The sequence below is a fragment of the Sminthopsis crassicaudata genome, chromosome 4, assembly GCF_048593235.1.
Source record: "Sminthopsis crassicaudata isolate SCR6 chromosome 4, ASM4859323v1, whole genome shotgun sequence".
Taxonomy (NCBI): domain Eukaryota; kingdom Metazoa; phylum Chordata; class Mammalia; order Dasyuromorphia; family Dasyuridae; genus Sminthopsis; species Sminthopsis crassicaudata.
The window spans coordinates 201,985,283-202,129,461 of record NC_133620.1 but is presented as its reverse complement, the minus strand read 5'-3'; positions in this window follow the sequence as shown (position 1 = coordinate 202,129,461).

Here is a 144,179-nt window from a genome sequence, read left to right as displayed (position 1 = left end):
GGAATGTTAGCCATTGATCTATAATGAGCCTTTATCCAATGTGAATTGTGTTTAACTACTTATTTCAACGATTAAAACAACCAAGCTGTTTGATCTTCAGCAATTAATCACCTTCATTTCTCTTTTATCAGAGCCTTGGATTCTGGTAAAGCTAAATCTATTATTTTTTAATCTCACTTTGCCCTTGGATTCCAATGTATTTTTCAGGCCTCCCCATACTATGCCCATTATAATTGTTCCTCCACCTTTTTCTTTTTCTTTTTTTTTTCTTTTTTTATTTTATAATTATACATTTTTTGACAGTATGTATGTATGAGTAATTTTTTATGACATTATCCCTTGTATTCATTTTTCCAAATTTGCCCCTCCCTCCCTCTACTCTCTCCCCTAGATGACAGGCAATCCCATACATTTTACATGTGTTACAGTATAATATAGATATATGTGTGTAAATCCAATTTTCTTGTTGCACTTTAAGTATCAGATTCCAAAGGAATAAGTAACCTGGGTAGATAGACAGTAGTGTTAAGAATTTACATTCATTTCCCAGTGTTCCTTCTCTGGGTGTAGTTGTTTCTGTCCATCATTGATCAGATGGAAGTGAGTTGGATCTTCTTTATGTTGAAGGTATCCACTTCCATCAGAATACATCTTCATGCAGCATTGAAGTGTACAGCAATCTTCTGGTTCTGTTCATTTCACTCAGCATCAGTTCATGTAAGTCTCTCCAAACCTTTCTGAATTCATCCTGCTGGTCATTTCTTACAGAGCAATAATATTCCATAACCTTCATATACCATAATTTACCCAACCATTCTCCAATTGATGGACATCCATTCATTTTCCAGTTTCTAGCTACAACAAAAAGAACTGCCACAAACATTTTGGTGCATACAGCTCCCTTTCCACTCTTTAGTATTTCTTTGGGATATAAGCCCAATAACAGCAATGCTAGATCAAAGGGTATGCACAGTTTGATAACTTTTTGGGCATAGTTCAAGATTGCTTTCCAGAATGGCCAGATTCTTTCACAGCTCCACCAATAATATATTAGTGTCCCAGTTTTCCCACATCCCCTCCAATATTCATCATTATTTGTTCCTGTCATCTTAGTCAATCTGACAGGTGTGTAGTGGTATCTCAGAGTTGTATTAATTTGCATTTCTCTGATTAGTAGTGATTTGGAACACTCTTTCATATGGTCCTCCACCTTTTTATGTGTTCCTTTATGAATTATGTTCTTTATTAGAATTTAAGCTTCTTGAGGAAAGGGTTGCCTTGTTTGTTTATTTTTGTGTATCCAGTGCCTAGCATGGTGCCTTGCATAGTGTATTTTATTAATACAATAATATGTATTCATGATTTTTCTATTTATTCCATCTTAATATGTATGTGAAAGACTCAGTAAAGTAAGGTCTTTAGGACTTTTCCTTTTAGTTAAAAAGATAAAGGATATCAATTACCTTAGTATTTGGTGCATGATTAATTCACTTAGAGAAAACATTTCTCTTGTGTAAAATGCAAAAAATGAATGGTGATATATGAGACTTAATGTAGTTAGACTTAATATATATGTTGTGTCCATTCTATATTACTAAAGTAGGAGAGATTTTTATTAGTGAGTGGGTGTAAACTTCAATAAATAGCTTTAATCAGAGGGGAAATGAGATTGCTTTTCCCAATAACAATTAATATTGAGGAAAAGGAAGTTTGCCCAAATGCCATTCAGACAAACATGTTGGCACTATTTCCAGAGAGAATAATGAACTTAAAATCCAGAGATCCTTCACTGCCACTTAATGTTTTGACTAGCGGTTTATGCATTGGACTCATTTATTTGTTACCAGAGAGGAAGGCAGACTAGACAAGAGTAAATGAGAAGGGAATGATATATTCAGTAATAAGAGTGAGATTGATCATTGGCAGTTTCTGCTTCTAAGGATAGTGAACTCAACAATGAAAAAGAGCAAACTGTACAAAAGTAATGTCTATTTGGAAGTAAAATTGATAGTCATAGCTCCAATAGAAATAAATCTTTCATAAAAGAACCTGACAGCATAGATCTAGGATAAAAGTAGTTTCAAAATGACATAATCCTTTCCATTGAAGTGGTTTGGCTCCCTCAATTCCCAGTCAGGGAACCAAATGAAGAGATCCAGGACTGTGTCCCCAAATGAAAAGGTTCAGCATAGGATAGAGAGTTGTAAGAACCCATTTGATAGGTGCAGAGGTCCTTTGTAAAGGAATTTTTAAACTCGAAAAGCTAGACTAGCAAAAAAGAAGTTTATTATTGGCATTGGGAAGTCAGCCTTTGCTATGAATGAATAGAAAGACTGAATCCCCTGGTGGCAAGGTCCTGGCAGATGGATATAAAGTTTCTAGCAGAGAAATCCTGGCAGGAAGATAAAAAGGCTATTGTCCTGTGAGGGAAATAGGAGAGAAAGGGATAAAGAGGGAGTAATGCAGGCAGAGGGTTGCAGCTTATGACAAGAGGAAAGAGAAGTTCCTTGGCATGACATGTTAGGTCCTCTGCAAAGAGATGGGTTGAGGGAAACTTGTTTTATGAGCAGATCTTGGTGGGAGCTAGCAGCAGTTTGAACTGGAAACAGAATAGAAAATCTTGGAATTGAATGAGTGTCTCTGGGCTAATTTCCAACTCAATAAGGTTAGGAGCAATTCTGGACTCAACCAGTCCCACCCAGGTAACAGAATGAAAAACACTTTATTACTTTATCTTGATTCCCTGGGGTGGGTCTTTCAGGGGAAAGCTTAGTGTTCTCCCCAAAGTCAGAGAGAGGGAAAGAGAAAGTTTTGTGACTCCATTTATCATCATGAAGTTAACAAAAAAACACATGATGGGCCACCAGCAAATATAAGAAATACATTTTTCTTTTTTTTTTTTCTACTCTTTTGTGATGCTGATTTTTTGTCCCCTTCATTAGCACTATCTCTCTATATGGCTCAATATAGCATTGTAATGGAGAAGACACATTATCAAATGGAAAGATACCAGGATTTGAGAATAAAGTGAACTTCTTATTAGATACAGCATCTTGGACAAATAGCTTAGTTTCTCCAAACCTCAATTGCTTCACCAAGAAAATGAACACTGGGTGGGGAGGGGAGAAATTATATTAAATTATTTCTATTGGATCTTCTAATTCTAATAATCCATTTTCTTTCTCACAAAACTGTTTTTTAAAATGCTTTGAATAGCACTATATAATTGTAAGTTATTATAATAAGGAAGTCAAACATCAGAATCTAATTTGCAAAGAGAATGGAAAATTTCAAAGAGCATATTTTAATCTTCATTTCCATTACAGTTTAATGAAACACCTTTTAATATTGAAATAACAACTTAGTAGCTTGCAAAAAGGCTTACCACATGTTACAGGCTATCAGTAACTCTTCATGTGTATTTCATATTTAATAAAAATATTCTGTGTTGAAAGTTAGTTGCAAAAATTTAAATTCTTTTGATTGGTGATTTTTTCTAACTTAATAGACCAATTATCTTTATTTTAGAGAAATAAAGCTGTCCAAACAAAATTTTACAAAAAATAAAAATTAAAAACTGCATGTAGTTCATTGCAGTCATAATATTTTCTTTTTATATTTCAGTTGATTTCAGGAAAAATGATTCCCCAAATTGAGGTAAATTTCTGTGCTTCTATATACTTATCCTACTTAAAAGCTGAAATTCACACAGAACTGATAAATGATCAGGAAATTCAAAAGGAAGCTAGATTAAGTGACTTCTTTCATTCCACAAGTGTATAAAAATATAAAGTCATCTACAAGTCTCCAGATAGTTGGAAAAGTGCTAGCACAACCATTAGCAATAAGAATGAAAAAAAAAAACCTACATAACCCAACCAATCTAGTTCCAGAGCCAGGAAAATATTTTTAAACCTGTAAACTTCTATACCTTGAGGTGATAGAATCACAAGGTTCTTGGTAAAATTTTGGGGAGCTTAGAAAGCTCCATTGTGGGAAAGTTATAAGTTACCAAAAGCAGCAGCAACCAACATAATTTGCAGAGTTAGGAGCAAGATGGTCCAGGAATCAAAGTACTCTGAGGTCCCTAGCACTCTGTCCAGAACTATAATAGATGCCTGGGAGATACACCACTCTGCACTTTAAAGATCCAGAGAGTCCTAACTTTGAGATGGTAGGTCAATGAAGAAAATTAAGTAACTCAGAGGAGGGAAACGTCTTGCTTTAAAGCCCCATTCAAAATCTGAAGCAATATATAAGCATACATAAGAAGAAATAAATCAATATAAAAATTATGCCATTTGCAGAATTTGCTAAAAATCCAACTTAGAAGGACATAAAAGTTCTGTAACAACTGAAGTGTAAATCAGATAGAGAATATATAGAGATTTATATATGTGTGTGTGTGTTTGTGTGTTTAACACAGAGAGAGAGAGAGAGAGAGAGAGAGAGAGAGAGAAAGAAAGAGAGAGAGAGAGAGAGAGAGAGAGAGAGAGAGAGAGAGAGAGAGAGAGAGAGAGAGAGAAGGACTACATGAATACCTAGAAGAAACAATGCAGGAATTTTGTTTTTGTTTTTGTTTTTGTTTTGTTGTTGTTATTGTTTTTAATGAAGTAATGACTTTGGAGAAAAGAATTGAAAAAGAATAATAGTTTAAATTAAAAAGTAGTAATACTTGCCTAATAAACTATATCTGAATATTAGAATAAATCAGCCAGTAATTGGTTATTCCTTAGCAATAAGAAATTAAAACCAAATCAAAATATTAAAATAGAGAAAATATAAACATTTAATATTAAAAAAAACATAAAGGGGAAGACTTCAAAAAATTAATGATAATTAAACACTCTGAAAATTATGATTCAATAATTTGTGGCTTTTATATTTCAACAAATCTTAACTGGAATAAAGCAAATTTGTGTTAATTAGAGATTAAAAAATGAAGATCATTTCAATCATCTCCAGAAAGAAATCACAAAAAGAAAAATCCACAAAATGACAGATAAAATCTAGAGCTTCCATGACCAAATAAAAATGCTACAAGAATCTAAAAAGGAGCTGAAGTACCAAGGAACAGTGGACTAAATCAAAAAAGCCCAGGACACTTCCAATATAAATAATAAATCTTGGAAAAAATATTTGAAAAGGCCAAAAATATAAGCTTATAACAAGAATTACTTACCTTGCAAAACTGAAAACAAACACTTAGGAGGGAAATAAATTTGACATTTAAAGAAATAGATGATTTCTGATTCAAATACTAGAGATAAGAACTTTAAAATATGAGGAAAAATCTAGAAAAAGATAGTTTATTTAAGCAATCAAAGAATGCTTGTATGATGATGCATGTTTACTTTCTCATAAGGGAAAAGGAATTTTGTCTCTTCAGAACAAGAATATCTTCAAAGATATTGAAAGGAATTAATAAAAAAAAAAGTGAGATCTTAATGGGGAACAATTCTGGTCTAATGATTTTATGAAAGGAAGAGAAGTAAAAGTAAAAAAGAATGTGCAAGCAAAAAAAAGGAAAAAGAAGAGAGTGGGATTTATTATTATTTATAATTAAGGTATATAAAAAGAAGTTTGCCTAAATGTATATTACTAAGTAGTACCAAGAATAGAACACTGACCTAAAGTTAAGAAGATCCAAGGTCACATTTGGTCTCAAGCACTTATTAGCTCTGAGATCTGGCAAGTCACTTAATTTCTTTTTTGCTTCAGTCCCTTTTTCTGTAAAATAGAGGTATGCTGGAGAAGGAAATGGCAAAGTACTCCAATATTTTTGCCAAGTTCATGGGATCACAAAGACTCAGATACAACTGAATGACTGAACAACAATGACAAGAGAAAAGTGTAAAAGCCCACATACACTCAGGCGTAAAAATATATTAAACATAACAGATCGATCAAGAAGGGAATCATTAACAGAAGGATGGTATTAGAGAATAGAGAAACAAAATAAACATTCTATACTAGAAAGGAATAAAAAACAGAAAGAAGAAAATAAAAGAATTAGAATATAAGTCATGTACAATTGGGGAATGACCAAATGTGTTAGATGAACAGTATATAAATGGATTATTATTGTGGCATAAGAAATCCAGAGTAACATAAACTGATACAGTGGAGAGAACAGAATAGGAATAATTCATACGGCATATAAAATTGGGTGGGACAAAGGTCACCAGAATCAAAAGTTCGGAGACTGAATTAGAGATCAGAAAAGGCTTTATTCTTTTTCTTAAGAAAGGAATCAGCCCACACTCAGGAAGTAGTAGCGGCATTGGGCAAAAGCTTGTTGATTTCCTTTATTCTAATCCTAACCTCACCTCTCATTTCATAACCAGTCCCTACCTCCCAAGAAGCTTCCATTCTTATATTTTTGGGTAGCAATAATCTTCAACCTTGATTATTCTTTAATGTATTTGTGAATGTCAAATTTTCTAATTTGTTTTGTTTCTCAAATTTAATTTCCATAACTGTGGAAACCTAATAAATAAGAAAAAGTACTGAAAAATTAAGAGATTTGATAAATCCAGTGAACAACTATGAACCTAGATGAACTTATAGCAAGTATATTATTCACTTCCTGAAAAAGAGATATTGACTAAAGGTTCAAAAGGATGAACAAAAAGGACATGATCATTATTTGGAATTGTATTGCATAACTATATTTATTTGTTAAAGGATAATTTTTTTTTGGTATTTACTCATTTTTGCTCTTCCCATCTCAGTTTTTAATTAGGAAGGTTGGTGGTAGGGGAAATGTTAGCAAGTGATTTCAAAAAATAAAAGCTAAAGAAAAAATATATATACATTTAAATGTGTGTGTGTGTGTGTGTGTGTGTATTGCACATAAAAGAATGAAGGAAAGTACAGAAGGAATGACAAACATGCAAAGAAAGCATGGAATTTATTTAAGTGTTATAGGATGCAGATTTGTGGTTTAATTAAAATAATTTTTTCATGTTCTGATATGTATATAGAAAAGCTCTTTGGGGTATTTGATTTCAGAATTAGCAATAGTAAAGAAGAAGAATATTAACAAAAGAATATTATCAAATTGAATTTATATGCTTCTTCAAGGTTGGCAAGGCCTTAATGGATTATCTCTTTGATACTCTTATCAGCTCTGTGAAATAGGTTTTATTATTAGTTCCATTTTAGACATGAAGAAAATGAGACTGATAAAGGTTAAATATCTTGTTCAGAGCCACATAGTTAATGTCCAAATAGATATTTGAACTCTAATATGCCTATGAAAAAATTAAATTTTAAAAAGATTTTTATATCAACTTGCAGTTAAATTTTGTCAGAGCTGGAAATCAGTCTCTTTCTATGTTAGATAAAACTAGAAAATCCTCTACTCCATGTTTTCTGTATTAATTTTTTCTAGTTGGACCTCAAGGGATAATGGAAATAATTGGAATATGCACACTAACAGTTTTTATGATGTCTATCAAAATAAAAGTAAAGAGATAATATGGGATATATACAAAAAAGATAGAGAATCTCTCATGAAAATTAAGGGAAATGATATAATATGGACACAATGCTATTGACAAACTTTTCTGTGACCTTTTAAATTTACTATTCATTATATTTGTATGGCAATAACATCTTGACTATAATAATATTTTTCACATTTTATGGCAAGGTAACAAAACAAAGGAGAAGGAAGCAGTCTGTTTTAATTGTTCTAAATATAGGCATCGATTAAGTATTAATTATCAGATATATAAACTGCACAATCATCTACAAGACTACATATTGATCATCCTATTAGACTGGATTATAAAATAAAGGAATTGCAGCTAATTAAATAAAATTCAAATATCCATTGCTAGTAGACAGATTTCAAGAGTGAGAAATGAGAAACCTTATTCAAATGAAACAAATAACCAAAACAATGTATGAGAATGAAATTAGTAAAGCTATCAGACTGTTCCTAAAAATTGTGGAATTCCAAAGGAAGATAAAATAATTTGAAGAAAGGAAATCAGTTATGATATATAAATATGAATATATAAACAAGCAATGTTTTATGGTTTTTGTGTTTATTCTTTTCCATTATTAAAGAGGAATACTAAAATATTTAAAATAGTCTTATAACCCTTGTCTTGACACTCCTCCAATCATCACTCTCTGATCCCATGAAATTACTTAGAATTAAATAATCACACAATAGTGCTGCAAATTCACAAATATGACTTCAGTATTTCCTCCCTCAGTATATGAGAACCTATTTAATGACAGTCTTTTATTGTTGGTCACTAACAAAACTCTTACTCAAAGTCTTAAACTGATTAATAATATCATTGATGAGAAAATTATCTTATTAATCCAATTTTACATATTCCATAAGATAAATGGCTATGTCCTTCCATAAGTTCATACAACACTTATGCAATGTTATGAGGATATTTCAGATTTTGTCCTGCAATCATAAGGAAGCACACTGGCTTTCTACTAATTACACATCATGCAACACTACCAGTACATTCAATTATTTTCACATACTTTTTTTATCCTTTGTTTCTTCTTTGAAGTTCTTTATTTATCCAATATTGCAGAATTTTAACATAGAATAGGAATCTATTTATTAACCTCTAATATTGGTTTTAAATATTTTAGAAAAAAATATTCCCCATAATTCATAGATATACAACACTATCAATAGAATTAGTAGAATATTGACAAGCCATTGTTAACTTGAATTGTCTGTGAATTGATAAAGACACAGATAGATAAACAGATAAATGTAAAATTATATTGATATAAATATAATAAATATAAATAATATAAATAACTACATGTTTTATCTTTCAAAATAGATACTCTTCAAACAACTAGTTTTTCCCTCTTGTGTAGTTAGGCCAGAATTTTGAATACTATCAGTTCTTTGCCAGAAAGACCTATAATGTCCCAGAATTTATTACAAAACCGAATTACATTGCACATCTCATAATCCATAAGAATTTCTTCTACAACTTGGATTAATAAATAATTATTAAATAATTTGATAAATAAATAATGATTATGTTGATTCTAGAACCTAGATGTTTAACCTTACCAGCAATTATTAACTCCATGAGAGATCTCAAAAATAGTGACTAGATTGAGAGAAAACAAAATAAGAACATTACAATTTTTCTAAATTTCTAAAAAAGATTTCCTAGATAATACTTTTTTTATATTCAGTCATACCGATTAATAAAAAAATAACACATTTCAAACATCAAAACATTCTCAGACACAGAATGTTGACAATGATGTTCAAACTTTCATGTACTTTATCCTAGATTTTATTGATTTCATTCTTCCTCTAAAATTCTAGGATCTGTTTCTAATGAATCATGAATCTTGGCATATGGCATATGTATAAAATATAACTGTTATTATATAGCTGGTTGTTACAAATATTTGCTTCCCAAATTATATCGTAAGTTTCTAGGGAAGAAAGACTGACATGGTACTACTTCAATTCACAGTAATTTACAGATAAGGTCAACTTTATAGAAATTAAATGGCTTTCCCAAGGTCACACTAATAAATTTGTGACAGTGTCAGTGATAGTACTGCAATACCACTGATTCCATTTGTACTAATATTTGCAATACAAAAAAGGTACTTTTAGCTAATGTTTTAAAATTCTTACAACTACATAGGAATATGATGAATAATATTGCACCACTTAATTTCTGAAATAGCTAAGTAAAATATGATTTAGGAAACTTTCCCAGTACTTTTTTATTCTGGACTTATATCATTTTTAAATGAGCAATTTCTTATAAGTCAAACTATGTTAGTAATAGTGAATTGGCTATAAGCCATTTTGCCTATGTGCTTACAATAGGAAATTTGGGTCAGAGATCAGTTATTAAAAGCAGCAGCAGAGCTTCATTAAAAATAACATAATTAGAACTTGCTCAATATCAGAACCATGAAGCCACAGGAATTCATGGCATCCTAGTGTTGGGCAGCAGTTCAGGTCAAAAGAAGGACAAATCTCATCAAATACTGCTATATCCTTAGCATAAAGCATTAAAACTGCAAATAAAAGAAGCTGAATGCTTAAGATCAACTCATGATAGTGACAAATACTATGTTGTGCACTACTTGACTCACTTATCGGCAAGTACCAAAGACAGATCAATTGCTTGGTATCCTTATTAAATTTTTAATTTACATAAATCCACATTTTCTGTCCTGACGTCCTCTTACACGCAAATAGAAAAATGAGCAGAACTCAATTAGAAATTCAATTTTTACCTTGGACCAGTTATGAGCTAAGTAGGTAAGCAAAAATATGAAAACAGAAAAATTGATGATATTTTCAGGAATTAATGAGAAATACAGTTAAAATAGAAAAGAGAAAAATAATTTTATTGATGTGTAAGGATGGGGTTTAATTGAATAAAATAATGAAATTAATCCACCTTATTTTTAAGATAAAATAGTATTGCCTAATATTGTTTCTAATTAAGAATAAATGTCAAATAATTAGCTCAATTTTTAAAATTTCAGCATGAAAAAAAGTCTTTATTAATAGATGCTATGTTGCTTAGAATGTGTTTATACTGGTTAAAGAACTTGGTGACATCCTTTGGGAGCTATTTTAAATGAGGGAGCAATTTCAAAATCTGGAAGATTTGAGTAAGTGGAGAGGAAAGAATATTTCATCTGACAATTAATTCATTTATTCATTTTTTTTTACTTTGATTTCATTTTTATATTTGTTTTTAATGTGTGTGTATTGGTAATGTAGCTAATATATAAATATGTTTTATATTATTTCATATGTATAATTGATATGATATTTCTTGCATTGTTGATGAGTGAAGGAAAAATAGGAGAAAGATGTTAAAAAAATAAATGAATTTAATATGTGTATAAATGTAATTGGAAATATTAACCAGAAATAAAATGTAAAATAAAAAGTACTTTAATACTCATTAAGATCTAAAAAATGAAAACAGTGAACAAAATATACATTGACTAGAACTAACAACATATGCTACATTGCATAGCCATAATCCCAAACCTAACCAATATAGGATATAAATTTGTTTTCCCAACTCTTTTCTGCTGGAACTCTGTCTTTCCAGAAATCAGCCAGAGACAGTATAATCAAAAGTCTTTATTCTCAGACAGGGGATTAGATCTAGCAATCTCCACACACACCTTCCTCCCTCAACCACCATGAGAGAGAGAGCCTCAATTTCCTCTTCCTCCTCCTCTTCCCTCCACACATGTCACTTGCCCCTCTTTGTCCCACCTATCAAGTCAGCACAGAACAGCTGGGGAGGGTCAACCTTCAAACAAGTTAATAGGGAACTGTCCAATTGGCAATTAGTCTCACATGCTTCATTATCCAAGTGCATTTACTCAGTTCTAGCCCTTTATATCTTCTGCTTTCTTTTTGCTTTCTTTTGTTTTAGAACATAGATGGTCACACCATCCCTGACTTTTCAGGGAGGTGAAAACCCCAAAAAGGGGGTGATCACGCCCCCCCCCGACTTCTCAGGACTGGAGATGAAAGCACTAAAAAGGAGATCTGCACCATAGCCTGATTATAAAAGGTATTTGTACCCACTGTGGCATAGCGTCTTATGATCACCTCTAAAGGAGCATCCCTATGTAGTCCTAGTACAATCCTTCTACAAATCTCATTGGCATATTCTCTAGCAAGTTGCCTTACCAAAGTGTCTGTTACTATATTTTCACCATTAGTCCGTATGACAGCTGTCTGCAAACGTGCCACAAAATCAGCAAAGGGTTCATTTGGTCTTTGTACAATTTTTGTGAAGGTCTCACCCTTGTCGTTTTTACTGGTGAGAGAAGGCCATGCTTTGATAGCAGCAGCAGCAATTTCCTCAAATGCTGCTATGAAGTAATTAATCTGTACTGAAGCTTCTGCATAAGAACCTACACCTCTTAGTAGGTCACAGGTAATTGAAGTATTAACTCCACTTTGACTATTTTGTTGGGCTTGAATCCCACAGAGCTCACTATATTCAGAAAATCACAACAAGTTATGTCCAGGTTCTACACACACCTTTGCAATGGCTTTCCAGTAACTAGGGGTTAAGGCTTCATAAACCAAATTGTGTAGTAACATCTTAATATAAGCTGATGTAGCCCCAAAGAGAGTGCAAGCTTTTTTCAGGTCTTTAAGGACATCCATATTAAAAGGAGCATATTTTCTACTTTCTTGGACTGCAAAATTATACTGTTGAATCATGGGAAAAATTTGAAGTTTGAAATCGTTAGCTATGTCTTTTCCATCTTTAATCACTTCAACAATCCCTTTTTGTAATCTAGGTATAAGAGTTATAGGAGTTGGTGATTGCTGGGGGGGAGGTGCTGATGATATCACCTCCTCTCCCTCTGTCCCTGAAGGTGAAGTTGATGTGGGCAGTTCAATAATCTGCTCTCTAGGTGGGGTTGAAGCTTTTTCAAGGGAATCAGAGACATCACACCATAATTCCTCATGTGAATCCCCTTGCCCTCCAGGAGGTTTTGAGATTGCTTATCTTCTATCTTTTTTTCCTCACACTTCCTCCTCTGTTCATTTTTAAAACTTTTCCTTCTCCTACAACTTGCTCGATAGTTTAAGTCTAATTGAACTATGTTGTATTTATAGAATACCTCTGTGGAAATTGAACGAGGCCCATTTTTTGCATAAAATTCTTTCAGTTGAAGTCCCACTAGCTTCCACTTATCTATAGTTAGTTTTTCTTCCTCTAAGAACCAAGGGGACATGCATTTTAATGCACCTAAGAGTTTGTCAGTCTGTAGCCAGTTTTCAAGTAAACTTTTCTCCTCAATTATCTTAATTATACTCTCTATAGCACTATTACTGGGTGAGGCTGGAGATGGGGTTGGAGCAGGGTCGGCTGAGGTTGAGGGAATGTCTATACCTAACATCTGGCCCATCTCAGCTATTAGAGATTGCTGGTTTAGTCCTTAACAAGGTAAATTCCTTATTTCTATTAGAATACTCACCTAATCTCCTGGTCACCGGAGGACTTCAGTGGAAGTAGGGTGCCACGTTGGACGCCAAAATGCTGGAACTCTGTCTTCCCAGAAATCAGCCAGAGTCAGGATAATCAAAAGTCTTTATTCTTGGACAGGGGATTAGATCTAGCAATCTCCACACACACCTTCCTCCCTCAACCACCATAAGAGAGAGAGCCTCAATTTTCTCTTCCTCCTCCTCTTCCCCCCACACATGTCACTTGCCCCTCTTTGTCCCACCTATCAAGTCAGCACAGAACAGCTGGGGAGGGTCAACCTTCAAACAAGTTAATAGGGAACTGTCCAATTGGCAATTAGTCTCACATGCTCCATTATCCAAGTGCATTTGCTCAGTTCTAGCCCTTTACACTTTTCCATGGCCTATCGTAATTATTATTTTTATATAACATTAATTTTTGAAACCAAGTAAAAAAATAGGAAAACAAAATTCCTTTTAAAAAGTCTTATAGTAATAATGCTTATAAATATTATATTATTAAAATTTCTAAGAGTACAAATTGCAAAGAAGATACTGATCTATATTGGCAAAATGAGTGTTCTCACCTCAGATTTCAATCTTCCAATGAAATCAAAGATTTAGTCCCTACAAAGCTCTTATAGATTATAAAGCACTTTAAGGCATATAAGACTTTTTGTAAAATAATCTCTCTCAGTCAACAACATATTAGTTATCTTCATTTCACACTTGAGCAAACAGTGGCTCAAAAATTTAAATTCCAGCATATCCAAAAATTGCAGATTTTAGGATATCAGCATTATAAATATTCACTTTCAATATACTTCTTTTCTAAAGAACTATATAGGGGAATAAGACAAAATACCAGGGAGATCAAAGGCTCTCTTGATGTCTCTAAAATTCCCTTCCAAACAACTTTAAATAATACCTCAAAATGAATTGAAGAGAAACAGAGAAACCACAAAAAAGGGATACAATGATTTTCCAGTCCAAGACAACTTATTTATAGGAACAATCTGTTGCAACAACAAGCCAGGCACAAGCAAACCAGCAAGAGGCCTTGGGGGTTAATGGATTAACAGCAGCAATCTATTTAGCTTTCAGAGTATAGATGATAAGGGGATGTGACAATTGGTCAGGATATTACAGAGGTTTCTACTGGTACTATAGAATTGCCCATATTTAGATTCAGGTCACAATTCTAGAACCCAAGGCAATGAAGAGCACTCTGGCAACAGGAGAACCAGAAGAGGGTCAAAGTTTCAGCATAGAAAAATTTGCTTGTGAATACTCACAGACTACAACACAGACTAAAGAGCAATTATGATACCTGTCCTTGGATCACATCACATTGGAAGAACAGAAATAAAAGTGATGGACCCCAGAACTATCTCTGAGAACAGTGGCAAGTAAGACCTTAAGTTTTGGACAGTGCGCCCTCCATCAAGGGAGCAAAGCTTCACTTTAACATAGAGCTAAAATTCAAGAATAAGCTGAAAAATTATTAAACAGCAAAAAAAAAAAAAGAAAAAAAAGAAAAAGAAGGTGACTATTGGAACTTACTATAATGGCAAGGAACATTAAAACACAAACTATAGAAGGACACAATACAGTCAAAAGTATTGTGTCCAAAGCCTCAAAGAAAAATGCAAATTGTTCTGAGATCTTCAAAAACCAAACAAAGAAAAAGAATCTTTGAAAGAGTTCAAAAAGAATTTAAAAATCAAATAAGAGAGGTAAAGGAAATGTGGAGGTAGGAGGAGGAAATAAGAATAATGTAAGAAAAATTAGAAAAAAAAATGGGTTGTTAAAGAAGGTACAAAATATTTTAAAGAAAAATATCTTAAAAAAAAAAAAAAAAAAAACAGAATAGACCAGATGGTAAAAGGGGTACAAAAATTGAAGAAAATAATTCTTAAAAAATATTAAATTTGTAGTATGGCAGAAACTAGGCACTGACCCATGCCGTACACCAATATAAGGTCAAAATGGGCTCATGATCTAGGCATAAAGAATGAGATTATAAATAAATTAGAAGACCATAAGATAGTTTACCTATCAGAACTGTGGAGGAGGAAGGAATTTATAACCAAAGAAGAACTAGAATTCATTTTGATCACAAAATTCTGATGGACATGACCCTCTTCAACAATGAGATGAAACAAATCAGTTCCAATAGAACAGTAATGAATTGAACCAGTTATATATACCCAGTGAAAAAACTCAGGGAAATGAGTGTGAACTACTACGGAGAATTCCCAATCCCTCTATTTTTGTCTGCCTGCATTTTTTATTTCCCTCACTGGTTAATTGTACACTATTTCAAAGTCTGATTCTTTTTGTGCAGCAAAATAACTGTATTGACATGTGTACTTATATTGAATTTAACATATACTTTAAGATATTTAACATGTATTGGTCTACCTGACATCTGGGGGAGGGGGTGGGGGGGAAACAGGGGAAAATTTGGAACAAAAGGTTTTGCAATTGTCAATGCTAAAAAATTACCCATGCATATATCTTGTAAATAAAAAGCTATAATAAAAATATTAAATTTGGATTGGTAGAAACTAACAACTTCATGAGACAACAATATACAATAAAACAAAAGCAAAAGAATGAAAAAAATAGAAGAAATTGTGAAATGTCTTATTGGAAAAAAAACTGACTGGGAAAATAGAGGAGACATACTTAAAAAAATTATTAATAAACTACTTGAAATCTAACATAATAATAAAAAAGAGTCTATACATTATTTTTCAAGAAATTCTAAAGGAAAATTTTCCTAATATTTTAAAGCCAGAGAACAAAATAGAAATTAAAAGAATCAATCAGATTTAGTCTTTTGAAAAAAATATCCCAAAATGAAACTTCCAGAAATATTATCATCAAATTTCAAAAATTTCAAAAGTTCAAGAGAAACATAAAACAGTAAACAGAAAAATAGAAATAAAAAAGGATTCAATTATGTTAAATTGTTTGCATTACCATGTGATTAGATAACATCTGTTACTGCCCAGAACTTTTCATATCATTAGGCAATTAAAAGGAACATATAGATAGAGAACATAGATGTGAACTGAATATGATGGTATGATATATATATTTTTAAAATTGGCAACAAACAGGATATACTGGAAAAAGGGGGAAAGGGACAGGAAGAATGAGATGAATTATCTATAATAAGAGGACAAAAAAAATTTGCAATGGAAGAGTAATGAGGGTGATGGGAGGTAAGGGTTTAAATCTTATTCTCATCAGAATGGGCTTTAAGAGGAAATAGCATATATACTCAGTTGGGTATAGAAATAGGATAGGAAACAATATTCAGTTGCATATATATCACAAATCTATAAGCCAAAAAGATTGACCCAGATGACTGCTTTCTTTTAATGTTTTGAATTAATATGTATGTACTTCTAGCATATAACTGAACTACACCTTATCAGATAAATAGAAAAATTAAAATTAAAAATTGTAATAATGATAGTCTCAAAATTAAGCCATTATTTCTTTTTTCATCAAATGTATGATTTTAAATGTAAAAGAAAGGTAATTATCACTTTCTTGTGCATTTTCTAGCTTCAATTTTACTTGGGATTATTTTATGATATTTTTTCTTCAAAAACATATACAAACTCCTCCTAATAAAGACTTCAAGTCCCTAAAGGTAATGCATATTTTTTAAACAAATGAGGTGATTATTGAATGCCTCTTTAAGAAATTTTACAATCTACCCATATTTTTTTTACCTACAAAAATATATTTGAATTTTAATTGTGGCATGAAGGCGCCACAAATTCAGAAGAATGAGAAATGTCCCAAAGTAAAGATACTGATTTTGTTATTTTTACTTAAATGCTTTATTCATGTGAAATAGTCCCCTCATAAAACAGACCAAAAGAACACAGAAATCATGTTAGCAGTGGTCTCTAATTGACAACTCATTAATAAGCAACTATTAAGAACCCACTATGTGGAAGATATTAAGTCAGGTACTGGATTTACAAAGACAAAATATTTTTAAAAGAAACACTAAGTGATTTTGCAGGAAAGATGCTAGTAAGGATAGTATTAGGAAAGGCTCTATGCAGAAAGGGGAGTTTGAGTCGATTATTAAAGCAAACTAGAGATTTTAAAAGATGAAGATGAGAAGAGAGAGCTGTAATATCAGTAGTCAATGGAGGAGATAAAGTATTATAGGAATAAGGGATACCAAAGAGAAGCCATAGAGCCTAGATATTGAGTTCCTTATTTGTACAAACAACTGTCCCTGGATTAAAGAATATGAGTCAAGGAATAATGTAAGAAGATGAAGAAAATAGGAGTGGACTAGGCTATATATGTACTGATAATAATGTAATGAACTCAAAAATTATTTAAAACACATCTTAGAGGACCTATAGAACTGCAAAGCAGATTAGACAATCTGAAGAGAGAAAGAAAAGAGATGTATAACTCACATGACACATTGATATTCCCAACTTATCAAAAGAGTGACAGGTGGGACTCTTAATACGTGGAGGATTTATAAAAAGATTCATTGAGATGAAAGTTCTTACATCATGTTATTAAGCCACCCATTTATCAAAGTACAGATTAATAAATATTTTATCAAAAGGCATACAAATATAATATCAGTGATTAAAATAGATTAGAATCAATAACTATGGATAGAGATAGAGAGTTAGGTAGATAAATTTGTTAAAACAATTCATAAAAAGGAAGGAGGAGAAATCCTTTATTCTGTAATGACATTGTGAGAAGAGAGATAGGAAAATATGTGGAGCCTGGTCTCTGAAGATGCTGGGGAGAGGAGAGGAGAAAATTTACCTGTCAGAGTCCAGAGTCTCAGGAGGAGAATCTAGTGTTTGGTAGGAGGAAGATGAACTAAATAGGTTATATGGAAGAGATGATTAGGAAGTAGTGTGGAGGCCTGGCGCCAGAGAAAATAAGAGAAAAATTCCAAATTGGACTACATTTGAAACAATTTTATATGAAAGTGTTTTGTCATTTACCCACAATATAGGTAGATAAAACAAATAAAATAATACTATTTGTTCCACAGCTTTATCAATGAATTAATGAAAATCAAGCTCTTTATTGTTACAATCATTACATTTTGTTAATTTTAGGCCTAAATTTAAAGTATTCCATTTTGACATCATGGCTCAATACTAACCATTCTGCTATAAATTCCACATTAACAGAAAAAAAACATATTAAAATATGTACCATTTATGTGTGTGAGCATGGTGACAAAAATATATCTCATAAGATTAGTATCCATTGAAGAAAAATGCCCATTGGCCCCTAAAAACAATGAAAGACTTTTAAAAGATAATTGTTTTTTATCATTCATTTAAATAGAAGTTTCTTGGAGCTATGCACCACATAAATAAAATTAGTCAATTTACCTCCAATAGAGAATAGTGACAAATGACAAGAGTCATGCAGGATTTCAGCATCAACAATAAATAATTAAGCATTGAATGAACCTGACAGAAGACCTTTAAATTGTTGCCAAATTCTATTTGGACAAACTGAATGTTTACAACAAGTATAATGATTTCATCAGTCTTAATTATAACTGTAGCTTAGTAAAAGACTCACATCCACTAAAAATAATGAAGAATATGTCAAATGTTTGAACAGGGACAATTAACTTCTGCCCAAGTGTTTATTGTTTTGCAAATAATCAGAAACTTGAGAAAATGATGGTAATTGCAAAAGAAAGTCTATTGTCTTTGCAATACCACAGTGATTACCTGATTCAGCAACTTAGTGACAGTGTCATGAAATCCTAAGTTATGTATCATTATCTAATTCCAGATTACCTATGCTTTTCTTCTTATCAATACTTAGGCAATGAATTCTAGAGTTTTTGTATAAAATGTTTTGTTTTAACTTGGATTTGCGAATATTTTGAATAATTTGGTACAAACTGGGTAATGAGTGTTAAAGTAGCCATTTTGAACTAGAATAAATTTAAAATATACATAAGTAACAATGTTCCTGTTTATATTAAAAGTAGGAACATCATAAATAATGAATGAATCTTATTTTTTAAAAAGGAAAACAACCTCAATGTACATTAAATTGGTTCTATTCCTGTTGTGTAAGTAATGCAGGGTAAGAGAAATTACTACTCTCACTGACCTCCACATATTATTTGAACCTACATACATGCCTTATATTAAAGCCAAGTATAGATGATATGCCTTAGTCCAAGAAGCATCTGACATGAGTTGAGTTCAAATCATTTCTCCTTCAAACCTGACACTTGATCTTGAGTTTTTGTTTGCTTGCAGCTATAATTTTCATGCAATAGATGAATTGATAAAAACTAACAATAGTTTAGGTCTGGTGTTTTTATTTATCTAAGAGTAACTCAAAATGAGTTTAATAAGGTTAGACATTTGTCATTGCTTAGAACTATCTAAACAGAGCTACTTTTTCTGTAGTCATGCATTCTTGAACATTTTAAAGACAAATAAGCCAATAATGAGTATGCTTCCTTTGGCAGATCATGACAACATTTTGAACATAATAAATTGATCTAAGACAACCATTTATCTTTCGAACTAGTAAACTATTTAAATACTATATACAGTTGTAATTAGTATGTGCATGCCATTATATATTTTATACATGCACATGTATTATATATATATATATATATATAATACATATATATGTATGTATGTGTATATATCTATAGATAGAGCTCACAAAATTATCCTTTTTTTTTAAATATATAGTATCAACTTCAGTTATCATAGCAAAATTAAGCCTGTGGCATAAGTTTCATTGGGGGAAAAAAAAAAAAAAACTGACTTTGTAACCCATTGCTATTTTTATTTAAGCTTCAGGATATTTGGGAATAACCAATTATCAAATAATGTTTTAAGTGTCAACCAGTGTACCAATTACTCAAGGACCTCAAATTAAAGATATAACATTTATTTCAGACAGAACTCTAAGTAACTTATAGAAGAAAATTAAATGTGCAGAAGAATCTCTGTGACAGCTCATGGGAGTTATGGTCAAAACTTATGTTTTGATGTTGATATGAAGATCTCTATATTTCTTAGGCCTTTATTTCAATTCATTTCAACTTTGGAGTCTCAACTATCTAAACACTGACTAAATCTCCTGAGATTCTGTCTTTCAGACTTTTAAACCCAAACAGGATGACTGTAAGATATAGCATTGATATTTCTTATGTTTCCTATGATAATTAAATTAGGTTATTCTAATTTGGTTGCTTGCACATATTAGAACCAGAATATGCAAGGAGTCCTTTTAATCTATGCACCATTGGCAATACTTATCACTCCAAGTTTGTTTGTTTGTTTGTTTTCTATTTAACATCAATAATTTCATGGTTCTAAACACTAAACATTAGGCTATCATACAAGCACAAGTCTTTAAATATTCTGATCTCATAAAGACCAGTCATGTCAACAAACCTTTACTAAGGTCTCCCCATGAGCCAGACACAATGCTAAATAATGTAAATAAAAAAAAAAAAAAAAAAAAAAAAAAAAACCTAACTAAAACTATCTGTATCAGCAAGGAACCACAAAATAATGAGGCAGATAACATCCAAATAAATATGTACAAATTAAATAAACTCAGTATAAGTTGGAATCTTAGAGAGAATAATACAATAAAAGAATGATTGACTTCAAGAAGCATGCACACTCATACGTGTAGACACACATGTAATGTTTATCAATCCTGGCTTCCTGTAGAGGGAGAAAATTCCCCAAACAATTAAAACTATTCAAGAGTAAAGAGAACTACATTTGGAGGTTGATTGTTCCCATCAAAGCTCTTTAAACAAAAGTTGAATAGCTACCTATGGGGTAGTGGGATTGTGTTTTGAGTCATTAGGTAAATAAGTTGGAATCCTTTGTGAAACCAAGAGCCATGTCCCCGTTTCATGAAACCTGAAGCACAGGGAGAGGAAAAGGAGTTATCAACATTATGTGCAATTACTAAATGCACCAGGGGAACATTGAAATCATACTTCCTAGTTAATTTTTTTCTGTAAAGCAAAAGGACATAATGATGGAAGTTTAAAAAGCATGAGCAATGATGTGGAGAAGTAGAAGAGCTTTAAAGTATAGAAAAAAATAACATATCTTTAGATATTATATTTAATAATAACATATAATTTATATACATACATGCATATATATATATATAATCTTGTGTTAGTTCTTGAATATTGGACCAGAGGCATGTAAACTTTCATTACAAGAATGTTTCCAGAGTAGGCTCAATTAATAGACCAAGTCTATTTGTCTATTAGGAAGCTAGAAGAAATAGCCATTCTGATTCTTCACTATGTAAAAGGAAGAATAGAACATTTAGCCATTGTGTCCAAGTTCTCATATGTCTTTCTCTGCTGCTGGAAGAGCTGCAGTTACTGATAATGGAAATGAGAAGCTTAGAAGTGAACTCTCATTCCTCTGAAAACTTAAGAGTTTTGTTTAGTAAATCTGTAAACTGACCAAAGGAAGTATTTCTTCTTCCTTGCCTGTAACAGGAATAGCTTTATAGTTTTTATGTGTGTGTGTGTGTGTGTGTGTGTGTGTGTGTGTGTGTTTTTAATTTGTTTGTTTGTTTGTTTTCTGTTAAGGTAGTTGAGAATGTCTTCCAAAGAAGGAAAATGTTAATCCAGGAAAAGAGATTAATTCTGTCTTGGTAGTTAGCCAAATAAATCTCTGTTTTTTGTTTTTGTTTTTCCTATTTAAAAGAATCTTTCCTCTTCCACACTACTGCTCATGCTTTTTTAACTTGTATTATTTTATTCTTTTGCTTTATAGAAAAGTACCTGAGTCCTTATGTGCGATAATTAATGTTGGCTTGGCTACAGATTTGAGAATAAGTTTGAATACTTTGTGAAAAAAAGAACTACATATCCTTTTTCATTAAACCTGAAGCTCAGGGAGAGGAAGAGGAGTTATCAACTTTATGTGGAATTGTTAAATGCAAGAGAAATACATTGAAATCATACCTCCTAGGCAATCAGAAATTTTCACAAAGAAGAGCCTTAAAGTATAGAAAAAATAATAACATACACATAGAAATTTCATGTCTGAGCTCTTGAACATTAGGCCAGAAGAGTGCAAACTTTGGCATGCCAGAAATGTTTCCAGAGTATGGGCCAACTAATAGACCAAGTCTGCTGGTTTATTGGTAATTAATTGGGAATCAGCTTAAGAATTACACATGTCTAGTAGGTTGACTACATGATTAAATGTATTCTGTTTGTTGTAATACATGAAACAAAGAAAACATTTAAAATGACCCTCAGATGTCTGTGGATTTCTGTTATTTCTTCCATGATGGTAGCAGAGTGAAAGGAAGTGGAAGAGATTTTTCTAAGCATTGCACAATTTTTAGACTATCAGCAGATGTCAATTTAACTGTTAGTATCTTGCATGTCAGATCATTGTCTAAAAAAAAAAAAAAAAAAAAAAAACCAAGTAGACATTGCTGAAAAACTGAATCATATAGATCTGGATAACCTTGTTATTAAAAAAAAAAGCAGAAGAAGGCAATTAAAGGTACTTGGGAAAATGACTAATAGATATGATTTTATTGACCCAAAGAGGAGATGTTGAAATAAGATTTATTATATGCACAGAAACTTCCCAAAACATCCCATTGTAGAAAAAGTTGTTGTATTTTATTGTAGGAGTGATAAATATTTACAAAAAGATAATCAGAAAATAATTTCAGCTTATTAACCAATATGCCACCTCCTGAAGAAAAAACACTGGAGAAATTTTTAAAAACTGATAAGATACATTAAGTTGAAACTAACATTCACTACATATTTGTTGATTTCTATACTATGTTCAGAAAAGATGAGGATGAAGTAAAACATTTGAAAAATTATGGTTCAGGAAAAATTAGAAACATAAAAGACTTAATTATTTCATAGATATCTCATGCTGCTATGTCATGAACTCTTTTTAACAATCTAAAAAGAGTGCTAAATATGGGAAAGAATCACATAATACTATAAACAATGAACTAGATATTGTTTTAATGGGTGGGAAAATATTTGTTATTGATAGGGAAGTTTTTCCTGACTGTAAAGTTAAACCATGTAATTATCAGAACTAAGATATTTTTTTTAAAAGATGAAATAAGAATAATGAAAAAAATATGATTGAGATTAAAAGGATTGAATTATTTAAATTAATTATTTAATTGAATTTTTGAACAAATACTTAGAAAATCAAAGTGGATAATGGACAGTGAAACTGACAGTACACTAATTATAATAAATTTATCTAGGAATTTAAAATTAATGTAAATTAATTGGCATAACAAAAAGACTAGGAAAAAACTTAGTCAACAAAAATCCAAATTATTCAATTCTTAAATGTAAGAATATGATAGCTATTATAGGAACAATATTCTAACAAATAAAAAAAAAGGTGAGAATTTATTGTTGTTGATTAATAAATGATATTAAAATCATCCTTGAGAATCATCTGTTTGGCTTAGGGTCTTGAAAAGCTTAGGTTGCCGACATCATTTATTCTTTATAGGAGTAAAACATAAGCACAAGTAGCTTTAGGTGAGAGAAATGTTAATAGTTATCGACCTTTATGCTACTCTGAGAGCTATATATAATCTTTATCAAATAACTACAAATTGAGGCTGATATCAATGATTATTAATGAAAACAAGCAATCAGGCTTGCTCGAAAAAGTAGTATATTAATACACTTTTTAAAGTAATTGCACAATTAAGCAAAATACAGGAAATATAAAATTCCAGTGTGGCCATTGATAATTATTTAGATTTTTTTTTTATTATTTTAGTAGAACAAAACAGTATTTTTTAATTCTTTTAAAGCAAAATATTGTTAAGCATTCTTTGGGATCTTTCAGAATTTCTTGAAAGATATAACAACAAAAATAAGGTTATTCGATAAAACTTTAAAAATAATATCAAGTGGGGCAAAAAAAAAAAAAAAAAAAAAGGAAACTGTTCTTCAAAAGGGTTCACTGCTGTGACAGAGGATATCCAGTGAAGAGTAAAGAAAGAATTCTGATTAGATGGCAATGTTCTCCTGGAGTTCCTATTTGTGAATAACATAGTGCTATTTCAAGTCACTCCGAGAAAAAAAAAATTATAATTATTCAAAATAATTTTTTCTATCCACCTGTCCAGGAAAGATAAAGTGGATGAAAAATGTTGTCTAGATTTCAACATATATTTGGATGGATTCTCTAGAGTTCAATAGTCAATGTATCATGAATAAACCATATGAATGGAAAGATAACTAAACTGAACTCAGAGAATAAAAGAAGAAAGTCAATGGGCAAAATGCAATAGCTCTTTTACTGATTCAAACTTTTCAAAAATATAAAAGCCCATCTTTTTATACTGTCTCTGAAATATAACAGAGACATTGAAACAGTACATTCTTTGATGAATTAAATATAATTATCATAAAAAGGGCAAAGAGAGGTGTTTGGTAAATATCACCATTATGATCTAGAGCCAAATAAAAAGAAAAGAGTAAAAGTTACCATCAAGTTTTGATATATCAAAATTGTATGACCAAAAAAGATAAGCTGGAAACATTTTGGAAATAGTAAATGAATGAATTAATAAGCATTTATTATCTAACTAAAGGTGTTCCAAATGCATTACAAAAACTGGAAATACTCTGAATAAATTTTTACTGATAAGGCCAACAATGTAAGGGGTTGGTGGTTAGGGATTTTGAATGAGAAACTAACTAGAATGTTAAGTGAATAAACTGACTCTCCTTTCCCAGGAGATGATAAGGAAAGAACTCCAAAAGTTCTCTTTACAAGGAATTTGTCTAATATTTTTTTTATTTTGCTTGAAATATATGCATAAATATTTCATTCCAGAAAGAAAACATTCTAAAATATACAAAATATCTTAAATGTCCAAAATTGGAATGTAATTTCTTTCTGAAATCAGAAAAAAAGCACTGTAACAAGATAGAAACAATCATGTTCTAAGGGCTTATTTAGAAACCAAATGAGATGGCATCTATATCTAGACACATTTATTTTCTATTTCTTCTTAAACACTCTATTTATAGTCCATAGTTTCGTTTCCTTATATGCAAAAGAAAGATAATAATAGCAACTATCTTATTGATGTGATGTAGTAAATTTTAAAGCATTTTGCAAACTTTAGTCTATATGATGATATCTATTCTTAATATTAGTGATAAGATCAGTGTTAGTTGCATTTATATTTATAGATGCCTTTATTGTGTATGGGCAGTATACTATTCTTTTTACACAGTACAACAAGATGACATTGACTAGTTGGATATCATGAGTTTAAACAGGTCAGAAATTCTCATCTTCAGTCACCTGTTAGTGATTTTCCTACCTAAGAACTTAAGGAACTGTGAAGAGATTTAAAATTTAATAGTTCCTATTATTAAGCTCTCACCAAAAGCAAAGATATAAAACTATATTGAGCTGAGAGTCATTGCCCCATGAATAAAAATTGCTTTCTTTTATTATTTTCTGTAGCCAAGTTTATTTTTAATTCAGGAACACCAGAAAAATAGGCTCAGACCACTGGGAAGGAAAAGCAAAAGAGGGAAGGGCCCAAAGGAAAGGTTTCTTCCAAAGCTAGGTCAATGGCAGGAGTCAGCCCTGGTCTTTGAGTGAAGTACTTTCTCTTGCTTTTGCAAAGGAAAAAGGCCTACTTGACCAACCTCTGCCCTCAATGGTTGCATCTGCCTGCAATAATGGTGAGAGACATTCTTACAGATTTGTATGGTAATGTTGTCTTTTGTCAAGTTCAGAGATTAAAACCAAGCTTACCAAAAAACCAAACTTAAAACCAAACTTTCTATCTGTTTATATGTATATATACATATAAATGTGTGCGTGCTGACTCTCAGCATCTTGAGAATATAAATACCCATCTTTTTTGTACCACAAAAAATTAAAAAGCTTATGGGAATTTTTTTTATATTTTTGAATCATATTATAAATCCATCAGAGTTTGTCATTTTTAAAAATTGTGTTTGGGGAAAATATTAGTAGATCCATCAGATATTACACTTTTGTCAATATTATCATATTTTTTTAATTGCATATCATCTCTTCCTAGTGGTTTCATTCTTCCAAATCCAAAGGAGGAGAAGGGAAGTAAAAAGGGTTTATTAGTTATTATCAACTTTATGTTTTTAAATAGTATGTCTTTTATTATATTTCAAGTTTATGAAATCTTATGCTTAAAATTATAAAAGTTGTTAAGCATCTGGAGGTTTGTTATTGTTCATATGAGCGCCTAAATTGAATTCTATTTGTGTGTCCTTTATCCATGATTAGATTGTCTTTTAGTTCAGGAAAATTTTCTTTAATTATTTCCCTGATTAGTTTCCACATCACTGGACTTTTCTATTGCCTCTGTTTCTATTGCTTCTGGTATTCCTATTATTAATAAAGAGGATCTTCTTGATGTAGTGTATATGCCCTTCCATTTCCTTTGGACTATTATCAGCTCATCTGTGTAATTTCATTGTGATTTCAGTTTGATCTGTGTTAATGGGTCTTTAGCACCATAGACTGTATGTGTGTGTGTGTGTGTGTGTGTGTGTTCTGCAGCATGATTTCTGTTCATTATAGCCTTAATCCATGCTTTTACTTTCTCTACAATATTTACAAGTTTAGTGCTTATTTTATATTGCAGCACATTCTTTATTCCTTTGTCATTTCTTTTATACTTTCCTTTAAAGGAATAAATATATATTCATTGCTATTCACTTGTGAGTCTTTCATTGGTATTTAACTTTTCGATCATTTCAATTCTGCTTCAGGGTCTTCCCAATTTATTTTTACCTTTTGATGTTGCAATATTGGTTGTTTCTTTTCTTTTCTTTCTTTCTTTTTTTTTTTTTTTTTTTTTTTTGGCCATAAGTGTTTTTCCTTTCATTTTTTATATTTTCCCAAATTACTATTGATCATGTTAGATTTCCATTCTAAACCTATTAAGAGACTCATTCTGCTTCTATTCTTTACTACTTATGTAAGCTTAGGTAAGTCAGTTTTCTTCTTTAGGAATCAAGTCATCCATAAAATGAGATGCTTGGGCCAAATGACTTTAGTGATCCATTTTGTTCTACTTCCTATAATTTTACAATCTCCACTGACTGTCATAACAAGTACAAACTCTTCAGCCTGACATTTAACATCTTCTATGGTTGATTTAATCTCATCTTTCCAACAATATCTCATAGTTCTGCTCTAAAGACTGATGCTTCAGTCAAAATGTTCAACTTAAAATTTTCCAAATGTATTTTATATTTTCCTCCCTCCATGTATTTGTGTCTATCAAATACTTCTGAAATGCTTATCAAATCTATAAAGTCCAGCTATAGTACTATTTCTCCCATTTTAGTTTTCTCTCAACCAGAACTCATTTTTCTCTTTTTCAGACTCATAATATATTGAAGTATGCATGTGCCCTTTCACGTACTTGCCATGAGTTCTAGAAATTTGTGTTTCCTTTTTTTTCCCCTAACCAGATTTTAATTTATTTGAGAATAAGGAATAGTTTACATTCATCTTTGTAAGATAAACCTTCTATATCTAGCTATTTGTGTGAGGTGTTCAATAAATTATATGAAAAGAACATGAGGGACAGCTACTTGGTATACTAGATAGAGCACCAGCCCTGAAGTCAGGAGGACCTGAGTTCAAATTTGACCTCAGACAATCAACACTTCTTAACTGTGTGACCTGGGGCAAGTCACAACCCAAATTGCCTCAGGAAAAGAAATAAGAGTTAATAATGTATCTCACCCTACCAGAAATTAGAACAAATAGATAGCAAATCATACTAGTGAGGACCTCAACCTTCCGCTAAATCTAACCACAAAACAAACAAGAAAGAAATTAGGAAGATTAATAGGATCCTAGAAAAGCTAGATATGATAGACCTCTGGAGAAAATTAAATAAGAACAGAAAATAATACACTTTTTTTTTTTTCTCATAGGTACATGGCACCTCCATAAAAATTGACCATGCATTAGGGCATGAAAACCTCACAATCAAATGCAGAAACACAGAAATAATAAATTATTCTTTTTCCAACTACAATGCAACAAAATAATATTCAATAAAAGAGCAGTGAAAGATAAACTAAATATCAATTCAAAAAAGCAAATCCCAGAAACAATCCATAATTTCATCCAAGAGGATGACAAGAATGAGACAACATGCCAAACCTTATGGGATGCAGCCAAAGTAATTCTTAGGGGAAATTTTATATCTCTTCATTAGCTACATGAATAAAATAGAAAAAGAGGAAATCAATTAATTAGGCATGCACCTAAAAAATGCTAGAAAAAGAACAAATTTAAAAATCCCAATTAAATACAAAATTAGAAATTCTGAAATTCAAAGGAGAGGTTAATAAAAATTGAAACTAAGAAAACTATTGAACTAATAAATAAAACTAGGAGTTGGTTTTATGTAAAACTCAACAAAATAGATAAACCCTTGGTTAATTTGATTAGAAAACTGAAAGAAAAAAACAAAAACAAAAAACAAATCACCAACATCAAAAAAAGAAAAGGTTGAACTTAACACAAATGAAAAAGAAATTAAAGCAAAAATTAAAGCAATGAATATTTTGTCCAACTGTATGCCGGCAAATCTGAAAATCTAACAGAAATATATGAATATTTACAAAAGTATAAACTACCCAGATTAACAGAAGAGGACATAAATTGCTTAAATTGTCCTATTTTAGAAAATAAATTGAACATATTATTAATGAACTCCCTTAGAAAAAATCTTTGGGTTCAAATGGATTCACAAGTGTATTCTACCAAACATTTAAAGAACATTAATTCCAATACTATGTAACTATTTAGAAAAATAGGTAAAGAAGGAGTACTGCCAAATTCCTTTAATGACATAAATATGGCACTGATACCTAAACCAGAAAAAGCCAAAACAGAGAAAGAAAATTACAGACCAATGTTCCTAATGAATATTGATATAAATTCATATATATATTAGCAAAGAAATTACCGAAACTTATCATCAGGATAATATACAATGACTAAGTGGGATTTATTCCAGGAAAGCAAATCTGGCTCAGTATCAGGAAAACTATTACCATAATTAACCATATCAATAACAAAAAAAAACAGAAAACATATAATAATCTTAATAGATGTAGGAAAAGCTTTTGGCAAAATATAGCACCCATTCCTATTAAAAACACTAGAGAACATGGGATAAAGGGAATTTTCCTTAAACTAATAAGCAGTATTTATCTAAAGTATACAATAAGCATAGTAGTGGATAGAAGCTGTATGCTTTCCCAGTTAGATCAGAGGTGAAATGAGGATGCCCATTATCACCACTATTATTCAAAATTGTACTGGAAATGTTGGCTTTAGCAATAAGAAAAGAAAAGATATGAAAGGAATTAGAATAGGCAATGAGGAAACTTAACTATCACTCTTTGCAGATATAGTTAGATATACTTAGAGAATCCTAAAATCATCCAAAAAACTGCTGGAAACAATTCACAACTTTAGTAATGTTGCAAGATATAAAATAGATCATGAACATTTCTATACATTACTGACAAAGTTCATCAGCAAGAAATAGAAAGAGAAATTCCATTTAAAGTTATTGTAGACAAAATAAAATACTTCGGGATCTACTTTCCAAGACAACCTCAAGAATTATATGAACACAATTAAAAAATAATTTTCACACAAATAAAGTCAGATCTAAACAACTAGAAAAATATCAGTTTCTCATGGATGGACTAAGCTAATATAATAAAAATGACAATTCAAGCCATTAATTTGTTTGTTCAGTGCCATATTAACCAAACTGTCAAAAAACTATTTTATAGAACTTGAAAAAAATAATAACAAAGTTCCTCTGAAAGAATATCAAGGGAATTTAGAATATCAAGGGAATTAATGAAAAAACACAAAGGAGATGGTTTAGGAGTACCAAAACTAAGACTATATTATAAAGCAGCAGTAATCAAAACCATTTGGTACTGGTTAAGAAATAGAGTGGTGGATCAGTGGAATAGATTAGATATACATAACATGATAATCAAGGCCTATAGTAATCTAACATTTGATAGCCCCCCCAAACTACAACCTTTGGAATAAAAAATTCACTATTTGACAAAAGTTGTTGGGAATACTGAAAAACAATGTCAGAAACTTGGCATAGACCTACATCTCATACCCTGTACCAAAATAAGTTCAAAATGGATACATGATTTGGGCATAAAGGATGATTCCATAAACCAATTAGGAGAAGAAGGGATAATTTAACTCTCAGACCTTTGGAGAAAAGAGGAATTTATGACCAAATTAGAACTAGAAAATATTTTTAAGGCAAAATGGACAATATTGGTTACATTAAATTAAAAAGATTTTGTACAAACAAAACCAATAGAACCAATATTAAAAGGGAAGTACATAGTTAAGGAAAAAAAATTACAATCAGTGTTTCAGATTAAGGTCTCATTTCTAAAATATATTAAGAGAATGTATCAATTTATAAGAACACAAGTTATTCACCAGTTGATAAATGGTCTAAGGATATGAATGGACAAATTTTAGATGACAAAATTAAAGCTATCTAAAATTATATGAAAACATATTCTGTATCACTATTGATTATTAAATTAAAACAACTCTGAGATACCGCCTTGTACCTCTCAGATTGGCTAAAATGGCAGGAAAATATAATGATAAATATTTGAATGGATATGGGAAAAGTGGGACATTAATGCATTGTTGGTGCAGCTGTGAAATGATCCAACCATTCTGGAGAACAATCTGGAACTATGCTAAGGCCTATCAAACTGTGCCTACCCTTAGACTTAGCAGTGCCATTACTTGGCCTATATCCCAAGGAAATCATAAAGAAGGGGAAAGGACCTACATGTGCAATAATGTTTGTAGCAGCTCTTTTTGTGGTAGCAGAGAATTGGAAAGTTGCCCATCAGTTGGGAAATGGCTGAACAATTGTATTTAGTGAAGATGATGGAATATTATTGTTCTATAAAAAATGATGAAAAAGTTTATTTTAGAAAGGCCTCAAAAGATTTACACAAAGTGATCTGAGTGAAACAAAGGGATTCAGGAATATATTATACACAATTATTGTAAGAATGTGTGATGGTCAAATATGAAAGATTCAGTTTTTCTCAGTGGTTCAATGATCCAAAGACAACTCAAAAGGCTTTGGATATAAAATGCCATCTGTCTCCAGAAAAATAACTATGGAGAGCAAATGTAAATCAACACTTTTTTTTGCTTTTTTTTTTTTTTTTGGGTAATTTGTCCATAAATGTTCCCATAAAATTACTAGGTTTGTCTTAGCAGGTAGATTCCAAAATAATTTATATCATCATTTTAAATGGAATTTCTATCTCTTGCTTCTGGGCTTTCTTAATGATATATAGGAATGTCAATGTCATATCTAGGTTTATTTCCTATCCCGCAACTTTGCTAAAGTTGCTAATTATTTCAAGCAGTACTTTAGTTGATTCTCTAGGCTTATCTAAGTATATACCATTATGTTATATGAAAAGAGTCATAGTTTCACTTGTTGCCTTTTCTATTTTTTTTTAAATTTCTTTTTCTTAGAGCTAAAACCAATAATTCTAATACTATATAAAATAATAGTGGTGATAACAGCCATTTCTGCTTTCCCCAGCTTCTGAAATCTAATGTTTTTTATTCATTCTTCATTCCTCCAGATCTCTCAGTTGCTTTTGATGCCTTCTCCTTTATATTCTGTTACTGTTAGGTTTTCAGGATGCCGTTGTTTCCTGGTTTCTTCCTACATATCTATCAGCTTCTTTGTTGCCCTCAAGAAGCTAAAGAAGGAGGAGGGTGGAGAAAAGACAGCAAGCAAATCTATGTAAAAAATACACACACACACACACACACACACACACACACACATATACATGGAAAAAGAGGAAATAAATATAATTAAAAGAGAGAAGCACTAGAATTAGTCAGAAACATTACATTTCACCTACAGACTGTGTTTACCACGTTACAAACATCTGCCTGGCTTCGTACCTCAGGGTACCTCCCTGAGAATGGGATAATTAAAGCCTGATATTAGTGGCCATCTGAAGCTGGCCAATTTGCATGTCAATGGTCAAGGTGCATATTTAAAAAATATTTTAAGCTGCAAATACAAATTTTATTTACATTTTTTATTTTAATTTTAAATACAAAGCTGCAAAGGGGATAGTTGGAAATAAATTGATAGTTGTAAAACTAATTATTTTCTCATAACTGTATTAATCTGAAAAATATTGTTGCCAACTTTTTTTTTCTATGTCCAATCTCTGATTTCTATATATTGATTCTATGAAATATAGCCTTACCTGAAGTGTGGGTGGGGAGGGGAGAATACAGACATATTGGTTTCAAGACTATAAGATCTTATAATCACAAAAAAGTTATACTTTAGTATTATCAGAGTGTGATTTCATGTATTCTGAAGAAGCCAAATATCCTCTTTCCCCCAAGCTTCTAAGATTATATAAAAATTGCAGAATTTCCTTAAATGACTGAAATTCTGGGTCTAGACATCTGTCCCTCAAACAGATGAACAAACAAAACAAAGACTGCCATTTGATGGAATGAGTTATGGGTGTCCTTAAAATTACAATGCCCTGGTACAAAGTATCAGTTGTCACCCATTATCCACTATAATCAAGAGTACACTGGAAAATTGTAACAAATACATACCATGACATACTTTTTAAATTATTTTAACCTGCATTGTTAACATTTTCTCAGAGGCAGCTAAGTGATACAGTAGATAAGAATAATGAGCCCAGAATCAATAAGATTTAAGTTCAAATCCAGTCAAATATATTGATTTTCTGATTGATCCTGGGTAATTCATTTAACTTCTATTTACCTCAGTTTCCTCAAATGCAATGAGAATAATAATATCAACTAATTCATAGCTTGTTGTGAGAATTAAATGAGATAATTATTGTAATTTAATACAGTGTCTGGCACAAATTTCAATATTTATTCTCTTCCTCACTTTAAATGTAAATACATTTTAAGTGTAAATAATCCATAATACAATAAATAAAACCTGATCTGTAAAATTTGCCAAGGAGTAATTAATAAGTGGAAAATTTAATACTCTGGTTCCAGCACATCCTTTTTCATGTTTTTCTTAGTTCTTTCTTTTTTAGTAGATTTACCCTAGATCAGGAGGAAGTGAGCAAAAAGTAACTAAAAACAGGCTTTTCAAATGTGCAAGTCACCCTTTCTGTACAAGGCAGCAACTTTTCATTAGACTATTCTCTGCTATCATCCAAGTTCTGAGCTAGTGCATATTTTTATCTTAGAATAACCAACATACTTAATGAGCTACTTGTCCTTTATAAAGCAGGGTCTATCTGGTTTTTGTATGCTTGTTTTGCTTTTTTAAAATGGGCAGAGCCAAGAAGGTAGACAGGGACTCATAGGAACTCTCCCCCAAACTCCTAAAAATTTCTTTATATAATAACTCTAAATAAGTTTTAGAACATCACAACTCACAAAAAGACAGAGTGTAACAATTTTCTAGTCAAAGATGAGGTAGAAGGTCCTTAGGAAAGTTCTATTGCTTTAGTGAAGGACTCTAGCATAGTCCCGATTCAGACCTTACCAGCATAACCCTGGCTCCAACATATCAAGAGCCTGCCTTGGGGCTTCTGAATCAATGGCAGATCTGGTGGTTTCCATGAGAGATCTCTCAACTTAAGATTGCCAAAGATGACTTAGAAGATTTGGAGGAAATATTCTACCAGCGTGAAAGAGAAACGAGCAAACCAGGAGCAAATCTTGGAAGCCACTGAATCAACAGTGGTCTTGGGATGGCAACAGTGATAGCAGCTGAAGCAAGGGCAGCAGTAACAATGTGTTCAAGGTGGCAGCAGTGGCTTACTGAGCTCTCAGCCCAGAGTTACAGTGCTGACTCACAGTACAAACAGATTCCTGGAAGGATCTCTGAAAATAGCTGTATCCTCTAACCTGGAAATAGAACCCAACTTTAAGAAAGAGTTAAAAGCCAAGTAATGGGTTAGGGAAGTGAGCAAGCAACATAAAAATATTCTGACCATAGAAAGTTACTATGGTGACAAGGAAGATCAAAACACATACTCAGAAGAAGAGAACAAAGTCAAAGTTCCTACATCCAAAGCCTCCAATAATTTAAGGAGCTTTCTTCTCAAGGCAAAGAATTAGAAATTGAGAGTATGCCCCTTGGTTGTGGAATAGCTGAATAAATTGTGGTATGTGATTATGATGTTGTGTAAGAAATGATGAGTAGGATGTTCTCAGAAAAACCTGAAAAATCCTTTATGAATTTAAGCAAAGTGAAATGTGCTGTGTCCCAATTAATAGCAGGGTTGTGGGATCATAAAGTGAATTATTCTCCACAATACAATGATCCAAGACTATTGTGAAGGAATTATGATGAAAATAACCAGAGAAAGAACAGATTTGCCTAAACACAAATTAAAGCATATTTGTTTTTTGTTTTTGTTTTTGCTTTAATGAAAGCTGCTTATTTTCAAAACATGCATAGTTTTCAACATTCAGCTTTGCAAAACCTTTGGCTATTTTTTTCACTCTTTTTACTTTCTCCTCTCCCTTAGATGGCGAGTAATCCAATATCTTAAACATGTGCAATTCTTCTATAATTTTCCCACAATTATTATGTCGCGCGCGGGCACACACACACACGCACACACACACACACACACACACACACACACACACATAAATAAGATCAAAAAGGAAAAAAAAAGTGAGGAAGAAAATGAAATGCAAGCAAACAATTTTTTAAAAAGTGATTCACACTTATTCTCCACAATCCTCTCTCTGGGTCCTAATGTCTCTCCTCATCACAAGACCATTGGAACTGGCCTGAATCATCTCACTATTGAAAAGAGACATCCACTGGAATTGACTATCATATAATCTAAGCACATATATGTTTTCACTTAATTTTTCTTGAGTATTTTTTTTGGGGGGGGAGGAGGGAGATCTATATTTTCTTTCACAATATGACGTTTTTGTAAATGTTTTGTATAACTTTACATGTGCCTCTTCAGTGGGGATGGGGATGAGGATAGGCAGCTAGGGAGGAAATTTGAAAATCCAGGTTTTTTTTTTGTTAGTTTCTTTTTTTTTTTTTTTTTTTTTTTGTTTTAATATAAATGTGTTTTACATGTAACTGGGGAAAATAAAAAAAATATTAAATAAAGAAAAATGTAAAAAAAAAGAATTAGTCAAGTTTTTGACACATACTATGTGTCAAAAACTTGACTAATTCTTTTTTTTTTTACATTTTATACTTAAATTGACGAATTAAAATTTTTAAATACTTAAATTTTATACTTAAATTGATGAATGAAAAAATATGAAATTTAAAATGTTTTTAGTTAAAAATAACTAAGAGTTATCTAAATATAGTATGCATTCAAGAATACTAAAAGCTAAAATGACCTAGGATTGATTGTTAACATTTTGGACCCTAAATACTCTGTCATTATTTGAGCATAGTATATATGTGTCTATGAATTATACTAGAATATATAGAATAGAGCTGTAATTCTATTTTTTTTTTCTCAATAGTATGTTATTGTTCTAAGTACATATACAAATAGTTTTCAGCATTCACTTTTGGAAAACTTCATGTTTTTCTCTCTTCCTCCTTAGGAGAGCAGCAAGCAATCTAATACAGATTTAATATATACTATCCTTTTAAACATATTTTCATATCTCTCATGTGCAAGAAAAAAATCAAGGAAAAGAGAAACAAACAAACAAACAAAAAAAGTGAAAACACTATTCTTTGATCCACATTCAGTCTCCATAGTTTTTTCTATGAATGTGATAGGCATTTTCCATCTCAAGTCTATTGGGATTACCTTGATTCACTGCATTGTTGAGAAGAGCTAAGTCTATCACAGTTGATCATCACATATTCTTGTTACTATCTACCATGTTCTCCTGGTTCTGCTGACTTCACTCAGCATCAACTCATGTATTAGCTTGATATTTATTTCTTATAGAATAGTAATATTCCCTTACTTTTATATACCATAACTCATTTAAACTTTGATTTAATTAACATAATGAACTTCTGGATAAGATCCCTCTCTTAGACTAACAATGTTGCCATTGGTGTTTTTTTGTTTGTTTGTTTGTTTGTTTGTTATTAATAGAAAGCAGTTATGAGATTTTGTCACAAAATTTTAGCTATGAATTTTAATCATCACTACCTCCTTGGACCTGATTGTTCTCAAAGTTAAGGCCATTTTTTGGATTTTATGAAGAATATATTATGTTCAGTATATCATAACAAGAGAAATGTTAACAATAAACTCAACAAGGCAGCAAAATATCCACTTAATAGTAAAATATGCAGTTAGGGATGTCCTATGGTTTGAGAAATAGTTCTGAAGCTCAGAAGAGAGGTCAAGCAAGGACATTTGAGACATAGAAGCATAGAGGTGCTATTCGAAGCTATAATGTGAATGGCATTGTCAAAGGAAACAGTGTAAAGACTGGATAGAAGAGATTCATGGTTCAACCTTTTAGGAATACTTTTAAGAGTTTAAGAAAATTGGGAGTCAGTCAGTGAAGACAGTAGGCATAGTTAGAGATATAAAAGCCATTTGATTTAAGTATTGTGAAATGAGTTGTGTTCTTCAGAATTTATTTTAGCAGAGGGATAGTTATAGTAAATCAAAATATCAGGGGGAGAGGTGAAATTGAATAATGAGAAAATGTAGGTATCAACTATAGTCATATTGTGGTGGGAAAGGAGCAAAGCAAAGCAAAACAACAGGAGTGATGGGGAAGAGAGAAAGGATAGTTTATGTATGGAATTAAATGATAACATGAACTTTTTAAAGGATTAGTGCAATGTGAGTAAGTTGTGTGTCTGTGTGTATGAGTATGTGTGTGTGTATGTGTGTGTGTGTGTGTGTGTGTGTGTGTGTGTGTGTGAGAGAGAGAGAGAGAGAGAGAGAGAGAGAGAGAGAGAGAGAGAGAGAGAGAGAGAGTGGTAAAATAATAATTTTACAGGAGTAAATAAAAGTTGCATGAGAGAGAGTACTTGCTAAGGTGGTTCTGAATGAAAAGTGTTCAAAGTAGAAATGTTAGTAAGTTTATTGAATAGTTACTAGTCATAAGATAAGGATAGTTAATATTATTGGTATACAATTTTGAAGAATGGATATATGACTGAAGAAACTTACAATGAATTGTCTTGATCTTAGTTATGTTGAAGTTTAGGTCATGTCCTACAAAGATGGAAAGTAAGAGGGTGTCAGGAAATTAGAATAAGGAATAAGATTTAGATTAATATTTTGGGAATGAAAGTCTATAATGCTAGAAAAAACTTTTGATTAGTAGTGAGGGCCCAGATGAGAATTGGAGGCTTTTTTTTTTCTTGGTCTGGATTTATGATGTAGGTAACAAAATGGATTTTACAATCAGTTGCATAAGGGTGTAGGTCTTATAGACCTGACTAGGATATTGGGGGATTAATTCACTTGTTAAGATCACATAGACATTATGTGTCTGATGGGGGTAGTAAATTAATCTTGACTTTGAGGCTGACTTAATATCATAACATAAAGCTTTCCTAAACTGAAATCTTATAACATTTGTAGGTGATTAAGTCACATGAAGTCGCAGTTTTCCCCAATAATGTCCAGTAATTCTATAACATAAGCACAAAAACAAAATAATTACATTATAGATGTAGCACTTGAAGCTCAGAAACTGTTTATTCTAATCCATTCATTACATGGTAGGGAGGATATTGTAGCCCAGGGTGTTAAATAATTTTGGGAGTTCACATAGGTAAGCATAAAGAGGGAAAATTGAGTTCATGTCCTTTAGTTAATTCAGCGAGTTTTCCTTCATAACACAAATATCAAGATGAGTTTTTTAATTTTTTTTAACTTTTTTCTTTTTTTTTTTTTTTCTGAAGAGAAGCGTTGAAGACTGACAAGAATAGATTTGAGTTAACTAAAACATAAAAGTGGCCAAATACTAGATTGAATGAAGATGAGTATGGGAATAAGTAAACCCAAAATGGGGAAGATGGATCAAAAGAATAAGATCAGATAGAAGTATTGGAAATCATGGAAAAGCACACAAAAAAAGCTAAGTGAGAATGAGAGTAAGTGGGTTATAGAGAAAAATAGAAATTTAAAAGTTCCAGATTTTGAATGTGAAATTCTAAAAGAGAATAAAGTCCAACACTTGATCATTACTCATTATGGCTGAATTGTAGTGAAAAAGCATATAATAGAAAATTAAAGGTTCTAAAAGTGGAGATAGATGCATGTGTTATGATCTATTAGAAAAATTTAGTTGTAACAATAATTATAGCATAATAACATTTCAAAGATTTGAAATATATATTATACAATTGATATTTTTGGAAGACTTCCCTCTGCAGATTCTTATCTGTTTATTTTTTTTTTCTATCTCACTATTAACCAACATTCATGATAAAATGATAACTATTCTTCCTTATGGTCAGGAAAGTAAAAAGTAAACAAGTATTTTTACTAAGCACCTAATATGTGCCAAACACTATTAGCTGCTTTAAAAATATTATTCCATTTAACCCTCCCAATAACCATTAAAGATAGATAACATTTTTATCTCCATTTTACAGTTGAACAATAGGCATACAGAAGTAGAGTGACAAGCCTAGGGTCACACAGTTAATAAGTTTCCGAGAATGAATTTGAACTCAATTCTTCCTGACTTTGGTCCCAGTGTCCTATTTGTTGAGCCACTTACTTGGAAGAGAGTTGGAACAGATAACTGACCATATGTGCAGTCCTTTTTCTAATGTCTATGATAAATATATCAATTGGAAAAAAATATAATTAAGAACTAGAAAGGACATTAGAAATGCTCTTATTTAGTTCTCTCATATTATAACTGAGAATATTGAGACCAAGAGTTTCAAAGTGAATTGCTCAGGGTCACATGGATACTATTAATCATGATGTTTATGGTATCTTTCTCCAGCTGTAAATTATATTAGCACACATTTTTTTGACCTGTGAGAAAGAAGAACATAAGGTGACAGATTTAGAGTAGTAGAAGTACCTCAAAGTTCCTTTCCATCTTCCTCACATTGTAGAAATTAGTAAAATGAGGTCAAAATAAGTTAAGTGATGCCTAAAGTTACACAGATTAAGTGGCATTCAGGATATTAACCTAGGCTTTTGGCCAAAAAAATACAAAAAAAAAAACCCTCTCTTTTATATCAGGTAACAAAATGTCACACATTCCTCTGAAATAGGCAGTGGTTTTGTATCTGAGTATAAATATTGCCACAAAGTCTTATGTGATGATACAGGATTTGGAGTAAAGAACAAGATGCATGTTACTTATAGATATTTCCAGATAAACAATAGCAATTACTCTAGTATCTAGAGCTATGAAGATCAATGTATAATTGATTCTTGACATAAATGCAAACTGGGGAAGAAATCCAGAGGAAGGAATTTTTTTTTCCTCTCTTTATAGTTTAAAAAAAATACTACTATTAGGGGGCAACTAGGTTGCGCAGTGGATAGAGCACCAGCCTTGAATTCAGGAGGACTGGAGTTCAAATCTGGTCTCAGACACTTAACATCTTCTAGCTGTGTGACGCTGGGCAGGTCACTTAACCCCAACCTAAAAAAAAAAAAAAAAAAAAAACTATTATTGCACATTTCCAGAACCAGAAGGGGGAGAATCTTATGAATACAAAACCCCAGCTGAATGTTTTATTTTAGTTCCTTAATTTTCATTTGTAGAATAATGTGTTGATTGGGGGGAGGGGGTGTCCTATTCAGCAGAAAGTCAATTTCTGTCTTCCAAGGTATAGAAGCCATTCGTAATTTGTGCTGAATAAATCCTTCAATGAGCATTGCATCTAAAAGTACAATATCCAACTTCTTGTTGATTATGTTTTCTAATATTAATGTTCACTTGCTCCCACATCCTTTTTCCCTTTTTCAATGTCTCTCAAACTTATCTTACTGAAATAAATTCAAGCAGTTATAATATTTATAAAATTCACTTCCATTTTATAAAACTCTGGAGTATACTATATGCATATGCCTCCAAATGTACATATTTACATTTTAATTTTTTATTAATAATCTTAAATTTTGTTATAAATACAATACTTATGTTACAACTTGATTTGACTTCTGAATCAGGATGATATTTCAAAGTTCAATTTCTTTCTGATACTTGTACTTATGATGAGGTCTGAAGAATAAAGACCTCAGATCCTGGATAACTGAGTAGGTCAAGGAGAATGGCCTTTGAGAGAAAGCTTGAATTTTACTATCTGGGCTACTCCTTGAGGTAAGCAGGGAGGAACACTGATTATCTAGCACTTAACTGAACCTTTTGATTTTAATTAGTTTTTTTTTTTTTTTTTTAAATCTTTAAGTGGACTTCTATTACAATTTGTCTCAGGTTGAGGCCCTAAATTGAATTCTTAGCTGAATAACTTGAATTGACAACTCAGAAGACCAAATTATTGGGTCAGCCCCCAAAGTTATTTTTTTCCTCTAAGAAATTTTTTGTTCCCACTTTCTTTGCTAAAAATCCATTGTGGAAAAATAGCCCACCGTTAGCCACATAAAAACATCTTTGCCTCTTGATTTGGAAATAATTTAAGGCTACAAATTCTTTTGAGAAAACGTTCAACATTGGCCCAGAACTCTCTGATATACTTTTAAGGTCCAATATCCCCAAACCTCAACACCTAGAGTGAAATAGTATCACAGTGATGAAGGAGAGGAAGTTTTGGGTCCCAGATTGGTGTTGCAAGGTTTGTCAAAAGAATTTTCAGGCTTAAACCCATCTCCTAGTCAAGGGGCAAAGTTTTATTACAACAGTAATTATAAGGCCATTACAAAAAGTGGGCTGAAATCCTAAAGTAATTTCAGCAGCAAAACAAAAGCAAAGAAGATATATTTATCCACCTTTCTATCATAGATATGCTAATTATATGGTTTACAAGGAGAAAGGAGTGGTCTCTGGAAGGAGTGGTTCTTTTTTGATCAGATTATTACTGACCAGATTACTAGTAAGCCATGAATTGGTTTTATTCATTATTGTCTCAGGAGTTTGATCTATGAGTTTTTCCTGAGGCCAGAAGCTGTCTGATTTAGGAGTGGTTAGATAGATTGGATGCTGGGATTTCCTGAGGCAGATTCAAAAGCTAGAAGATTTAGGACTACTGACATAGTTAGAAGTGAAACCTCCCAAGGTCAGAGGACCCCAAAATCATATTACATCACCTATACTTAACATTAGGTTCATGATTTGTTTAGAAAGATCTTTAAAGTCTTAAATTAATAATTAGCATAGCATGATTATACTTCCAGTTAGAGAGTAAGGAATAGAAAAGGTCATACCCTAGTATGTGGATCCCAGAGCAGTCCTTCCTTCCATACCAACTCCCTTTCAAACCCTTTAATCCCTCCACTTCCTCTCCCCACCTTCTTCATCCTCATTCCTCCTAACAAAGGGACAGACACAAAGAAATGGAAGACAGATTTAACTATGAATATTCATGAGAAGTAAGACAGAACTGCCTTAACTAGAATGAAGAAAAACACTAGAAAAAGCATACCCTTCTTAAGTAAAACACAAAAAGGCAATAAATAATAACCACTTCTCCCATTCCCATACTTCTTTATTGTTTCATTCACCAGAGCATTTATCCTAAAAACAAAAACAAAAAAATAATAATAACAAAATCAAGCAAACAAATAAAATCAGTCTTACACTATGCTGTTTGTTCCTTTAGCTTTTATCTATCAGTCTTTTCAAAAGTATTTTTTAGAGGGGCTGAGGAAGAAAAAGTATGTTAATGTCTTTTCTTATGCTGCCAAAGTTGGGTTGAAATTCTATATTGGTGCATGTGGAAAGAGGGAGAAAGCTCAATCAAGTTGTTTGGCCTTTCTTTCCATGTGGATTTTATCTCTTTTTCAAAAGTTCTACTTTTAGCTCCATTCCAATCTCAGACCCTGTCAGGAAAAAGGCAAAATAGTTCACATCCAAGAAATGTTTAAAGACCCAGTCATTCCCCTCCACCCTCCCATGGTATACAGTTATATGTCTATCTTTTACATATGTGTGTAAATGTATTACAAAGAAAAATCCATCTATAAACATCAGCAAAATACAAAACAAATCCTGTATGTTTGAAAAAAAAAAAAAAAACATCTAGGGGCAGCTAGGTGGCACAGTAAATAGAGCACCAGCCCTGAATTCAGGAAGACCCGAGTTCAAATATGGTCTCAGACACTTAACACTTCCTAGCTGTGTGACCCTGGGCAAGTCATTTAACCCCAGCCTCAGGAAAAAAAAAAAAAAAAAAAAAAAAAAAAGAAAAAAGAAAGAAAGAAAAAAACAACTAAACTAAAAACATAAAGGATAAAACAATCACAAATATGTAAAGTAATAAGTGAACAACAACCACAAAAAATAAACCATGATACTAACTTTGTCCAAATGAGTGATATATCCCTGAGAATTGTAAATGTCTAATCACTATGAATTAGGAATAGTAGTTATTTTGTTCTCTCTGTGTATGAGACTCGTTTTTGACCTGTTTCTGAAATTACTGAATCTGGATGCCTTGGGACAATTTAATCACAAGGACTCTGTTTGGAAGTATTTGTAAAACCCAAATTCTTATCAAGTCAGAGGTAGATAGGCCAAAACATCTACCATATTTGAAATATTCAAAGCACTTATCAGCTGTGTGCAGGAAAAGACACTGCTGGCTGTGATTTAAAAAAAAAGAAAAAAAGGAGGGGCTACTAGGCTTCTGATGTATCTCCTGTGCTTCATTTTTAAAGATGAAGTAAAAGGCCACAAGAAACATAGGAATTGTTAGTCTAAGGGTTATAAATTGATGTTCTTATCTTGGTTTTTTATATTAATAGTTTTATATTACAGTTAGTTTAGCATCCTGATCCTCAAACCAATTTAATCACAAGAATATAAATCTGATTGCTATCTTGTTAAAATAAAGTAATATAGATCAAATGGTATAGTATTAAAAATAAATATTCATCAAAAGTATTTAATAGCATCCCAGTGCTATGGATATATAACTGGTCCTTTGGTATCTGACAGTTGGTTGTATTTTCAAGAGTAGGACATAAAACTGTACTCTTTCTGCAACTTTGAAACAATAATGTATCCTTTTCATTATTTTAGCATACTTATATAGTATACTTAGTTTTATTTTTCTCCCAGAATTGGAAACTTCCCATTTTTCAGCAGGTAGTTATTTAGTGTTTGGATTATCCTGGACCTCAGATGTTTTTCCTTCCTTTAGGTTAAAAAGAAAAAGAATTGGAGATGCCTTTCCTTACCCAAACATCATTCATTATCTCAGTATTGTGTTCCTAGGTTTGCCATGGATTTCATCATTAATCATGTTTTATCCAGAATTTATTGGAAGGGACCAGAGTAGAGTTGTTAGAAGGAGGAAGATTCATTAACTCTCTGTGATTCTTTTCCAGGGAAGGAAATAAAATCAAAGAAAGGAATTATTGAATACCTCAGAAAAGTTACATTTAAATTTTTCATGGCATTAGAGAATTTTAAAATGTTTTTCATTTTATAACAACTGAATTACAAAATAACATTGAATAGACATGGATGTATTTTTTCTTTTTTTGAAATTAAAAAATCAGCTGTAAGTATATACATTAAGCTACTTAGAAAATTGTGTAACTTTGAAATAAACATTTAGTCATTTTATTGTTATTTTTTAAAATTGACATCTAGATTGAATGGTGGGTAGAATCAAGAAGGCATGAATTTAAATCCTTCCTCAGTCACTTACTACATTAATTAGCTGTGTGACCTTAGGCAAATCACCTAATCTCTGTTTCCTAAATTTCCTTAACTGTACAATATAGATGAAATATAGTACCTACCTCCTAAGGTGGTTATAAATGTAAAATAAAACAATATCTTTAAAACCTGTGGTTTATTGTTATTAAGTTAACCACAATGACTTAATGGACAATTGATTAGGACACTGTTATTCTTTTCAGTAAATGTTATGATAAAAGATATGCTCAATTTAGGAATATATGATTAAAATTATTGAGAGGTATTCTAGTGCAGAAGATTGAAAGACATCTTCAGATTCAGAAAGACTTGTTTTCATTTCCTGCCTCTGATATATATTCACTGTGTGTTATAAAGCAAATAAAAACTCTCAGTGCCACAGGAAATAATCTTATACTTATTAAATCACAGAAGATTAGAGTATCTGCATTGAAGATGCCTCAGCATTTAACGGTAAATTATTTAGGAAACAAAAGTTTCCTAAAAAGTCCTAAAAAGTTTCCTAAAAAGTTCAAGTTCCAGATCATATTAATTTATTAAGCAATGAATAGCAATTGTACAACAAACTTGGATCAGACCTTAGCTTAGACATAGGGGGAGACAGATTTTATGTATTAAAAACAATTAATGAAATAAAACTAATTAGTTAAAAAAAAAGACAAGAGTACTGATTACAGGGTAATCTGATATCTAATTGGATGAAAGATTAACGACTTTCCAAGTTGAAGAGTAAACTACTGCAATTCCCTGAAGTCAGAAAAGCAAGTGTCTTATTCCCCAATTTGTCTGTAAACATTCAAAGGAATATGGAAACAATTATTGGCTGATCAATAGGGTTACAAATTTCAGATAAGATATATGGTTTACTTGAGTTGTACAACTGTGAGATAACTCTGTTATCAATCTTTGGATCTGACCAGATTTCAGATGAGAATAACAAAGTTCTTTAATTAAGAGTATTTTAGCATTAGATAAGGGTGATCCAGCTTCCCAGAAAGTCAGGTCTGGGTTCAAATAGTATAATAAAGTTTTCTTCCAATTTTCACAATTGAATAAAGTTTTCCTACAAGGCTGAAATTAGACTAGACCTATAATTAAATAGAAATGAAACTGAACTAAAGCTAGAATTAAGTCACAAAATAAAGTCAATGTAGTTCATTCAATCTTCATAACTTGGTCAGAAGTATACAGATAAAAGTCTGATCCATGTAATATCTTGTTAACATTTCACATCACTTAGCAAAATTCCTGGGAACATGATAAGATTTTTTTTTTTTTGATGGTTTTCTAGGAAAGAACAGTCATTTATCTGTTAAGTTCAAACTAGCTCCCTATAGGCCTCAGGATCAGCCAGAGTCAGGATAAGTAAAAGTCCTTGGTCAAGTTGCTCCTGTACTATATCTAATAAGGCCTGAATTTTATCTTTGGCTAAGGGCCACCTCATCAAATTAGATCTGAATCTTCACTTATTTGCTTTTTTCTGCTTCCTCCTGGAACTTGTTAAATTTCTTTCTTTTCTCTTTTAAAAAAAATATTTATTTTTTCCCTCAGTTATGTTTAAAACAAAATTTTTACAGTGTTTTTAAAACTTTTGAGTTTCACGTTTTTTCCCCATATCCCAACCCCTAATTAAGAAACCACATGTGAAATTAAGCAAAACATTTCCATAAAAGTCATGTTGTGAAAGAAAACATAAATCTCCCACCTTAATAGGAAAAAGTCCTCACCTCAAAAGAAAAATAAAGTTTTAAAAGAGATAGTCTGTTTCAGTCTACATTAAAGTACAATCAGTTACTTCTCCATACAGACAGGATTTTTCATCACAAATCTTTGAGTAGTCTTGGGTCATGGCACTGCTGGGAATAGCAAAGTCATTTACAACTGATCATCCCAGAACAATGCTATTTCTGTATATATAGTACTTACATTTTGTTTGAGTTCATGGAAGACTTTACAATTTTTTTTGTTTGTTTGTTTGTTTTGTTTGTTTTGTTTTGTTTTGTTTTTAAGAAAGAATCTTGCTTATCATTTGCATAGAGCATTCCCATAGAACATATAATGTTCCATCACAAACACATACCACAATTTCTTTAACCATTCCCCCAATTGATGGACATTCCCTCAATTTCCAATTTTTTGCCTTTAGAAAAGAGCTGCTACAAATAATTTTTGTACATAATACCATTTTCTTTTTCTTTTTCTTTTTTTTTTTTATCTCCTTTGTTATTTATGGCTTAGTAATGGTGTTGTTAGATCAAAGGATATGCATGAATTAATAGCCTTTGGGAAATAGATCCTATCTTTTGGTCATTCAGTTTTGCTAAGTAACTGACTCTTGGTTGTAACCATAATTCCAATGTTTTCTGTAATATCATTCTCCAAACCTTCCTATGCTTTAATGTAGAAGTTGCCAGATCTTGTGCTATCCTGACTATGGTTCCACTATATCTGAATTGTTTCTTTCTGGATGTTTGCAATATTTTTTCTTTGACCATTCTCAGAATTCCCAATTCTTCGCCACCACAAAGAGAATTGCTATAAACATTTCTGTACATATAGGTCCTGTTCCATTTTTATGACCTCTTTGGGATATAGACCAAGTAGTGTCACTACTGGATCAAAGAGGATACAGGTTTTACAGCACTTTGGGTATAGTCACAAATTACTTCCTAGAATGGTTAGATCAGTTTATAACTCTATCAACAATGTATCAGTGTTCCAATTTTCCCACCTCCTCTCCAACATTTATCATTTTCCTTATCTGTCATATTATGTAAGGGTCAGAGGAAGAGTCAGACACTCTGAAATCAGGAAGTAAACAGGCAAATAAAGCCTGAGATCTGATGTCATTTGCTGTAAGTGGGAACTCTGGTGGCATTGAGATCTTTAGAGAGAGGCATCTCCTCTGATTGGCTATGCGTATAACCTCATAGACCTTATTTAAGCTGTGGGGAGAAGAACAGCAGATTGTCTTTGACCAGGAGTTCACTGGGAGTCAGCAGGAGGTCAGCTAAGGACAGGATATGAACACATGAATAAAAGATATTGAGTTTGCACAGGATCTCTATTGTATATTTGAACCATCATACCTATGAAATGATGGCCAGAGATCTCTGAAGATCTCAGTCAGAGGTAAGCTTGGTAAAATTGGTTTAAGCTCTGCAAAAGACAGTGACAGGAGATTTCTCAGAGGCCTGAGAATTAGGAGAGATTGGCAGTAGTGAATGCAGAGTGGGCATTAACAAGGGTATTCACAAAAGGAGTGAATGCCTTGTGCACATTTACAATATTAGCCAATCTGAGTTGTTTTAATTTGCATGTCTCTAATCAATAGTAATCTAGAGCATTTTTCATATGGTTATAGATGGCTTTAATTTCATTATCTAAAAACTGTCTTTTCATATTCTTTGACATCTATCCGATTTACCCAAGTCATAAGTTAATATTTAAAATTACACCCAAAATTATTTAGTTATGTATATTATTCTTTGATCCAGTGATACTACTACATGATCCATACACCAGTGATATCAACAAAAAAGGAAAGAAACTTATATGTACAAAAATTTATAGAAGATCTTTTCATAGCAAAGAACTAGAAACTAGCTGCATGCTCAATAATTAAAGATGGTTAAACAAATTATGACATATTTACATATGGAATATAATTTTAATGAAAGAAACAATGTGTGATAGTTTCAGAGAAATGAGAAAATTATATAGACAAATGAACTGAAACAAGTAGAATCAGGAATGCAATTGATAAAAATAACAATAATATTATAAAAGGAACCAATGTTAAATATCTTAAAAATTCTGATCAATATAATGATCAATACTTATTCCATAGCATTAATGATGAAAAATTAGATTTCTTTGAAAGAAGTTCATTAAATTATTCAAGTACCAATATTTTTTTAAATTCCTATATTCTTATGTAAATGTTCTAAATGCTAAAGAACTATTTATTTCTTTGTATGTATTCCTTATGTACTTAATTATTTATATTTTGTCACCTTGATTTGGAATATGATATGTTTAAAATCAGAGCTGTTTTTATTTGTATCACTAAAACATAGCACAACATCTGACATATACTAAGTATTAAATATTTCTATTAATTTGATTTTACATTATTTAATGCTTATATATTATGGGCAAATATCTATGATGATTTAAATATGTAATCTCCTTTGTTATTTCCTTTAATCATGTCTCTTTTTTCTTTGCCTGTTATCCTGATTTTCACATTTCACTAATAAAGATTTCTTGATAATAAATTATTCTTAAATATATCTTTTAAATCATTTGTAAATAATTTGTAATATATATATATATATATATATATATATATTAGATTCTACTTTCCAATAAATTTTGCTATCCTTCTATGTTTTATTGAAAAGTTAAGGAGGCAGAGCCAAGATGGCGGAGAAGATACACGTGATTCTGTAAGCTCCTTTCTTCCCTCACTACCAACTAGATAAAAATCAGCCTCAGAAATAGCGCTGGACTGATAGAATCCACAAGGACTGGAAGCACGACTTACCAGCTGAAGAGAATCTGGAGTTTCAACAGGAAAGGTCAATCCCCAGGAGAGGAAGAAGAAAGGCCAGCACAGACGGCTGGGTGCTGGCACGCTGTGCCAATCGCGCTGGGGAGGGCTCTGGGATCAGAGAAGCCACTGAGATAGAAGAATCTGGCACAGGCTGTTAGCTCTTCTCTGCTTATAAAACAGCAGTTCAGAAGAGAAATTAAGCCACTTTAAAATTTTTAAGCCAGATACTAGAACCACCCCAATCTGAAAGTGACTCAGCAGATCTCAGCACTGTGGGTGTGGCCAACTTAGGCTGTCCTAGCTTTCACCTGGGAGTAGTTAAGAGATTGAGAAGTGGGCAGATACGGCCCAAGGAAACACACACTGCCTTGCTTGGCTGAAGGCTGTGGAACTCCACCCTGGAAGTCCCAGAGAAGTGGAACCTTTGAAATTGGGGAAATATGTGTATTCTTGTTAAATTTGTTTATTATGAAGATGAGTACTAATAATGGTGGAAAGCAGCCAGTTGGAATCTGCATTGATATTTAAAAAGAAAAGATCATAGGATATAGGTATAAAAAGCTGAAAGGAATTAATGAGGTCCTTAATCTAATTCTCTTCTTTTATATGTAATGCATCTGAGACACAGAAAAGGAAAGGTTTTTTTTTTTTTTTTTTTTTTTTTTTTTTAATTTGTCTAGGGTCATTCAGCTAATAATTGTTTGAGATGGCAAAAGATCTTTCTTATTTAGTATCTAGAACCCCCCCCCCTCCCAAAAAAAAGGACAAAAAAAAAAGAGAGAGAAATGGAAAAGTGGATGCAACAGAAAGAAAACAAATGAAATCATCATTGAATAGAAAAGTGGGCTGGTTAAGGGGAAAAAAAAATAGTGTTACAAACATAGCAAATATCATGGCATTAACACATATTTAACTTCTCTTTCTATTTTGATAAAGTAATTATATAATTTATTCCAAAGCTGATTGATATTTAACAGATTTGTGTCTAAATAAATAAAAATATAAAAACATTAACAACTTACATATATATCTGTGTTTTAAAATTATTTCTTCACAACAATTGTTGAAATGTTTTTAATCCTCTTTTAGAAAGAACAATAACTGTTTACACAGATTGGATTTACTTGACAGAGTCACAGTACTAGTAAATGTCAGAATGATCGGAGTGAACCCAATTCTCTCACTGACTCTGAGTATGCTATTTTTACCACTCCAAAGGCCTTCTCTGAAAACAAACTGAGTAGGACCATTGAAAAAAAAAAAAAGTGGCTATATGAAATATTTGAAAAAGACAACATATGAAAAAAAAAAATCATACAAATGTATTTTAAAATGAAATGTTTCAAAAAAACCAAGATACCTAGGGGGGGAAACAACAACAACAACAACAACAACAACAACAACAACAACAACAACAACAACAACAAAACCAGGAAATAGCCCAAATTCTTCCAAAGTCACTTTTAAACACCTCAGAACAAATTCTGGAGTGGCAAAACATGCAAAATTAGGGAATGAAAAAAATTCTTAGTGCAAGATAATTTAGAGGTACTATAGAAAAGTCTGTCTCAAGTAGAAAGAGTGCACTTCTGGAAACATATTCAGATAAAACATATTCAGATCTCTAGCCCTAAAATCCAGCAATACATGAACATCAAGCCAGCAGCAAAGCAGGCTAGCTGTGAGATCTCAAGACCCAAAAGAAGCAGGCTTGATCAGATTCAGAGACTGTGATGTAGCAGGCAAGAGTCAACTCCTAAAAGTCCCACTAGAGCAAGTGAGTCATAGTCCCAGAGACCTGAAGCAGTAGACCAGTGGCCAGGCTCATGGCCATCCATGATTCCAATTGCATTTTCTCCACAAAAATACTGGAGTGGTTTATAATTTCCTTCTTCAACTCATTTTATAGATGAGGAATTGAGGCAAATAGAGTTAAAAGACTTGCCTAGGATCACAAAGTAAATGTCTGAGAACAGATTTGAAGTCAGAATGTTGAGTCTAACTGACTCCTGGTCTGATCCTCTATCCACTATATCACATAGGTTCCTGAAATTAAAAAAAAAAAAAAAAAAAAAATAAGTGAATGAACAAGTGAATAAGTAAATAAATATATGAACAATAAATAAATAAAATCATTAAATAAATGAATCTTAAATAAATTTTAAATGAATGATGATTTTTTTAATAGCATCTGGTCCAATAATATTTTTTCTCTCCTACAAACAGGACTAAAGCATTTCTATACCCTGTTATATACTCTCATCAGACCTTCTTTGATTTCATAAATGCTTAATTTCAATATGTCAAAAGGTCAAAATATGGGACATAAAAAGACTCCTGGTTTAATAATGTGATCTGCAAGGTTCAAATATTGCCTTTGTTGTTAACCACCTATGTGATTCTGGGAGAACCATTAAAATGTCTAGACCTTAGAGCTCACTTTTATTAACTGAGGAAGTTTGATTCAGTGGCCTCTAAACATCCTTCTAGCTTCCAATGTACTATCTTTTGAACTATCATTTTCTTTTTAGCAGACATTATTGACGTCTGCTTCAGGATCTATATTCCCTATTCTATTTTGTTATTTTGCAATTATTTAAAAATTATAATAATTACAGTCTGATGAATTTATTAGTCCAAATATATTAATGAGGCTATCCTCTCATAATATTTATGAAAAAATGTTAGGTTGTAATGCTGGAGAAACTAAGGCAGGATAGAGATTAAAGAGTATTTAATATTTTATTTGAAAGGGAGAGATTTACTGGGACCAAGTGGATCCATGGTTTGGTCCCAGGGCTGAATGAGACGACTATCTCCATGAATCCAGCAGTGAATGTCAGATACAAGATTCTTTTATAGGGTAACAAGAATGATGACAATGGGGGAGGTATCTGAGATGGGGATGACCTAATGGGGAGAAGCACCTAGGATGACATAATGGAGGTAGGTACCAGAGAAGCTCCTGATATTCTAATGATGTTTAAAATGGTGAAGGACCTTTTTCCCATCAAACATTAAGTAGGAATGATTATAACCTGAGGTCTAAAATATAAGACCTTTATCCTACAAACATTAAAAGGGAATGATTATAGCCTGAGATCTTGGGGCAGAGTAACTGAGATAGGACAATTGGAGTAACTAGGTCAGGACATTAAAAGGGAACTGTGGCACAACAAGGTGAATGAAAATAGTGTGTTTCTTCTGGTGATTCCCTCTTTTAAATAAAGTCATCCACACTGTCCCTTTGATTAGGAGATTTGGAATGTATAGTTTCCCAGAAAGTATTTCATTGGCCTGCACATGCTAGTTCAGTAAATTCTCAATTAGATGATCTAAGTAGCACTGTTGAAGAATGCTTCCAAGACAAATAAGACTAATGAAAAAATAATTATATTAAGTGACCCCCATGAATTGACATCTGTACCATGTCTCTGAGTCATATTGGACTACTACAATATACTTTTCAATACAGAGCTGTTAGAAACAGGAAGGGAAATTTCAGTGTACATTATTATATTATTTGTGAGATTTGGAGTACCTGGAAGACATGAGCATATCTACTGTTGTCTACAAATAGCTCCCCTCAGATGCAGTCTTGTCAACAAGTAAGCAAGAACACAAATGTGTGAATCCCCAATTTTATTTTCAAATATCCTTGAAGAAATAGCAAAACTTCATCACTGGAAACTAAAGTTTCAAAGTATATTTTCTCCATACTGTTTAACAAATATCTTCACAGGTATGGTAGAAGATGTCTTTGCTTTATAAGAATATAGCATCTACTTATCTGATTTCAAATCTCCAGTACTAGCTAAGGCCATTTGAAGTTAGACTGTACTATACAAACCAGTGTTGAAAAAATATTGCAACTACATAACTTGATTCAGCAGGCTGTCACAAGATGGGTTTTTAATAGATTTTCAGCAGATTTTCTCTTTTTGCTATGGAATATTTTAACAGTCAAATTAACAGGAAGAAAGAAAAATCAGTGCTGACTTTCAGAGCAATAGATAGATTTTTTTTTTTCTGTTTGTACCTTTCTGTCCATAGATACGTTTTTCATGTATAAAATCACATATGAAATCATGAAAAATCCATTGGGCCTTTAAAAAAATTATATTACCGTTGTTATTAATAATTTTGTGAACTATATAGTTTTTATAACTATGAATTCTCCACAGGAAGCACATAAAAAAATTTAAAGGGACAGATTATATTAGTCATTAATCTAATATTCTACATCTCCCTCTAGATGACAGAGTTAATAAAGTGATGTTCCTAGGCTGAGGAAGACCCTATTTCAAAGTAAACCTCAGATTTGTACTAGCTGTGTAATTCTGGGCCAGTCATTTCTATTTGGTTTAGTTTCCTTATCTATGAGATATGAATAATAATAACACTTATCTCCTAGTATTGTTCTGATAATTAAATGTGATATTTTCTTAAATATCTTCTCTCAGCCACATATAGTTGGTAACCAATAAATGATTGCTACTTATTTATTGTAGTTATCATTATAATATTCATTATAATTATACAATTTGCTTATTATTATTTTTTTATAGTAAGATTTCAAAAATCTAGTTTTTAATTTTTCATGTTGCCACTGCCTTGCAATGTGATATTAAGCAAGCTACTTCTTGTGTTTCTGTTTTTCAAAGATGTCACAAGTGAATACAATCTAAATTCACCAGTGAGTAACAAAATAACATGGAACCCATAAAGTGAAATCCCCATCTTTAGCAGAGGAGATATGTAAATGGAGAATGAGGAAAAAAAAAAAAAAAAAAAAAACAAGCATATCATACTGGCAGTAGATATTTGCAGCAAATGAAAATTTAGAATCCAAATTTGAACAGAATAATTGAGTTAATGATTAGGAAAGCAGCTGGATATAGTGGAAAGAGCATTAGTTTTTAAATTGGGGTTCAAATCTTGATCTAGCTTCTCTACTCTTATCAATACTGAAATCTATGTTCAGTTTGCTTTATTAGATATAGCTGGGTTACAGAATGGAGAATATGCTGGATTTGGATTTAAGAAAACCAGTGTTCAAAATCTACTTCATACACTTAGTAGGTGTATGACAGTGGAAAAATTACTTAACCATTCTCATCCTAAATTTCTTTATCTGTAGAATGGGGATAACAAAGCAATTATCTTCTTAGTTCTAAGGAATAGCAAATGAAGAAGTAAACTGGTATGTAACTGTTAGCTATTATCATATGTAAAATGAGAAATTATGAAGTTCTAAAATGCTTTGATCCCTAACTCAGGATTGAATCAGAAAACTGAATAATTCAGGCAATTAGTGTCTTGAATTTTGTTTAGTTATTTGATTTTTCAAAATAATTCTCTGAAATTTAAGTCTTTTAATATAGTGTCTGTTTGAATTCCTAAAACCTAATTAAAGCTAAGAAAGCAGTTTTGAGAAAAGAAGAGTAAGCAGCCCTCTCCCAGAACAACTTGCCAAAAGAAACTGCTACTCTCTGTTTCAAAAAAAAAAAAAAAAAGCTATTATCAGTAAAGTAGGGGGTGGACCTACCAAGCAGGCAGTTTACACTATTAAACCAGCCATTGAGAAGAAACCTGGAGTTAATCTTTGTAAATCTCCAAGAAAGAACATAGCTATGCTTCTTCCACTACCCTGAAGAGCTCTGGGAGGTTCTCAACCCATTTAGACAAATATTTAATTGTTTAGGTATTATGTAGGGAATGAGTTAATGCTTTTAATCATTGCCTAAGGCAGAAGTTTATAATCCTTAGTGCAGCAAAGTTATATGGGTCCTTTGGGAGGAATATCCCTTTTAGCCAGCTGATTTGATGTCTGAGGCTACAAAATGCCTGAGGAGGGAGAGCATTCTAGATTTGGAATTTGTAGCCAAATATATGGAATGAGGAGGTGGAAGATTATGGCTGAGGAGCAGCATGTAAACTAGTGTAGTTAGATAATAAAATGCATTGAGATAAATAAGACTGAGAAGAAAGGCAAAGTCCAATTGTGAAATGCTTTAAAACTCAGACAGAATATTTTATATTCTATCTTGAAGTTAACTCAAGATTATTATTTATTTGTGAAAGAAGGAGGGATGAAAGGAACAAGGTTCTTTGCTCAAAGGATATAGACACATTAATTGTTGCTGTTAATAATTTTTTTTTCAAGTAGGACCAATGACATCAAAGGTGATGTCTTGACTTTCAGGTGAAATGGATTTAAACAAGCATTTGCCCAAGTTCCTCAGATTCACTCTTCCAGAATCATCAAAGTCCAGTGGTAGGGCAATAGTAAAGACAATTTACTGTCTTTTTTTTTTTTTAAACTACTGGCCCCAGGATTTAATGGATGACCTTGGGATCTTTAATGTGGAAACTTCTTAGGCTTTGGAACAAATTTTTCCACAAAACAAGTGACAAATTCTGAAAGTTATGGAAAAGGGTCTGGCTGTTGACTTTGTACAGCCCTATCTCATTTAAATGAGATTCATATAGAAGTCAAGACATCACCTTCCTAATGTCCTTGATCCTCTTTGAGAATAAAGGACAAATGTGGCCATCACAACCAACAACAAACTATCTCATCTGACCATTCTGCTGAGGAAAGTCTTCATATGCATATGGTAGATATTCTCCTGCAAAGATCAGAGGAAGGAAGAATGAGTAATGATGCTTGCTGATTCCCTTCTGGAGTATTCCAATGTGGCTACTCATCATCTACTCAATCTGTTTTCTCAAGATACATATCCAAAACATAAGGTGGAACTTCCTGAGATTTGTCAGACCTGAAGAACACTGACCACTTGCTTTTATAGGGGAAATAAGAAAAAACAAATTCCTACTACTCTCTTAAACTTCTGGAGTAATGCTTAGAAATCCAAGTTTCTAACATTATCACTCATGCTCTAATTTTGTTTGTATTCTACTAATAATATCTGGCCAGTTGATAGCTCCCCATTATCATGTGAGAAGTTAATTACAGTTTTTATTAAGATACCATTTAAAGAAAATTATAGTATGGAATAAAGTATAAAAAAATCACACCAATATTGAAGATCAATATTTCCTGACCTTGGCATCTTTTTCCTATCACTGCATTTCCATTATTGTTCTGTCCAGGTATTGTGGAAAAGTGTATAAATCGGTCCCTTTCTGAGCTAATCTGGCCCTTTATTTGGCTGGATTAAGCGGGCCACTTGGCTGTTTTGTGTTCTTGTTCCCAAATTCCTCACTGGACTCAAATTCTAAAAGCTACCAGCACTACTTTTGGCTCCTCTTCTAGTCCTCTGAAGCTCACAAGTTCTTGATCCATTTTATTCCCAATACTCATTTATTGAAATCAGGAAGACTAGACAAATACAAGAAAAAAGAAAAAATGTGCCATAAATTCACTGCCAGATAAGGACCAATTGGGAAAGAAGGCCTGCCCTTACCATGAGCTTATATCATTTTAGCTTGCATTCTTAAAGCTTCCAGGAATGATCAAATGATCATCTTCTCAAAAACTCTCAGCACCTAACTAAAAAGGCTTTTTTTTTTTTTTTTTTTAATCATTATGCAGTAAATCAGCCTGAAACAATCAGAGGATACCTGTGAATGTTCTGAAGTGGGTAGTACAATAAATGTCCCTCTATCATATATTTCTGAAATAACCTTCATGTAGGTAAATACTAAGGCAGGCATATTTGTACATGCTCTAAAAAAATGAGTCAACACTTTCTAGTCCATCTATCAATTGCATATCTATACATCTCCTTAAATGTGTATTTGTGTCTTTTAATGTCTTTTAATATCTAGAATTTACATCCAATTTTCTGTCAAATATTACTTCCTACTTATCTTTTTGGAATTCTTTGAAATTTCTAATTCCAGAGAGTGCATCACACTGTGATTATCTTTTCTCTCCAGACATCTCAAAACTTGGGAGATGGAGTGATCAGTTTGAAGGGGGTGTGTGTTCTCATTGGGTTTTCTTGAGGTCTTTGGGGCAGCCTTCTTTTCAGCAGATTAATCACCATAAAAATAGTCAGGTGTTAAAGTCTAAAAGTCTTTATTGTTTCCTTCACCTGGTGCTCAGCTAGCTTTCTTGTGGCCTTCAGAGGGGACTTGGTTTCAGTGGAGAAAATGAAGGAGGACAGGCCAGCCACCAGGAGGCTAATGAAGATGGAAAAATCTCTCTTCTTGGCTCTGAGAGCTTGAGCTCCCACCTCCAGTCCACTTATCTTCTCTGGCTCTGTCTCAGAGCCTCTCAGTCCCTCAGGAGAGCCACAGGAGTCGGACTGAAGGTGGAATGAATCTCATCCAGTCCTTGCTGGCTGTTATATATTCCATTATAATAAGTGTGAATCTTGTGGAACTATATTAAGTACTAAGTACATGTATTGAACTAGAGAACTATTAAGCACCATGCTAAACTAGATAACCATTGTCTTTATCAATTCTACTAACTTAACATCTTGTAAGAATCCTTCTTTCAGAGTTCTGGCCCATAACAAAGGGAAGAGAAACTGTTCCCTTTACTGAAACTGTGTTCCATTTAATATTATCACTCTGAATTGTATTCCCTTTTGATCTCTGATCCCTTTTGGAGTCTCTCCCCCCAGATAAAGTATCTTTCAGGGATTCCAGACCCTTTGATTCAATTAGAAATCTTGGTCAAAAAACATCCTTTTGAAGTGTTGTTAATTCTAGTAGGAGATCTGGGCTGGAAACCAAGTATCTAGGCCTGGGAACTTTGGCTATTTGAAATCTGAAACTTCAAGACTCCTTTTAAAGGGCAATTTCCCTAACAGGACTTTGCAGAATGTCCAAAGCAGTTTGCTTTGCTTCTAGGATTCTGCTCCCTGAGAAGAAATTCTCTTCTCAGTGTCAGCCTCCATTTCCCTAATAGGACTTTGCTACTAAAGAAGTCAGTCTCTTAGCAAAACTGGCTTCCTAACCAACAACAAACTTTAATTTCATTTTTGCCATTTAATATTTCAAATTTCATGAATTCTTTTATGAAGAACCTGTGTCCTGACCATAAGGAGATTTTAACAACTCTCTGACTGCCACTAACCTCATCAAGTTCTTATCAATGTTATCATCATTTCTGTTTTAAAAACACGTTTTTCTCTTACTGATTAGTCAGGATCTTGTGGGATTGAAAACTGGCTGATCATTAGTATTAATTGATCATTAGTGTATGGTTAGTTGATTGAGACTTCATGAGTTTTCCAAACTATTTCACTGGAGTTGATAAATCTTTTATATATTTGTTGGAACCTTTCAAATGTGAATTAGATTCTCCCCCAAGTTCAAATTGCGAGTTCAATTGTCTCTTCCACATTTGTCCTGCAAGCTGACATTATTGGCAACAGAAGAAAGACATTCTAAATGGCTTATTCCTGGTTCTAATCCTCCATCTTTCTTTTTCTCTTCTCCCTCCCTCTCCCACACCTCTCTCCCTTCTCTTCTCTTTTTCTCTCTTGGTGCATTCTAGGCAGAAAGGTTCTAAAGTCATACTTAAATACTAGCTTGTAAACAATCAACATCCTAGCCACCTTGGAAATTGTCAGTCATGATATCTTCCAGGGAATATGATATTTATCCACTCCTTGACTTTTCAGAGGATGTCAGTCAGGACATGTCAGACCACCTAATGAAGAACTAATAGAACACCAATATGTCAGAAATGAGATATGTCTATGTTCAAAAACAGTAACTGTGCAAATACAATAAAATAGTTGCTTTACATATCAGCTTTGTTCTTAGCTACTAAAGAGCCTCGGATCTCCTAATGATAATTGAAAGCCTTGGTAATAAATTGATTATACTGAGAACTCTGTGTCTAAATTTCCCTTTATTGCAAAATTTTAGCCCACCATCCTGAAGAGTAGTTTTCTATATGGCAAAATGAATAATATAATTTACTTGGAGTCAGAGTGATTCAGTTTCAAATTCTGCATTAGATATTAACTCTGTGGACATGTACAACTTTTAAAAAAACTTTTCTGAGGTTTTTCCCCTCATCTGGTGATGGTAGCAATAATAATAATACCAATTGCATCTTACTTAGGGTTTGAGGATCAAAGATAATATATGGAATATACTTTTCAAATTTGAAAACATTAAGTAAATGCCATCTTAACATTTGACCCTAGTTGATATAATCACAGAAATTCAGGGGTACATAAAATAGGCCAAATGAAGCTTTAAATGCAAAGACATGCTATCACTTTCTAATTCTTTCATGAAGTATGAAGGAGTTCTCTTCCATGATTTGGAAAAGGCAACACCAATATACTGGACAAGAATTGGCCATGTTCCTTAAAATGTTTAAACAATATTATTCACCAAGAATTTAGTCATACCAAGAAATCAAACAAGTTTAAAACCCCTGAGAATGATTTTTCAATTATCAGGAAGGGAAAAAATGAGATTTGTTTTTCTCTTGCTCCCATTCCCATTCCCATAATGCACTGAATCAGATTTATTCAACAAATGTATTCCACAGAGTATGATCAGAGAAGAGATAGTTTCTCCAGATAGACACAGATATAGAGAGTCAAAAGTAACAAAAATTAGGAAATCAGTTGAATTAGTTTGATCCATTCCCATTGACCACAGACATCAGAGCCAATGATGACTTCAACTTAGAACCATTCCTAGAGAATCCAAAGTTGAATTGAGGAGAGGAGCCTGATCCTCAAATGATCATTCCACTTAGTAGAAACATGGCCCAAGAGAGAGTTCTAATAAATAAAGACTTTGAAACATAAACTAAGTCATTATGGTTCTATTGTACCCACAGATAGCTATATGGTAAAATGAATACAGTTCTGGATTTGGATTCAGGAAGACAAATTCAAATTTGGGCCCAAGAGACTTGCCAGTTGTGATACTCTAAACAAATCTCATAAATTCCGCATTCTTATTTTCTCAATTGCAAAATGGGGATGATAATAGCCTTTATCTCCTTGGGATATTGTAACAAACAAAATATTTATAAAGTAGTTGGTACAGTGCCTGGACCATAATAAGTATTTAATGAATTCTTATCTCCATTTTTCTGAGGCTTGAATTGCCATTGAAATAAATTCTACATATATGACTCACTACCTTATTTGTCTATGCTTGCACCCATACTTTCCATAGTTGTTGTTTATGCTTTTGGGTAAATATAATCCAAATTTATTGGAGGAATATTTCAAAATATTTCTTACTATGCAGTTTTCATAAATGACTTTGCTGTGAACAAATTATACAAATTGGCTGACTATATATTGAAAATGTACTTGTGAGGACTTATTATTAACTATAGTAATAAGATTATAAGCTTATATGATATACTAAGCATTGTCTCCCTAAAGAATCAATCTGCAAATCTCTTTCAGTTTTGTTGTTGTTGTTTGCCTTTGTTTTCAAAAATAGGTGATGAGTGAGAGGAGGGCTGTGCAAAGCTATCAGCCTCACTTTCTCCTTCAGAATCATCTGGGTGACCATCAAGTGACCAGACAGAAATTTCATTGCATCCATGACCATCTGTGTCAGCCCAGAGTGGTAACTCAGAAGTCATACTAAAATTATTATTATTATTGTCAATTTTCTTAATGTTTAAGAAAGGGATTGTTATTAAAATAAGACCACCACTAGTATATTTCTAGATACTAGAGTTTATCAACTACTCTACTTTTAGTAGTGAGATTGCTAATATATATATATATATTCCTAGGCATTATAAGTTTTGTATCAATTAGCTCAGTGGATAGAATATTGGACCTGGAGTCAGGAAGATCTGAAAGGGGTTTGTGTGGTGTGGGTGTGGGTGTGTGCATGTGTGTGTGTGATGGTCAATTATATTGGAAGTGTTTTGGAGAGGACTGAATTATTTTTAACATTTGCAAAACTAATATTAAATATCTTGATCATTTTTTTAAAATATTTGATAAGAGAAAATAAAAGCAAATTTAGTATACTGGTTTAATCTTTCAGTGCTACCCTGGATCATACATTAGTCTACCTAACTTACTTTGCTAGAAAACAGTTAAGAATTAAAGAGAGGATAAACTTGCCTATTGCCCTGATTTCTATACTCTCAAGGGCTATTAAAAGAAGAAGTAGGAATAGCAAGAGAAAAACAAAATGAGGCAAACATGTTTCAAACATTCCCTTGGGATTATTTCCAAGTTTACTTTTCTCTTTGTAGCACTGTTCCTTATTCTTTCTTTATTCACCTAATTCCCCACATATTTCATTCTTTTCAAAATTTTGGTGGAGATTGCCAGACTTCTGCTAAAATACTTGAACAGCAAGAAAAATCAACTGGCACATTCATGTTTCTGTGTTTCACTCCATCTCATTTTAAAAGCAATATAGAGTTATGATAGAATTATGGAGAGAAATAATTTAATATTTAGCAAATAAGAAGGTCATTGATGTGATCTATGGTGTTGGGTTTGAAACCAAATGATGACAGGCACCAAAAGTTGAGGTTCAGTCATGTGAAGAATTCTCATGAGGCATTCTCTTTGGCAAAAGGTATATTTATTTAAGGGAATAATTTACAGACAAAATGAAAGAAAACAATAAACATCAGGAATGGTATATATGAAATAGAGTGGGAGAGTGTATAAAAGACAAGTTCCTCAGTGGAATTCACAAATTCACAAATGGGAGCATCTCATGATATTGGGGCATGCCCTTAGCTGGCAGGCTAAATCCTGAAAAGGATTTAGCACTCTAAAAGAATTAGCTGTAAGGAAGAGTAGTGAAATTGGGAAGCTTAGTGGAATTAGGTGAGATACCATATGGCATGGGAGTGGGGAAGGGAAGGAGAAAGACACAGGAGGCAGAGTGTTGTGTGGAGTGACTCAAAGGAAGGTAGCGGCAAAACCATGGGTCATAAATTGTTTTATAAGGAAATTTTAGCCTCAGGGTCTTGACATAATTTGGATTTCTGACTGGATTACCTTTAGAGGATGGGAACAAGGAGTTAAAAGTTTTAAAGTTCATTTTTTTTTTTTTTTAAGTTTTTATAGTTCTTTTCTTCAAAATATTTTTGTGCTTACTTTTTCCAAACTGTTGGCTTTTTTCTCCTAAGCTATGTACTTTTTATTCCCCTTAATTCTCTTGCATAGCTCTCATTTCTTTTCCTTATTTTTCTTCTACCTTTTTAACTTAATTTTTAAAACCTTTTTTGAGCTTATTCATAATTTATATTCTCTTTTGGATTCACAAACAAAAGGCTTTTTGTTAGTGCCATCCTCTTCTGAATTGGAGTTGCCATAGTAATTTTCTTTGTTCAAGTATCTACTTGCCTTTTTGCTCATTTTTAAAAAGTGTTAACTGTGATCCTAGGACACAGGGAACACTGTCTCAAGCTTCTTTTGCAGAGGTCAGGAGCTTTTCGCTAACTTAATGTGCTATGACTAGAAATCCTGGCAGTTTTTCCTCTGCATCTGGTTGGCCTGGCCTGTTATGCAGAAGTTTGGGGGCTCAAGTGGGTTGGAGGTCCCATAGCTGGCCTTCTGAGTCACTGGCTTACTGAGTCAGATCCAGGAGCCTCAGTTATTGATTTTTGCTGAGGCTAAGAGCCTCCCATCAGATTGCCTACATTATGCCCATGCTCCCCTTCCACCCAAATGAGAGAACTTTCCCTAAGTCCTTCTATCTTATCTTAAACTGGAAATTTGCTTCACTCCAAAGTTTTGTGAGTTTTGTAATTCCAGAATCTATTTAGAGGTGTGATTTTAGAGCTGTTGCTAAAGGAAACCAAGGAGAGCCCCAGCAATTTCCTGGCTTCTTTCTGCCATTTTGACTCTATTTATCTAATCAACTCATGATGGCTACTTTTTAAGAATTACCAACTCCATATCTATCAACCCAAGACACATCTACAAAAAATACTATCCAGTGCAAATTATAGGCTATTGTCAAGGAGAAATAAGAACCAAAATATTGATTTAAGTGTAGATAAAATGTTGTTCTCCTACACTGTTCAATATAAAAATCATCGATACAAAAATAATTATGCTAAAAATTTTAAATAGGTGCCAGCACAGTAAAATTTATGGGACTCAGAAGAGCAGTTCTTAGAATAATAATTTTTTTCACTAAAATAACATTATCAAAAGAGAGGTAATATAAGACCAGCAAGGAGAAAGAGCTGAAATGTATTACCAAACTCTTTCTTGCCTTGCCACTGAGATAACAGGAGCATATCATCTGGTATATTCCTTCTCTGACCTTGATAATTGAATGGGAAGAAGAGAGTAAATTGTTTTCCTTATTTTTGGTGTTATTGATTTTAACCTGACATGGAAAAAAAAAATCTCTCCTCATTTTGCTAATGAGGAAATTGAGGTATGAGGAACGTAGATGACTGTTTCAAGTTTCAAAGATAATAATCAGTGTCAAAATTCTAGTTACTTGATTACTATCCATAACTTGTGCATTTTAGTATAAAGAGAAAAGACCTTTAGTGATGAATAGGGTTTTTTAAGTAAGGGGCTAACTGGAGTGAAGAAAGAGATAAAAATCTGAAAGTCCATTTTAATGAGAATGCCTAAGGAAATAGGGATATCACAAAGGAAATTTGAATGTTAGGAAGAAGTTTATTTTCTAATTATAAAAAATGGTACATAAATATCCTCTCTCCTACTACTAGCATCTGTATTAGAGGGTGTTGTTTCTAAAGTCAAAAAGCCTTGGATTTGTGTCCTGAAACAACATGTTATATATAGATATATACATTATAGATACATGTATAACTTTTTTTTTAAAAAAAAGAATATTGGCAGTTAGATGGCTTAGTGGATAGGGCCCTGAAGTCGGAAGGACCTAAGTTCAAATATGGACTCAGACACTTATCACTTCCTAGCTCTGTGACCCTGGGCAAGTCACTTAACTCCAATTGCCTCAGCAAAAAAAAAAAAGAAAAAAATCTCAACTTAGAAAAACTAACCAACACATCTACTAAGACTAATATTATATACTTTTTTGATGTTATGAATCACAACTTGTACTTAAAACAAGGATTCTTAAAAGGAGTTAAGTCAGTGGAATTAATGATACAATAGTTATCTAGTTTAGCATGGTGATATAATGATTGGTTTATCTCAGGGTAGAGCATATAAGCTGAGACAAACTCAGTCAAGGGATGCAGAGCCAGAATCATTCCATTGTCCACCTGTGTGGTGGCTGGAGGCTTAAGCAAAGCCCTCTGACTTAGAGAGCCAGATTCATTTACTTCTTCTCACAACATTGTGGTGGCTGGCCTCCTGCTTACCCCACTGATACCAAGGCCAGTCTGAAAGGCTCTCTAGAAAGCTGTACTGGGCCCCAGATGAGGAAACTAGATTGTGAAAAAGATAATAAAGATTTGAACTTTAACACCTGGCTATTCTTGTGGTGATTACTCTACTGAAAAGAAGGCTGCCCCAGAAACCTCCAGAAAACCACCAATAACATTACCTTTTTCCACACTCATAATCTTCCATCTCTGCAAAGAAGGGAGGCAAGGACATTTTCAGAAATTAACTCATTGTTTTTTTTGTTTTTGTTTTTGTTTTTGTTTTTGTTTTTGTTTTTGTTTTTGTTTTTGTTTTTGTTTTTGTTTTTGTTTTTGTTTTTGTTTTTGTTTTTGTTTTGCTTTGTTTTCCGTGGGTTTACATTTTTATAATTATTGTCTATATTCTTGTGAGTTCTACAAACTTCATTCCCATCAGTATATTTAAGTCTTCTCATGTTTCTTTGTACTTTTTCATATTAATTATCTCTTACAGTATATCAAACATTTTTAGATGATTGGGTTTGAGAATGGCAAGTGGTGTTCTGGACCTGACTTTTTTTTTTTTTTTTTTTTTTTTTTTTTTTTTTTTTTTTTTGCTCTAATGTAATCAGGGAACTGAAGGTAGAAAATTAGTAACTCATTTTCAACTTTAATCTGTGATATCTGGGACAATGAGCTTTTAAATGATCTGCTCACAGTCAAAAAGATGGTATGTATCAGAATTAAGACTTGGCACAAGCATTCCTAAATTCAAAACCTATGTAATTCAAAACCTCTATGTATTATAGGACAGTGCCTGTGCTAAATTTCTACGAGAGGAGAATTTTAAAATTTCATCCTATATATATATATATATATATATATATATATAAGGTCTTCATCTCTCACATAGAAATTATATTGAAACTGTAGCTTGGGGACCTATTGCTCAGTATTTATTGAGACAGAAGTGTGATTTAAAAGCAAGATGAGTATAGAAAGTGTAATCATTATCCTTCTATCTGGCATGTCTGTGGAAGGCTATTACAACCCATTTCCATTATTCTCTTTGCTATGCTAATTGAAACTCCATGGAATTTTGTGATATAGAGAAGATACCTTAAAGACAGCAGGCATTTTATACTAGGGTATTCATTTAGATTATACATTTCAATATTCATATTGATGTTATAATATTTCTCAAGTACAGAATTATCCATGTGAACTTAAGCAAAACTACTAAAGTAATAATATTTGTACTGTTTTAGGATATGGGGAAGAATTTCTTGTATACTAAAGCCAGAATATACTGAAAAGGTCACATACTTCCCTGTAATACATAGAGGGTTGATCTTGAATTTAGGAAGACCTGTATTAGATCATAATATTGACACATGCAATCTCTAGTTCAATAAAAAGAAGTACTATTAGCTTCCCTTGAAAAATTCAATAAATGCACTTTTACTAAGTATATTCTATGGTTCAATACTTTAGACAATGCTCAAATTTAGAAATCGATAGATATGGAAAGATAAAATGAAAAACATTTTTTTTTGCCTCAAGAAGTTTATATTCTACAGGAAGAATATGACTTTTACCCAGGTAAGTAAATAAATTATAATATTATTGGAGAAAGAGTATTAATATCCCAGAAATAATTCCTTTGTTTAGTTAAAGTATTATGTGTTAGATTGAGATCTGAAATAATCTATTGATCCATCCATTCCCCAGGACTCCAAATAATACCCAGAAAATTAAGTTAAGGGCAATATTACATGTTGGTCAAGTAGGTCACTATCTTTGTAAAAGTAATTTCTGGTGTGATGAAAGGCTACATTAAACCTCTCCCACAACCTCTTCCTGAGTCCTTGCTTTACCTCCCTACCCCCCAAAATAATTTGCTATATCTGTATACTGACTTTTTCAAAATACATGTAGCAAGAGAATTAATGTCTTTCATTTCAAAATTATTGAAAAAAATATTAAAAAAGCTACAAGACCCTGAAGATCACATGGGCACTAAGGTGTGATGACTGATAATTGTTTCTTGAGACAAATTTTGGCAGGAATAGTTATGAAGGGAACATCAAAACCTAAAAAATTTAGGAAAAGTGGGGAAAATGATAGAAAGAAAGAATATTTTAGTCTTTTAATTAATTTTTTACATTCATACATATTTGTTCATAAATAAAAAAAAAACTTATCAATTGCCTCACTTCATTTGTGTCTATTGAAATGTATCTTCTATTTAATGTCAAATTTAGATGTCACCATTTCCATGAAGTCTTCCCTATTATTGATTGTCCCAGTTAAAAAAAAGTTACATTTTCTTCTTCCAATGACCAATTAGCAAGGATTTTATAGAGAAGTTGGGTACTATAACATGCATTGGACTAAATGATATTAAAGAACTCTTATAATACTAAAATTCTTTAAAAAGTTATTAATGTCATACTATAAAAAAAAAAAAAAAACTTAGGTAGTAAAACTTAGAAAAAAAATCTTCATCTTATTTAGAGTAGTAAGGCAAAATGTTTAGATAAGCAACTACCTGAGTTGCATCCAAATGATGCTAAGAAAAACATGTTTGTTTTAAATTTAAATCTTATAGCAATGGATTCTTTGATAGGTAACTAATTTTTTTGACAAGCTTGAAATCTTTGGAAATGTTCCCAGATTCATTGGAACAGAAGGATTTTGCATGAATCTTTGGATACAGATATTTATAAGCATTTGGAAACTACTTTATGGTATTTCTGTCTAATATTTTTAAAGGAGGTAAGCACATTTACAAAGTGGTAGAGCAAGAACTTTTGGAACTTAGGCTTGCCATTTTTAATAGAATATGTCAAATACAATTTATGATTTTGTTTCTTGTTTAATGATCTTTGATGTTATATAGCATATATTTATCATTTAAAATCTCTGCAGTAGGCTACTTCTATAGTTGTTTCACAGTGCATTACCTAAAAACTAATATCATAATAATTACACACTGGAGATTATAGGTGTTTTGCCAGTTTAAAAAATGTAATTTGATTTCCATAAGAAAGCTAATTCATGTCAGTCACCAATAAAACACTTACCAATAGAGCTTAATGGTGCATATCTTATTAACATTTCATAAGTCTTTAATGGATACTTAACAGCTGTTTAGGCTACATTTTAAAATTTAAACTGGGTGACATATTTGAGAATTATTTCACATAGGAGGGAAATAAACATTCAGCTATCAATTTTGAAAACATGCTATTTTGGATAATGTTAATGACATAAAATAGAATAGCTATCAGACCCCTAAATATCTTATTAGAAAAATTATGATATTTTCATTCAGTAGCAGTCTCTCCAGGAAAGCAAATTTCCAATTTTTCATAAATAATTTCAAAGTATTACTTGTTTTTCTAAAGAAAAATGTCAGCATTTATTATGTCATTATATTCTAGGCACACTGTCACATTCTGAGAATAAAACAAAAGCAAAAAGTGGCTTCTTGTCCTCAAGGAGGTAACATTTTAATGGAAGAAGGCATCACACAAAAGGAAGGTGGTAGAGTAGAGAAATCCACATGGCATCATGTTAATGAAAGTATGGATAAACAGTAGTAGTTTCCAGAGAAGATTGAAAAAGCTACCTTGGTTGATCTGAGTTATCTGGAAGTTTCAGCAAGAAATGACCAAACAAAAAGAAAGTCTACAAGGGTGGAGTGATCTTCCAGGATAAGAAAGAAAGGAAACAAACAAACAAAAAAAGAAATGGAGAAGAGATTGAAGTAAAGAAAAAGTAAAGAAGAAAGGAAGGAAGAAAGGAAGGAAAAAAGGAAGGAAGAAGAAGGAAAGCAAAGAAGGAAGAAGAAGGAAAGCAAAGAAGGAAAGCAAAGAAGCAAGGAACAGAGGGCAGGAGGGAAGAAAGGATGTGGGGAATGAGGGCAAAGGGGAGAGAGAGAGAGAGAGAGAGAGAGAGAGAGAGAGAGAGAGAGAGAGAGAGAGAGAGAGAGAAGTAAAAGAAGAAAGGAGGAAAGGAAGAAGGACAGAAGAAGTGAGGGGGGAGGAAAGAAAGAAAGGAAGGGATGGAAGGAGGGAAGAAAATATATACACATGAATATATATATATATATATATATATGCATTCATACGTGTCTATGTTTGTACACCTTGCTCTAAATAAGATAGATATAAAGTAGGTGAGGAATATTCAAGTCAAATTGGGCATAATTTTACTGATTCTTCCATTTGGTAACTTCTAAATAGTTCTCTTTATTTTTTTTAAATTAATTTCAGCAGTTTGAACTGCTTCCATGATATTCCCTCTCCTTAGAACTCCTCTCCATTTCTGTAAAGTGAGCCTCTGTATATCTATCTTTCTAGGGCTACAGAACTTTCCTTCAATTCTCTATACAATGTTGACATTTCTCAATGCATGGCACCAATACTGAATGTGGATTAGTTGGAATTCTTACTATGACTGGATCCTTTATGATCACATGGATAATGGAACATGTAACTCCTAAAAAGAATCTTTTTAACTTTTGCAATAGTAGTATGTTCTAATGTAAGTGTTATCCAAAGTTAAGAATGTGAATTAAAGGGGTGGCTAGATGGTGCAGTGGATAGAGTATGAGCCCTGAAGTCAGGAGAGCGTGAGTTCAAATGTCGCCTCAGACACTTAACACATCCCAGCTGTGTAACCCTGGGAAAAGTCTCTTAATCCCAATTGCCTCAGGAAGAAAAAAAAAAAAAAGTGAATTAAATGAGACTTTTATTGTATCTTAGCTTCTTTATTCTGTTTCATTCTACTTCCTATGGGAAGAATGATTTGGTTATAAATTTAGGAACTTTAATTAAATTTTTAAATAACATGTTTTACAAATTTGGGATTAAGTGAGACAAAATTAAAGACAACTATAGCCAAATTACGTCAGAACTCATGACAATGTTTATTAACAAAATGCTTCTTTTCAAGACTCCAGGATCTCAGCAAACAATAATGTATCTCTATATGTACTTACATATAATAATATTACCACTGATTTAAGAAGTTTCTTTTAAAAATGTTTGATATTTAAAAAGGTATCTGAACATATGCCAAAATGTAAACTTTCAGACAAAACTTTTAACATTCATTCTTACACAAATTAAGTTGCTGTATTACTCTCTAAATCAGGCAGATTAAGCAATATCTGCAGAGATTAAGGAGTACCTTCTGTGTCAGTTGCATATGGTGGTAGAGTCAGAAGAAAGTATAATTTTTTAAAATAGAATTTCTAATTCATAATTAAAGCAAAACTTTAGCCCTTTTATGATGCATGTGACTTTCAAAATAATAATAATAATAATAATAAAACCCACAGATTTTAGTATCACACAAAGCTTCTGCTAGTCTGACTATCTTATCATTTTAATATTTCTTACATAAATAACAATGTCTTTGCTTAGGCTGTTTGCTTATAGGACCATGTTTGGAAGTTATAAAGAACTGAGTTATCCAAAATATCATAAAAATCTAAAAATCTTCTACTTGGTCATTTAAATTTCAGTTGCATTAGTTGAAGAAGACCTTTTTCTACAGTGTAATAGACTATATCTATTTCTATGAAATTATGTACCTTTGAAATATTAGAAACTTGTTATGTTTCTTTTATATAGAAATATACCTTAGCCTAATATTTTGAAGTCAGTTAGTTAAAACAACTTATTGTAACTTTTCTTTGCCTTGACAATCAATTTTCCATGCCATCCTTTGATCTTCTCAATATACTGACTCCTTTTATCTATTCTGTGACATTTGCATTTGTGATTCTTCATGAGAAGCCAGAAAGTGTAATTTTTCAAGGGTAATCAAAGCTGAAAGAGTAAGAGCTGTATGTCTTGCGGTCATCCCCCATAAATTGAGAGGTTCATTGATAATAGAAACCTGGAGAATGCAAAACTTTTCTTACTCAACTCTATGTAGTAATTGATACTTTGAAAATCCCACGAGGGTTATGCAAAACACTTATTTCTTCTTTATATTTTAATGTATCAAGCTATTGAAGAATCAAAGGAAAAATATTTTATGCTGAAGAGAGAAATGATATTTAATAAATATACCAGAGTTCAGAATATGTCCTGGAACACAGTAGCAACTTAATCAATCCTTATTGACTGGAATTATTGAAGAAAATATTGAAGATTTTTACCATTAAAGTTAGGTCTGGTCAGTTTTGGAGGCTGTATTTTAGTGATTGAACATTAGCCTAGAAATACAGAGGTTTTTTTTTTTGTTTGTTTGTTTGTTTTTTTCAGATTAGTAGCAGAATGACAATATATTTTCCCTCTTTTACATAATCTGCTGAAGATCTAGCAAGTCATTTAATGCTAGAAATTTGTGTCAATGAATGTAATATCAACATCAACTGAAAACATGAATCTGTATCCTGTGTAATTCAAATTTTTTGAGGCAAAACTCCATTTATTGTGTCCTTACTGTGTTTTTGTTGAAGTCTTTAATTCTAAGAAGTATGGCAATTCTGAAAGAACACTGGCTCTACTGACAAGATGACTATAAGAGTGACAGTTTCCACTTTCTATCAGCAAGGGGTAAGAGAGAAGCCATTCCATCAGGGTCATATCTTTAGACCTAATCTCTTAACAGTGAATCAGAAAAATTTCATTCTGTTGCATATAGATATATGGATTGGCCTCTTCTTAATTGGAAAGTCTAGAGGAGTCCTTCCTACAGGATTAAAAAAATATACATATCATTTCTTCTTACTTCTTCCACTCATCTATAAAAATAGGAGAGAAATGCTATTTCATCAGTTTTCCAAATTTGTCCTCTCACCCAAAGTAACACTTGAGAGGACCACTCAAAAGCTAAACCCTTGAAGATTTTAACTCCTTAAAAGACATTTGGCAATGACTAGAAAACTATAATCTCATCATACCTGCCCCATTACAGTGATCCTGAAACCTGAATTGTAATTTTTAAAATTCTGGTTTCTATCAGACACTGCTTATTTCTTTATTTCAATCCCCTTCAATCCAATACCATAATTACACATTTTAAAACTCTCATCTTTCCACTGTGCTCTGTGAAATATATACTCTATAAGTAAAACTTATCATCTTCTTAAATATTTTCTTTCCTATTCCTTTCAACTTTTGGTTTCTATTGAGAAATGACAGACTTTTCATGGCAAATATTTCCAACTCTGGTTGCACTTTCCATCATTCCCCCAATTTCATGGAACTTATGGGGAGTTGGAGCATCCATTCCGCTCTATTGATATTTCAAGGTTCTTCCTCTACCTCCATCATGAATTAACCTGACCTCTTTTGAGGTTCACTAAGTTCATATCAATTCTGCTAGCTAGTGCCTGATGATTTCTAAAACAGTCTTCATCTTCCTCTTTGAGTTCAGTTATTGACTAAAAATCTTCTCTAACTTCTGCTTAACTGGAGGATCTTAACATAATATTTCTACTACCTCGAACATCTTTACAACCAAGTATCTCAATTTGATCACTTTTTTCATCACCTATTTCCTTCTTTTCTCTATTAAAGCTTTTTTTTTAATTTTCAAAACATATGCATGGATAATCTTCAACATTCACTATTGAAAAACCTTGTGTTTCAATTTTTTTCCTCTTTTCCCTCTATCACCCCCTCTTCAGATGATAAGTAGTCCAATATTTGTTAAATATGTGCATTTCTTCTATACATATTTCCACAATTATCATGCTGCATAAAAAAATTCAGTTCAAAAAAGAAGAAATGAGAAAGAAAACACAATACAAACAAACAACAATAAAGAGAGAAAAAATACTATGTTGTGATCTACATTCAGTTGCCACAGTCTTTTCTCTGGGTGCAGATGGCTCTCTTCATCACAAGACCATTGGGATTGGCTTGAATCATTTCATTGTTGAAAAGATCAGGACTGATCATCATATAATCTTGTTGTTGCCATGAACAATGATCTCCTGGCTCTGTTTATTTCACTTAGTATCAGTTCATACAAGTCTCTCCAGGCATCTCTGAAATAATCCTTCTGGTCTTTTCTTACAGAACAATAATATTCCATAACATTCATGTATCATAATTTATTCAGCCATTCTCCAACTTTTGGGCATCCACTCAGTTTCCAGTTTCTTGACAATACAAAAAGGTCTGCCACAAACACTTTTGTATACGTGGGCCCTTTTCACTCCTTTAGGATCTGTTTGGGATAATAAACCCAATAGAAACCCTGCTGGATCAAAGGGTAAGCACATTTTGATAATCCTTTAGGCATCGTTCAACTTTGCTCTCCAGAATGGTTTGGATTAGTTTACAACTCCACCAACCCTGTATCAGTGATGAGGTTTTCCTGTGTTCCCTAAACATTTATCATTATCTTTTCCTGTCATCTGAGCCAATCTGAGAGGTATATAGTAGTACCTCAGAATTGTTTTAATTTGCATTTCTCTGATCAATAGTGCTTAAGATCACCTTTTCATATGACTAGAAATGGTTTCAATTTCTTCATCTGAAAATTGTATGTTCATATACTTTGACCATTTATACTTGGAGAATGACGTGAATTATTTTAAACTTGAGTCAGTTCTCTCTATATATTTTAGAAATGAGCCCTTTATCAGAATCATTTAATGTAAACTTTTTTTCCCCAGTTTATGCTTTCCTTCTAATCTTGTCTGCATTGATTTTCTTTGTACAAAACCTTTTTAATTTATCTATTTTGCATTCCATAATGTATTTCAGTTCTTCTTTGGCCACAAATATCTTCCTTCTCTACAGATCTTATAATATCACTCTTCATGTTTAAATAATGAAGCCATTTTGACCTTATCTTGGTGTTGAATGTTAGGTGTAAGCCAATGCTTAGCTTCTGCCATACTAATTTCCAATTTTTTCCAGCAGTTTTTGTCAAATAGTGGGTTCTTATCCCAAAGCTGAGTCTTTGGATTTATGAAACACTAGATTACTACAGGCATTCATTAAGTATTTTATCCTGTGAACCTAACCTATTCCATTGATTGGCCACAACATTTCTTAGCCAATACTAAATATTTTTGATGACCACTGCTTTATAATATAGTTTTAGGTTTGGTACAGCTAGGACCCTTGATTTACATTTTTTACTAATTCTTTTGAAATACTTCATCTATCTCTTTATTGCTTCTTAATTATATAAAGATGGTCATCCTCTTAAACTTGACATTTTTCACAATGCTCCACTACCTTTTGTAATCTCCAAATTTCTCTTATCATTGTTATAATTCTATCTCTTTTCCTGTTTTGCTACGTCAAGTTTATTCTTTTTTTCTAACTATAACACATTCCTGGAGATTTCTCCTTGTTCATCTCCCAGGTTACTGCACTCTCCTTCTTATGTTGATTGTTTAGTGAGTTAGTTCAACACTAAATTTTTTTTATCTTCTTGATTCACTTGTCCCCTTATTATATTGTTTATCTTGCTCTGCTAAGCTTAAACTCTGGATTGTTACAGCATTTAATATTTTTATTTATGTGCTACTGAATGATATTGGAAAACACCATAAAATCGGCTTGACTGGATATATTAAAAAGTTATGTAATGTCAACTAGACTCTCACTGAAATAAGATGATCTTTTATATTTCCCACCTCAATTTAATCATTTTCCCACCTATCACAGAAGCTTTTTTATGCTCATCACTTTTCAAATCTCCCATAACTCCCTCTCCTGTTATAATGACTCACTTTCCCTGAATCGTTCTGCCTCATTTCTTTGAATTGTTCTGTCTCATTTTCCTGGTGACAAATCCACCTTTTCTGGCCATTAGAGCTGAGATAATTAGGGCTGCAGAGCTCTGGACACTCTTGCATTCCAAAGAGTCATAAAACTCCAGATGGCTTATCTCAAATATTTGGTTATCTTCTGCCTCAGACTTCCTGTATCCTGCTTGACCATGTTCTTCACTCCCAAACTATCAGAATTCATGATCCTTCCTTCTTACTGCTAATCTGTCAGAATTGATTTTATGGTAACCCAGTACTCTGACCCCCTTGCCTTTGTTGCACTGATTGTTGGAGCCCTATAAAAGTCTCATTGCTGGATGCTTTAAGACAAGAGTCCTATCCAAGCCAGCTGGCTATTACCAGTTCAACTTCTCCACTATTAAAATATTAAAACCCTTTAATCTCTATCTTTCCTAAGTTTCTCCAGCATTACACTGTCATCCTCTCAATGGAGAACTTTGCTTCATAATTCACTGAAAAAAAAATTGGAGTCATTAAGCAATCCTCTTCTCCCTTTTTTGCATCTCATATCACTCATGTGCCTTGAGTCATTGACTCTGCCTTTTCTATTATTACAACTTATCTTCCTAATATATTATTATTCCTTGAGAAAATATATCTTTAGATTGTCTACCATTTCTTGCTTGGAGTACTGTGTCTCCACATCTACTTCTTTTAACTTTATTGGCTTCCTTCAAGTCCTAATTCAAATTCCATTTTCTACAGAAGGCCTATCTCAACCCTTCTTAATGATTATGCCTTCTTTCTAATGATTATCTTCAATTATATATATATATATATATATATATATATATATATATATATATATATATATATATACACCCCTGTTCCTTGAGAGCAGAGATTTATTTTGTGTTTTTCTCCTCAGCTTAGCATAATAATAATAGTATATAATGCCTAATAAATGTTTATTCACCGATTGTCTTGCTATGTTCTACCTGTGATAACTTATAAATGTTCATGAAGATATGAGCAGATTATTTTTGCACATGTCCCTTAATCCTTATTTACTCATTTGTAACTAACATGAAGTTTATTCTTGCAATATTCAGGACAGATAGGTGTCTCAATGGATAAAGTGCTGAACCTGACATTTAAGCAAGTGCTAACAAAAAAGCCTACCTCCCCAGGGAAATATGAAGCATGCTTAGGTTAATAGAGAAGCAAGGTTTGTTGGTAACTCAGAAGCAGATCACTGAATTCTCAGATAATGTGGAGTGCAAGAGTTTGGAGCCAGAGATGTGCAAGGTAGTGGGAGAATAATTAACTGAATACAATGTGATAAAATTGGCTTTAATAAATCCCACATATAAGAAAAAGAAAAAGAAAGCTTTTAGCATGGCAAACCAGGAAGAATGAAGAGAAAAACAAGCAGAGGGTTAGTGCCCTTAGCCTTGGAGGGTACAGTACATGGCAGGGAACTAAGTATGTCTTTTTTAGTATTTTGTTTATTTATATTATTTGTTACTGCTCTAGAAGGTTTGAGGGGCCTGGCAAGTTGGGAGGGAAGGGAGATAAGGATTACATTGAGAAATTTGAGGGGATGGCACAGTTTTACCTTCTTATTTCTTGAGGCAAGGCAACAGAGAAGATTCTTCTTACTGCAGTTAGGATAACTACTGTACTCAATTGCCTAAGGAATGGCTTCTTTGGCTTATAGATATTCAGGATTGTTTCTACTCCTCTGGATAAGGTGGATATGAAAAGATTTGCCTTTTCAGTGCAGAGTTAATTTAGCTGAGCTTATAAAAGATTTGAATGGACAATTTTGCCATAGGGGATGAAAAATAGCCCTACTATGTTTCAAATGTATGTGGCTGCTGCTTTTATTACATTACATAAATGATGTCTTGTGATGTGCACCTGAGGAGCAAATCTTAGAAGCATGACTACAAAAAACCATAGAATCACTAAAAAATTAGCAAATATATATAGCCCCAGAAAAATTCAAAGGCATGCTCCTTTTCAATATTTAGGATATGAAGTATATCCCAAGGTACTTACAGTACAAAAACTTTCTTTAAGAACAGAGAAGTTGAACAACTTAAACTTTCAGAAATTGCTAGGAGATATCCAATGGGTGCATCCAGTGTTAGGTGTAACTACACTATCAATTCCTACCATTGTATAACATTTTAAGGGGAAACACTGCTTTAGATTCACTGTGTAAGATTACAAAAGAAGCTCAAGAGGCTCTGAGAGAGGTTGAACTGACTTTATCCAATGTGGAAATGGCAGTTTTTGCTATAAAAGATGCACCTATAGTAGTCCTTCATCAATGAATTAGTGTAATTAAGTGGGTGACTCTCCAAGCACAATCAGACCAAAGCTTTATTCCTTACCCAGTCCTTGTGGCTAGAATCTCATTAAAATATAAACATTAAAATATGACAGAAACTAAGTGAGAAATACAATTATCTAGAATAAGACCTGACAAGATATACAACTTTTATACCAGTGCACAAATTAATGTATGCTATGAAACCATCCCAGAATGGCAAATTTTATTGGCTACAGCTCCAAATTTTACACATGGGTCCCCCTTAAAGATAACATAATTGTCAATGTGTTTTTGAAGAAAAGGTTTCTAAGAGTCCTCTTAAAGGACCAACCATCTTTATAGATCTGTCCAAACATAACATTTGTGCTGTATATTCTCCTGACTTAGCTATAGAAAGAATAGTCAGAACTTCCTTTCACTCCACTCAGCAGAATGAGTTATATCCAATTATGTTAACTCTTACTTATTATCCAGAAGATGTAAATATGATATCTGATTTGGCTTATTTAGTAGGTGTGGTACAGAGAATTGTCACAGACCAAATAAAAGTAGGAGGGTAAAGAGGAAAGAAAAGTGAAGATGGGGCAGGGAGAGGATAGAAGTAATGGCAGAAGGCAGAAAGGAGAGCAGAATTAGAAGGAGAAAGGAGAAGAAAAAGAATCTTATAGAAGGGAGAGCCAACTGAGGAACATAATGGTCAGAAGCAAAATACTATTAAGGAGAGACAGGATGAAAGGAGAAAGAAAAGTATATAAAAGAGAAGAAAAGTAGGATGGAGGAAAATGCACAATTGGTAACCAAAACTGTGAATGGGAACAGAATGAATTCTCACATAATAGAAGCAGATATAATGGATTTAAAAACAATATGTTACTTTCAAGAAACACATTTGAAGCAGAGGGATACACACAGAATAAAATGGAGCTGAACATATTATGCTTCAGGTAAAACTTTTGTTTGTTTGTTTTAAAGCCAGCGTAGCCATCCTGATCTCAGGCAAAGTAAAAGCAAAAATAAATATAATTACAAAAGATGAAAATGGAGCTACATCTTAGTTGAGGTTAACCTTGCTATAAGAAAATTGGGAAAGCAAGGGATAATTTACCTGTCAGATCTATGGAGAAGGGAAGAATGTATGATTAAGCAAGTCTCAGAATATCATGAAATGACTAATTTTGATTTCATTAACTAATCCAATGCAACCAAGATTAGAAGGAAAGCAAACATTTGGGAAAGCAATTTTTATAGCCAATGTTTCTGATAAAGTTCTTATTTCTAAAATATATAAAGATGTAAGGCCAATTTACAAGAATACACGTCACAACTCCCCAAGTAATAAATAGTTCAAAAGATGTGAATAGGAATTTTTCAGAAGAAAGTAAAGCTATACATAGTCATATAAAAAAAAAGCTCCAAAATCACTATTGACTAGAGAAATACAATTTAAAACAACTTTGATGTATCACTTCACCTATCAGATTAGCTAATATGACAGAAAAAGAAAATATGTGTTGTAGAAGATATGGGAAAAGTAGAACACTAATGCATTGTTGGTGGAGTTGTGAAATAATTTAACTATTCTGGAGAGCAATTTGGAACTATGTCCAAAGGATTATAAAACAGTACATGCCTTTTGATTCAGCAATACCGCTACTAGGTCTATATTCCAAAGAAATCAGAAAAATGGAGTAAGACCCCAACAATTGGGAAATGGCTGAACAAGTTTTGTTATATGAATATAATGGAATACTATTGTCCTATAAGAAATGAGTAGATGGATTTCAGAAAAAAAACTAAAATGACTTAACATGAACTGATGTTGGGTAAAGTACGCAGTAACAGCAAAATTGTGCAATGATCCATTCTAATACACTTAGTTCTTCTCAATGATACAATTCAAAGAAAATTTAAAAATACAACAGATAGAAAATGTTATTCACATCCAGAGAAAGAACTATGAAGTATGAATGCAGATCAAAGTATATAATTTTAATTTGTTTTCTTTTCTGTGTTTTTTTTTCTTTTTGTTCTGTTTCTTCTTTCACAACCTAAAGTAAAATATGTTTTACATGATTATATATGTATAACCTATATCAGATTGCTTGCTGTTTTGAGAAGGGGAGAGGCAATGGAGATGTCTAAATCAGCTTTGACTTATTAATGGGCCTCCAAAATATTCTGATTTATTCAGAAACACTCACAAATTAAGTGACAACCCAAAATAAAAATATAAAATCAATATATAGGCATTATAGAAATGCAATCTTTGAAGAATTCAGTTAAATAATCATAAGTTGAATTGGATATTTTATTCCCTCTTTCCAAACTCACCTTGCTCTAGTAGTACAAAAGATAATCAGTACTCAGTAGTCAAACTATCATTTTTTCGCTTAAGCAATTGGTCAAAGGATGACATTTGTCTTCCCCCAGAACTCTTCTCAATTTCTGTCACTTACAGTCTAAAGCCTCATTAGTACTTCAGAATACTTCCCCAAGTACTTGAGGTTGTGCTGTTATCCCAAGGTCATAAATTAGGTGTGATGAATTTAGAATCAGGGATTCCCAATATCCAGCAGAACCCATCATGCTACATTTTTTTTCATAACAGTAAAGAAGTGATATAATGGTTCCATAACATTTTTTTTCTCATTAGGACTGTTGATTGCTCTACACATATTCTTTTGTGAGTTATGTCAGAGAAAGAGCCAACTCTGCAAAGTCTTCATTAAAGTGGAGAAAATATATGTAAAAATTGGATAATTAGATAGAAGCTTTAATATAAACAAACTTTATAATATCAATCCCCTTGCCCCCCTCCACCTCCCCTCTCCCCAACCCCTTGCCTCAGGTGTATCATATTATATAATTTTGGGTCATTATTGCAAATCAACTCATGTCTTGTCCCATTGTTATAATATATTTCATACAATAACCAATCATTTATCAAAAATTTATTAATTACTATGTAGCAAAATTTTGGGTCAGATTCTGAGTTCACAGTCTAAATACTACAACAACTATTAAAACAACTTTTGATAGATAGACACAGATATAGATAGTGTGTGTGTGTGTGTGTGTGTGTGTGTGTGTGTGTGTGTGTGTGTGTGTATAGAAAGAGAGACAAGGAGAGAAAACAGAGAGATAGAGGCAGAGAGATAGAGTGTGGACGGGGAAAAGAAGAGCTAATTTTTACACAGGTTAAATTGAAAGTAATCTCAAAGAGCAGAAAACTAAGATTAAGGAATCATTTAAAAAATTTTTTTTACAGATACTTTGAGTTTTTTGCTGAAGGAAACAAGAAAAGCCAGGAGGTAGAAATGAAGCAATAAAGAATTTTAGGCATTAAGTCCACTCAGTGAAATGTATTCAGTGAAGAGACAGAATGTAGTATATGAGGAGCAATAGTGTGTTCAATGTCACTGGTTCACAAAAATATGTGAAAGTGACTGAAATGTAAGAAGAATCAAAATATAGGAAGGCATAGAGGTTATGAAGGACTATTTGTTTCACATTGCCAAATGTGTACTTGTAATTGCAGTGAAAAATACCAAAACCTCTTATGTGAATTAAAAAGTATTTCTGATTTGTTAACTATTCATAGAACTTGCCCATTTGTAAAATCCTCTTTTTTATCAGTAAGGATTAAAGATACCTTTCCTTCAAATATTCTGTAGCCTTGAACATCTTCAAATTTTACTGAAACATAACTTGAGTCACAATATATAAGCAACCCACTATCATGCACCACATCTACTGTCATCAACAAGCCTATGTCTGACTTAATATGTGACTCACCATTTTGTCTATGTCTTCTTCTCAAAACCTAGCAATCTAGTATCCCTATTGATTATCTAGCTATAAGCATAACCTTCTCTGTACTGGGTTTCCCTAATATACATCCATCTCAGCCAACAGGGGAAAAAAAAAAAAAAAAAAAAAAAAAGGAATACTTGTATCTGCAAGAAGGATATAATATTTAAATTTATTTAAATTTTAAGGTGTTTCACTAACAAAAAGTAAATCAAAACAGGTAGTTTGGTTAAATTATAGTCAAAATGGAAATTATCATAGACATACACATATACATATTCAAAAACATACATAAGCATGTCTATGTGCCTTTATCTTCTATTCTAACTAAATGTGATACTTTATTTCCTCACTTTGTCCAACTCTGTCTTTATATTTTTTCTAATATGCTTCATAAATATTTAATAAATGTTTATTGACTGCATTGTTCTAAGAGTCACTTGGAATAAATGTCATTTCAGAAATTTCTTTCTAACCAACACATGTGATTGGGTAAAACCAAATGTATCTTGGTGGTTTTAAAATCAATTTGCTAGAATCACAGAAACTCAAAACTTGAAGTACCCAAATGTCATCTATCATAGTATCAATTTAACAACATTCATGCCTAATTGTGATTTAACCTTAATTGAAAACTGCTATTGAAGGAAAGGCCACTACTCCTAAGGTAGCTTATTCAATTTTTATATACTTCTTTTTACTATGTGTTTTTCTTCTTACCTCAAGTTAAAATCTTCCTCTTCCCAACTTCCATTACATTTACCCCTTGAGGCTTAGAAGAAAAAGTCAAACCTCCCTTCCATAAAAAGATCAATCGAAATAATACTAGATTATGAGTCAAAAGATTTGCATTCAAATCCAGATTCATATATATGTGTGTGTATGAACATATATGTGTATATATATATATATATATATATATATATATATATATATATATATATATATATATATATATATATGTGTGTGTGTGTGTGTGTGTGTGTGTGTGTGTGCAGTTGCCTTTCATAATGTCACTTAACTTCTCTGGGTTCATCCTAACCAAACATTTCACTTGAACAAAAATTTCCTATGTCTATATGCATAGCCTTACGTCAAGTATTGGGAAGAAAAAAAAATTAGAAGATGCCATAGAATCACACATTTTTCAGCTAAAAGGAACATTAGAGAACACCGAATCATTCCACCAATTTTTGCGTGAATAAACTGAAGTAACAAGATGTTAAATAACTTATCTTGGATCATACAGGTAGTAAAAGTTCATATAGCTCATCCAATTTGATGCCGAGTCTTCTTAACTCTGTTAACCACACTTTTCTCACTATATCATACTGCTTCAAAATAGCTCAAAGTACTTAAGTTCTACAGAGAAACACTATATATTCAATTAAATAGATTTTTTTTAAATGCCAATTAAGTTCTAGGGAAACTGATTAATGATTTTGGGATTGAGAAAAGATTAACCTAGAGATGACAATTGAGTTGTGCTTTAAAGGAAATTACTGATTGAGACAGGGGTGAAGAGAGAATACATTACAAACATGTAGGGCCTCTTATACAAAGATAAAAATTGTAGAAGAATGAATGCTTTGTAAAAAAGAGATGAGATAGCATGTTTGAATGAAACAGTTCATGAAGAAGAATCAGAATAAGCCTGGAACAAAATAAATAGGGTATATATAGAGAGAGTGATAACAAATGGTTAAGGAGCTAAAATGTTATTCAAGAAGAAATATGCAAAAACTGGAGATTTTTTTAAAGGATGGTATAACACCCTAATTGATATATTGATGTATCAATTCAGAAATTGTATCAATTGAATTAGAAAATAAATTAAAGGCAATGAAATCGAAGAAAAAGTTATTCCAATGGTCCAGAAGAAAGATGATAAAAACTTGAACCAAGGGAAGTATTATATGAGTAGAAAAAAAGAAGTGTTATAGGGTATAGTGTGGAGTTAAGGTTGATAAGTCTTAACAGTCACATTTGCTATGACCATGGAAGTAAGAGTAAGTCATAAATAACTCTGAAGTTGTAAACTTTGATAACTAGAAACATTCTTATCCTATCACCTAAAAGTGAAAAATTTTACATAGAAATTGGATTTTGGGGAAAATAATAGTATGTGAATAATCCAGAATTCATTGGAAAATGACCCAAATCATTAAAAGGAAAAATTCAACTCAGGATATGTCTCTAGCATAGATTTCTACTATTTTTCTTCTATGCTAGTTAGTATTACTTATCAATAATTTGAATAAAGTCACAAGTGGCATGCTTGTCACATTTACAAATGATAAAAAGCTTGAAGTAAAGACTAAGAAAGTAAGTGAAAATTTAAAAAAATTTAAAAGGTTGACAGTAAAGAAAAATAAGTAATTTAGTATGTTGAATAAAAATATTATAATTGGTTTCAAAAAATTAAAACAACAAAGTTCACACCTATCAGATTGGTTAATACGAGAAAAAATGAAAATGACAAATGTTAGAGAAATTGTAGGGAAATTGGAATACTAATATATTGTTAGTGAAGTTGTGAGTTGATCCAGTCTTTCTAGAGAACAATTTGGAACTATGCCCAAAGAACTATAAAACTGCATACTCTTCAATCTAGAAATATTACTATTAGGTCTATATCCCAAAGAGATAATTTTAAAAAATGGAAAAGGAACATGTGGGGGAAAAAAGGAAATGGATCATGTTAAAAATGTTTATAGTAGCTCTTTAAAAGGTGAAAACGAATTGGAAATTAAGTTGCTGAACTCAGTTGCTGAATGATTGAACAAGTTAGGGTATGTGAATATAATGGGATACTATTATGCTATAAGAAATGATGAGTAGGTGAATTTCAGAAAAACTGAGACTTTCATGAATATCTGATTTTGAGTGAATTAAACAGAATAAGAACACTGTCCACAGTAACAAATACATTGGGTGATAATCAACTTTGATAGACTTAACTCTTCTGAACAATACAATTAATTAAAACAATTACAACAGATTTATGTTGGAAAATGTTATCCCTATCCAGAGAAAAGAAATATGGGATCTGAAAACAAACTGAAGCACACAATTTTTCACTTTTTTTTTCCGTGTTATATTTTCCATTTCGTTCTGATTTTTCTTTCACAACACAACTAATGTAGAAATATGTTTAACATGATTGAACCCTTATAACCTATATCAGATTGCTTGACATCTAATGGAGGGGGTAGATAAAGGAAAAAAAATATAACTCAAAATCTTATAAAAATAACTATTGAAAAAATAAAATAAAGTAAAAACAAATGACTGGACAACAGTTCATGAAAAGAAGTCATTGAATACTTAATGGCATGTGCTATGTTTAAAATGTGACATACAAACTTCAAAAGTGATATAAATATTAGGCTATTTAAAAAGGCATTATTTAAAGCTTATAATAAAGAGAATGTGATATTGTGGATATAATTTGAGATTTAGGGTCATGAAAGCCTGAGTTTAAATGCTGTCTCTGACCTTCTGTGGTTATGTGATCATAAGAAAGTTCTTTCACTTGCCAAGTCTAAATTCTCTAACTTGCAAAATGATAATTATTCAATATAACTGATTTTCCCTAAAATCCAAATAAGATATTTTTGGTGAAGTATTAAAATACACTTTCTTTTGTTGAAGTAATGTGATACAGCAGAAAAGAGATGCTACTCAATTTGTAAAGATTTTCTTACAATCAACTTTTGTGGCATTTGGTATTATAATAATTAATGCTAGCTATAAATACGTAATCCTTCCTAGTTACACATTTTTATCATCTTTCTTTTTTTTTTTTTTTTGGTTAGTTTGTTTTTGATTTGTTGTTTTTGTCTGAGACAAGTGGGGCTAAGTGACTTTCCCAGGGTCACACAGCTAGGAAGTATTAAGTGCCTGAGACCAGATTTGAACTCGGGTTTTCCTGACTTCAGGGCTGGTGCTCTATTGACTGCACCACCTAGCTGTACTCCATTTTATCATCTTATCTCATCCTTATAGCAACTTTGTAAAATAGCTATTCCAAGTATTATTAGCATTTTAATTTTTACCAAAGAGGAAATTGAGGTTCAGAGAAATTCAAGAAGTCATGTGCAAAAGATGTCTCAAAATAAGTTCTACTGACTACCAATTTTATGTTCTTTACATTATCCCTTTTATTATCTAAGTGGATAGAAAATATCTATTTACACATTGCTCTATAATTCTTTCAAGTCACAAAATCAATGAACTAGGATTAATGGTCTATAATTTAGATCCTTTACCTCTTATTTTCTCACTACCACCCCTATCAACATATCACAACCACTCCTAAAGAACAAAACTAACCACGTAGCATATCATTCTTTTTTTTTTTTTTCAAATAAACATATTTTTCACAGTCTCTTCAAGACATGATCTATTCCTTGTCAGGAGCTCACTGACCATCTTAAGCCACAGAAACTAACACCATGACCAAATCTTAATTAGACACTCTTAAAACACATATAAGATTGACAATGTACATTCCAAAATATTTTAGCTCATTATTCTTATTTATTTTAACCTAGTCTATGACAACTTCTCTATTAGAATGAGAATAAAATTAATTTCAGGAACTCTATCCTGAGGTTTCTTCCCATGAAATTTCTCGAGATATCCAAGTCATGAACAAATATTCTTAGATCTAGATCTAAGATAAATCTAGTATAGATCTAGATAAATGTAGTAGATTTGATGGCAACAGCTCTATGCCATAGACACATATTTTATTTTTACATACACATTTATGAATATATGAAATTACTTTACACACACATATATTTATATATAGCTCATACTTAATTTAGATGCGTAGTATATCAAATGTAAATTCTGACCAATCTCAGAAATGGAAGAATTTAGGCTTGTTTGAAGGTCTGGCAACATCAAGACATCATTTTGCTGAGAATACTTCAAGTTAATGAGCTGTCAGCAGCTTGTTATCAAGAATTTGGCAACATAGAATCCTAGTCTGTTAAAATTAGAAGAACTTTAGAGTTTTTGCAAGTTAACCTTCTATGCATTTTAAGGATTCTCATGATAATGTTTCTTGTTGAAGATGTTGATTTATTCAACTTTGAATTAAAAACTTCTAACATAGCCAACCCATTGACACCTAAAATAACTTGAATTTTTTGTCAGATAAATGTAGTTTGTGTTGTCACTTTGTGAGTTTGTATTTGTAAGATCAGTAATCATTAGGCTATTTATTTCTTTGTGTATAGAAATGTAATTATCAATAAGGAGATGATATTGATAATGCACATTTCAAATTAAAAACATTATATACAAAAAAACTAAGACTACAGGTTACAGAATGGTAAAGCTGTGATATTGGGAATTCCCTAAATATTAAAATTTAGATTTGGATGAGAAAAATGGACAAGCAGAGAAAAATATTTCATATGTATTGGTCACATTTCTTTAGTAATCCCTGGGAAAATTATATAACCAAGGACATCCTCTGTATATACATCCATAAAATAATGAAATTGGATTAAGGGATATTTAAAGATTCTTTCAGTTTTAGGTTCTTACCTGATTTCTGCTGCTACTGAGGGACACATGATTTTGAGCAGCAATTAAGCTAGGTAGTATTTACACCCTCTAAGAACTTAAAAATTCTGTCATTCAATGATTTGATCCATTTCTGATCTTTTTCTTCATGCTTTTAAAGAGACAAACTATTTTTTTTTTCTGTCAGCTAATAAATAGGCATTTAAAGTTTCCTAAATTTGTACATAGTTCCTTAACTTTTAAGGGTTAAGTCTTGTCATTTCAATTCTATTGGTAGTTCATTGGAATCTCAATTTTTTTCACACATTTAGTTACTAATTAAAAGGTAATAATACTTTCTACAAAAGTCTTGAATACCTTGCTTTCAGAAATAGAATTCCCTTTTTCAAAAGTTTCTCAAAAGCCACTATAAAGAAAATTAAAGAAGGAATTGACAGTCAAGCAGTTTGTCTTCACCATTGTCTTTTTCTTATTAGTGATGAGTAATTTATTTCTCAGAGAGAACTCACTATTCTTATCCAACATTCACTTAAAATATGCATGTAAAACTGAAAGTTTTCATTAAACATGTAGTTTCTTTGCAGATTTTACAATAAGGTCTCTTCTCAAACTCCTCCAACCTCATACTCAACTTTCATTACTATTTATCATGTTTACCTGTATGGTATTATGATAAGCACTGTGGAGAGTCCAAAAATGAATTTTACACAAATCCTGTCATTGAGAAATTTAAACTATTGAAGGGGACATAAAGAAAATCTAAAACTAAGTATTCTTCAAGGCAAGTTATTTGAATTCATTAATAATAGGATAGGATGTTATAAGAGTACATAGGATAGAAATCTCACACAGGAGTGAACAAGAAATAATTTATGGGAAAGATAACATTTGAACTGGAACTTTAAAGACTGGGTAGGATTTTGATAGAAAGGGGAGAGAAAGTAGAAAAAGAAAATATTTCTGATAGAAGAACATGAAAAGAAGTAGAGGCATAAAAGTACATTAAGAATATTTTGTAGTCTATGGGAAATAAAGCTAAAGTAGAAAGCACACTGTATATAAAGTCAGAGGATTTGGTTCAAGTCCTGCATTTGACACATTGCCTGCTAGTCATATTCTCCATGGGAATGAGTTATCTCAGATGTAAAATGAGATAGTTGGACTAAATGCACTTTGAGGTGTCTTTTATCAATATATATATATGATTCTATGTTTACACATAAATAATTACACAGAAAATAGAAACTGAAAAAATAGTTTTGCTACATATTATGAAATGTCTTAATTGGAGTTAAGATTTTATAAAGCAGACAACGGGGAATTATTGCATATGTTTGGTAAATACAAAGATATTATTACAGTTAGGTATGAGGAAAACATTGTGAAGACTAAAATGAAGGGAATAATGACTTGAGACTTGGTGGTTATTATAATAATTAAGGAAAGATGTAATGAAATACTCTCCTTCCTACCTGATAGGATAAGATATGTGATAGTCATATTACAAATGAAGTCATGTAATAGCTTTCCAAATTAGCTTTGTTGCAAATAAAAATAAATATAAAGTGAACAAAATATGCTTTAGTCTATACTCAGTGTTAACTACTTCTCTTTCTAAAGCTTTTAATTCATAAATCATTTGGATTTATTAAGGCTCATTGAATGATCAAAACAGCTAAATTTTTCATAGTTGATTTTCATTAAAATATGATAAGATTATTGTGTATAATATTCTATTTCACCCCACTATTCTTTGCTTTACTTCATATGTTTTCCAAAGAGAGTAAAGGAGAAGACAAGATAAGAGAGAAGAGAAAAAAGGAAAGGAGAGGAAAGAGGAGAGAAAACACAAGGAACAAAGTCATGGATAAAAGAAGAATGGAATCCCAAGGTATCAAAGTATATTTTGAGATTCATCATGCTATATCCTCATTGTAACACCATTTGCTATTTTCAATCATTGCATTAAACATTGATATGTTAAGGGAGTCTTGAATAATCATATATTATTCTTTAAATTTATTTCAAGAGAGAGAGAGAGAGACAGAGACAGAGAAAGAGAGACAAGAGAGAAACAAATTATTAAAGAGACAATTCTGAAGCCAAGAATTCAAATCCTGTATTCAAGCCCTACCCTTGATAGATTTATTGAATTAATCTACACAAGACACTTAATGTATTAGTGTGCTAGGAAGCTTTCAAAGAATCTAAGATGCATAAAACATGCTGACCTGCTTCAAAAGAAAGTGTTTCTTTACACAAGAATATTTAATAACAATGAAATCACAGGTTCTGCTGGATTATTTTTCATATAAAATAAAGGGTTCTCTTCATAGGATGAAGTATGTGAGAGTTGGACATCATTGCTTAATGTGAATACATAATTAAAGTTAGTTATTGAGGCTATAACTTTAAGATCATTCACACCCATCCTGTAATGATATTAAAATATTACATTTTAAGTGACTGAAAGCTTTTCTGACATTTCAAATTGTAGATGGATGCTGCTGAGCTACACCCTTAAATCCTAGCCCTTGTGAGTTCAGAGATATTTGAACATGTTTATTATAGTCAGAGCTTACAGTTGAATACTGATCAACATCCCCACACTTATTAACATACATGGCTTCTCTTACTTTCAGCTTCATTTGCATAAGTTTCAAACATTTCCTTTTCCCTCTCTGTTCAAACAGTCACTGACCTTTGTAATCAAGGAGAAAATTAGACGCAGGTGGGAGTATATTTTTAATGATGTTGAGATCAAATTCCTTTACTTAAAAGTTGATCTCTCTCTCTCCCTCTCCCCTCCTTCAAATTCCTTTAAAAGCCTGACAAATATTAATTATTTACACTTAGGTCAAGACTTTGACTTCTATACTCTCTCCGAGCAAGCTCTGAAACTAACCCTTTGCTTATTGAGCCAATTAATAGGGTAAAAACATCTCCTCTAAGTCTTTTCTTTTCCCTAGAGCTTCAATATAAATATATCATTGCGATTCAACTAACAGCCTGGCAACCTTCTCATATTTACCTAGATGATGATAAGTGAAATGGATGGAAGATATTTCCTTCAGGATTAAGTTATTATTTGTTTTAATGAGTGCATATTAGTGAATCAGAAAATAGTTACATTGTCAGTGAATGATTTTTTTTTCTTATTTTCTTGTCTCTTTTGCTTTAGAATGTTCTTTATCATATTTATTTTTAAGTAGTCCCCTTGCTCTAAGGTTGCTAAGATGCTGTGGAAAATAAAACACAGACAGTATTATTTTTCAAGATCACAGAATCAAACAACAACAGAGTAGAGGATAATCAGTCTGTTCTGGGTTAACTGGGTATGGTGTGCTACTTTTATAAATTTTCCAAGATGGTTTTAATCCCAGTTGAATCCCACAATATGCAATTGCTTTACCATATATTTTGGGCTGGGGGAATGTTCACAAATTATAAACTTAGCTCAAACCAAACAATTTGGAAGGAAAATCCATTTCACTTATGGAGAACTGATCACCCAAATAGAAATCATTGATCTAAATTTGCCTGTTTGATCTTGTTAGTCACAAATGTTTTGGCTCTCAGTTTTCTAATATAATTAGAGGGGCCATAGTAAGTTTATTCTGTTCTCCTTATAATTTGGTGACTCTATGAATCAGTAAGAAGCTCTTGGAGTTAAGAATATTTGGATTTCAATCCAGTCTCTGCATAAATAACTTCACCTCTCAATACCCCAGACAATTCTCCATCCCTATGCATTTTACATAAATTTCTTCAAAATTATAAGCATCCATCTTCATCAGTGGATGAATTTTTTTTCACAGTTGAAATTGTCACATGAATGAAAACACAAGTGTGGATCATTCTACTCCCTACCACCTCAAAAAAAAATGGTTCACAGGATCTATAATTTATTTCAAAGTAAAATTGAAATAGGTCTTACACTAGATATATATAATATATATGAGTAGCTACAACAGTAATGTTTCAGCTTGTGTCAAGTATGCATACCTATAGTGTTTGAATGAAAACAGTAATATTGGTTCCACATTTCAAAGTTTAGTAAAAAAAAAATGAATCCTATAATCACTACCTTCTTTTAAAAAATTTTCCTATTTTAAGTTGAGTGAATAATAAGAATAATTCAGAAAAGTAACAAAAATTAAACCATTTAAACATATAACTTGTATATTTAAATTTGTGTTTGAATATATTATATATTTGCATTTGTATTTGATATTAAAATCACAGTATTAAATCATTTGATTTTTGTCTCTTTCCAATTCCATTTTTTTCTCTCATCATTATTATGTTATTATTTATTATCATTTTTATTATTAGCATACTTGGTCCTATTTTTCAGAGCAAACACATTGTTTTGTTTCATTTTCAAAATCATGAATTTCCAATTCATATAACTCCATACTAAGTGACTTTGAATCATAGAATTAAGGAACTGGTAGGTAATCCCCAAAATCATGCAATGCAACTACTTTTATTTCTCAGATGAAGGTATGAAAATTCAAAGTTATTGCATGACTTTATGTCATAAACTAATGAGTAGCAATGACACAATTATTAATGCAAGTCCTAATTGTTTCATCCAGGTAGATCTCTTAATTATTTCATTACACGATAAATTTGACTGACTTTTCTTTTTTTATTATAAAGCAGTGAAAATCATTTTCCAGTACTACCTATAATTAGTAATGGTAAAAATTTCTTCATCTTTCAATATAAATTAACTTTAATAAACATATGCATTTTGTTCATTTGTATTAAGTAAAATAACAAGTTTTTTTTAATATCTTAAAACCTGTTAATGTACTATCTCACTGTTAAGAAAAGTTATAAGTAGAAGAGCCATTAAAGTTGAACATGAGACTTAAAAGAGTCTAACAGATTATGCCATGAAGATTTTTTCAAAGAAACCAGGATGATGCACCCTTCATACAGCATGTATTTTTGTACAAACTAGAAATCAAAGACGGTGAAAATTTTCCCTATAACTGTATGTCTATGTACACTCATATGGAAGGGGAACTTCTATTAGACAAACATTTAAAGTGATAAGCAGACTTATTATTAGTGTTGAATTGCTAATTGGTAGATAAGAAACTGAAAATTTTGCCTGATCAAAACAAAATGTTAACAAGGATTGGAAGTCAAAAGACTTCATGATTCAACTCCAGCAAATAGAGAAATGAGGCCCCCTTTTTCATTCTGATATTCTGATGATGCAAACACTGGCTTTGGAGTGAGGAGAGATCTCAGTTCAGAATTTGTCTCTGATACTATGTCTGTACCATGGGACAGTTATTTAATATGTCTTGGGTTCAGTTTTCTCGCCTATAAAACAAAGAAAATAATACATTCCTAACAGAATTATAATGAGGTTCAAATGAGCTAATATATGCAAAGAACTTTGCAAAACTGAAAATGTCATATAAAATTTAGTCATCATCATCATCAATATTATTATATGTTTGAAGCTGCTGAGTTAGTATGAGATAGCGGGGTGTGTCAGGTAAATTTTGGCCCTAGATGTCCAATGATTACAGAGACCTAAAGAGGATTGTTATCTCTTTAGAATATCATATTTCTTCAGGTGTGACAGGGGCAGGTTGAAGTTGATGAACTTTTGTTATATTCTAGCTCTTGGAACTTCTTTTTTTTATAAACTCCTTTAAGCTCATTTGATAATTAAGTGAATGAACCAGGGCAGACTTCCAAGGTCATCCACAGCATTCCAAGCCAACCATAGTTGTTCTTAAGCTTGTCTTGCCACTGGATTTTGATAAATCATGAAGAGAGAGTGAGGTTGACAAGTTAGCATGACTCAGTTTCACTTAAATCCAATTCATGAACAAATCAAGACATTTCCAGCATCATGACAACAACAGCTGCCTTTAAAACAAAGGACAAAAAACAATGTTTTGTCTTTCAAAAGTCTCTGAAGTTATTCTTCTTTTTGAATTTCTTGTTATCCACATGTTTGAGTGGCTTACCATTTTCCAGTTTTATATTTCATAGCTGAAATTCAACACGCTTACTAAGTATTTATTGTATTCTAAGACAATGCACCAAAAGCTGAGAACATAAAGAAAAGTAAAAAGACAGAGATTGCCTGCCCTCATAGAGCTTGCATTATAATGGGGAAACAAACCAAAGAAAAGAAACTGAAAAATGAAGGAAAAGAAAAAGTACCTGGCAGGGGTCATAATAGAGTCCAGAATTATGAAGTCTGGTAGGAAATGTAGAGATGGCTATCTGGGGCATGTCCTTAAATAATGCTTCTGAGAACAGCCATCAAATCAAAAGGAAGAGCCTAAGATATACAGACATCTGGCCTTGGGATAATTATCAGTGAGAGAAAAGAAATCTGGTTATGTTTCTTGTGTTACTGTATTTGGAGAGTTCCTTAGGTGAATGGAGTATAAAGAAGTTTCTAGAGACAGTGAATGGAAGGAACTGTATAAGTCTGAATACATGTAGAGTATAAATGAGGTTGTGGTTTTTCTAGAACTCAGTGACTGGGAATCCCTGAACTAGTATTTGTGAAGATGTGAGGGGAAATAGATAGTAAAGTTGGTATGTACTACTTATAGCTTGATTTTATAAAGTTTATAGCGTTAAGAAAATGTTCCCTCCAACATGGAATTGTTAATATATAGACAGTGATGAAACGATACAAATAATATAGTAATAATTACAATAATAGTTTTGCAAAGTTTATATATAAGTGAATGTATATATTAGAGAGAATTTCAATTTATCCTCACAACAATACTGTGAGTTATGCATTGGTATCCATATTTTATAGGTGAAGAAACTGCAATCAAGCAATTATCCCAGGTCACATGTCTTGGGTAAGATTTAAACTCTTTTATATCCAGCACTGATTGACATATTTCTAAAGAAGTAATAATTGTCAGGTGGAAAGATAATGTTCTTTTGGAGAACTCAATGAACCTGTACTTTGGATATAAACAGCATAATTTCAAATAGTAAAGTGCTTGTGATTGTGTTGGAGTTGGTCTCTGACAATGCCTACCACTAGTGACATAGACATTTTCATGAGCGTTTCTTCTAATAAGAGCATGACAACATTGAGATCATAGGATCATCCAATACAGATTCCAAATTGGAAAAGGTTTTAGATGTTATCTAATCTAAGTCACTTTACAGTTAAAGAAGCTATGATTTAGAGAGATTAAGTGCTTTATCCCAAAATATATAGCTAGGAAATAACAAGCTGCTATTCAAGAAGAATGCACCGATGGGAAATCCAGTTCTCTATCCAATGTTCCATACCACTTGCCTAACACTGAGATTTTGTGATCTGTAATCTACAGCCACCAAAATTTACTTCAGTGGGATATTATTTTATATTGGTTTGGTGGCTTATAATGTAAGGAGGCTTCAGGAGATATTTTTTCCAACTCACATCTGAATAACAATCCTTTCTGCAATATGCTTGACAAATGATTATCAAGAAACTCTACTTGGAAAATCCCTCCAAAACTCAGTTACCAGAAAGATGTACAAAGATTTGGAAGACAAAGTTTTGTAAAGGTGAATGTTGAAAACTGTTTTTGTACATATTTGGAAAAATAATATATTATAAAAGAAAAAAAAAGAATTGTGTATGTATAACCTGTATCAGATTTCTGTCTTGAAGAAAGAGAAGATAAAGAAGGGAAAGAAGGGAGGGAGAAAAAAAATTAGTTAACCTGAAAAGGGTTCAGAGAACCCACAAATTTTTGAGGAATGTTATTTTATCTCAACATGCCTTCAGCTGTTAATATCTTAATAGTTATATAACCTATCGCTTTTTTTTTTTCTGTTTAGCTACAAGCAGAAAACTCAAATCCCTTTTCTTTTTCTTTTTGTTTTTCTTTTTCTAAGCATTTTTTTTTGTAGAGCATTAATTTGGAATTCTGGTATCTAAAGCAAATTCAAGTAAGTGGAACAAAGTATGGATCTGAGCACTACTTTATATATAAATGTATGTTTATAGTAGATTGAAGACAGAGGTCATAGAGTTTAAAACATCAAAGTTTAGATGAAGAAGCTTACAAGTCAGGACCTAACTTATAGGAGAAGAAAGAGAGTGACTTGGAGATGACAGCAAGGTTTTTGACAACATGGGGGGGGGGGCATATTAAAAAAAAGGCAGACAATAATCATGGTAGCAAAGAGACGACCTAAAAATAGCTTTTCTCCTGGCCTTGTGAGGCAGAGGTATTAAAAAGTGGGTAGCTAACTAGAGATCTTATCAATAGATAATGGTTTTAGGTAATTGGAATTAACATGAAAGCAAGAAATCTAGAATGGAGGAAAATTTCTGACTTCATCATTCAATTGAAACTACTCTCTCCCAAATTACCAATGCTTTCTTAATTGTTGAATCTCATGGTGTTTTTTAAAGTACTTGACATAAAAGTACTGAACTCCATTTGACTACACTAGGACTGTAAATAGCAAATGGATAATGGGTTTTGGAGAAAGGGATGTTATGTATCCCAGAGATTCAGAAATTCTGAATAAATTTCTTCTATTCATATGTGAAATAGTTTGTTGACAATATGTCTAAAATTTTTGATGAATGTGGGCAGGTGGTATGAAGTACTGGAAAGTAATTTGGATTTAAAGAGAATTTGTCTTTGAATATCTTTTTTAAATATATTTTTAATTTTTTATTAATTTTAATAATTATAACATTTTCTTTGACACTGCATATGCATAGGTAATTTTTTTTACAACATTATCCCTTGTACTCCCTTCTGTTCTGAATTTTTCCCCTCCTTCCCTCCACCCCCTCCCCTAGAAGGCAGGCATTCCCATACATATTAAATATCTTATAGTATATCCTAGGTATAATATATATGTGCAGAACCGAATTTTGTTGTTGTTGTTGTTGCAAAGGAAGGATTGTATTCGGAAGGTAAAAATAATCTGGGAAGAGAAACAAAACAAAACAATGCTCACAGTTTACACTCATTTCCCAGTGTTCCTTTTCTGGATGTAGCTGATTCTGTCCATCATTGATCAAATGGAATTGGATTAGCTCTTCTCTATGTTGAAGATATCCACTTCCATCAGAATACATCCTCATACATTATCATTGTTGAAGTGTATAGTGATTTTCTGGTTCTGTTCGTTTCACTCAGCATCAGTTGATGTAAGTCTCTCCAAAACTCTCTGTATTTCTCCTGTTGATCATTTCTTACAGAACAATAATATTCCATAACCTTCATATACCATAATTTACCCAACCATTCTCCAATTGATGGACATCCAATCATTTCTTTGAATATCTTTTTGACCTAAGTGCTGCATTGTTGACTATTCTCTCCCCTATTATAATATTTGTGTGACACTATACCCTCTTATTAACTTCCTGTCTTTTTCAATCTCTTTTACTGGTTTGTCATCCATATTCTAAACTGTAAATTTTCCTGTCCAAGTTCCCTTTCTGTCTTTTCCACTTTAATTACTTTAATTCACATGGGTTTAATGATTATTTTCATGACAACAAAAAGAGGAGGAGAAGATGAATGGAGAGAGAGAGAGAGGGGGAAAGGGAGAGTGAGGAGGAAAAGGAGATGGAGACAACACATTATATACACATGAATTCAAACCTCTTCCAACCTTTCCTCTTTGTATTGAAAACAGCATTCTCAGCATAAACATGACCTCCAGCATTTCCAACTGCATAGAACACCTCAAACTAGATGTATCATACATATCTTAAATTCAACATGTTTCTATTCATATATATCTGTATGTATCCATAGATATAGATCTATGTAGATTCTTCCTCTTTCCCTTTCTCCCTTTTCCTTTTTCCTCTCTCTCTCTCTCTCTCTCTCTCTCTCTCTCTCTCTCTCTCTCTCTCTCTCTCTCTCTCTCTCTCTCTCTTCTCTCTATTTGTCTCTCTCTGTATCCTGACTCTGTCTGTATCCTTGTTTCTGTCTCTCTGTCACTGTCTCTCTTTGTCTCTGTCTCTATCTCTTTCTCCATCTCCTATAATCCTGATACCATACAGGTATAGCCCATTATTACTGAATGTCTAGAATATTACAATAGCCTGCTCTTTGGCTTTACAGAATTATCAGTGACTTTCCTCTATTCTGTAATTATCTCATAAAAGTTTCCCTATCATTTTCAGGATCAAACGCAAAATCCTCTGGTTTTGTATTCAAAACTCTTTATAAATTTCCTCTGTGTAACATCATCTTATTTGTTTACACTTCATCATCAGTTATTCAGTGATTTATTGACAATGGCTTCCTTTCTGTTCCTCACAAAATGTGCTAATCTTGTCATTAACATTATTTTCACAGGCTTTCTTCCATGCCTCTGTATCTCTGCCTTTTCACTTCCCTGGTTTCTTCCAAGACCAATCTAAATGCCCACCTTCTATAAGCAGTTATTCAGAACCTCTGTATAAATGCATGCCTTGATTAATTAATGTACCCCCAAGATTGAAAACATAGACCTTTAGTAAGAGTTAGATCAGCATAGAATCAGCAGATCATCTTCAAAGTCAGAGGTTGTTTGACCCCCTTCTAAATTAGATTTAACACTAATTTTTCCAGTCTCTAATTTTCTCTGTTCACCTATTTTGATCCCTCAGACATTACGCTGTTGTTAATCAATCAACAAACATTTATTAAGTGCCTAATAAATGTCAGACACAGGGCTAGATACTGAGGATTTAGGTGCAAGGAATGATATGATCCCTACTCTGAAGTAATTTAGAGATATTCAATAGATAGATAGATAAGCTAGATAGATAGCTATTAGATAGATAAGCTAGATAGACAGCTAGTAGAGAAAGAAAATAAAATTAGAGCAAAATGACATTTTATAAAATATTGTCTGCTTCTACCCCTCAAACTGGAAAGTAGTACAGTAAGTCATTTATGACCATGGGACCCTGAAGACAGATTTAGATGGATCTAGTTAGATAGATTCTACTTTAGGACTGTAGAGGAAGAGGCAAAAAGATTGAGGAAGGTGAAAAAGAATAAAAATAAAATCACTAGATGATAGTTGTTGGGTGCCTGGGAAAAGCCTCAGTCAACATAACCTTGGTCACAATTTCTTGCTTCAGATAGTTGTACAAATAGACTGAGGATATAACCTGTCTTTTTTCTCTGCTTTCTGAAAATCTCAGATGGTAACTCCCTCTCTATTTAATAGTATCTATATATATTTTTTTTAATAGAAAGAAGCTTAATATCTAATGTTAAAATTGAATATTCTTCATGACACTGTTCAGAATTTTGAACCTGACTGAACATTAAATTACCTGGATGTAATTTATTGCATATAGGCCAATTTTAAATAAGTTCTATTAAATATAATTTGACCTCTAATTTATATTAATCATTTTAGATATTTTTTTTTATAAAAAAACAATATTCTACCAACAAAAAAATAAATACATGTATCACAAGAATCATAAACAAATAGAGGATCTAATACAGCAACTTTTTAAGTACTTTCTATTTTCATAGGGCTTATTATAATATTGAGAGAATACCAATTTAGAAAAAGTCAGGTTAAGTTTTTTTTTCTTTACCTCCTGCTAAATGTTTAATGGAAGTTTGAGCAATTTGCTAACTCCTCCATACTGCTTTGTTTGGGATCCCCTTAAAAGGGGAAACAATGTAGAGAACAGCTGGTAGAAATATCAACTATTATTCTTGTTAAACAACATGAACCGAGAAAGCAACTTTTCAAATGTTGTTTTCTAAGCCCTAATTGCACACCTCATGCTGACAAATTAAGAAGCAAACAAGTCTATTCACATTCAAATAATAGGTTTTGAAGCAGTAAATGTCAAGCACTTCCCTATGAAACACTGTTTAGTTTGCAATTGGGAGCAACTATTCACTGTGTGTTCCCAATGAAATATAATGGAAAGATGTGTTGGGTACTCTGTGCACAAATGTTTGGATATGCCTTTTCCAACCCTTTTGTGACCTGTGATCATTATCTCATGTGTACAAATGGAATATTTGTTTTCCAAAGGAACTTTTAATTCTGAAAATTATGATGAAATAGCATAAATCTATGAGTGGTTGTAATAGTAGTATTTTAAGGATCAGTGTTTTCCTTTCTGTGTGTAAATCTTTTGCTGATAAGTATTTATCAAACAGTAGACAATGCTGTATCCAGGCTAGTTACAAATCTAGACTTTCTCCTTAGCAGGTTTATGTTCAAATAGAAGATTTGGTGGTGTCCACAATGTGTGTGGACTTAACATAAACAAACTCACTTAACTTTTCTTCTGGATTGAATTTAATCTCTCTTCTTGTACTTTCATCTTCAGCAACTGTTCCCCCCCCTCTCCCAGGTGAAATATAAGTGAGATATAAAGTAAATAATTTGGGGGGGATGGGTGGGGAGGGTGGGGAAGGAAGTTTTAAGATCATTAAAAGAAGTAAACAGTGACTTGATAAGTTTATTGTATCTAGCAGATCTTAACTTCTTGGGATAGAATTGCAGACTGTAAATTGCAAATAGAATTGCAGATAGAATAGAAGGTAAAACACAAAATCTCTATGGGCCAATCCTTTTTGCATATTTCTTTCTCAAGCAACTGACATACTCACAGATTATAGAAAGATAGTAATTTATATTTTAAAAAAGATAGTAAGAAATGCAAATTGCCATAATAAGTGACACATGTTCATATAGGTGTTTTGTTTGTTTGTTTTTTGTTATTTCTTCCAGTTTCTTCCTGAATATAAGGAGAGAAGAGAAAAGAAAAAAAAAAAAAAAAAAGAAAATATTCTTAGGTCATTGTGCTTCTCAGACTAAAGATAATTCAGTAAGTATCAAGATCTTGCTATGCAAAATGTATTTGACTGTTCAATGGGGAACCTGGTTGTTTTCATTACATTAAAATTTTTGCTTTGTTCCCTATCTTCACTGCTGGTGCTGAGTTGCTACCTTCTGATATTATTCCTCATGTGCTCTTACATGGTCTCAGTCTATTGCTACCAGTCTTCTCCCTTTTGTTCAACCAAGGCCAAGATAAAGTGAGTTCTTCCTTAGAGAGAGCTGTTGAATTTTTCTCTAGAGGCATTTGGATAGAGCTACAGAGAAGAATGTTCAAGAAGAGACAAACATATTTATAAGTATCTACTTAGTTCACTGAATCAACTATCTATCATTTGATTTTTAAAGTCTTTTTTGCATTCTTATATAAATTGTTTTGAGCAGGCAGCTACTTAATGTTATTCTTTGAGGTTGGAGAAACTATTTATTACTTTGATAACCTCCTCTGAAAACGAATTTTGGTCTTCCCTATTCCCATAGTAACTTTCTATGATTGAACTCTTCTTTACTTAATCACTATTTTTTTTTTTTTTAAGAATTAGTAGTGTGATTGCCTCTTGTCCTGGAATAAGGACTTCTGTCTCTGGCTTCATTTCAGGTTTTTCTCAGTTCAGGAACTCAGATCCAAGAACTTCCCCCTATTGTCAGTTACCACAGTCAGCAGCTTCCCTGCTTCACTGCTTCTATGTTTATCCTGTGTGTATTCATTCCTACTTGTCCAGGGCCGGGTATCCCTTAGCAACAAAGATTCTTTCAATATTTCCACACTCATGCTATTGACTCCCCATGCTTTCTGGGAGGTTAAAGTTTCTCTGGCTCATACTGGGGATACATTCTAACTCAGCTAACTTCAGAGCTCCCTGCTTATTGCTTCATTGGAGCTAGACTGGAGATGTTTATATTTCACACTGGTCAAATCCCAAATCTATGTCCTGGGGAATTTCTTCTGGGATTCTCAAGTTATCTCTCAAGAGGTCCTCCATTTGTTTACCCTGAGGCACAATTTTGTTGTATCTGTGGGGGAAATCTGGAGTGCTTAGAATTTTCTGATCTATTCTGCTGTCTTCACAGAATCCTCCCCCATGCTCTTGGGGACTTTGGACTGTTTTGTTCTTCTTCCAGTCAATTTTTCAGAGATTATTTCATGGGCAGAAGCTGTGACAAATTTTTAAATGCCTACATGTTTTCTTCTTTTTTAGTAATAGATAATTAAATTAAGCTAAAGAGAATCACTCCCCTAATTAAGAGGAATGATGATTTGAGCCATTATTTTTTTTTCTCCTAAAACCCATTGCTTTCCATTTTCCACTTACTAACTTCTCTTCCTTTCTTCTAAAACAAGTCTTTTCCAGTTCTTAATCTTATTGCCTTCTTAGATTGTCTCTCATTAGCCAGCATATTTTACCTTCGAATTGCCTATCATTATTTTATTTCTTTCTCTTTTCTAATTAATATTGCTATCATTTCCAGAATTTCATTAATCAGTAATCAGAATTCATCCTTGCTTTATCCTCTTTATTGACAAAAATTTGTAGTGTATCCCAATGTAACATAATGATGGATTTTGTTAGGAGTTACCTTTTCATAGTGTTGAATAAGGCACTCTGTATCTACATAATATAACTCTATGATTATTTTAGGTTAACTTAATAAAAATATGGTCTTATGCCTATTAGTCCTCTTCCTTCCATCATAAATCCTATTCCCCTCCTCCTTTTCCTTTGGAAGTTTTTTAGTCTTTTCCTCGTTTCTTTTGATTTTTTTTTTGTCTGTTTATTCATTTTTTTCCAATTACACATATACATATAACTATATACACACATACATATCCCTACATACATACATACATACATACATACTCACATATACTCAGATACATACACACAAAAATATATATTTGTACATACACACAATTTACCCATATGTAAACATTCATCTAAAATTATATTAATATGATTGACATAAAATAAATTTGTCTCTTGGTTGAATCTTTAAGTTTGACTTTGTCTAAGATTAATGATTATTAGCCTTACTTTTTTTTCTAAAAAAAATTCTATTCCTGATTCTAGTTGTAGTGTGTGTATGTATCTCATATTTCCTAACCCCAATAACTCTTCTACTTTAATTTGCTCTTTAAATTGCTTTGCTCTCCCTACCCATGGATCCCTCCCTTAGATTCTCCCTCTACTCTTTCCTTTTCTCATCATCCTATTCCCATTAATCTACTTATCTTACCCTACTCCTATTAATCTAAATACCCTTCTGTATCCCCATCTTATCCTGCACCACCCTTTCCACTCTCCTTTATTCCTTCCCATTAATCTACACACCTTGTCCCACTATCATAACTCTATATACCCTTTTTATGCCCACCTTATTTTATTCTCTCTCCCCTTATTTCTTTGATGATTTTAGAGAATGCTATAACCTTCATGGTGTATGTGTGTATAATATATACATATATATGTATATAATTTATTTATACAATTTGTAATTTATGTAATAATAATAATAATAATAATAATAATAATATATATATATATAAATATATATTAGACAATTTTGTTTTTTAGAGTTTCTTTAGAGTCAACTTTCTCCCAATCTTTCTTTTGAGCTACCCAATTACTGATGTCAGTCTTAAATATATGGTATATATTTTCATATATGATTTGTCCTTGGTTCCTTGAAATTAATATTTGATATTGCCTCTTATATATTAAATTATCTATGAAGCTCAGGTTTGGTTGAGATAAAATCCTAAAAATCTGGAAGTCATTGAATGTCCTTTTTTCATCCAATATTATGGACAATTTTTGCTGGATATGATATTTTTGGCCACAAGCTTAGTTCTTTTGATTATTGGTATATATTATTTTAGTACTTGAGGTCTTTTATTGTAACTGCTGATAAATCATGTACAATTCTAATTGTAGCTCTGGTGTATTTGAATTTTTTTTCTTGTTTCTTGTAAAATTTTCTCTTTGACCTAGGAGTTTCAAAATTTGGCAATAATATTCCAATGAATTTTCTACAGAGGATCTCTTTTGAGATCATCAACTTTAATGGATTTTTTTTTGATTTCTGCTTTCCTTTTTTGTTCTATTACTCCAGGACAATTTTCTTGGAATATTTCTTGCATTACTGTGTCAAGGTTCTTTTTCTGGTCATAGCTTTCACGTAGTCCAATTATTCCTGTGTTGTCTCTTCTTGATCTATTATCCATATCTGTTATTTTTCTTATAAGATGCTTCAAAATTTGTATTTTTTTCATTTTTAAAATATTTTTAATATTTGGGTGGATTGAGAAAGGAGAGGCTTGAGAATGAGTGACTAATTATAAAGTTATTGCAATAGAGTAGATAAAAAATTATGAGGACTTGTAGACAGTAAAAGTGAAGGACAAGTGAGTGGAGATAAAGGGAAAGAAGAGAAAGATGCTCTTTAGATAGATTGTACAAGATTTGCAATAATTTAACATGGGGCACAAGGGAGGATTAAGGATAATGGGAAATGAATTTTATGAAAGTCAGCCACTTTATTTAAGAAGTCATAACTTCAGAAGAACTTATGCACGTGGATGGCTACAAACTGACAATAATTTAAGAAGAAATTTGAGAAATTATCCTTCAAAAGGCTTAAAGATGTGGGATAGTTAGTATTTCTTTTATTATACAATCACAACTTGGTTTTCCAAGCAACAAGACCACCCTTATTACTCAAGTGAATTACTCAAGTGTCCACTGTGTGGACAATGATACAGACATAAACACATACACATACACACACATACTCCTTGCCTTTGAAGAGATAATAAACTTATAAAAGGAAAGGAAAGAAAAATATGTGTACAAAAAAGTGTAATAATTAATTGGGGAAAGTGAGTATAGGTTTTTCATATATATATATATATATATATATATATATATATATATATATATACATTCCTTGGGATATCTAAAACAGAGATTTATGTCTTCCTTAATTCTCTCCCATGGGATCTTTCTGCATATTATGCAAATTAAACAAATAGATATATGAATGACTACCATCATCATGACTAATATATGGAATATTTAAAGTATCATGGCTCTGAGACATATTTATCTTCCTTTTGACAGTTCAAAATTAGCAGACTGTAAGTACATTTGTCATTCAGAAGTCATTCAGATTATATCTGTCCAAGGAAATGATAAGTAATTTTCAAAATATGACAGTTATCCCTGTCACTATCTTCTTATATGCTCTGTAGTAAAGAAAAAATAACCATGAATGTTAAAACTACATTCAAAAGAGTATGGCATTAGGAAGCCTCAGTTCTTAACTTTGTTTTGTGTCTGTATACAACATGCTTTATCATTTGCTAAAAAATAATGATCACATTTGGAAAAATGTTAATTAAAATAACTTTCCATACCATATTTAAAACAATATTCTAAAGTTTAGATTATTTTTACTAAATTGCCCAGATGATGCCAATCAATATTTAAAATTTACTGAAACACCTAAAAATACATAAGGAAAATCAGGTCAATGTCTTCTAAAGACATTTTTGAGGCACAACATTTCCCTTTTGGTTTAATTAAGAATTTGAAAGACTATTGAAATTAAAAGGTAAAAGAAAACCTGGCATCTATTCAATTTAATAATGTATGTTTTAATGTATGAACATTATCCTTTTTGATACATTTTTGAAGAAAAGAGAATTTTATCCTTTAAAACTGTATTTGTAAAATATAATCATAAATCAATATAGTCATAAATTTCATATTTGATAATACTCTAGTTGAGAATGATGATTTTTCTTTTTTTCCAAATTCTTCATAAGTTTATACACTGCATTCATATAGTTTCTCAAATTGGTACTAGAGGTCAATTTAGTCAGGTGCTGACTTCTACCACCACCATCAAGCAGAATATTCATTTTATGAAAATGTTGAAAAACAACTTTCTATCTCATGAAAAAGTCTACAAGAAAACAAATAAGAACTTTCCAAACACCAACATTTTTATTTCAATTTTGGTTCTGAAAGGAATCATCTCAAGGAAAATTCCAGAAGAAAAAGAGTATTATATCTGGTACCATGTTGTGGAGTAGAAAGGGGGAAAAAAGGACCATTGCAGTTCTTTCATTATACCAAATGATACCCTTCAATCATTTTCCTGAACTGAACACTTTGTTGAAGATATGATGAGATAAAAGCGATATACTGGAAAGAGGAGGAAATATAGAACATAAAAAAAGGGGAAAGAGAAAAGAACCATATCTCTCCCAAATCTATTTCATAATTAACATGTTTAGTGTCTATTTTACCTCTTCACTTTGAGTGTAACCTCTTTTCATAATTAAATCTATCTTTTTGCCAAAGAAAAAGATCATTATGAATTCTTCACATGATCAAAACACAACATTTGGTACAAATTGCGCTCCTCAATCTCATCATTTGGTGCTTACATCAGTTTCATTATTTGATGCGAGAATCTCAAACACATCACTAGGGTATTGGTTGTGATTCTTTCTTAAAATTCATAGGACCACAGGAGGTCATATTAAAAAGGAATTCTTATTAAATTCCTGAAGAGCCATTAATAATGAACTAAAATAAAACATTATGATGCCAGGGTTGTTGTCAACTATGAAGGAGATATCAATGCTGCAGAAGGAAAACAATAAGTTTTGTATTTGTTAAAACCTAGTTTTAAACTTGTATAATTATTTATCTCCATATGGTCACTGAACCTGGGAAGAATTTAAAGTCCCCTCACTATAAGAGTTCTCAGAATTTCTAGGACTAAGCTGTTATACTTGAAAATCAGAGTCCTTTAGTAAAGTAGAATATTTTTATATAATAGAATTATAAAGCAAAATGCATCATCTACAAAAGCATTAAGAGGTTAAAGTATGAATGAATACATTGAAAAGGGGGAGAAAATACATGAGAATAAATAGTTAATGGCTCAAGCACAGAAGGAAATATGAACTATCAATAATATGTATTTTTAATATAAATGCTTTTCTCTGGCTTAGAGTTGACTCTGAGTTTTCAAAGGGCATTCTATCAGTAAGCAGGCTCTAAAATTTTCTCCAAATTGGAAAAAAAATATGCAAATGTGACAATAGTGATATTACATAAGAATTAAACTAGCTAAGTTTAATGTAGATAAACACCAGAAGATTGGCAACAAGGTGAGGACTTATGATGTGTACAGAGAATATTAAAGTCTATTGACTAAAGAGAAAATAAATATTCATCAGTGAAGAGTGATGAAGTGAGTGAAATCATCAGATTTTTGTTTTTGTTGTTTTATACATTTCTTTTTTCTCTTTCCTTTTTTACTTCTCTTCTCTTTTCTTTTCTTTTCTTTTCTTTCCTTTCCCAGTGATTACTAATCCAAGCTTTAGGTATATATAAACAGATTCAAGCTTGAGGCTTTCTCATAAGTTATATTAAAATAACATTAAAAAATAACTTTTTTGACCCACTTAACCCCCATGCAGAATTTCTTCTGCAAATCTTAGAATGTAGGTCAGACCTAAATCAGTCCACAAGAATTTATTAAATACATATTATATGCTAAGTAAGACAGACAGATGGTGCTGTGGCTAGGGTGGTGGGCCTGAAATCAGGACAGCTTAATTTCCTCAGTTCAAATCTGGCCTCAAATCTAGCCATTTACTAGCTGATTGATCCTAAGGAAGTCACTCATTCCAGTTTGCCTCAGTCTGTAGAATGAAATTGAGAAGAAAATGGCAAATCATTTTAGAACTTTTACTAAAAAAGCCTCCAAATGAGGTCACAACTAAAAAGACTGAACAATAAATGTGCCAAGCATGTATGATGTGTTGTGGAATAAAGATATTCTCTGTTCTTAAGGCTATCAGAATTAAATATGGGAGACAACATGTAAATAACTGTATTATATGTGTTTGCAGAGATATTAATAAAGCTAAATTGAAGAAATTTAGCAGAGGAAGGAGAATGGCATTTAATAGGATCAGTAAAAATTTCTTATAGAAACAGGAGTTTACCTGGGATTTGTAGGAAGCTAGGAAAGCCAGGAAACAGAATGAGGAGTGAAAAAGTTTTAGGTATGAAGTACAACAAGTGGAATGCTCAGAGTCTAAAGATAGGGTATCTTGTTGCAAGGGAAAGTAAGCAGGCCATGTCCTTGGATTTTATAGTTTGGGAGAAAGAAGGATGAGTAAGGTATGAGACTGAAAAACTAGTAGGAAACAGGTTATTAAGGTCTACATAGATATATGTAAAAAAGATTATTAATTTTATACAATAGTGAAAATATTAATAAAATCAAATATAAAAGTTTTCATTTCATTCCACAAAAATCAATAAAATAAAATAAAAAGTTAAATCCATTTCTTTCTTTCTTTCTTTCTTTCTTTCTTTCTTTCTTTCTTTCTTTCTTTCTTTCTTTCTTTCTTTTTTAATGATACTACTGATATGGACTATTTATATCTATTTTTGGGGAAGTTTGAAGTTTCCACATGTGAAGCAATGAATACTGAAAGCCTTTATTTAGTCCATTTAACTAATAAAAAAGAAAACAGGGAATAACTTGAAGTTTTCAGAAGCATGAAAATAAGGAAAAAGTATACCTCTTAAAAGACAAAGATACAATATGTGCCCAGGAAATTACAGAAATCATTGTTAACCATACTTTCAAGAAAGAACCAAGCCTGGGGTAGAAAAATTTTGAGACCACTGATGAAAGAAGGAGATTAAGAAAGAAAAGTAGCAGACAGCAGCAGGGAGCAAAAATAGATTAAAGATAAAACATACAAAGAATTGGAAAACTATCAAAGTCCTAAAACTTTGCTGCAAGAGGTTAGAATGCATCATGGTGGACTGCTTTGTTAATGCTATTGTCGGACAGAAAACTAATGAGTACAGGATCTATATCAGTAGATTTAGAAGGGAAATCAATGAATCAGATATGTGGCTTTTTTGACACCACAATCATCTCCATATAATGATAAACATTTCAGAAATTGAGAAACACGTCTAGACCTGCAGTAACTTCCCCGGAATGATAGTCAATCACATTTATTTTATCCTCAGTGCCATGAAGAAGTTTTTATTTGATGTATTTGTCATTGGAGAAAAAGACAAATCATTAACAATGGATTAAAGTATGGACTTTGCATACTCAATTTAAACAACATAACAGAAGATCAAACATAAAAAGTTCAAAGAATGCCATCAAGAAAAAATAAGGTCAATTAAGAAGCATTAAGTGCACTCTAGATCTGGAACATCTCCGCAAAGTGGTTGCAGTGTTGAAACTGGAGTCAGGAAGACTTGATTTTTTATTTCAAATATGGCCATAGACTCTTACTAGCTTGGTGATCCCATAAAAGTTTCTTCTTCTAGAAATTACGGAGTTGTCCTGTATGAGTTCCATGTTTTCTTTCAACTCTAAGTATGTGATAACTTTATAAAAAATTACCCTTATCTACTGACAGCTAGTTTTATAAGATTCCAAGAATAAAGAAGTGGGAGTAACAAAATTGACAGACAAAGGAAATAATTCAAAAGAAATTTTAAAAATGTGCCAAGAATTCCACTTAATCCTAAATAAAATCAACAAATAATTCAGTTTTAAACCTCAGAACAGAAAATTAATAAATGATGATGGCTGAAAGAAATCTTCAACTACATGTACACTCCTAAAAACACACAGATTCTGTCTCATTTTCCCTCCCCTTCCTTTTCTCTCCCTCTCTGTCTCTCTCTCTCTTTGTCTTTCTCTATCTCTCTGTCTGTCTCTTTGTTTCTCTCTCTTTCACACACACGCAGATGATAATTATTTCACAGATCACTATTGAATTATTTGAATTGTTCTTTGAATTTTTTTCAAATTCATGAAAACTATATTGAACATTCAAACAATAATTCAAATTGAATTCAAACAATTGAATTATTTTAGTGGGATATTCTGGAACTATTTCCTTGCTATTTCATTTATATTTGAAATTGTTGTAAAGCCATGTCTGACTCCTCAAGATCTTATTTGGTGTTTTCTGGGCAGAGATAAGGAGTGCTTTTCAATTTTTTTTCCATTTCCTTTTCCAGCTTGCTTTACAGATGAGGAAACTGAAGTAAATAAAATTAAGTGACTTTTCCAAGAACAACAAACTAGTGAGGTTTCTGAAGTCAGATTTGAACTCAGAATGATTCACTTCATCATACAGCTGCCCTATATTTGATATTTTGTAGTGCCAATTGGCAATCATACTAGAATCAGTCTTCAAACTCTGGGTAATCAGAGCCAAACAAAGCAAGCTACAGACAAGACAGTCAGGAGTCAAATAGGAGTTTAATTTCAAAGTGAGTAAAAACACTTGCAACTGGAAGTTCTTCTGAAAAGGAAGGCTTGTGGATTATGGCAAGGGTTAAGGGTTTTAAGTATGAAAAAAACCAAAAAGACAGGATCAAAAACATCCATTCTTAGATCTTGAGAAACCAGTTCCCATAGTCCCATGCATGCAGGCATTTTGGGATAAAACATTTTAAAACTGTTCCTTTGAGAACAGTCTCCAAGTTATTTAAATCACTATGCCAAACTAAAAGCACAGCCTGCTTCCTTGGCTTTACCTAGGGAAAACAGAGAATCTCCCAATATCTTTACATAACCTTCAGCTTTTTTTCTTTTTTCTTTTTTTTTTTTTTACATTTTACATAAAAATGAGGGAGGGGGACAGAGAACATGATAGAAAGTAGAAAATGCTCAAGAATTAGCAGGATATTTACTTTACTTGTGAAGAGTTTCTCATTGTTCTTGGTGTATGAAAAGCATGAAGGACTTTTATTCCCAGAAAAAGGTGATATGGACAGCTTAGGAATTATAATTCCACTAATATCCTTTTCAAATATAATATATTCATAACTATCACACTCTCCTAAAACAGAAAGTATGAGCTTTTGTGATGAATTTTCAACAATCAATTAAAATGTAGATTGTAGATCTAGAGCTATAAAGAATTTTATTTATCTTCCTGTTCAGTCTCTTATTTTGTAGATGAGAAGAAAGAAACCCTGGAAATTTAAATAATTTGTACATCATGAAAAGTGTTTCAATTCAGTGGATATGCCATTAATTTCAAGTGAATTCTATTGCACTTGAATAAATGCAGCATGATGATATTCTTCAATTGTTAAAATAATATACAGAATGAAAATCAAGCAATACATGGACTCATCTCAGATCAAGGTACATAATGAACAAAGGTAATTATCCCAGAACTATTTACTCCTAGAAATACTGTCCAAATCATGAGAAAATAGGAAAAACATTGTACTTGGTATCTTTAGTCTTTATGCCTCAGTTATTTCATCTCTAAAATGAAAGAGATTCTCTTTAAGTTTCTTTTCTTTTCTAAATTTTGTAAAAATATTTAAATTCAGATAGTCCTTTTGTCTGTCTTATTGGCATTGCCCTCTCAACACCCTTTCCTTTGTTGTGACTGTATCCTTTGAGAACTATATTAAACATTGAAACAATAAGAAGATAAGAATTATCACTGAATTATCGAGTTACCATCTTTCACTGAGGTTTTTTAATGTTCTATATGTGACCACTTCATAAGTGACCACTTATGGTCTAATATTCATGAGGAACTCATTATGGGACAAATGATTATTAATATGCAATATCTTGGGTAGATTCAAAACCCTCCCTTTATTTCAAAGTCCTGATAATGGTTCTTGGAGAATGCTACTGATAAATAGATTGTATTAACTCTCCTCAATCTTGGTCAGACCTCATCCAACCTTGCAAAGAATTTAATCAATTGGGTTAAGTCCAGAGAGTTCTAATAAAGCTTTGGGGAAGACAAGTCCTTTTTTCAGAGATAGCCCAAAACTGTGGGTACTCTCAAAAAAGATGATTTCGATGTGCAAGAATCTCACTCAGTCCTTCCTTGATGATCTACTTTGTAAAAACATAATAATATCTTTTTATTTTTTCAAAAATTCACCCTTGCTAATCCTTATGTTCCACATTTTTCTCCCTTCTTCCTTACCTCTCCCTCCCTGTAAGTCATCACAAATAGGTTAAACATGTGCAATTCTTCTAATGTGTTTTTTAAATTTTATAAGAATATTTAAATTCAGGTAGTCCTTATGCTGTCTGCAATTTTATTGGCATTGCCCTCTCAACACCCCTAAAAGAAATAGCCAAGCGATCAATTTTTTATTAGTAACCTGTTGCTAACCTTATTAATAAAATGTTTAAATTACCCAAAAACTATGTTTCTTAAGCCTTTTTAATCTTCATAAATGGTAAGGCTAGACTTGATTAAGTCTGTGACAGTAAACTGTATGACCTTGAGCAATTTTATTTCAACTTTTTGAATCTCAATTTTTAAATTGTATAAAGTAGGGACAATACCTATACCTCTTACCTCAGAGAGTTATATTGAAGTTGAGAGACACATTTTCATTACTGTTTGAATGAATGTCTGAAAATAACTTACTTTTATTTATTGTATTAAATATTGTAAGAACTTTGCCCAAATTAGCTAATCTAAACTTCAATATAACTCTCTGAATCAGTCCTGAATAAAATACATATTTTCTTGCCTTTTACATCTATTGTAGCAAGAAAACTCTTTGAAATTAAAAGATATATTGCTTTTTCTTTCTTATGATAATCAAATGCAGAGACAAATCACTAAAACACTCAAGTAAAAGCTTTTCCCTTAAAATCCACAAAATGTTCAGCAATTATACTTCACCTATAGATACCTGAAAGATAAAAAGTATCCTTTAAAAGTAAACCCAAACAATCTAATTAAGATAATCATCAAATTTATATTGTTATGACTCAACCCATAAAAAGACAGTATAATGTGGAGGGACAATCAGAAAATGTCCTTGAAATCATTTCAGGTCATTAATGCAAACAGCACAGGATTTTAATTCTAGATGCCCATGTATGAATCCTGGACCAGTCTGTCATTTACTACTTGTATAAGTAAGGGGAAGCCACTTCACTCATATGGTTGTCAGTCACCCACATCTTTGAAGGTGTTTTCTAGATGACCTACTTTCCTTTTCCCATTCTGATTTTTATGAGTCTGAATTCACCTATAGAGTTGAAGGAGAAAATTACCAAAAGAAATGTATAGAGATATGAAGAGATCAAAAAGTGTTTACCCTGTCAACAGGGTCATAACTATGTTGAATGCCTGAGAATTTTCCAACCAGGCCCTCAAAGGCTTATTTATTTATTTATTTATTTATTTAACTTGTTTTCTCTGCACCTCAGTTCCTCCATCAATTTCTAGGCTATGTACTACTCCATTATTTCTAATGCCTCATTCATACATCCATTTCCTGACTTGAGTCTAAAGAGAAAATTACCAAAAGAAATGAATAGAGATATGAAGAGATCAAAAAGTGTTTACCCTGTCAACAGGGTCATAACTATGTTGAATGCCTGAGAATTTTCCAACCAGGCCCTCAAAGGCTTATTTATTTATTTATTTATTTAACTTGTTTTCTCTGCACCTCAGTTCCTCCATCAATTTCTAGGCTATGTACTACTCCATTATTTCTAATGCCTCATTCATACATCCATTTCCTGACTTGAGTCTAAAGAGAAAATTACCAAAAGAAATGAATAGAGATATGAAGAGACCAAAAAATGTTTACCCAGTCAACAGGGTCATAACTATGTTGAATGCCTGAGAATTTTCCAACCAGGCCCTCAAAGGCTTATTTATTTATTTATTTATTTATTTAACTTGTTTTCTCTGCACCTCAGTTCCTCCATCAATTTCTAGGCTATGTACTACTCCATTATTTCTAATGCCTCATTCATACATCCATTTCCTGACTTGAGTCTAAAGAGAAAATTACCAAAAGAAATGAATAGAGATATGAAGAGACCAAAAAGTGTTTACCCAGTCAACAGGGTCATAACTATGTTGAATGCCTGAGAATTTTCCAACCAGGTCCTCAAAGGCTTTTTTATTTATTTATTTATTTATTTATTTTTTTATTGGACATGTTTTCTCTGCACCTCAGCTCCTCCACCAATTTCTAGGCTATGTACTACTCCATTATTTCTAATGCTTCATTCATAATCCATTTCCTGACTTGAGTCTAAAGTCCTCATCCTTGTCCCAAGCTCTCTTTCCTTCCTTACCATTATTAGATCCTCATTCTTGCACCAGACATATATCTCAATTCTGTTATATATCTTACCTCGATTATATGAGCTTCTTGCTAATGGAGATCTCATCTTTAGCTATGTTAACCCCGATTATTATTTTCCAAACTATTCCTGGGGAAATAAATAGCTTTCTATTAAGATGTGAATTATAACCACTATACTTTATAAAATCTAGAGCATGGATTTGTAATTATTTCTTCTATTCAGTAAGTTTTAGATTGATATTCTTAGATTTCTACATTGGTCAGTAGCAAATAGATTTCTTCATTTTATAACAGGATAATGATAGTAAAATACAGTTGAGAATTGGAGCGAATTTCAAACAAATTATGGTGGTGACTTTTGCCCTTCTTTCTCAAAGAGGAGCAAAATGACATCCCTATGTTAGAGTCAAATTAGGTTGTCTGACTGTGGTTAATCATTCCAATATGAGCTTGGAATGCTCTGACATAGCACAAATATTCCCTATGAACATTTGGGATGGATTCTCTAAACCTGGGTATCTCGCATTTCTTCTGAACTAATTCAATTCTGCTTTGCTAATGCCATGTTGGGTGGTCCTGTGCCAGTGTCTCCCATGTCATTTAATCAATCAGTTCTAAAGTTCTTAAGAAAGTACTTAATTGTCCTTTATCATCATCTTATGATTGCTTGTCCTGTCTGAATTCTCCATAAATTGTCTTTTTGTCAAGTGTACAATTGGACTTAGAACAATGTGACTAGTACAACTCTACAATGGAGATGACCTCTCTGCAGTAGAGTTGAATATTTGAAAGTTCAGTTCAAGAAAAGACCTCACTGTCTGATATCTTATCTTTATTCTGAAATCTTTAGAATCTTTCTAAGATCATTTAAATGGAAGAGATCCAGTTTCCTGGCATGGTGCTTTTATACTGTCCAAATTCCACAGTCATACAACAATGAGGTCTGCACAACAGCTCTGTAGATCTTCAATTTATTACCTCTCCTCTCTCATATTTTCCTTCAGAGCATCCCAAATACTGAAGCTAGCTCTAGAAATGCATGTGTCAACCTCATTATCAGTGGTGTGTGAATCTCTGGAAAGCATATTGCCAAGGTAAGTGAATTTTTTTTCACAGCATTCAATTTAAAAATACTTCTCCTTTTGCTGTAATCAATGGCTCCACATCTAGATAATGTGCTTTCCAATTTTCATATGATGTATTTGTATTGATTATATTTTTACATTATACATTATAATATACATTATACATTTCCTTTCTTTTTCATTTCTGGCTGGTTGATGGAGCACCTGGGTTTTTTTGTTTTGTTTTGTTTTGTTTTTGTTTTTGTTTTGTTGGGGTTTTTTTTGGTATTAATTTTTGGGCTAAATTTCTACAAACCAGACAGAATTGCTCTAAACTTTGTGCCACCTCAGCTTCAGAGGTTGCATTAAGTTCACAACCATAAGTAAACAAAAAGTCATGCACAAGTACTCTCTCCACTTTAGTTTTGGCTTGTAACCTTTTCAAGTTGAAGAGTAGCTGACTTTGATTCCATATTTGTCCTCATTAAAAAAAGCATTTGACAACATGTCTAAAAACATAAACTTAAAAAGTATGTGCTGATGAAGCCACACTGATTAGTGATAAGAACTGATGTTAGAGAGATGAGCTCAATATTTCTATAGTGTTTTCAATAGACCATCATCAATCAATGATGAAGCCATTGACCTTTTGCCTGAAGTTTTGCCCTAGCTGAAGTTCCAACTGAAGAAGAGGTTTTGAATGCCATTAGTTTACTTGCATTTGGCAAACCACCTGTTGCTTATTCTTTTCCAGCTTAAATTTACAACGTGTGTGTTTTGGGGGGAGGTCAATTGCTTATATAAGAACTGACAAAATTTCCAGATTATATAGAAAGGGGAAGTTATGCCCCAGAAAGCAAGGAAGTCTCCATCTCTATAAAGTCTCCATCTCTATAAAGATAAACGGAATACATTGTCGGGGGACAATCTCTTAGCCATTGCTGGCAAAATTTTTGCAAGAGTTCTCCTTAATAACCTGAAACCACACTGGGAGAAATCCATTTATGTGAGAGCTAGTGTGACTTCAGAAGGAGAGGAGGAACAAATAGTAGTATGTTTGCTCCATGACAAATCCAGGAGAAATATCAGAATCAGAACAAAGGTTTGTACACGATATTTGAGAATTGACCAAGGCTTTTGATATTGTCAGTTGTAGGGGCTCATGGAAAATTAAGTCAAAATTAATTGTCCAGAGAAGTTTATCCAGTTTCATGATGGCATTCTTGTCCAGGTTCTGAACATTGGACAATACTCTCTAGATTTTGCATTCACAAATGGGGTAAAACAAGTTTGTGGGCTTGCTAAACAAATTACATATTTAAAAAAATACCCATCTACCACTAGTAATTTGGACTCACCTCAGCTTCCCATACCTGTGACATATGAGCTTTTGCCTGAATTTGATAAGGCAGAGGCCTCAATTACAATTTTGGTTGGTTTCACATATTTATAATATGTTTATTTTTCTTCTCCTATCTTTCTTTCTTTAACATTACTATTTCTAATTATAAAGTCTTTTATTGAAGACAAAAAATATTTTGTTTCTTTGGATTTGTATTCCCAAAATTTAACACAGTGCTTGGCACATACTAATTGTTTAATAAATGCTATCTCTACAACTAAATCTACATCTATGTCTATATATAAAATCTCTGTCTTTATAATTTTATTCATATCTATATCACTTCTTTCTCTATATGTTTCTAATAATATATGTAATTTTATTAGTTTATATAAACTTTAGTTTTCTTATATATAAACTAGAAATTATGTTGTAATCAATTATCAAACAACATAATGCCACATGATTGTTGTGAAATTAAAGAGTATGCTGATCTAAAGGAAAATTTATTGATAACTAGAAGTCTGTGTATATTAATCTTTTCCTAATTACAAATATATTTGGATTTAAGAACATTAGGTGTTCAGAACTTTACGATATTGATTAATTGAAAACATGAATTTACTTTTAAAGGATCATATATTTTCTTGTGCAAGAAATTATTTTTTGCTCTCACTGTTGACATGGCCTTTGAGTAAGCTTTAAAAATAAAAGAAATATTTTGCAAATATTTCAGAAAGTAGAGCTAATGTGATACTTCACAGAGAGAGCTGATATAGGTACTCAAGGGATGTTAAGTGTAAGTATTACCTCTTACACTGGCTGCAAATCACAGGACAAATCTCTTAATCTCTCAGAGTCTCCAATTAATTTTCTAAAATTATAAATTGCAAGTCTGTTTCTAAATTACGTTGATAATGTGTTTTCTCATTGAAAATTCTCTGTAACAATGAAATCATAGAACTAGTAGGAGAAAGAGAGAGAAAATCATTTCCAGAACGTCCCTCATGGTCAAGGATCTTAAAAGTCCTATGATTAGAAAAATTAAATGAAATTAATTTGAAATGATATTGCCTGCTAGTAACTCAACTCATAATCAGAAAATTTTGCCAAATAAAACCTGGTAAACAATCATTTATACTCTGATTAATAAAAGTAATGAAGGGGAATCTACTACTCCCAAGGAAGTTAATTGTGATTCAGGATAATTTGGGGGGGAGGGGAGAAGTTTGTCTTGACATCAAGGGTATTTGCAATATTTATCCACTGAACAAGGAGAGAATGCTATGGAAACTATTTGCTGCTCTAGAAGATGGAGAGAGGGTTCATTAAGCCGGGCATAACAAGTGGAGTTGCTATTAGTTTTAATAATTTATATAAGAGCTCGGAATTACAGATTATCGATTATCCATACTTATTTTTTCATATAAAATAAAAAGAAAAAAGGAAATTCAATGAAAGTTAAGGCAATCCATATTAAATTCATAAGTACCTATCATATTGACCCTTCCAGGCTCAGCTGGAAAGAAAAAAAAAGTTTCTATGAGAAGTTTTATATTATGCTTTTCAATTTTCACATGATGTCTTCATATTGATTATATTTTTACATTATACATTACAATATACATTATACATTTCCTTTCTTTTTCTTTTCCTTTTATTTCTTCCTCTTTTTGTTTCTCTATTTCTCTCTCACTTATTTCCTTCCATCATCTTTCTTTTTTCTTTTTCTCTCATTTTTTTTCTTCTTTTTCTTCTTTCTTCCTGATATCCAAACTGAATAGCAGCTACAAAAAAATAAGTAATGATCAAGATATCATAGAAAATGTCTACCATTACAGGTCTGTCATGTTGGAAAGGCTATTTTGCTATTTCTTTAAGGACCCTAAAGTGAGGAACAAGCATCCTTTTCTTTTTGGAGAAAGAAAAAAAAAAAGATAGAGATAAAAAGACAGAGAACACAGGAAAATAAATATATAAAAGGGAAGTATGTAAAAGCTAAAATTATATGTCATGAACAAACAATACAATATTATAATTTAAATGTTTAGAATTATATAACAGCATTTTACTTTAATTATATTCTGGAGAGTAAAATGACACTGGCAAACAGGTATAATTTTTTTTCCAAACAAGATTACAGTTTATCAGCAGTTTATAAACAGATTTCTCAGTAGTTCAGTTAGCTAAGCATGATCAATTTATTAGTTAGGCTGCAGTAATCAATAAATTAGGCAAATGGACTCTCAATAACCAAAGTGCCAGAGTAAGGACCAATATTTTAAACCCTATTGGCCTGACAGTACCTCATTTGGAATGTTTTAATGAAGATGCAGATTTTTAATTTTTTCTGCTCTTCTCTATTTGTCCCTTACTGGGGGATGGGAATAATCCTCAGGCAATAGAATTTGTGTGTGTGTGTGTGTGTGTGTGTGTGTGTGTGTGTGTGTGTGTGTGTATGTGTGTGGGGGGGGGTTGTGTGTGTGTGCCCCCACACACACAGCCAATAATTCAAAGTGAGACCTTGGCTTAGAAAAGTCAAGGTCTCCCATTGCATCCTGGGTCATTTCCAGTCATCCTGATCTATATCTAGATAGATAGATAGATAGATAGATAGATAGATAGATAGATACATACATACATACATATAACCACTGAACCAAGATGATTCTGGAGCAGAAAATTGATTGGTGACCTTTCTCAGCTCTCCCCAACTGAAATTCAATTCATTGGCATACCATGATATCACTTCCTAATGTTATGGCCCTTTTCAAGAATGAAGGACAAATAGCAATAACATGCACACATAACATAATATAATATAAGTCATTTTATGAGAAATGAATGATTTAAAGTATTGAAGATTGGACTTCATAGCATTTTTATTTTAATGATCTACCATTTATTACAATAATAGTCATTTATTACAATAATAAATTAGTACACATTATAAAATTTCCATTAAAATAATATTTCTTATAATTCTATGCAAAAATGATAAATCAATGTGACAGTTTCCAAAATATGAAAATGTAAAGTCTTGTATTTTTAGGGCATATATAAAGAGTCCATAATTTTTTTCTCTTTTTGAAGTGAAATATACAAAAACTTAAAGGAATACTCAAAATTCTACCTCCTTATATTTCAATTATTTATATATTCTTAACATTAAGAACTGTAACCTTTAAAAATTCTGATCAACTTATCCTCATTGTTGAGTCTTGTCAATAAAAATGATTTTCTAATTATACCAGGTTTTACTCCCTTTTTTCTCACCCAGACTATAGTTTCTGTGGTGTAGGAAATGCTCATTGAGAAAATCCTATCAGTGCAGATAGCCGATTGCTCTATAATTTATATTCTTATGTGACTTGGACATTGTGTTGATGTGACCTGACTAGAATCACTATGTTAGCATTTGTCAAAGGTGAGTTTTTATCTGGTTCTCCTTGATTCTGAGGCCAGCAATTTATTTCTCCATGTTGTTGTTTTACTTCTATTTCCCCATTAGGATCATAAGTTCATAATGATCAAGGACAGTTTGATATAGACTTCATGCATTATACATTGTGCGTAATATTTTGCAGGACACATGATGAAGACCCAGATATGGACTTTTTAGTCCATTGACTAATGGAAGGATGAAGTTAATGTGCTAAAACTCTTATCTGTATCCCATCTATTGTAGCCATAATACAACATTCCTAAAACAGACACACCTTTAAAATTTCATAGGTAGACATAAATACTTGAATAATTAAATATTTTAACATTTTGGCATGTTTATATAAGATTAAATATATTCAATTCACTAAATATTTACAATACAGTTACTAAGAGAATTTCTCTAAATAATTAAAATTTAGAAAGAACATTTTCTAAATATAAACTTTTACTAAGTATTAACTTTATTTCATTTCCCTGATTTTGACATTGCAACATATTACTTCTACTTTGAATATCCTTTGGTATTTTTTTGGTCTAAAAAAGTGAGTTTTGTATTTCAAAAATATAGGCTAGCTTCTCTGATATTTTTGGTTTTTTTCTGTGTTAAGGCAGGCTATAATATTTCATTCCTGCTTTGAGCATTAGAATGAGAAAAATGCATGAAATTGACTAGCAGCAAAGGAGAAAAACAGAAATCAACCTTGTATAAAATTTGATTTAAATTTAGTTTGATTTAAATAGAAAGGGAAGAAATCATACAATATTATCTGTTATTTTTATTTACTTAATTTCTACATTTTAGCTTATTGGAAGTGGCATATCTAGGTGAATCTTGTTGATTTTCTTGTACATATTAGCATTGTACTTAATTTTCTCAAACTGATATAAATAGATGAATTATCTCATTACCTACATTTTCCCTACTTTTGATGCTTCAGGTGCAACTTCACAGCAGAAAATCAGCTTATTTCACACATCATTTAGAATAACAGAAATAGTTGTGCTGGAGTCAGCACTTTCAAGAAAGTTTTTGAGTTGCTCTCCATAATCAAGTCTGAAGAATATACATTTAAGTATTTAAATAATATCCTTGGCAATATGGATTTAATATGGATTTAAAGATTTGCTAATTTGTATATTTAAAGTATCTATGTGATAGTGTTTGGCCTGGAATCAGGAATATTTAAGTTCAGATCTAGTCTCCAACACTAGCTGTGTCCTTGATCAATCCATTTAACTTCTTGCCTCAGTTTTCTCAGTTGTTTACTGTGGATAAAGATAAAACCTACATTCCAGGGTTGCTTTGAAAAACAGTGTGATGGTTTCTAAACTATTAATCAATCAAAATGCCTAGAAAATGGAAACTGATCAGATGTCCATTAGTTGGGGAATGGTTGAATAAGGTATGGTATATGAATGTTATGAAATATTATTGTTTTGTAAAAAACGACCAGCAAACTGATGTTAGAGAGGCTTGGAAAGATTTACATGAACTAATATTAAGTGAAGTGAATAGAACCAAGAGAACACTATACACAGCAACAAGATTATGCTATGATCAACTCTGATGGACATGGCTCTTTTCAATAGTAAGTGTGATTCAGGCTAATTCTAATAGAGACTGTGATGGAGAGAGCCATTTGCATCCAGAAAGAGGACTATGGGAACTGATTATGGATCACAATATGGCATTTTCACCATTTTGTTGTTGTTTGTTTATTTTTTTTGTTTTCTATCTCATTTTTTTTAGCTTTTTGATCTATTTTTTTTTCTGTGCAGCATGATAATTGTGGAAATATATATAGAAGAACTGTACATGTACAATTGTATATATTGGATTACTTGGTGATAAGGAGAGTAGATGGGAAGATGGGAGGGAGAAAAAATTTGTAACACAAAGTTTTGTAATGTTGAATGTTGAAAATTATCTGCATATATTTTGAAAATAAAAAGATATTACTGAAAGGTTAAAAAAAAGCAAAATGCCTAGCATATAGTGGTTACTTAATAAATGTCTATTTCCTTCCTTCCTGAATTTGATTTTAATTTTAAACTACATCTAGATTAGTGCAAACAATGACTGTCCTGAGTTGTTGACATGAATTTGAATTTAAACTACTTCAAGTTATATTTATGTAAAATATATTTTATAGTCCAGCCTATGCTTAGAAATTAGAATAAAAGAATAACTTCAAAGGATTAATTTTTCACACAAATTGAGCTTCAGCTGAAAATAAAAATCAAACACTACACAGCATAAAACATTTCATTTACTTCTCCTGGAACTGACTGATAAAAGGAGTATTTTATCACCTATTTTAAAAATTAACATACATATAAATTATAGATTTTAAAATAATTTTATTTCTTTCATATTAGCTTTAAAATATAGTAGAGGCTTTTTGTAAATTACAGAAAAGTTAAAGATTTATCCCACTGAAAAGTCAGAATGGTAAAATTAATAGAGATCTAGCTTTGGAATGAGGATGAATTGGAACCACTATTCATTTCTGATAGATACTGGCAATGTAGTCTATGCAAGATCTCTAACATATTATTATCCTAGACAACATTTTAAGAGTTTAATTTGCAGAATAGTTGCTAATTTGCATTGACATATGTTGTCTTTTAAACTATTACTTGTACAAATAAATCATAGGTCTAGAACAAATAGTCATATCACTACTCTGAAATGTAAAATTAAACCTTTTCCCCCTATATCAACTAGTTCAATCAGCTTAGACAGTTGAATGATTGTTTCAATTTAATTTACATGTATATACCCTGATCTTTCTGCTGATTTAAAGTAATTAGGGTATAAAAGATTTAAATTTGTCAAATATATTACTGAATTCAATCAATATGTTTTGTGGATTTTTTTTGCATATTAGGTACTATAAGAAGCATTTGAAGGGATTCAAAGATTAGAACTGATACAAGTCCCTTCCCTCATTGAGCTATCTATCTCAATAGTTAAGTGGTGAGAGTTCTTGGGATAGGGCCAAGATAGTGGAGTGAAGCTATCCCAATTTCCCTTGAAAACCATATAAAACCAAGTTTCTGGATGGAAGCATTCTCCTATTCAAGATATATTGGGGAAAAACTTTAATAAAGGTCATTCTCACTGTGATAAAAAAGGGTGTTCAGCCCAGCTCAGACAGAGTCTGTGAGAAGGTCTCAAACACAACAAATCAGATCAATTCTTAGGCCTGAGTCAGCATAGGAGCAGACCAGGGAGATCCCTAGTACCAGCTCAGAAGGCAAATTCTGGGAAACCAGACTGTTTCTGGGAAAGAGCAAATGAAATTACCACCTGCTGGAAGCAAAACAACAAAAGTAAGGGTCGCCAGTATTCAAAGCCAAGGCTTAGAGCTGCGAAGGAGGCTTGGAACAGCACCCATGGTACACCAGGAGCAGAATTCAACCATAAAAATCACAAAAGAGAAAATACAAATAGAAAAGAAACAAAATAGCAAGAAACAAACAAACAAAAAAAAAGAACCTTGATCATAGAAAGCTACTATGGTAATAGAAGGCAGACCAAAACACCAGCTCAGACAAGGACAAAATGTCCACAGGGGAAATTTTAAAGAGTGATATGAAGTAGATTCACATCCAAAGAGCCTACTTGGAAACAGTCATAGAAGATTTTAAAAGGCAAAAAAGAGAAGTAGAAGAAAAAATGAGAAAATAAATGAGGGGGCAGCAAGGCGATGCAGTGGATAGAGCACCAGCCCTGAATTAAGATGTCCTAAGTTCAAATCTGACCTCAGACTCTTAACACTTCCTAGCTTTGTGACCCTGGGCAAGTCATTTAACCCCAATTGCCAGAGAGAGAGAGAGAGAGAGAGAGAGAGAGAGAGAGAGAGAGAGAGAGAGAGAATGAGAAGTGTGCAAAAGGCAGTCAATAGTTTAGAAAAGTAAGGCAATTACTTTAAAAAACATAAAAACATAATTGACCAAATGCAAAAAAAAAAAAAATCTCCTGAGCCAGGTGGATTTTCAAATGAATTCTATCAAACATTTGAAAGCATTTGAAAGACAATTGATTGCATTACTATATGCACTATTTGGAAAAATAGGTAAATTCTTAATTCCCTGCTAAATTCCTTCTTTGATGCAAATATGATACTGATACATAAACTAGGAAGAGCCAAAACAGAGAAATAAAATTGCAGGCAAATTTCCCCCATAAATATTGAGGGAAATTTTTAAATAAAATATTGGCAAAGAGATTATAACAACTTATCAGAAGCATAATATATCATGACCAAGTGGGATTTATATCAGAAACAAAGGACTGGTTCAATATTGGGAAAAATATTGCTATAATCAACTATATCAATAACAAAAACAACATAAATCATCTCGCAATCCCCACATATGCAGAAAAGGCTTTTAACAAAATAGAGCACCCATTTTTATTAAAAACACAAAAGAGCATAGAGATAAAGGGAAATTTTCCTTAAAATGATAAGTAGGATCTATCTAAAACCATCAGCAAGCATTGTTTGTTGTGGAGAGAAGCTGGATACATTCCCAGTAAGTTCATGGGTGAAATAAGGATGTGCATTATTATCACTATTATTCAACATTGTACTAGATCTGCTCACTTTAGAAATAAGAAAAGAAAAATAAATTAAAGAAATTCAAATAAGCAATCAGAAGATAAAACTACCACTCTTTGCAGATGATATGCTTAAAGGATCCTAGAGTATCATTTAAAAACCTATTTCAAATAGTTTATAGCTTTAGCAAAGTTGCAGCATAAAAAAAACCCACATAAATCATCAACATTTCTACATATATTACTCACAAAGCCAATCAGCAAGAGATATAAAGAGAAATTTCATGGAAAATTAAATTACTGTAGGCAAAATAAAATAACTTTGGGGGTCTACCTGCCAAGACAAACCCCAAACCTATATGAACACAATTATAAAACACTTCTCCCACAAATAAAGTCAGATCTAAACAACTGAAAAAAATATCAATTGCTTATGAGAAGGCCAAGCTAATATAAATGACAATTCTGCCTAAATTGATCTAGTTGTTCAGTGCCATGCCAATTAATCTGCCAAAAATTATTTTATATAGTTAGAAAAATAATAGTAAATTGGAAGAACAAAAGTTCAAGAATTTCAAATGAATTAATTGAAAAAATCAAAAAGGATGGTGGTTTAGCAATATTAAACCTAAAACTATATTATAAAATATCAGTAATGTAATTTCTTGGTACTGGACAAGAAATAGAGTTGTAGGTCAGTGATTAGTTTATATATGTATACAACATAGTAATCAAAGACCATAATAAACTAGTATTTAATAAAAACTCAAACTAGCTATTGAGATAAGAACTCTTATTTCACAAAAAAATTCTGGGAAAACTAGAAAATAATATGTCAGAAACTCAGTATAGACCTTCATCTCACACTCCATACAAAATGATGTTAAAATGGGTATATGAATTGTTCATAAAGAGTGATACCATAAGCAAATGAGGAGATTAAGGGACCATTTACTTACCACATCTTTGGAGAGTGGAGGAATTTATGACCAAAGAAGAACTAGAGAACATTATAAAATGTAAAATGGACAGCTCTGATTATATTAAACTAAAAAGTTTTTGCAGAAACGTTAAAACCAACAGAAACAAGAGATTAACAGAAAAGTACAAAGGTGGGGGGAAAAAATTTGCAGTCAGTATTCCTGATAAAGGTCTCAAATCTTAAATATATAAGGAACAGTATAAAATTGATAAGCTTACAAGTTGTCCAATTGATAAATGGTCAAAGGATATGAACAGACAATTTTCAGATGATGAAATTAAAGCCATTTACTGTCATATGAAAAAAAATATCCTAAAGAATTATTGATTAGAGAAATGCAAATTTAAACAACTGTGTGATGATCACACACCTGTAAGATGACTAAAATGACAGGGAAAAATAATGATAAATGTTGAAGGAGATGGGACACTAATGCATTGTTGGTGGAGTTGTGAAATGATGCAACCATTCTGGAGAGCAATTTGGAACTATGCTCAAAAAGTATAAAACTGCATACACTTTAATCCCTCAGTGCTACTCCTTGATCTATATCTCAAGGAAATCATAAAAGAGGGAAAGGGACTCACAAGTGCAAAAAATGTTCATAGAAGCTGTTTTATTGGTGGCAAAGAATTGGAAACGAGTATATGCCTATCAATTAGGGAATGGGTGAATAAGTTGTGATGCATGAAAGCAGTGGAATATTATCTTTCTATAAAAAATGACAAATTTATTTTAGAAAGTCCTTGAAAGATCACAGGAACTGAAGCTGAATGAAACAAGCAGAACTAGTGATAGATAGATAGATGTGAGAGAGAAAGAGAAATAGAGGGAGACAAAGGAAGATGTTTATTTCTCCCATCTCCCTTGCTTCCTCTGGGTATATATTATAAAATATAAATTCATAATCAATTCCCTCAAAGTTGACAAATTTTTTGTTCACTTGAATTTTTGTAAGTTTTTAAATGTATTTCAAAATTAATTACATAATAAGAAAAGAAATAAAAAATTGCCATGTACACAACATAACATAATAAAGGGTTCAATTAAAAAATAAATTTCAATTTCAAGAAAGCTTATATAATAAATACTATATATTGTTTTCATAGATGTTCAGGTTTCTTTGTCCCTTGTGTGTATCTTTTATTCTCTAATGTGTTTTTTTTTAACTTTATTTTCCCCTCCTTTGCCCCTACAGCCAAAAAAAGCTACACTTAAACATGAAGATGTACATGCAGATATTCATAAACATACACTTATGTATCTATGTGCATATACACAGTTTTAACCCTATACACTCATACACATGTATATAAGAGGGTAATATCTTTATTTCCACTCATCATTTGTTTCTTTAAAGATAGATAGCATTATAGGTATGTCTTTTCATGCTTTTCTAAATAAAGCTGCTCACCATTTCTATGCCATAGCAATATTCCAACTGAATTGTTCTGAAAGATTGTTTAAGCAAGTTTTTTCCCAAAAATGTTTCTGTATTTCTTCTATTCTTGACTACAAAGGTTTATTTATACAAGAAAAATTATCTAAAATAACCAAAATTATCAGTTTTATACTTCAATAATGCTCTCACCTTATATAGTTTAAGGTCTGATATTACTGGATACAACTTTCTTAAAATATATTTGCTAAATTCTGTTCTGACTTTTCATTTTTTAAAGTTTATCATACATTTTTATGTATTTGATTAGATGTCTATTCTATTTTATTAATCAACTTTTCTGATGTTTAAGTTCCATGAAGTTTTCACAAGTGTATTGTAATATGTTTTTAAAATTTGAAATACGGACTTCCGGCCAAGATGGCGGCGTGGAGGCAGACAGCTGCTTGAGCTCCTCGTTTTCTCTCAGAACTTACTTCATGACAAGCCTCTGACTTAATGCTTGACCCAGAAAGAAATCCACAGATGATCACCAAGAGAAGACATCCTTGAAAGTCGCCAGAAAAGGTCTGTGTTTGTTCGGGGGAGGGTCAATCAGACTGGGCGCAGACTGAGGGCAGACAGCCAGAGCAAGACAGGCAGCTCACACAGCTCAGACCTGAGGGGGAGGGGTGTGATCTCTGCCGTTTCTGTGAAAGGGCTTTTGCCCCAGTGTGGATGCTCCGTCTTGGCAGCAAGCCAGGAGCGGTGGAGAGGGTGTAAACACCGGAGGTGAAGATTAAAACCCCAGAAAGCCAGCGTCTCTCAGAGCCCGGCCACCCCTAACCCCCACCTGGACTGACTCGGTGCATTCTCGGAGCCTCAGAGGGCAGACTCAGTACAGTCATTGCTGTTCTGTTAGTGGCTCTCTGCTGCGCTACCCCCAGTCTGTAGAGGAAGCCCATTAATACCATCCAGCCCCATCCCCCGCAAAACAGACCAATTGTTTCTCTTGTCAGTTTGTTTTCTTTGATTCCTACTCTGACAAAATGAACAAAAAATTCAAAAGGGCTCTAACCATTGACAGCTTCTGTGTGGAGAGGGAGCAGACTTCAAATGCTGAGGACACTAGGAACAGAATGTCCCCAGATGTATCCCCTGGGAGGGATATAAGCTGCTCCTCAATACAAAAGAATCTCATAGAGGAAATCAAAAAGGCTCTCACAAGAGAGCTGGAAGAGAAATGGGAAAAGGAAAGGGAAGCTTGGCAAGAGAGCCTGGAGAAGTCATCCCATGCATTCAAAGACAGAATGGATAAAGAAATCAAATCATTGAGAAACAAGATTAGTGAGCTGGAAAAGGTAAACAACTCCAAAGAAAACAGGATTAGTGAGCTGGAAAAGGTAAACAACTCCAAGGAAAACAGGATTAGAGAGCTGGAAAAAGAAATCAGCTCTCAAAAAAATAAAATGGATAAAATGGAAAAAAATTCCATAGAAGATAAAAACTCAATTGGACAATTACAAAGAGATATAAAAAAAGTGAGTGAAGAAAATACATCATTGAAAATTAGACTGGAACAAGTAGAAATGAATGACTCAAGGAGAAACCAAGAGGGAGTCAAGCAAAACCAGAGAAATGAAACAATTGAAAAGACTGTCAAGTACCTTACCAGAAAGACAACAGACCTGGAAAACAGATCCAGGAGAGACAATTTGAGAATAATCGGACTCCCTGAAAAATGGGAGGAAAAAAAGAGCTTGGACACCATTTTCGAGGAAATTATCAAAGAGAACTGCCCAGACGTTTTGGAAACAGAGGGTAAAATAGACATTGAGAAAATTCATCGATCACCTACTGAAAGGGACCCTAAAATCAAAACGCCAAGAAATATAGTGGCCAAGTTCAAGAACCATCAGACAAAGGAAAAGATATTGGAAGCTGCTAGAAAAAAACAATTCAGATATGGAGGATCCACAATAAGGATAACACAGGATCTAGCAGCATCCACATTAAAAGAACGAAGGGCCTGGAACATGATATTCCGAAAGGCTAAGGAACTTGGTATGCAGCCAAGAATAACTTACCCAGCAAGAATGAGCATCGTTTTCCAGGGAAGAAGATGGACATTTAACGAAATAAATGAATTCCATCTATTTCTGATGAAAAAACCAGACCTACATAAGAGGTTTGATCTTCAAATACAGAACTCAAGAGACTTCTAAAAAAGGTAAAAAGAAATCTTGAGAACTATACTTCTGCCAAAAAATATGTAAAGAACATATGTACAATTTGTCTTAGAAACTAGAGGTGGAAAGGAGATTATATCATAAAAAAGTATAAAGTGGTGGTACTACATCTCATGAAGAGGCAAAGGTAACCTATTATATCTGAGAGAAAGAAAGGAGGGAGATGAACATAGCGTGTATCAATAGACATATTCGATTTATGGTGAAACTTCTTCCACTTCATTGAAAAGTGAAAGGGAAGGAGTAAGCTAAGGGGAAGGGAATACAGTAATTTCGAGGAAAAGGGGTAAAATAAGGGGAGGATCTTTAAGGTGGGGGAGGGATCCTAAAAAGGGAGGGCTGTGAAAAGCAAGTGGTGTTCACCAGTTTAATACTGGATAGGAGGGTAAAAGGGAAGGAAAGGGGAAAAGCATAAGCAGGGGTTAATAGGATGGCAAGCAATATAGAATTAGTCCTTCTAACCATAAATGTGAATGGGGCAAACTGCCTCATAAAGAGGAAGCAGTTAGCAGACTGGATTAAAAGTCAGAATCCTACTATATGTTGTTTACAGGAAACACACCTGAAACAGGATGAGACATTCAAACTAAAAGTAAAAGGGTGGAGCAGAATCTATTATGCTTCAGGCAAAACCAAAAAAGCAGGAGTAGCCATCCTCATCTCAGATCAAGCAAAAACAAAAATTGATCTAATTAAAAGAGATAAGGAAGGGCATTATATCCTGCTAAAGGGAAGCATCAATAGTGAAGCAGTATCAATATTAAACATGTATGCACCAAGTGGTGCAGCATCTAAATTCTTAAAAGAGAAATTAAGAGAGCTGCAAGAGGAAATAGATAGCAAAACTATAATAGCGGGAGATCTCAACCTTGCTCTCTCAGAATTAGATAAATCAAACCACAAAATAAATAAGAAAGAAGTCAAAGAGGTAAATAGAATACTAGAAAAGTTTGATATGATAGATCTTTGGCGAAAGCTAAATGGAGACAGAAAGGAATATACTTTCTTCTCAGCAGTTCATGGAACCTATACAAAAATTGATCATATACTAGGGCATAAAAACCTCAAAATCAAATGCAGTAAGGCAGAAATAGTAAATGCATCCTTCTCAGACCATAATGCAATCAAAATAACATTCAATAAAAAGCCAGGGGAAAATAGACCAAAAAATAATTGGAAACTAAATAATCTTATACTAAAGAATGATTGGGTAAAACAGCAAATCATAGACATAATTAATAACTTCACCCAAGAAAATGACAATAATGAGACATCATACCAAAATGTGTGGGATACAGCCAAAGCAGTAATTAGGGGAAGTTTTATATCTCTACAGGCCTACTTGCATAAAATAGAGAAAGAGAGGGCCAACGAATTGGGTTTACAACTAAAATTGCTAGAAAAGGAACAAATTAAAAACCCTCAGACAAACACAAAACTTGAAATTCAAAAAATAAAAGGTGAGATTAATAAAATTGAAAGTAAAAAAACTATTGAATTAATTAATAAAACTAAGAGTTGGTTTTATGAAAAAACCAACAAAATAGACAAACCCTTAGTAAACCTGATTAAAAAAAGGAAAGAGAAAAAGCAAATTGATAGTCTTGAAAACGAAAAGGGTGAACTCACCACTAATGAAGAGGAAATTAGAACAATAGTTAGGAGCTACTTTGCTCAACTTTATGCCGATAAATTCGATAACTTAAATGAAATGGAAGAATACCTTCAAAAATATAGCTTGCCCAGATTAACAGAGGAAGAAGTAAGTAGTCTAAATAGTCCCATCTCAGAAAAAGAAATAGACCAAGCTATTAACCAACTTCCTAAGAAAAAGTCCCCAGGACCAGATGGATTTACAGGTGAATTCTACCAAACATTTAAAGAACAACTAACTCCAATGCTATGTAAACTATTTGAAAAAGTAGGGATTGAAGGAGTCCTACCAAATTCCTTCTATGACACAGACATGGTACTGATACCTAAACCAGGTAGATCGAAAACTGAGAAAGAAAACTATAGACCAATTTCGTTAATGAATATTGATGCTAAAATCTTAAATAAGATATTAGCAAATAGACTTCAGAAAATCATCCCCAGGATAATACACTATGACCAAGTGGGATTTATACCAGGAATGCAGGGCTGGTTTAATATTAGGAAAACTATTAGTATAATTGACCATATTAATAATCAAATTAATAAAAACCATATGATCATCTCAATAGATGCAGAAAAGGCATTTGATAAAATCCAACATCCATTCCTACTAAAAACGCTTGAGAGTATAGGAATAAATGGACTATTCCTTAAAATAATAAGGAGCATATATTTAAAACCTTCAGTAAACATCATATGTAATGGTGATAAACTAGAACCTTTCACTGTAAGATCAGGAGTGAAACAAGGTTGCCCACTATCACCATTACTATTCAATATAGTACTAGAAACTCTAGCCTTGGCAATAAGAGCCGAGAAAGAGATCCAAGGAATTAGAGTAGGAAATGAAGAAATCAAATTGTCACTTTTCGCAGATGACATGATGGTATACTTAGAGAACCCCAAAGACTCTGCTAAAAAGCTATTAGAAATAATTCAGAATTTTAGCAAAGTCGCAGGATACAAAATAAATCCACATAAATCCTCAGGATTTTTATATATTACCAACACAATCCAACAGCAAGAGATACAAAGAGAAATTCCATTCAAAATAACAGTCGATAGTATCAAATATTTGGGTATATATCTACCAAAGGAGAGTCAGGAATTATATGAGCAAAATTACAAAACACTTGCCACAAAAATAAAGTCAGATTTAAATCATTGGAAAGACATTCAATGTTCTTGGATAGGCCGAGCGAATATAATTAAGATGACAATACTCCCCAAACTAATCTATTTATTTAGTGCTATACCAATCAGACTCCCAAGAAACTATCTTAATGACCTAGAAAAAATAACAACAAAATTCATATGGAAGAATAAAAGGTCGAGAATTGCAAGGGAACTAATGAAAAAAAAGTCAGAGGAAGGTGGTCTAAGTGTACCTGATTTAAAGCTATATTATAAAGCAACAGTCACCAAAACCATTTGGTATTGGCTAAGAAATAGACTAGTTGATCAGTGGCATAGGTTAGGTTCACAGGACAAGATAGTGAATAAAAATAGCAATCTAATCTTTGACAAACCCAAAGATCCCAAATTTTGGGATAAGAATTCATTATTTGACAAAAACTGCTGGGAAAACTGGAAATTAGTATGGCAGAAACTAGGCATGGACCCACATTTAACACCACATACTAAGATTAGATCAAAATGGGTCCAAGATTTAGGCATAAAGAATGAAATCATAAATAAATTGGAGGAACATGGGATGGTTTACCTCTCAGACTTGTGGAGGAGGAAGGAGTTTGTGTCCAAGGGAGAACTAGAGACCATTATTGATCACAAAATAGAACATTTTGATTACACCAAATTAAAAAGTTTCTGCACAAACAAAACTAATGCAAACAAGATTAGAAGGGAAGTAACAAATTGGGAAAAAATTTTTACAGTTAAAGGTTCTGATAAAGGCCTCATCTCCAAAATATACAGAGAATTGACTTTAATTTATAAGAAATCAAGCCATTCTCCAATTGATAAATGGTCAAAGGATATGAACAGACAATTTTCAGATGATGAAATTAAAACTATTTCCACTCATATGAAAGAGTGTTCCAAATCACTATTGATCAGAGAAATGCAAATTAAGACAACTCTGAGGTATCATTACACACCTGTCAGATTGGCTAAGATGACAGGAACAAATAACGATGAATGTTGGAGGGGCTGTGGGAAAACTGGGACACTGATGCATTGTTGGTGGAGTTGTGAAAGAATCCAACCATTCTGGAGAGCAATCTGGAATTATGCCCAAAAAGTTATCAAAATGTGCATACCCTTTGACCCAGCCATACTACTACTGGGCTTATACCCCAAGGAACTACTAGAGAAGGGAAAGGGTCCTGTATGTGCCAAAATGTTTGTGGCAGCCCTTTTCATAGTGGCTAGAAGCTGGAAAATGAATGGATGTCCATCAATTGGAGAATGGTTGGGTAAACTATGGTATATGAATGTTATGGAATATTATTGTTCTATAAGAAATGACCAACAGGAGAAATACAGAGAGGCTTGGAGAGACTTACATCAACTGATGCTGAGTGAAACGAGCAGAACCAGAAGATCTTTATACACTTCAACAATGATACTGTATGAGGATGTATGCTGATGGAAGTGGATTTCTTCAACATAGAGAAGAGCTAATCCAATTCCAATTGATTAATGATGGACAGAACCAGCTACATCCAAAAAAGGAACACTGAGAAATGAATGTAAACTGTTATTTTTACCTTCTGAATCCAATTCTTCCTGTGCAACAAAAAATTTGGTTCTACACACATATATTGTATCTAGAATATACTGTAATATATTTAACATATATAAGACTGCTTGCCATCTGGGGGAGGGGGTTGGGGGAGGAAGGGAAAAAAATCTGAACAGAAGTAAGTGCAAGGGATAATGTTGTAAAAAATTACCCATGCATATGTAATGTCAAAAAATGTTATAATTATAAAATAAAATAAAAAATTAAAAAAAAAAAAAAAAAAAAAAGAAAAGTAATTGGGAAAGGTTTGCCAAAATAAATAAAAATGCAATACAACACAAAAAAAAAAATTTGAAATACAAATATATATATATATATATATATATATATATATATATATAATTAACTTTGATTTTGAGTTCTGTCCATTTTTCAGTATTAATTTTATTTTGATTTTCTTCAGTTTTGCAAAGGAAACATAATTTTTTATATTTCTTAAAAATAAATAGTTAATTTAACAGTATTATCATTTTATTAATTTGAAGCAAGTCCTCCCTGAGTTCAAATCTGGTGTCAGACACTTAACACTTCTTAGCTGTGTGACCCTGGGTAAGCCACTTAACCTCAATGAACTCAGCCAAAAAAAAAAAAAAAAAAAGTAAAGCAAGAGCTCTATGAACATATTTCCTTTCAATTATTTAATTGTTCACTGAAAAATAGCAATTATATGCATTCTTTGTTATATATTACCCAAATATTTGATAGAATTTATTTTTCTTATAAATTGGATTTCTTTTGATTTTTAAAATTATTTTTATTATAAGAAAATAAAAATGCAAGTAATGTGAATATGTTTATCTTATTTCCTATGATTTTATAAAACTCAGAGTTTTTTTCATTTTGTGTTTGTTTCTTGTCTTTGTGGTTGGTGGTGGTAGGAATGATGTTGAAATGGTATAATGTCTAGACACATTATCATATATTTTGCAAATAATGAGATTTTACTCCTTAATTTACAAAATAAAAATCCATCTATATATCTATATCTATATCTATCAACTGTTAATGCTGTTGCATTATTATTATCCATTAATATGTAAAAGAAAATAAGCCAGATGGGCTCGACTTTAATATTTCTAAGTGTTATTTCTTGGTTCAAAATAAATACTTTGTATGTTTAGAGAAATTATCTCTATGCTTATCCATTTTTTTCTCAATCATATTTTCTCAAAACACTTTATCCCATTTTAATAATATATTATGGATAATTTTATTTTTATAAACAGGAAAACTGCTTATTGTGGGCACTTGCAGAAGGGTAGAGCTCTTGGTTTGGGATTCTAGGTTAGAAGGAAGAACTGAAGTGAATCTAGAGGTTGATTAAATCTGATTTAAAGGTGCTTACAGTAATACTTCTCATTAAAAAAAAAAAAAAAAAAAAAAAAAAAAAAAAAAAAAAAACCTTCAAAGAAGAAACTTACTATGAGAACAGGGAAGGCCAGGAGTTCATCTTCAGAGGAGGGGATTGAAATTAAAAAAAAAAAAAAGTGACATTTTTATTTCACTCATCACAAAGAGTAATGTGAAATGGCTTCCTGCCCAGATAGAATTGATAGAACTCAAAAAAGAATTTAAAAATCAAATGAGAGACATAGAAGAAAAAACAAGCAAACAAAAAAGAATAAAATCAATCCAAGACAAATAAGAAAGTTATGAAAAAAAAGTTAACCAATCAGAAAAGGAAATCCAGAGTTTCAAAGATGAAAATAACTCTTGAAAGTTAAAATTGAGTAGTGGTGACTATATATATAAAGAAAAATTGAATTCATTTATGCTTGTGAAAAAATAAAATATATAAGCCTAGAGATCATTTCTATGAACATAAAAATGTATTTACTTTAAACCAAGAGCTAACCGGTAGAAAAATTAAAGTAGAGCCAATCTGACGTATTTTCTTTCATATGATACTGGATGGAAGCAATGACATTAACAGAAATAAATAGATAGCTAGATAAAATGATAGATGTAGAACTATGTAGATGGATTCTTTCCCCACAGCTGAAATGAGTTAAACTGGATTTTTCTGAATTTAATTGCTAAGAAGGTAATAGTAAAGGACTGATATTATCATGATGTAATTCCAAAAAAATGATCATGAACAAATAATTTATAAAAAATATATTTATGAAATTTTAAACAATCAGTTTTCAATATTTGTCTATATTGTGATGAGACACCAAACCATTTTCTGTAAGTGGAAAAAATTCTCCTAAATAAATGCATGCATGTGTAAACATATATTTATGTACTCACATAAGCTAACTGTTCCACATAAGAAAGAAGAAAGAATTCAGGGATGGGCTGGCAAATTCTTAAATACCTGTCTAAAAGTCAGGACATATTTTTAAGTTTAATCTGTGTTATTAACATTTAAAAATAGACAATCCACAAACAATGAGTCAAGCCATATCATTTGCTGATTACAAGATATAAATGTTCACATTGAACATTTAGCAATCCATTCTCAGAGGCATGGGTTGGCTCTAACGTATGTTTGAAAAATTCCCTAAGAACCCATGAGTCTAAGTCCAGTATGGCAATAGCAAGAAACAATACATTATTGCGTTATTCTTTCTTAAAATTTAATTGTGTATTTTGTGATACCAAAACACTAATTAATTGAATTGATCCTACTATATTAGTTTGTTTTAAAATTAATTTTTTTGATACTTTTTTCTTTTTAGTTATGCAATTGTTTTCTTCATTCATCTCCTCTGACTCCTTATGGAAAGTCATGTTATATAACAATTTTTTTTAATTTGAAAATAAAAAAATGAGTAAATTCCAACGTATGTAACCTTATTAAGGTGCTTCAGTGAATTGAGTCAGCTAAGAAATTTTAGTCAGTTTTAGCATGGAAGTAGAGGTAAGCACTCCATATACATTGATATTGGTAATAGAGAAGGAAAGCAGTTAGTTCCTTTGATTATAGCATGGAATGTAGTGGAGGGAAGTATAACATCAAGGAAAGGTTTCATCAAGAAATGAAAAGCAAAGACAGAAGATGTTCAGGAGCCAAAATGTTGAAATAAGCAGTAAATCATTGTAACTGTCCCATATTCACTTCCAAACAACCATAAAATAGCAATCTAAAACAAATTCGGGAATAGCAGAAGCAGCAAAAAGATGGAGTAAAACGTGTTTTATTCCAAGAACATTGGAAGATTAACAAGAAAGATTTGTTCCACTCAAGTAAAGGGAAAGCACAATCCAGGATATGAAGAATCCTAGCAAGCCAGAAACAAGCCCCATCTCAGCACCAGTGGGAGATCTTGAGCTTCAGTGTGTTGAAGTAGACAAATGCACACATGTCTTTGCATAACCAGGGAAACTGGCAGATTCCCCCTCCAAGAAATACCATGTCATTCAGTGCAACCCTGAGCAAACAAGTAGTTTCCAGGGATCAGACCTTCAGGTGTTTCAGTATAGTTTTGGGGAAATGTAAAAGCACTCTACTGACCTAAGCAATAAATAGTGGTGATGGTATCAAATGAAAGATACCACCACTAAGACACTAGCTCAGGACAAAGCAAACTGTCAGATAATTACAGTTTTTATTAGTGCCAGTTGCCCTTCTGTCACATGACTTCAGTGAAGTACAGGACATAAGCATAGCCAGTGGACTTCAAGGAAAAATTAGGGCAAGATCAGGTAAATAGCTATAACCTGCAGCCACTGGCAGAAGCCTGAAACAGGGCCCCTGCCTGAAGAAATTAAATCTTCCACAAAAAAAGAAATGAATAACAGAGCAAATAAAAAAAGAACCACTACAGAATGCTACAATATGTTATATACAAGAAATACACTTGAAGCAGAGAGAGACACATATAAGCTAATAGTAAGGGGATATAGCAGAATCTATTATTCAGGTGAAGACCTGAAGAAAAAAGGAAGAGGTACAATCCTGATCTCAGAAAAAGCAAAAGAATAACTACACTTAATTTAAAAAGTTAAGGAAAGAAACTATTTTTAAAATGTTTTTAAAAATTATTATTCTTTATATTTATATATATATATATATATTCATTTATATATAATTCATTATAATTATTACATTTAAAAATAAATATTAGTTACTTAATAGTTCTCCCATTTACACTCAAAACAATTTTTGTTTGTTTTTAAATTTTTTTATTTCTAAGTTCTTTTCCTTATTTCTTCCCACAATTTAAGAAACCACATGTGAAGTAATACAAAGAAAACACAGATCTCCCACCTTAAAGAATAAAAACCTAAAGAAAAATTCAGTTAGAGAGAGAGAGAGAGAGAGAGAGAGAGAGAGAAAGAGAGAGAGAGAATGCTTCAATATTTATTCAGACACAATCAGTTTCTTCTCTGAGTAATGATAGAATTTTTCATCATAAGTCCTTCAGAGTAGTAGGGCATGATTGTACTAGTGGCTTTTTAATTTAACGCAATCAGAATTATCTATTTTGCATTTCATAATGTTCTCTAATTATTCTTTAGCCCTAAATTCTTCCCTTTTCCAGAAATCTGACAAGATAGTCTATCTCATGCTCTACTGCTTAGTTTCCAGTATCACCCTTTATATTTAAGTCATGAATCCATTTTGAATTTATCTTAGTAAAGGGTACAACATGTTAATCAATATCTACTTTCTGTCATACTATTTTTTCATTTTCTAAGCAATATTTGTCAAATAGTAAATTCTCATCCTAGAAGCTAGGGTCTCTGGGTTTGTCTGACACTAGATTATTATAGTCATTGACTATTGTGTCTTGTGAACCTAACCTCTTCCACTGATTAACTACTTTATTTTTTAGCTAAACCATTTTGTTTTTAAGACTATTGCTTTATAATAGATTTTTTGCCTGGTACAGCTAGGCCATCTTCATTTGAATTTTTCATTAATTCTTTTTAAATTCTTGACCTTAATTGAAACTATTTCTAGCCATATGAAAAGATGCTCCAAGCCATTATTAATCAGAGAAATGCAAATTAAAACAACTCTGAGATACCACTACACACCTGTCAGATCAGTTAGAATGACAGGGTAAGATAATGCAGAATGTTGGAGGGATGTGGGAAAACGGGGAACTCTCATTGGTGGAATTGTGAATACATCCAGACATTCTGGAGAGCAATTTGGAACTATGCTCAAAAAGTTATCAAACTGTGCATACCTTTTGACCCAGCAGTGTTACTACTGAGCTTATATCACAAAGAGATCTTAAAGAAGGGAAAGGGACCTGTATGTGCAAGAATATTTGTGGCAGCCCTCTTTGTGGTGGCCAGAAACTGGAAACTAAGTGGATGCCCATCAATTGGAGAATGGCTGAATAAATCGTGGTATATGAATATTATGGAATATTATTGTTCTGTAAGAAATGACCAGCAGGAGTATTTCAGAAAGGCCTGGAGAGACTTACATGAACTAAGTGAAATGAGCAGGACCAGGACATTGTTGTATACTTCAACAACAATACTATATGATGATCAATTCTGATGGATGTGGCCATTTTCAACAATGAGATGAACCAAATCAGTTCCAATAGAGCAGTAATTTACTGAACCAGCTACACCCAGCGAAAGAATTCTAGGAGATGACTATGAACCACTAAATAGAATTTCCAATCCCTCTAATTTTATACTCCTGCATTTTGGATTTCCTTCACAGGCTAATTGTACACTATTTTAAAGTCTGATTCTTTTTGGACAATAAAATAACTGTTTGGACATGTATACATATATTGCATTTAATTTATACTTTAACATATTTAATATATATTGGTCAACTTGCCATCTGGGGGAGGGAAGAAAGGGAAAAATTAGAACAAAATCCATGCATATATCTAATAAATAAAAACCATTAAAAAATTCTTGACCTTTAGTTCTTCTAGATGAATTTTATTATTTTTTTTCTAGCTCTAATAATTTCTTGGCAGTTCCCATGTTATGACTCTGAATAAAATGAGTAATTTAGGTGGAATTGTCATTTTTATTATATTAACTCAGCCTATTTTTGAGCTCTTGCTTGATATTCCTCCAATTATTTGGATTTAAATTTATTTGTGTGAAGTTTTTTATAGTTGTGTTCATACAGTTTTTGATTTTTCCTTGTAAAGCAGACTCCCAAATATTCTATATTATTTAAGTTATTTTAGATAGGATCTCTCTCTTTCTCTTACTCTTGAACTTTTTGGTAATGCATAAAAATGTCACAGATTTATGTGGGTTTATTTTATATCTTGCAACTTTGCTAAAATAGTTAATTTTTCTAGAAGTTTTTTTTTAGTTTATTTTCTAGTATTCTCTAAATATTCCATCTTATCATCTGCAAAAAAGTGATAGTTTCTTTCCTGATTACCTACTCAAATTCCTTCAATTTATTTTTCTTCTCTTGTAATATTCTGTTTCTCTAGATTATAAGCGTTCTCTTGGGGACAGGTCTCTTAGGAAGCTTCTGGAGGTAGCCTTGGCTTTAGTTTCAGTTCAATAATCCCAAAATGTAGCCAGGAGTTAAAGCCCAGATCCTTTCTGTCTCTTTCCAAAATCTTATCTCCTTCACTTGAGGCTTGGCTAGTTTTCGGAGGCCTTCCGGATCTTGTCTGTAGTCCTTTATCTCTTCCAGCTTCTCCTCTCTATTTCCCTTGGAATCCAAAACTTCCAGCCAGCACAAAGGTAGATGTGGGAATGAATCAGACTCCTCCTCTTAGAGAATAGGCTTGTGGGAGCTCCTTAAAAGTATGCTCTCTTAAAGGTGTGAATCTCATGGAATTCTAGTAAATATATTACTGAATTAGAGAATTGTTAAGTACCATGCTAAATTAAGTAATTATATCCATTCCAGTGACTTAGTACCTTGTAAGAATCCTAACATTCTCTTATCACTAAAATTAATATTTCTAGTACAGTATTGAATAATGGTGCTTATAATGGGAAATCTTGTTTCACCCCTGTTCTTATTGAAATGCCTCTCTGTTTTACCCCTTATATATGTTTGCTGATGGTTTTAGATTGATACTATTTATCATTTTAAGGAAAATTCAATTTATTCCTAGTGTTTTTTTTTTTTTTTAACAGGAATGGAGTTTTGTATTTTGTAAAAGGTTTTTGCTATATCTATTGATATAATCATATGATTTCTTGGTTATTAATATGATCAATAATGCTGAAAGTTTTCCTAATATAAAACCAGTCTTATATTCCTAAAATAAATCCCATGGGGTCAGAGTGTATAATCTTGATGATAAGATGATATCTCTTATCTAGTATTCTATTTAAGATTTTTGTACCAATATTCATTAGGAAATTTGTTTATAATTTTATTTTGTTGCTTTGGTTCTATTTGTAGGTATCAGCCCCATATAAATGTCATTAAATAAAAACCTTTGGACTCCTTCTTTCCTTTTTTTTTCCAAAAGTTTTATTGGAATTAATTGTTCTAATTGTTCCTTTTTTCCCCCTGGAACACAGAATAGTAACAACCTTCCTATTGTTTATTTTTTATTTTTTTTTCTTCTAATTATACATGCTCATTGATTTTTTCCCCAATTTTAAATTTATTTATTTACTTAATATTTCCCCAGTTATGTTCAAAATAATTATTTTACATTTGTTTTTAAGATCTTTGAGTTCTAGGTTCTCACCCTAATCCCCACCCACAATTAAAAAAATCACATGTAAAGTTCTGCAAAACATTTCCATAACAGTCAGATAATGAAAGAAAACATTGATCTCCCACCTTAATAAAAATAAAAACCACAAGAAAATTTAAGTTAATAATTAAAGAGAGTAACAGAGATTAATAAAGAATGTTTTGATCTATAAACAAACTTGATCAGTTCCTTTTATGGGTATGAATATAATTTTTCATTATAAGTTCTTCAGAGTAAGTCTGGATGATTTCACTACTGAGAATAACAAAGTTGTTTACAGTTGGTTATCCCAGAGATTGCTGTTACATTGTATGCAATATATTTCACTTTGTTCATGAAGGGCTTTCTAGGTTTTTCTTTTTTTTTTTTTTTTTCCCTGAAGCATCTTGTTCATCATTTTCCAGAAAATAACAATATTCCACCAGAGAAATTTGCTTCAACAACTTTTTTTTTTTTACAATTTCTATTGCTAATTGTATTTCCCCAAATTTATTCTCTTTCCTTTCACCATCCCTTTTCAAGTGTTTTGCTATTGACCACACCCCCCCCCCAATATAACCTCTCTTTTATCACCACTTCCCAAATCCCATCCCCCTCTTGTTTTCCTGCAGGGTAAGATAGATTTCTCTATTCCTATTGAGTATGTATGTTATTTACTATTTGAACCAAATCTGAGGAAAGTAAGGCTCACTTACTCACTCTCTACTCATCATTTTCCACTCCTTTATAAAAGCTTCTACTTGCCTCTCTTTTTATGGAAGATAACTTGCACCATTCCACTTGCCCCTTTCTCTTTCTCTCAGGACATTCCTCTCTTACCTATTAACTTCATCATTAAAAAAAGATATTATCTTTTCATATTCAACTCATACTCATACCTTCTGTCTATATATACTCCTTGTAACTGCCATAATAAGTTCCAAGGAATTACAAGTATCATCTTACAATTAATTTTATTTATCAGTTTGATTGTTTTCTTTCAATTTTATTAACCTCTTCTTTGGCAGAATTTCTAATTTGCTATTTAATTGGGGGTTTTAATTTTTTTTCTAGCTTTTTAAATTTTATGCTCAATTCATTTATCTCTTCTTTTTTTCTATTTTATTCATGTCATCATCTAGTGATAAAAATATTTCCCTTGTGTAGGCAGGATTTATACCATTAATGCAGTATTGGTTCTATATTAGGAAAATCATCAACATAATTGACCATATCAACAAAAAAACCCAACATAAATCATATGATTATCTCAACATATACTAAAAAACAAAACTTTTGACAAAATATATCATCCATTCCTATTAAGAAACACACTAGAGAGCAAAGGGTGTTCATTAAACTGATAATCAGTATCTATCTAAAACCATCACTAAGCATTATATGTAATGGGTGTGACAAAGAAACCTCCCCAATAAGATCAGTCTTGAAGAAAGGATACTCATTTTCATCACTATTATTCAATATAGCAGTAGAAATGTTAACTTTAGCAATAAAAGGGAAAGACATAGAAGAAATTGGAACAGAGAATGTGAAAACACAACTATCATTTTGAAGATCAACCATAGAACATGAATTTTAAAAAAAGTTCTTAAAATAAACAACTTTAGTAAAGTGGTTGTTTATGTGACAAATCCATAAAAATCATTGGTACTTTTTATATGACCAACAAAGCCCAGCAGGAAGAGAAAGAAAGAATAATTCCATTTAAAACAATGGCATAAAATATTAACCACTTAGAAGTCTACCTACCAACACTCAGGAACTATATGAACACACTTATGAAACTCAGTTACTTATAGATAGACTGAGTTAATATAATAAAAAATGACAATTGTGCTTAAAGTAATTTACTTATTCACTGCTGTACCAACCAATCTACCAAAAAAGTCTCTGATAGAACTAGGGGAAAAATGGCAATAAAATTCATCTGAAAGAAAAAAAGGTAAAAAATTTCAAGGGAATCAATGAAAAAAAAATTAACAAGGAAAGTGGCTTAACAATACCATATATCAAACTATATTATAAAGCAGTAATCATCAAAACTCTCTGGGAATAGCATAGAGTGGCAGATCAATGAAAGAGAGTTGAAACTCAAGTTACATTAGTCAATGACAAAAATAAAATAGAGTCTGACAAATGAAAGACCCAACTTTGGGGATAAGGACTCACTATTTGACAAAAACTGCTAAGAAAATTGGAAAACAATAAGACACAAACTAGGTATAGACTAACATCCCACATGACATATGACAACACAAAGGGGGGGGGCACCAGAAACAAATTAAAAGAGCAAGAAATAGTTTACCTGTCAGACCTAAGAGAAAGTGAAAATTCATGATCAAATAAGAGACAGAAAGCATTGCAAAATGCAAGATAGATAATTTTTATTAAATTAAAAAGCTTTTACACAAACAAGGCCAATGCAACCAGGATTAGAAGGAAAGCAGAAAGCTGGGAAACAATCTTTATAGCAAGTGTCTCTAATGAGGGACTTATTTCTCTGATCAAGGCCTCATTTCACAAACAAATCAAATTTATCAGAATATAAGTCATTATCTAATTTTTAAATGGTCAAATAATATGAATAAGCAGTTTTCAGATAATAAATCAAAGCTATCTATAGGTGTATAGAGAAATGCTCTAATTTTTTTTATTAGAACACTGCATATTTAAGCAACTCTGAAATACCACTCCATACCTATCATATTTGGCTAATATGACAAAAAAAGGAAAATAATATATGTTGAAGAGTGATATATGTGGGAAAAGTGCAACAGTAATGTACTATTGGTGGAATTGTGAATTGATCCAACCATTCTGGAGAGCAATTTCATACTATGTCTAAGGCACATTCAAACTTTGAGTATCCTTTGGTTGAGCATTAGCACTATTAATTATGTATCCCAAAGATATTTTTTAAAAGGATACATAATTATGTGTTCAAAGATATTTGTAGCAGCCCTAGAAAATTGAGGAAATGTTTATCAACTGGGGAATAGTTGAAAAAACTGTTGTATATGATTGTGATGGAATACCATTGTGCAATAAGAAATGATTAACAGGCAGATTTTAGAAAAATGGGAAAACTTGTATCAGTCAAAGCAAAGTAAAGTGAGCAGAACCATGAAAACATTGTACATAGTATCAGCAAAATGTTAATCAAGTGCATAAAACTTGATTTAACATGAGGCTTGCCTGACTTGGAAGGCCAGGTAGACTTTCAGTCTAACATTTTATGTATGATTTTATTTATGCTCTTATTAATTTTAGCTGTCCAATATAAATTTACCATTGTCTGGGATCTCTGAATAACAGTTTCAAAACTCTCCCCATTCTCAATAGCTTATCCCATTAGATTGACCAATTACTGAATTGTCTGGGGTTGAATATTGTCCTCTATCTGACTTTATTTTTCAAAACTATAAATTGATTAGAAGGGTTAATACAAATTTCAAAGACCTCAGTATGAATTAGATATTAGATCATCCCTCCTCTTGTTTTTAAAGAAGGTATGTATAGACTAAAAATATTGAGGGGGGAAATGGACTTAGTAAGAAAAATTGAAATGATACCAAAGAAACTTTCATTGCTTTATAATTTTCACCAGGTTTGATGTTGCTGTTGATATCTTTAGAGCATTTAGTTATACTGAGGAAATGACATGCTAATCATCAATTTAGATCTTTTGGCAGAAAAAGAAACTGAAATATTAATTTTGACTCAAACTTGGCTAATGGTTAAAACTTTATGATCATTCCCTAGAAGTCATAGAGAATACTATATGATTTTGATACAGAGGGCTTCTGGATAAGATAACACCCTATACATACAGCTCAATAGGTTCTATGTAATTTACTTTCTTAATAGTTATTTTAAGACAATTTAAAAATTATTATTAAAGAAATCAGAGGCTGAGTGATATACTTAGGTGAAATAGCCACTATGTAACAGAGGCAGGACTGAGACACAGGTCTTAATGTCCCTGAGTCTAGATCTCTATCCATGCCATGAAGCTGCCTCTTAAACGTATAACCAGTAAATTTATTTTGGACGATATTTTCACGGATTGAGTATTTCTTCTTATTATTTTATAATTATAATTTATACAAATTAACTTAAAAGTATGCAAAAAGATGAAAGCTTGTAGATAAATATAATAGCAAATGGTAAGTCATGTGATAAAATGACAGTATTGCATCTTAACCTTATTGTGTCCTCTCTGACTCTCCTCTAAACAAGTTTCCTCTTTGATTTTTAGTAAAGATTTCTTTGAAAAACCATGTGTAAGGGAATGTCTTCTTTGAATTTCTTGGAAGAATCTAAAAAAAGGGCTTTTCAACCATTTTCTTAATTTACACACATTTTTTGCCATTGCATAATAGATTTCAGATAACATTTCTAATCTAACTTTGAGCTTGGTTAGTTTATCTAATAGGTGCCTAATATCTCCTCAAAACTACCAGAATATGAGTGACTAAGTACTAGGCTCCATTTTAAGTAAATTAATTATACTCAATTCTGAGATAATATGTAGAAATACATACAGAACATTATACAAAAATAATTTCAATGTACAACAGTATAATTTATCCATCTCATATTGTTTCATGTGTCATATGTTATAGCAAAGCCATATACTGCAAAACATAATTTGTCAAATTAGTGGAATTTGAAATTGTTATTTAACATTTTATAACATGGTATATTACCCTATGCTATATGTCATACTGTATACTGTGTGGCAAATCGTGTCTCATATAAAATATATTGTTTTGTTCATTTTTCAGTCTTGTCTAACTTTTCATTGAACACCTTAAAGGTTTTCTTGGCAAAGTTACTGAGATGGATTGCCATTTTCTTCTTCAGTTTATTTAAAAGATGTGGAAACTAAGACAAACAACATTAAATGCTTTCCCTGGGGTCACACTGCACCATCTACCTTCCCCTTATTAGTGGAACAGATCTAACAGACTTCTTTGACATGGAGTGATTCACAGAAAAGATAAACTTCTGAACCTAAGAGATAACATATTTCTACTAATTGTCCAAGGACAGTCAGCAGTGTAGAGATAACAGGTTTACTTCAATTAAAAGTGACTTATAAGGAAATTGAAATCTTAAACTTAAGATATCAGGCTTCTTTCAATTAAAGTATTTTAATAGGGAAACTGAACTTTTGAACCTGTGAATTTCTGAACTGAATTTAGAGACAAAGAAACATGGTTTAGTCAGTGATAGAACAGAATTAAGTACATAATAGAATGTAAAATAAAATCCCAATATTTGCTTTTTAAAATTGTCTTCTTTTGATTTATGTGACACTTTCCCTCACAGATCACATTATTTATAAGCTAATTACTTTTAAGAAATATTTTATTCTTTTCAAATTACATGTAGAAACATTATTGTTTTTTCTAATTTGAATTCCAAATTTTCTTCTTTTTTATCCTGACACCTCCTTGAGATGTCAAGGAACTTGATATAGATTATATTTGTACAATTATGCAAATGATATTGCCATGTTAGTACTGTTGTGCAAAAAGCCACTCACAAAAAAAAAAAAATTAAGAGGAAATAAAAAAAAAAAAAACATGCTTTCATAGATATTAAAACTCCAGTCTTACTCTGACCGGAATTTTTTTTAACAACTCCTTTGGGTTCTCTTAGAATTTTGTAAAAAATAGGTGTCATAGTTGATCATTGTGCAATATTGCTGTTACTATGTACAATGTTTTCTTAACTCTGCTTACTTCACTTTGCATCAGGTCATGTAAGACCTTAGGACTGTGGTCTTTTGTTTTCTAAAAACACACTTGCCCATCATTTCTTACAGCACAATAGTATCATATATCACCATCATATATCACAACTTGT